The following is a 144,179-nucleotide window of genomic DNA, read 5'->3' on the forward strand; positions in this document are numbered from 1 at the left end:
TTCCTCTTCCTTAGTCGTTTTTATGCTTTTCTTAAGAGTTCTTAATTCAATCATGTTTATGGTTGCTAAACCTCTTAGCTAGGGCTAAGAGGTGAAGCTTGTAGCATGATTGGGATATTTGCTTTGTTTTAAGTCATGCTTTATTAAACTCTCTTGGATTCAGTTTGATTGTAAGAAATATTTTTAGTTTTTAATGGTTTGTTGTGACAAATTACAATGGATTTGTGATAAATTTCAATATCTTCCTTTTCTGAGTTGAGATTGTGAAATTAGTAAATTCCGTTGTTCACCATCGTCCCTTGGGCATGGTAGGATGACGAAATCCTTCCTAACCTTCACAATTCTCTTATGATTGGTTGCAGGATTAGTAAATCTTGTTGTTTGCCTTATCTCCTGGGCATGGTTAGGTGATGGACTCACTTCAAAATCCTCATAACTCTCAACCATTGATGATCAGATCCATGAGAAGTTCAGAGATATGACAAATCTCTTCTTACCAATTGGATAAGATAGGACTTTGATTTCAGTTGTGTCCTTGAATCAAGCAAGGTAGCATTCTGAGAACCTACAAGTGGATCTTTAAAAACCCTAGTTATCACCTTTGAATTTGTCATTTTTAATCACTTTAATCACAATTACTCTCTTAATTAACTTAGATTTAGATTCACATCTTCTTCTAGTTCTAGTTCTAGTTACTTTCAGAATACACACGAGATTAGTCCCTGTGGATTCGACCTCTGTCTCACCGAGATTATTACTACCCCGCAACCCTACACTTAGGGTTGTGACCACTAGTGCATGACACGCTCTCAGCTTTCAAGAACAAAATCTAACCTAAAATCTATGAATTGAAAAATACAGCATATAAGAAGTAAGAGAGAGAAAGAGTTAGAACGAAGTTACCAGATAGAAGATGCTAGGTTAGGATCTTATAAAATATAGAACAAAGTTAGTTTCTAAAAATAAAACAGAAAATTTTCTAACTTAAAAAAAAGACAGAAATTTAATCATAATCTTAACCTAATTCTAAAACTAATTAAATTCAGAAAAATGCAACCGTAGTCCCCAGCAATAACGCCAAAAACTTGTTCACAACCCCAAGTGTGGGGTCGCGATGTATTGATAATCTCGGTGAGACCGAGGTCAAATCCACAGGGACTAATCTCGTACGTTTCTGAAAGTAATTAGAAGTAGAACTAAAAAAAAGATCTAAAACTAAATCTGAATAATTTTTAAAGAGTAACTGTGAAGGATGTAATTAAAACTTGTAAATTTAAATGTGGGAACTAGGGTGTCAAAGATCCACTTGTAGCTATTAAGATGCTACCTTACCTGATTCAAGTAACACAATTGGAATTGGAGTCCTATCTTATCCAATTGGAAAATATAGTAATTAAATCAAATCTAAACTTCCATTGACCTAATTCTCAATAGATGAGGATCGGAAGGGATTCTATCACCCTACCATGCCCAGGAGACAATGGTGAACAACCAGATTTACTAATTTCATAATCTCAAATAGAAAAAGAAGATATTCAAACCTATCGCAGCGTTTCTTGTAATTTGAGTCACAATAACCCATTGAAAACTGAAAGTATTCCTTAAAGTTAACTAGAAATCAATGAAGTTTAACATAAACATGAATAAAAGTAAATAAACATCCCAATCACGCTACAAGCTTTACCTCTTAGCCCTAGCTAAGAGGTTTAGCCAACCATAGACATGATTGAACTAAAATCTCTTAAATAAAACATAAAAACAACTAAGGAAGAAGAAAAAACTCTTGGCGATGGCTCTCTACCCTTTTGCTCCACTCCTCAAACCCTTGAAGATATCCAGGAATGTCTTAGGGACTCCTATTTATACTTCTGAAGCTCCTCCTTATGCACCAACTTGAAATTTCTACAAATTGATCATGAAACCGCCTTAATTTACACAGCCGCGATACGCATTGGTCGGACTGAAGTCACCTTCGGTCGGACCGAAGTCGAATCTGAAGTCGACTCTAAATTTGGAAAGGATTCTGTTTCAGCAGTTGCCTGATTTCGGTCGGACCGAATTGGGTTTGGTCAGACCGAACTTAAGTCGTCAGTCAGGCCGAATTAATCTTCAGTCAAACCGAATTAACTCCTTTCAGCACTGGAGTTTTTTGTGCACTTTCGATCGCACTGAATCCTTCCTTCGATTGGATCGAACTAGGGTTCGGTCAGACCAAATTGTCTATCGGTCAAATCGAATTAGCTTCTGAATTTCATCATTCTTTGCTGGACTATTTTTATTAGTTCGGTGGGACCGAACATGGGTTCGATCGGACCGAACATGTCTATTTTCTGCTTCAAATTTTGCAATCTTTCTAGTCCTTTCTTCAGCTTTTGTACTTGGTTTCCTTGAATCTTTAGCATGTGAATTCTACATTCTTGGTCTCCTAAGATCCATCTTATGCCTTGGTGATTCTTGAGTATCAAATCCATGCTTTTAGCATTCTTTTTAATCCAAACTCTCAGATTCACCTGACAACACAAACATATATAAAATATATCATTAAGCAGTATCATGTTCTTAAAACCAAGATATAAATAGGGTAAAATATGCAATATTTTACACTCAACAAGCACCAGCTAGCTTTTGAAAAAATCAAGGAGTATCTAATGAAGCCGTCCATGTCGATGCCACAGGTCGAAGGTCGACTGCTCAAGCTATATGTCGTAACTTCAACAAAGTCAATCGAAGCCCTCTTAGCACAAGATGATGATATGCGAAAAGAGCATATGGTCTACTATTTGAGCAGAGCTTTGCTCGATGCTGAGAGGCAGTATTCCACTATAGAAAAACTATGTTTGTTACTGTATTTTGTGGCCACCAAGTTAAGGCATTACTTATTGGCTGAAAGAGTTAATGTAATAGCAGTGACTAACTTGGTGAAATATATGTTAAATTGGACGATTTTGAACGGATGAAGTGGTAAATAGGTGTTGGCTTTAACTGAATTTGAGCTCCATTACATTCCGCAAAAGGCTATGAAGGGTCAAGCCATCGCTGATTTTTTTACCGATCATCCTTCTGATCTTGAGGAACAAATTCCCCCAAGCTGCTTGGATTTGTATTGTGTGCAAGTAACACTATGGAAGTTAATCTTTGATGGATCAAGGACTTGTGATGCATCTGGGGTTGGGGTAATCTTGATTTCTCCTAATGGGAATTGGTAAGAATTTGCATATTAATTAGAGTTCGACTGTACTAATAATCAAGATGAATATGAAGTTATTGTAATTGGTCTTGAATTAATATTGGAATTAGTGGCAAGGACTGTGATTGTCATAGGAGATTCACAGTTAGTGATAAATCAAATGGCAAGATTGTTCAAATGCACCAGTCCAACTTTGCTACCATATTATGCCCTAGTGATCCAGATGCTCGACATGTTCGAAGAGGTCGAGTTGATGTACATTACCAGAGACCACAATATGGACGCTAATGAAATGTCACAACTGGCCGCAGGGCTCGACGCCTTAAGAGCTTCGGCCAAGCGGATGATCACTGTCCAAAAGAGATACTTGCCCTCTGTTTTTGAGAGAGGGAATGTCATGGAGGTGTGCCAGATAGAGATAAGAAAGGAAGATTGGAGGGATCCCCTCATGGGTTATTTGCAAAGCCCACGTACTAAGACCGATAGGAATGTACAAAGATTGGCCACTAATTATGTCATGGTCGACAACGAGTTGTATCGTAAAGGGGCCGATGGAGTTTTACATTGGTGTCTGTCAAAGAAAGAAGCCATGTTACCCATGAGAGAGGTACACAAAGGGATATGTGGGGCCCACTAGACTGAAAGAAAGGTGAGACTCACACTTAGGTGCTACGAATATTTTTGGCTGACTGTGTACAGTATGCTAAGGGCTGTGAAGCTTGCCAAAGGAATGAGCCAGTCCAACATGTACTGACAACTGAAATACATTTTATAATAAAATTATGGCCATTTTAAGGGTGGGCGATCGACCTAATCGGTCAGGTTCACTCGCCTTCGACCCACATGGATTCGTTTATTATAGTAGCAACCAATTACTTCACTAAGTAGGTCGAGGCAAAACCCATGAAGGGAGTCAGTCACTTAGAGATCATCGAATTTATTGAGAATAACATCATCCATCATTTTGGGATCCCTAAGTCCATCACCATGGACCGAGGTGCAACATTTTCGGCCGAGGAAGTGCGAGCGATGACTGATAGATACGACATAAAAATTATACATTCAACCCCGTACTATGCTCAAGCCAATGGATAGGCTGAGGTTAGAATATTCTGAGAAGGATTATCAAAGAAAATTCTTGAGATTGACATACCAAATTGTCTAAGGCTCTTTAAGCCTACAGAAATTCACCTCGTACCAATACTGGGGTGAGCCCGTTCACATTAACTTATGAACATGGTTTGGTCGTGCCTCTAGAGGTCACTGTACCATCGCTTCGGACTGCTTATTAGGCCAAGTTGACCCCTCCAAAGTTCACAGAGCTAATGTTGACCGAGCTTGAGGGACTAGACGAAGTTCGAATGAGAGCATTGGACTTGATTGTTGCCCACAAAGCGACCATGGCACGAGCATACAACAAGAAAGTGAAAAGAAAGTCTTTTGGGCTAGGAGATGCGGTTTGGAAAATGGTATTACCAATTGGTCATAAGGACCAATCTCTCAGCAAAAAAATGGTCACCCGCATGGGAAGGGTCATATATGGTCATGTAAGTCCTTAAGGGAGGAGACTATATCCTGAGGGATATGAACAGGAAGATTGCAAAAGCTCCCACAAACTGTCGATTCCTAAAACCCCACTTCCCTTCATTGGGGGAAGTTGTCAAGGGAGAGATTGAAGGGAGTTAGCCAGAAAAGATTGAATAATTCATTTAATAAAGGCTGTGGAATAGAGGCTAGATGATTAAAAATAAATAAATAAATGTGAATGAGAGAAGATTTGGCTAGTTGAGTAGTTGAACTATAAATGAGTCGATTTGAGCTCTTCGAATATCTTGGCAGTCGATGCCTTTGCCTTCATTGCCATCCTTCATCTCTCCCTCTATAAGGGTTGCTAGGCCGCAAGATGGTCAAAGAGGTGAGCGATTGACTTGGGACGTTAGTCGAGGTATGTGCACACCAGATCAGTCAATTCCTTTTCGATTTGCCTGGACTAAATGTGCCCCCGATAGAGCGCTATCTAGGACTCGATGAAAGCGACTGACTCCTCATTTTCGGGCCAATCACGGTCTGGGTAGAGCTGTTGAACCTCATGAGGTCAGTGAAGAGGTTTTCAAGTACAACCTCCATCGACCATAATATCTCCATATTGAGGTTGTGTTCACGGGTCCAGCACAACTGATTTTTTCAAGTTGTTTCATAGCGGGCTGAGAGAGTTTCAGGCTCGGCACGAAGGGCCAATATCTATATCAGTGGGGCAGCGCACCATTTAAGCTCTTGATTGACCCTATAGTATGCCTCTCCTAACTGTTGGAGTTCCTAGATAATTTTTAGAACCACTTGTGGAGGTATATCAACCTTAGATGATCCAATAACATCCTTGAGGAATGGATAAGGATCGTGTAGAAAGGAGTAGTGTGAGAAGGAGTTGGTCCCCTTTACAAAGATCTCTTCCATAATTTGAATGGACAGAGAGAAGAGCGAGAAAGAATCCATGGTGTCTGAGGTTTTGCTAGCAGGGTTTCTCATTCGTGATGTGTTGCGCATCCAAAGAAACACTTTTATAGACTTAGAAATGTGCAGTTAATGAACGCATTGGATAAAGTCTAACGGTTGAGAGCCCGAAGCTAATGGCTGAGGCGGCGATTTGTTTCCGAGATCATGGGAGGATGTGGCTAAATAAATGGGACTGTGTTAGGAAATGTGAACAATTATTCTTATTGAGTTAGCGTGAGATTAGGCATTCAAAAAGAAAAAAATGGCTAAGTGTCAGATAGTCGACTGATAGTGCACAGGCTCGATCGAATAGAGAAATGCCACTTGACATCTTTAAACATACCCGAGTGTGATGAATCATCTAAGATCGATCACTGAAAAATCACATGCCATGCAAAACACATTGACTTTATTGATTGGAGAAAAGTGTATTCTAAGTTCCACAGACCCATCGGTAGCATTGTTTTGTGTAAGTGCTTATATTTAAAGCACAGTTAGTGTTGTCAAATTTTGTAGTTCTGGATGGATTACAAGCACACTCCAGTATTCTTTGGTAACTCATAACGATGACTTAAAGACAGGCTCAACATTTCAAGGTCGACTCAACATCATCCTAAGCCTTAAAGACATTACATGGTTCAAGACTGAAGAACTCTATATGTGTCAACCATCACATAGTATTAGGGGTGTACATCAAGTCGAACTGAATCGAGCTAGCCTCAACTCGACTTGGCTTGCCCACTAGCTGACCCCAGCTCAAACTCGGCTCAGCTTGAACCTCGAGCCTGACTAGCCAGCTCGGTTCGGTTTGGTCAGCAGCTTAGGCAAATTTGGGCTGGGTTCGCGCTAAAATCAAGCCTCTGCGGTATTTTCACAAACACATGCAGTGCACTTTGAATATCTCATTGTATGTAAAACAGCAGCAGCTGTTTACAAGTATTTCATCAAACACCTTATAGGCAACATCAAAATCAAGGAAAAATGGTATTTGTTTTATATACGTACCTTCCTTGACACTAGCCGACACTTCATTGAGTCATTTCATCAAACACTTGGTGAGCAACATCAATATCAAAGTAACCGAGTCACCGAACTAGTTCGATCCGAGTTCGATTAGAGTTGGGGTTCGATCCGAGTCGAGTCGAGCTCGGGCAAGCTCGAACTTGGTTCAAAATTTTTTTGAGCTAAAAAAAATCAACTCAACTCGGCTCGAACTCAACTTCGAATCGAGTCAAATTGAGCTTTTTCGAGTCGAGTCGAGCGAGCTAACCAAGCTAACTTGGTTCATGTACACCCCTAGGTGGTATAAACCTTAGAATGACCCTAGGTTGGGTGTTTTTAAATTATGGTCATTAAATAATGTATACAATGTAAAAACACTGAAGTTCATCCCAGCTCGACTTCAAGTTCAGCCAGCCTAACCATATTCGGTTAATCCAACAAAATTCGTGCAAGTTTACAACAATGATCAGATTTTTTGTGGCAAGTTCGGCCAGCCAAACTTAACATTCGGCCAACCCAAGTTTTGTTCGAGTAAGTTTCCAGTAACACAACTTTTCAAATTTCAAGCAAATTTAGCGAGTCGAACCCTATATTCGGCCAACTGAATTTTGGCTCGGGCCAGCCGAAAATTTAATTTCTCTTATCTCACGAAATCTGAGAGCCGTTGGATCGCAATATTTCAAATTTGACCAGCCAAACTAAAAATCGAGCTAGCCGAATTTTCAAATCCTTTAGCTATAAATAGAGGCCTTCTTGAAAAGGCCAAGCTATATGTCCTAGAGGGGGGGTGAATAGGACAGTGCCAAATAAAAACTTATAACAGCAGAATAATAAAGAATATGATAGCCAAAGTAAATTACAATGCAGTAAATTAAAATAACCTCAAAATTCAGATCTTGAGAGGTTGATACAAACGTTGTTCTAAGGACAACCTTACACCAAAAACAGAGTTTATGGTAGGACAACCTTATTTCTAGAAAGATCTTTTTATCAAGTCTCAAACCGAAGAGGAATACAATACTAAATATAAACTGAATTGAAATAACTTGTAATTAAAAATGTATTGTTCTAGGGACAGTCATACACCATAAAAATGGCAGGGCAACCTTGCTGGAACAACTTTCAAATGAAATTGAAAATCAAGCTGATAAAGGAATAACAGAAAATAAATTCTAAACTATTACAACATTCTCACAAAGCTTGAATTAAATGATTACAACATTCACCACCATACATACATCCCACAAAAGAATACTTAAAAATTAGAAGAATAAAACAATCAACCACAACACAAGGGTTTATAGTGGTTCGCCTGTGTGTTCACCAACTGTTAAACAACAGCCACACAAAATGCTACTCCACTCCTAATATCCTCACACAGGGGATATTAGCGTTCACTAAAAATAGGTTTTCCTAGGTTCACCCAAAACCCTTACAATTGTGTCTTTGTATGTGGGCTTACACAATTAAAAAAAACCCCACTTCTGAGTTTTTCTGGCTTTCCTCAGATAACCAATATAACAAGATTTTTCTAGCAAATCTTGAAAGAAACCAAAATAATAGAAAGGAATTTACAATATGTAAAATACCTGAATATCTCCTTTGTTGTAACAGCCCGATAGAACCAAATCAAAGTAGATGATTGAATGTCCAAGTTCAATGTCCAGTACTCGATTACAATGGTTCTAATTCTAATAGATTTTAAATTAAACCAAATAGGGCTTGCCTTAATTGATTTTGATTCTAAAGAAAGGGAATAACAATTCCTCTTATCAAATCAGATTGGAATAGCAGAAACAAAATCAATTAAATAAAGCTAAAGAAAGAGAATATTAAATAAGCACACTTAGCTTAGATGGAGCACAGAATTAACTCTCAGAAGTTCGATGAAGATGGGCTTGAATGAATTAATTAAATCGATAATTTCTTCTGAGATTCGTGCACTATTTATAGGTGAGAAGATCGGGTCTTCGACTGGTCTAGAGTGCTCTTCGACTAGTCGAAACCATAACAGATATTTGAAAAATTCGGCAGGATATGCTTTGACCGTTCTACGACTGGTCGTAGGTCACCTACGACTGGTCGTAGGTTTCCTTCGACTGGTCGTAGGTCCTGCAAATCTCCGCTGGACTTCGAGTCGAAGATTGTACGACTGGTCGAAGATCAGTCGACACTGTTCCTACGACTGGTCGAACAGATTCCTGGACTAGTCGAAGGCTAACAGATTTTATCCGAAATTTGTAACGAACTCACGACTGGTCGAGGAATATCTTAGACTGGTCGAAGCAAGTCTAGGACTAGTCGAAGAAGACATAGGACTAGTCGAAGAACAGACCAATCACATGTAAAATAAACATTCGGTTTATGTATCCGAAATGACCTACTTCTAAGGTTAACCTATGGTCAATCAAACCTTAACCATGAAGTATGGACATTGAAACATTCGGAACTTGAGACCTTGAAGTATGAGCCTTGAAGTCTTGATGTAGATCAAACCTTGATGTAGCTCAATCTTGAAAGTGTACAAACTGCCTTGAACTCTTCTTGAAGTCTTGCAGCTTGAGTTTTTTCTTGTGAGCAGTTCTTTCATTCAAGATTGATCCTTGTACTTGTGAGCTTTGCTTGTTGTGAGCTTAGCTTGTTCATGAATGTTGATCCTTGAAAGAGCTTCACTTAAGCAAGTTATATATAACATAACAGTGATTTTTTCATCACAAATTTGACAACAGACAGGGATATAAACTATAGCACTTACAATCTCCCCCTTTGTCAAATTAGTGACAAAACACATAATCAAGATAAACAAGAGTAAAACAACTGGTTAATAGCTGCAAATCAATATTCAATATTCAACATTCAACCAGTTTCATTCAACAAGATCAAACATATATTCCAGATCAAACATATACTCCCCTTGACTCGCCACTCCCCCTGAGTAACATAACCAATGCTACTCCTCTCATAATCACGTTAAGATCAAACCATTCTCCCCCTTTTTGTCATAATATGACAAAGGAGAACTAAATAAAGGAAGTCATGAGAGGAAACATGAGGAAGTAAGAGAGTATAGCAAAAGAGTCAGAGAGATACTCAAGATAGCATCACATATATCTAGAATAAATATTACATCAAGAACAAATATCCAGCATAAAATCCAACTCAAACTCAAGCAAACAAGTGCTAAGTAATAAAGTTATTACAGACCAGAAGTCTCATAAAAACTAATCAGAACTAGAACTTGATGACGGAGGAGGAATAGAGGGATCAAGTTGGTGCATGCCTTTGTTCAAGCGCCTTAGATATTTGTGCATGTATTTGAATTGCAAATCATGAGCAACAGACATGTTTTCCAACTTAACATTTATATCCTCAACTTTACCCTCTAATGCACTCAGACGTGCATCGACTGGTCGTGGGTATCTTCGACCGGTCGTAGTACGACTGGTCGTGTATACTCACGACTGGTCGAATAAACCCCAAAAATTCAATTTTCTTACAATTTAAACAAAAATTGGAATTCAATCTAGCAAATATATACAATATTATACAAGAAGGCATAAATTATCAATTTAAAATGCACATGCCAAGATCAAATTTCATCTTTTTGAACCTGCTTTTATCAAGAGGTTTTGTGAAAATATCAGCACGTTGATCTTCAGTAGGAATATATTCTAGAGATATAACTTTTTCTTCTACTAATTCCCTTATATAATGAAATCTAATGTCAATATGCTTAGTACGAGAATGCTGAATAGGATTTTTTGAAATATTTATTACACTGGAATTATCACAATGTAATAACAAAGAATCCTGTTTAATTCCATAATCACTTAGCATTCGTTGCATCCAAACAAGCTGTGTACATGCATTACCAGCTGCGATATACTCAGCTTCAGCTGTTGAAAGTGATATAGAATTTTGTTTCTTACTAAACCAGGAAACTAGACAATTTCCAATAAAAAAACAACCACCACTGGTTGATTTTCTATCATCTAGATTACCAACCCAGTCAGCATCCGAGTACCCAGCTAATAGGACATTGGTTTCATGAGGATACTAGAGACCGAGATTTACAGTACTTGCGACATATCTAATAATTCGCTTGACTGCAATCAAGTGAGATTCTTTTGGATCAGATTGATATCTTGCGCAAATACTAACACTTAGTGAAATATCAGGTCTACTAGCAGTTAAATATAACAAACTACCAATCATACTCTGATAAAGTTTTGAGTCAACATTTTTACCATTAGAGTCTTTTGATAGTTTCAGGGTAGTACTCATAGGAGTATCAAAATTCTTGCCATTCTCAAATCTAAATCTCATGATTAGATTCAAGGCATACTTAGATTGAGAAATGAATATTCCTTCAGGTTGTTGCTTTACTTGCAATCCAAGGAAATAAGTTAATTCTCCAACCATGCTCATTTCGAACTGTGATTTCATCAAATCTGCAAACTCAGTAGTCAAGTCAGTACAAGTTGATCCATAAATGATATCATCAATATAAATCTGCACCATTAAGATATGATCATTATGTTTCTTAACAAACAGAGTTTTATCAACTGATCCCATTTGAAAATTATGACTTAAAAGAAATTTCGTTAGTTTCTCATACCATGCCCTAGGTGCTTGTTTTAATCCATAAAGTGCCTTTTTAAACCGATATACATGATCAATATTTTTGGAATCCTCAAATCCCATTGGCTGTTCAACATAGACTTCTTCATGTAAATCGCCATTTAGAAAAGCACTTTTCACATCCATCTGATAGATCTTTATCTTTCTAAAACATGCAATGGATATAAATAGTCTGATAGATTCAAGACGTGCTGCTGGTGCAAAGGTTTCATCGAAATCAATCCCTTCAATTTGAGTATAACCCTGTACCACCAGTCTAGCCTTATTTCTAATTATATTTCCACATTCGTCAGACTTATTTTTGAAAATCCATTTTGTTCCAATGATATGTTTATCTTTAGGTCTTGGTATGAGATACCAAACATCATTTCTTACGAATTAGTTGAGTTCATCTTGCATCGCAACAATCCAGTTCTCAACAGCCAGAGCTTCTTTTACATTAGATGGTTCAATTTGGGATGTAAAACATACATAATTACATATATCCTCAAGTTGTCTACGGGTGCGAACACCAGTGAGAGGGTTTCCAAGAATTTGTGTGGTTGGATGATCTTTAACAGTCATCAACTCAGAATCAGTCTGATTCGATGAAGTATCGGGTTTATCAATGATTATTACTTCATCATTATCTGAATTAGAAATTGGTGTGTTTAAGTGATCATCAATGACAACATTAATGGATTCTTGAATCACACCAGTCCTTTTGTTCAGGACCCTATAAGCTCAACTGTTTAAAGAATATCCTAGAAAAATACCTTCATCACTCTTCGTATCGAACTTTTCCAAATTTTCACGATCACGTAAAATATAGCACTTGCTGCCAAAAACTCGAAAGTATTTAACAGTAGGCTTTTTATTGAACCACAATTCGTAAGCCGTTTTATTATTATCTTTTCTAGTGTAGACTCGGTTAATAATATAGCAAGCTGTGTTGACTGCTTCAGCCCAAAGATTTTTAGAGAGCTTCATGCTATTCAACATGACATTAGCCATTTCTTGAAGCACCCTATTCTTTCTTTCAACAACTCCATTTTGTTGTGGAGTTTTGAGAGCAGAGAATTCATGTAATATTCCTTGGTTGGTACAGAACTTCTCAAAATTGCTATTCTCAAATTCAGATCCATGATCACTACGAATTTTACTGATTTGAGAGGATTTTTCAGTTTCAATCCTTTTGAGAACTTTTCTTACTTCTTCAAGGGTTTCAGATTTATCCCTTAAGAAGACTACCCACGTATATCTGGTAAAGTCATCAACTATTACCAGGATATACTTTTTACCACCACGACTTTCCGTTCTGGTAGGTCCTATCAGATCCATGTGGAGAAGTTCGAGTAGTCTAGATGTGGTATTTGAATTCACCTTTTTGTGTGAGTTCTTTGTTTGTTTGCCTATCTGACACTCACCACATATTTTATCTAATTTCTGAAGTTTGGGTAAACCTCTTACAAGTTCTCATTTGCTCAATCGATATAAATTTCGATAATGTACATGTCCAAGACGTTTGTGCCATAAATCAGTCTCGTCTGTATGGACCATGTAACATGTTTGATTAGATGAGCTGGATTCACTAATAATATAGCAATTTTCAGAGGTTCTACGTCCAGTTAATATTACAGAACCCTTATTGTTTAGTATTTCACAGCTTTGATTAGAAAACCGAACATTATGGTTATTATCACATATTTGTGATATACTAAGCAAGTTGTGCTTTAGGCCTTCAACGTATAAAACATTTTTAAACACAGGAAGATTAAAAAGTTGAACCGTACCTTGGCCTATAATCTTGCAGTTGCTACCATCACCAAATGTGACTGAGCCATCAGTCATATCTTTCAGATCGGTGAATAAAGCTTTGTCACCTGTCATATGCCTGGAGCATCCACTGTCTAGGTACCACTTTGAATGACTTGTTGCTTTGAAAGCAGTGTGAGCAACCAAGCAGGTGACTTTAGGAACCCATTTTATAACTGTTTTGGGTTTAGGAACATAGTTGGTCTTCTTTTGTGTACATTTGTAGGAATGACGTATAGAGTTAGATTTTAAGAGCTCCTTGAGTAAATCAACTATCTTTTCAGCTAGTGGATTTCGTTTCTGATTAAAGTTGACATAGCTTTTTCTAGGTTTTTGAAAAGTTTTTGAATTTTTAGAAAAATCTTGATAAGTACTTTTCCCTCTTGAGTTTGAGGACTCTCCTTTAACAAACATAGGAGGAGTATACTTTTGTTTAGGAGGAAAATTTTTATCATAGCCCAACCCGGATTGATCTTCACATTTTCTAGATCCAGATAAAAGTTTCTCTAACTTTGGATCACCTTGGGCATATTTCCATGTGTCCTTTAGACTCAGAAGAGAAGACACTTCAGTTTTAAGATTCTCAATTTTAGATTTTAAATCAACAATTAGGGAGTTTTTGAATTCCAAATCGCATTTTGATTTTTCAAAACAATCTGAAATTTGTGATTTTTCTAAGACAAGTGAATCAAAACAATTTTTGAGTTTAGAAAACTTTTCTTTTTGAATTTTAAATTTGATAGCAATTTTACAACTTTCCTTATATAGGGCATTGTAAGCATCTTGAAGATCATCTTCATTTTCACATTCACTATTCAGATTTTCTTCACTTGTAGAGTCATTATCTGAAAATGTGAATTTGGCTAGAGTCATAAGAGCTTTAACCTCATTGCCCGACTCAGTTTCAGAATCTTCTGATTCAGAAGAACCTTCAGAATCAGATGATTCATCCCATGTAGCCAACATACCCTTCTTCTTGGGTTTGTCCCTTTTAGGACATCTATTTGCTAAGTGCCCATATTCTAGACAGTTGTAACATTGACTATCTTTCAAAGATTTTCGAGATTTGGGTCTAAACTTCTCTTTGTCATTTGATTTTTGAAAATCAACCCTTTTCTTGCTTTTGAAAATCTTGTAAAAATTTTTAGCTAAAAGAGCCATATCATCTTCTGAATCAGAATTTTCTTCTGAATTACATTTAGAAGATTTTAGTGCGATAGATTTTCCTTTCGGAGCTTTAAAGTTTAACTCGTAGGTTTACAGTGAACCAACTAGTTCTTCTACCCTCATATTATCCGTATCACGAAGTTCCTGGATCGCGGTTACTTTAGAATTGAACCGTTCAGGAAGTGAGCGTAATATTTTTGCACACACTTTACTTTCTGGGATTTTGTCGCCAAGACCCCACATTGAGTTTACAATGTCATTCAATCTAGTGTAAAAGTCCATAAACATTTCATTTTCCTCCATATGTATTTCTTCAAATCTGGTTGTGAGGAGTTGGACTTTAGATTTTTTGACAATTGTAGTACCCTCGTGTGTCATTTCTAATATGTCCCAAGCTTGCTTTGCAGTATCACAGGAAATGATTCTTTTGAACTCATCCGGTGATAGTGCGCAAGTAATTGCATTTAGTGCTTTAGCATTTGCACTACTCTCACTTTTCTGAAGAGTGGTCCATTGGTAATATGGTGTGACTTTCATTGATTTTGAACCGTCAACCCCAGTAACTTCCATGATAGGAGGATTCCATTCAGTCACTGTGGCTTGCCACACATTTTCATCCATTGATTTGAGGAAGATCCTCATTCTGGCTTTCCAATAGGCATAGTTGGAGCCATCAAAGGGTGGAGGCCTAGTGACTGAAAGGCTATCAAAATTTGACATCTTAAATAGCTTAAATCGTTAGCTCAGGAATTAAATCCAAGAATTTAAAAAAAAAAAAGAGCTATTAGGCTTTGATACCACTTGAAAAGGCCAAGCTATATGTGCTAGAGGGGGGGTGAATAGGACAGTGCCAAATAAAAACTTATAACAGCGGAATAATAAAGAATATGATAGCCAAAGTAAATCACAATGCAGTAAATTAAAATAACCTCAAAATTCAGATCTTGAGAGGTTGATACAAATGCTGTTCTAAGGACAACCTTACACCAAAAACAGAGTTTATGGTAGGACAACCTTATTTCTAGAAAGATCTTTGTATCAAGTCTCAAACCGAAGAGGAATACAATACTAAATATAAACTGAATTGAAATAACTTGTAATTAAAAATGTATTGTTCTAGGGACAGCCATACACCATAAAAATGGCAGGGCAACCTTGCTGGAACAACTTTCAAATGAAATTGAAAATCAAGCTGATAAAGGAATAGCAGAAAATAAATTCTAAACTATTACAACATTCTCACAAAGCTTGAATTAAATGATTACAACATTCACCACCATACATACATCCTACAAAAGAATACTTAAAAATTAGAAGAATAAAATAATCAACCACAACACAAGGGTTTATAGTGGTTCGCCTGTGTGTTCACCAACTGTTAAACAACAGCCACACAAAATGCTACTCCACTCTTAATATCCTCACACAGGGAATATTAGCGTTCACTAAAAATAGGTTTTCCCAGGTTAACCCAAAACCCTTACAATTGTGTCTTTGTATGTGGGCTTACACAATTAAAAAAAACTCCACTTCTGAGTTTTTCTGGCTTTCCTCAGATAACCAATATAACAAGATTTTTCTAGTAAATCTTGAAATAAACCAAAATAATAGACAGGAATTTACAATATGTAAAATACCTGAATATCTCCTTCGTTGTAGCAGCCCGGTAGAACCAAATCAAAGTAGATGATTGAATGTCCAAGTTCAATGTCCAGTACTCGATTACAATGGTTCTAATTCTAATAGATTTTAAATTAAACCAAATAGGGCTTGCCTTAATTGATTTTGATTACAAAGAAAGGGAATAACAATTCCTCTTATCAAATCAGATTGGAATAGCAGAAACAAAATCAATTAAATAAAGCTAAGGAAAGAGAATATTAAATAAGCACACTTAGCTTAGATGGAGCACAAAATTAACTCTCAGAAGTTCGACGAAGATGGGCTTGAATGAATTAATTAAATCGATGATTTCTTCTGAGATTCGTGCACTATTTATAGGTGAGAAGATCGGGTCTTCGACTGGTCTAGAGTGCTCTTCGACTAGTCGAAGCCATAACAGATATTTGAAAAATCTGGCGGGATATGCTTTGAACGTTTTACGACTAGTCGTAGGTCTCCTACGACTGGTCGTAGGTCACCTACGACTGGTCGTAGGTTTCCTTCAACTGGTCGTAGGTCCTATAAATCTTCGCTAGACTTCGAGTCGAAGATTGTACGACTGGTCGAAGATCAGTCGACACTGTTCCTACGACTGGTCGAACAGATTCCTGGACTAGTCGAAGGCTAACAGATTTTATCCGAAATTTGTAACAAACTCACGATTGGTCGAGGAATATCTTAGACTGGTCGAAGCAAGTCTAGGACTAGTCAAAGAATACCTAGGACTAGTCGAAGAACAGACCAATCACATATAAAATAAACATTCAGTTTATGTATCCGAAATGACCTACTTCTAAGGTCAACCTATGGTCAATCAAACCTTAACCATGAAGTATGGACATTGAAACATTCGGAACTTGAGACCTTAAAGTATGAGCCTTGAAGTCTTGATGTAGATCAAACCTTGATGTAGCTCAATCTTGAAAGTGTACAAACTGCCTTGAACTTTTCTTGAAGTCTTGCAACTTGAGTCTTGTCTTGTGAGCAGTTCTTTCATTCAAGATTGATCCTTGTACTTGTGAGCTTTGCTTGTTGTGAGCTTAGCTTGTTCATGAATGTTGATCCTTGAAAGAGCTTCACTTAAGCAAGTTATATATAACATAACAGTGATTTTGTCATCACAAATTTGACAACAGACAGGGATATAAATTATAGCACTTACACTTCTCTCATTCATTCAAAGCACGAAAATGGGTAAATAATCTACTCAAGCATAGAGAGTAAGTCAGTCCATCCTTAAGCTATCATTGAGCGATCAGTTAATCTTAATCATATCACTCAATATGGTCTTCTCGGGCTCCTCTCCAAGGTAGGATGGGAGAAAATTCTGCAATGGGGCGGGTCAGCTTACCGGCTCATCCCTCAAGGCTTGTATGCATCTATCAATAAGGTTTTTATATATAATCTAACTTCTAATATTCAATTTTTAGAAGAAACCATCACAATAACACTTTCACCATTTTGTCCTTGAAAAGTATTGAAATGGTAGATGATGGGATACCAATCTCTACACTTTCTGATAAAATGAACAATTCAAAAAGAGATCCTCTTACCTGTGTGTTATGTGGATTCAACATTGAATGGCGGTCTGGTAATGCTCTCCCCACCTTTAAATTATTTCCCAAATATCGTGTCCTTCACTGCATTTTCACCTCAACTGTTTATCCTAGAACAAGGAATAAAACTGATCTTACTCTCTTCATGATGAGAATCATTCATGCTACTGCCATTGGTGTTCGAATATGTCTTCCTTTAATCTGTTTTATGATAATTTAATATCACCTGCATCTTCATCATGGTTCTATTCTATTTACATTTCTTATGACTTCCCTTGCTTTACATTATCACGTTCAAATTCCAGCGATTGAACTACCAAAATTCAAACTTTCATTTGATAATGCAAATCTGAACATGATGCGATTAACTCATCTTCCTAAGAAGCAAGGTAATCTTGAGGAAGCTCAAGAAGGTGATATCAATATGGATGAAATTTTTGCAGACCTAGAGGAGTCTGGAGATACCAATTATTATAATTTTCAGCCTTTTTTATTCTCTGATAGGTTGGCAGCCCTAGAGAAGAAGGTGCATGCCCTGCAAGTACCTTATGATTCATTATCTCAAACTTAAAAATAACATATGAAGTACATTAAAAAGTACTTTTATCATTTAGTTGGAGTTTGAAAATTAATGATCCTGAGATGCTTACTCGATCCTCTTTTGAATCTGAATGATATCACATTTCTATTGGTCTATAATAACTTTGAATATTTTTTGATTATCTACACACTTTTGTTTTTTCACTATCTTTATTATATATGTCCTTATTTTTTATATTCTTGATCTACCTATAATTTTTATTTTACTTCTTCCTTTGTCAAATTGTGATAAAAAGGGAGAGATATATATATATATATATATATATATATATATATATATATATATATATATATATATATATATATATATATATATATGATCACTGCATGCATGATATGATATGTTTGGAATTGGAATTGGATATTTTTTTGGGTATGTGTTTAGCTAAGTGCTCAGGAGGAGCTTCATGTTAATGATGAGTCCATGAGATGTTGTAATGTATGATTGTATGATGAGTTGTGTATAGTTATATTTTGTCATGAAATTGGCAAAGGGGGAGATTGTAAGTGCTTATATTTAAAGCATACTTAGTGTTGTCAAATTTCATAGTTCCGGATGGATCACAAGCACACTCCAATATTCTTCGGCAAATCATGAAGATCACTTAAAGACAGGCTCAACATATCAAGGTCGACTTAACATCATCTCAAGCCTTAAAGACATTGCATGGTTCAAGACTAAAGCACTCTGTATATGTCAACCATTAGGTGGTATAAACCTTAGAATGACTCTAGGTTAGGTGTTTTTAAATTATGTTCGTTAATATAATGTATACAATGTAAAAACATTGAAGTTCAACCAACCCGACTTCAGGTTCGGCCAGCCTAACCACATTCAGCTAACCCAACAAAATTCGAGCAAGTTTACAACAATGATTAGATTTTCCATAGCAAGTTTGGCCAACCCGACTCTGGGTTCGGCCAACCGAACTTGACATTTGACCAACCCAAGTTTTGTTCAGTCAAGTTTCTAGCGACACAATTTTCGAATTTCGGGCAAATTCAGCGAGTTGAACCCTATATTCGGCCTGCCGAATTTTGGCTCATGCCAGCTGAAAATTAGATTTTTTTTATCTCGCGAAATCCAAGAGCCGTTGGATCGCAATATTTGAAATTTGGCCAGCCAAACCAAAAATTAGGCTCACCGAATTTCCAAATCATTTAGCTATAAATAGAGGCCTTCTCTCATTCATTCAAAGCACAAAAATAGGTAAATAATTTACTCAAGCAAAGAGAGAAAGTCAGGCCATCCTTAAGCTATTTTTGCGGTAATTCTAATATTTATTTTAGCTTATTCTATTCTCTTTCTTAAGTAAGTTTTAATCATTTTTTAAAAGAGTAATTCATAATCTACTTGAGATTTAGAGAATTGAATTTGCAGCATTAGGGTTTTCTTTTATAACATTGAAAATACATTATATCCCTTTATTCTTTCGGGTTGAACATATACTGCTACATCTATTACTAAGAAAGAATATCATTACAATCAAGCTTCGATTACATCTTTGGCTTTAGAAGATAAGTACCTTATAATCCTTCTATTTATTTCATTTAGTTTTTTTCTGAGATTGTCCGAAAATCTTAGCGGATTGTTTTGTGGCGAGCCTGTGAAAATCACAGAGTAGGTTTTATTATGATAAGCCCATGAAAATCACAAGAACTGTATCACGTTGTTAAGGTGACCCTGTGAAAACCTTGAAATAACGAAAGCCAAAATTATGAGGGTAGTAATTTTGGGAGTGGAGTATGTGTGGGTTTAAGCACTGAACCACTATAACTCCTTGAGCATTGGTTATGATTGATTTTCTCTTTTATTTTAATTATCTCTTACAAGTTTGAAAGACTAATTTTAAAGATGTCGTGAAATAAGGTTGACCTCCCTAAATCTTTTAGGTGAAGGTTGTCATACGAACTATTTGGAATCAATGTTTCAATACTCCAAGTGATTGAGAGTAATTGATTATTTATTTTGCATTATATTGAAATATTTGGTATTATCTTATTCACCCCCCTCTAGGACATCGATAGCTCATCTTTCATGCTGGAAAGGAAACAAAACGGTAAAAGAACTTGGAAGCGGTCGAGCAACCCAGACTTTCATCCACTTGAATTCCTCAAGGAGGGCTTGCATTTAAGCTTCATTGTTCTCCCATGCCGAAGCCCAAGTCACCCCCTTTTCGATGACAAGAGGCAGAAGATGGAGTAGTTGGTCAATACGAAGGCTGTTCGAAGAAACTGCATCCTTGTCCGCTCTCTTAGCACGAAAGCTCGTCTTCGACTGAGCTTGGTATAGAGCGATTTGTTCGTCTAAAAATGAAAGATCTTTCAGGTTAGTCATCTCCTTGGCATAAAAGGTACACTCTCACTCTTTCAGTTCTTCTACTAGCCTGACTCAATAAGACTGCAGCATCCTCAGCATGGTTCGATTGAACTGATGTGTCTGAATGAGTTTGTCGACCGACTCAGCATCGAGGGATCCCGATAATCCCATTTGTAGGATACCTTAAAGCTCAGCCTTGATGTCCTGCAAATTGGCCAAAAGAGAGGGAGACTCGGCCATAGTTATATCTCTAGCAAGGCCTTCTTGAACAAAGAAATGATATCTTCATAAGGAAGTTCACCACTTACTAAAGTGGGAACATCGTCCACTTGTATGGGTTCTAAAGCAAATGCTGGATGGGAGCTGGGCACTACAGCCTCGACCGTTGCTACCTCTTCGGTTGTGACCACAACTTCTTCTAAGGCAGGGACTTCCTCAACTTCTTAAGGAGCTAGTTCTATAGCAGGGAGCATCGGCAAAGATGGCTTCTCGGCTGATCGGTGCGAGAGAGGTACTTCATCTGTGCTCTGATCAACTAGAGCGAAAGGACTAGGAGAGATCATGATCATGTACTTTGAGTTAGAAGGGAGAGTACTGACTTCAGGAGGGTTGTGAGAAGATGGCCCTCAGCGCTGACCATTGTCTCTGAATCATTGAATTTCAGTACTCACGGGAGCATCGACCACTAATGATGGTTATTGTTGTTGTGGTTGCACCACAACAATTTGTTTGTTTGTGGCCATGAGCCCCTGAGTGACTACAAAAGGAACAAAGAGAGTTAGTTGATGTAAAAACAGGGAATTCAGAATAGTTAAATACATATATAACCAAGCGATCTCCACCTAAGTCAGATCGGATGGCGTAGGCGATGGGCTAATTACTAATGGCTTGAGGCTTTCTTATTATTGTCGCTAGCGGTTGAGTCGATGTAGGGAATGGTGGCGGATTAGGGCGGTAAGGAGTAAAGGACAGTAAGGAGTAAGATACTTCCCATCGAAGGGAAGATCGGGATCATTCAATCTCTCTCTATTCTGCCACTATTTATTCCATCATTTATTATAATGAGCTTCCTAGTGACGTTTGAAGCCTTCCTTGAACTCTTTTTAGTAATCAATAATGGATAGACCTGTCCAGTACTTGATTTTGAAATATGTTTCAAACGAAGAGATGGCCTCGGCCGAAGAGTCACTTGATGACCGTCAAGGCCCTGAGGATGCCGATAGTAGTCGATCCTCGATATTGCTAAGGGTTTGAGAGGACTAACGTGCCGAAGGGTTAAAAATGGTGCCTTAGGAGCTGGACCAAGCGAGGTTCCTAGGTCCATGATTCTCCTTGGAGTTGCTAGAGGCTGAGGAGCTGGTGGAGTTGGCGCAGGAGCAACGGGAATTTCTTTCACCACTTCTTGGCTTGCTAGAGTAGCAGCCTTAGTCGTTGGAGTTTGGAAGGAGAGGAGGTGGCTGACATTGTCTTCGGCTTACTTATTTTCTTAGCCGGTGTGGCGGCCAAGGGAGTCACTGCTATCTTCTTTCCCTTCGTCTTGAGTTACGAAGAGAAGTAACAGATGATTTCTTTGGGGTGCTTCTGCCTCAATAATCTACAATAATGATTCTCCCACTACTCAAGGAAGTTATCCATCACTTGTGGTGAGTTGGGATAGCTAGGGAGTTTGAGAGCGTCGGTGGCCTTAAGGAAGGAAGAATAGAGGGATGGATAGAGGCCTACATCAGTCACCACTCTGCGATTGAATGACGGTTAATTGCAAGTCTTATGAGTAAGAGGGTAGGGGATGCACTATCGAATTTCCAAGCAAGCAGTTGGGGGTAATATTGCTCAACCCAAGCTTTAGCATTCTTACCTTACTCGACCGATCCTCCGTATGGAAGATCTTGGCCGATGAGATAGCTTCCCCATGCCTGATGAGATCGAGTTGCAGATTCCTCATTTTCTGATGAAAAGCGGCTAGTGAGCAAGCCTGGGTTGTATTCTCCTTTGGAAAAAGGCATGAAAGTCTTTTTTTTTTGTCTTATTCAAAGAAAAGAATGCAATCAGATACACTTCACACGAAAGATTCTCCCGAAGGGCGTGGAGGATTCGTTCACTGTATGAAGTGAGGTCATGGCGTCATGCATGGAATTGTGTACCAGAGAAGGGTGGAAGTATGTGTAGAACCACATCTGCATAAGCCACAGTGGTCCTCTTACGGAGCATAAACCCTTATGGGTGGCTTCATAGATCCCTCTCTACAAGTGGCTGAGCACAAATGGTATTAGGGCAAGTGTGTAGCCATGAGCGAGGTTCTCGGCCAAAGCAATATACTCTATGGTGATTTGCTGAGCATTCATGCACAATAAGTGGCGGCAGATCTAGAGAAGAAGGCTACATGCTCCTCTTCGTCGACCGAGCCATTGAACTTGCGGTAGGCCTTTATGAAGTTGGTGTAGATTTTGACAATCTTGCTCGTGAAATCCTTGCCTCGCCTGGACAAAAAACTCGTATAAACTGCCTTGTTGAAGGGTAACAACTGAGTTAGAGCCGAGATATCTAGTACAATCGAGCTCATCAGACCACAGCCAAAGAAGAAGGTATTCGTCAATGTGCTCCAAAAGGTCAAAGTAGTAAGAGAAGGGTCGAGTTCACTAGATACTCTTCGACAGAGAGTTTGATGCATTCATAAATGCCTGCTCTTCTCCAAATCTCCTTGTGCTAGGAAGACATACGAGCGAACTAGGACTCACATTCCGAGAGCGGCTTCGGCCACGACCTGAGACTCTTCAAGGCATTTGCGACATAAGGAATGGAGTCGGATTGGATCAACAGAGTCTCCGTGAGGCAGAGAGGGAACAATGGATCCATCGCCTAAACCTCACCTATCTCCGTTGTAGGGGAGAATGCAAGGCCCAAGCGCAGGTAGTCGCCCAGTGGCGATTCGAATACTTTTTCTCGACATAATTGTCAGAAAGAGAGTCCATCACAACCATCAGATCAATTTGATTAAAGGAAGGAGCAGACGAAGAAGAGACAACCATTGTTGAAGATCGGAGAAAGGGAATGAGATTTTCAAAGAATATGAAGTTTTAGAGGAAGATGAGAGCGCGAGAATAAAATTCAAAATGGCGCTTATATCGGTCCAAGAAATGAAGCATTTATTAGGGCATCATTACTATTTTGTTAAAATCGATATGGGTACATGTGTCAGCACGAGATTCCTCTACCTTGATAAAACGTGACCGTCGCTAGCGCGTTGCAACGAATCAGCCGAAGGCGTTTGGTCTCTTGGCGACACGTATACACAATTAATGCACTATTAATGAGGGGTTGTATGTCGCTATCACCTTTCTGTCAAACGTACATCGATGTGGGGAGCAAATGTTCATCCTCATTATTGTCATACCCTTCTACGACCAATCAAGGGGAGTTACGTGTGATCTGTATGGATATGCATGGTGAATTTGGAGATCTGCAGATATGTACAAAGGAGATTTCTCGATAAATGTAGCTAGGACGTATCAGGTAGTGCTATGTGCTGCTTGAGTGGCTGATGGAGAAATGATCATGCTCAAACGGTTACATGACAGGTGGCAAGAGGAGAAGCAAAGGAAGTTAGAACATGGGAATTATTCATAGAGCAGTAATGAAGAATGATTATGGTAACCGTCGGAATGTTAGAAGGATCCAGAATGGCTGGATCAAAGGTATAAATAACAAAGCAAAGGAAGAAGGAAGATCGTCTCATACCAACCCAAACAAACCAAATCTATCTTTTAATTATCATGTCAATTTACATTTCATAGTATAATATTTACTTTCCAAGCCTACTGTTTTACATTCTATAGTGTAATCCGTAGCAGTAACAGAGTAGCTGATAATCTTTAGCTGTAATTTGAGTTTATGCTAGCACACTGGACTCAGTTCTTCCATTGACAGAGTGTTCCGCAGCTATTGTTCATGACCAATTGTAAGAATCTCTTTCCCATTCCATTTTGTCTGTATTGAAAAGTCCTTTTGTACGGAAGAAAAAGGTACAACTCATCATCAAAGGACGAACCCCACCCTTTGAATATCACCTCATCCGATTTTATACATTGAGCACGTGGTTGAATAGGCGACCGGTCTCTTTAAATCTTGGTCATGCACTGTGTGTCTACATATTTTAGTGCCGGGGGTCATTGTTGTTTAGTTTAAATTGAAGCTGCAATTTCAATTCTGACACGCACGTGCACCTGGTGCAGAAAACAACAGCAAACAAACTGTACATGATGGAAGAGTTGGATGGGCAAGTAGGCAATATATATAGATGGATATTCTAATCCGTCCAACTTAGCATTCCGCTTGGGGATTTTGTCAAATTTTTTGGCCGTGCCAACTCTCTTGGGCTCAAGCTTGTCCGGGCTCTTATGTGGCCCATTGCCACTTCTACACCCTACCCCTGGGATTTTTTAGTAAGAAGCTTTGTTCTACAATTCTTGGGACCCACCGTAGTGTTTTCATGTAATCCAACCCATCCAAAAAGGTTGCCCCACCATGGAATTGGTATGCCTAGAAATAGGCCGATCCAAACCATTATGTTGGCCACCTCAAGAATTAGAGTGTTTTTGGATAGTGGTCCATTTTGTTTTTTCAATGATGTGGGTCACCGTGTTGTTTTTATGAAATTCAATCTGCTCATCAAGTTGTTGATGGTATTTCCAAAATAAAAAATAAATAATAATAATAATAATCAAGCTATGCAATCACCAGGTGGGCCACACCATAGAAAGCATTGGATAAGCGTCCAAAATCCCAGGATCCACATGGTAGCCCATATGATGGTTGGATTGGTAAGCTTTTTGCGCTTCCTACTTTCATGATTGGGAGACCTTTCTGGATGGGTTGGATGCTGGACATGCAGACCACGGTGGGTCCATCCCATTGCGTTGGTAGATCCGGCCAACGTCTCCTCCTGCATAATACCATCGGAAATGATAGCATGTTGAGCATTACACTACAACGACATTGTTGGGATGGCTTCTTTAGTTGACGTTGCATGTACCTTGAACCTGAACCGCCCAAATAGTGGGGGCACACTGTAGACGGATTACAACCGTAAAAATCACACATCCTGACAGGCCAATTGGTGGACAACTAATGGATAGAAAAGATAAATAAATAACTAAATAAAAGGAAAGTAGCCTACAACTCCTCTTAACTAGGGGACTCAACCAATACACAATAGGTTCCACTATTTAGACGGTTGGGATTTGAGGTACATGCCATACCTGAACTCCCTCCTCTTAACTAGGGGAGTCAATCATCAAATCCAGATGTGGTGTGTAGCTGGATTCTCGTGTCCTAAAAAGCTCTACAAAGCAATGATTATACGTGAGTGATCTAACTAGCTAGTCACAAACATCGTTTCCCACCATAGGCAGGTTCCTTTACAGGTCCTTGTAGAATAAGCTTATTCCAAGTTTTCTGCGTGTGGGGGCCACCGAGTGTCTGTGTCATCCAACTTGTCCATCAGGATTGCCCCACCATGAAAGGGGGTCTTTGATTTTTCAGACCCTTGGTAAAATCAGTCCGATCCAACTATTATGTGGGCCACCATGGGAATTTGGAGGTTTTTTTTTTTTTTAAAATGGTTGTACATGGTTTTTTGTGACTGGACCAACCTAGCTGATTGTGCAAATGCCAATCCAACACGATAATGATGATGGGATGCCCAAAAAATCATTAGGTGGGGTACACCATAGAAAATAATGGACAACCATCTAAAAACATATAAGCTCACATGGTGGCCCATGTGATGTTCGGTCAGCCTGATTTTTGGGGTGTCAAACATTCATAATAGGGCAATCATGGTGGACAGGTTGGATTCTGCACACGACTTGCAGGTCTCACACAGCAATTGTAGAATAAGAACAGGGACTTGGAGAGGAACCAGCCTCTAATTAGAATTCCCAAAAATCATTAAATGATATTGTGGATGCGGTGTGCCCACAGGCGTCTTTTTGGGCTCTCACTTCTATTGTCTTGGAAGGGGGTGTGGTATTGACTCAAGAATGATGTGCGGTTGGGTTAGAGTCGCCACTAGCCAATTAACTCGGAATCCCACAGTCAACTACACCCTGCAGAATTGTAAAAGAACTGGAAATCTGAAGACTCCTCGTAAAAGACTGGCTCTTGCAATTGGCTTAGACTAGAGATTCTAAGTAAGAGGAGATGGGTTAAGCACCCTTCTCTTAACCCCTTCTCCGTCGGCACAAAAGTACGGCCTCTACTTTATGGGATTTTTGGAATTTTGAACTCTAGAGTGGTCTTATTACCTAGCTGATTACAAACAAGGTTAGGAGTAGAGGTGTACACGAGTCGAGCTTGGCACAGCTTGACTCAGCCACTAGCTGACCCCAGCTCCAACTCGGTTCAGCTCGGTACTCGAGCCTGATTGGCCAGCTCAAGTCGGTTCGGTCAGCAGCTTGGGCCAGTTCGAGCCGAGTTCGAGCCAAGATTGAGCCCGTGCGGCATTTTCACAAACACATGGAGTGCACTTTCAATTTTTTACTGTATGTAAAACAATAACAGCTATTTACAAGTATTTCATCAAACACCTTGTAGGCAACATCAAAATCAAGAAAAAAGAGTATTTGCCACCAGCCGGACACTTCATTGAGTTAGTTTATCAAACACTTGGTGAGCAACATCAATATCAAAGTAACCGAGTTACCGAACTGGTTCGATCCAAGTTTGATTCGAGTTGGGGTACGATTCGAGTCGAGTCGAGTCGAGCTCGGGCATGCTCGAACTTGGTTCGAAATTTTTTCAAGCTCAAAAAATCAGCTCAACTAGGCTCGAACTCAGTTTTGAACCGAGTCGAATCAAGCTTTTTCGAGCTAACTTGGTTCATGTACAACCCTAGTCAAGAGTTGACTAGAAAGTTCTACTAGGTTACAGTTGTGGAGTCGGCTCACTCACATAAACTATAACTAAAGAGCAGAGTATTAAAAGGCAAGGTTAGGCGATCACCTAGCCTTGCCTTTATGTGACAAGATTGATGCAGGACAATTAACCACTTGTTCTAAAAGCTTGAACTGTTAGAGCATGGCGAATTAATCCTTTTATCTCATAGCCTAGGCCCCATATTGCATAGGTTAGGACCTCGGCTGAACCCCCTCATGGGCCCCAAATCACATGGCTCCCGCCTTACACGAGCCACCCGCCCCGAGTATGTCCCCGCATCCCACAGGCTACCTCACTCGAGCCCAGTGTGAAATGCCCCTGCATTAAGGATCCTAAAAACCTGGCAAGGCGCAGAGCATACACCCTAGGGTTGCCTAGAGAGTAGGGGGTGTATGGGAAGAGAGGTATGCTATTGACAAAAATAAACAAAATAGTAAATGATACTCTATAAGAAGTTCGATATAAATATGAGAAAAGGGATGAAGCATCCGGACACTCTTGGTAGAAAATATGATTGAGTCTCTTAAAACCTAACTCTACTCCAATGTTGTCAAAATCGTTATCGTATCGCAAATTGTAATTGGGGTTGAATCATATTGAATCGCAAATCATAAGATTTTTTAATGATTTCTTAAAAATATGAAAAATATAAATAAATCAAAAAAAATTAAAAATGTAGCAATCATCCTTTTGCCATCAATATGCACCAAATAATACCATGTTGTGATAGTGCTAAAGGATTCTTATCTTTCAAGAAATTTTCCTTAAAAACCATACAAAGATCCTTTTAATGATTTATGTTCTTGTTACCTTTCTAGAATGTAGAATGACATTGGAAAAGCGACATTTAATTATGTAAAGAGGCACAAAAAAAAAAAAAAAAAAACCAAAAGAAGAAGAAGAAGAATAAGAAGAAGATATTTTGATTTCTAACCATCATTCCACAATAAATAAGTCAACATAATAGTAATCATCCATAAAAACATTTCTTATAAGTCATACATCAATTTGATGTTTCAACCAATTAATTAAGAAATTATAAAAATAATAAAATAAAATAAAAGAAAAGAAAAGAAATCTACAATTTAACGTTGAAGAGAATATATATCTTTTCTAAGCAATTTTGCTTTTTTTCGTTTTTTTTTTTTTTTGAAAGGTTTTTTCTAAATGATTATTAAACTTAAAAATTAAATGAAAGCCAAGTGAAACTTGAAATAGAAGAAAGCAGTATATTTTGAATCCTAAATCGTAGGATTCAAAACATAAAATTGTAAGATTCATATAAAAAGGGATTCAAAAGTGGGTTTCAAATCGTTTTACTTAAGATTGGACTCAAATCGTATATCGTAAATCGTAGGATTTTGACAACACTGCCCTATTCCACTAAAATTGAGGTGGTGAGATGATCTTAGTGTACTTGATGGATTAGGTGGACTAGATGGGTTGGTTAGAGTGGGTTGGATGGTTTGGATGGGTAGGTTAGAATAGGTTGGATGGTTTGGATGGGTAAGTTAGAGTAGGTGGAGGGTTTGGTGGCTATAAAGCTTTGGGGGTAAACTAAAGACTTAGGGTTTGGGTTAGGATAATGAGATAGGCTAAGTTAGAGGCTAAGCTAGGGAAGGGAGTGGAGGTAACTTGTATGGAATTTGGAAGATGGGCGAGATGTATGGGAATGAAAGGGTGAGGGGCTTTTATAGGTAGAGCCTATATCAATGTAGTAATAAGGGAGTAGGTGAGGGGCAAAATGACACATGGTGGGCCTTGATTGGCCATGGGAAGCTTGGGGACATCTCACTAAAGCTGACTTTGTTGTGGTCTTGCTAAGGGCCCGTTTGGCTGAGCGGATTGGAAGGGATTGGATGGTATTGGAAGGGATTGGAAGTTAAATCCGGGGATTGGCCAGGCGTGCCAAACAGACTGGGTGATCTGATCCCGGGATATAGCAATCCCATGGATCTTAAGACAATCCACTGACAATACCATCATTACCTTTAAATCCCATCCAATCCACCCTAATCCGTTTAAATTTTCCTGGGACGTGTTTGGTTCGAGGGATTGGAAGGGATGAGAAGGGTTAATCCTGAGATTGGCCGGGCGTGCCAAACAGACTCGATATAGCAATCCCGGGATAGAGCAATCCCATGGATCTTAAGACAATCCACTGACAACACCATCATTACCTTGAAATCCATGCCATCCACCCTAATACCATTCAATCCCTTCCAATCCACCCGGCCAAATGGGCCCTAAGATAACATGGGGCCAGGTGTCCCTGTCTTCCCAGTCTTTCTCTTAATAGCAGATGAAGAAAGCATCAGGTGAGCCTTCCTCTCATTTACTATTCTGCAAGGAATAAACCAAGTAGGGGTGCAACTCTAGTCTTGGGTGGGTGGGGTCACGTTGAGCGTCAACCCGAGCTAACCCAACTTCAAGAGGACCTAATAGGAAACCCAACCCAACCCAAATACATGTGATTATTCCCCACCAGACCTAACCAACCGAATTTGCTCAACCAAAATTCAAATTGGGTTGGCATTTTCCAACCTGACCTGAACTTGGGTTGGGGTCAATTGGGTTCAGGGTGACCTGGACCTGGACCCAAGTTGCAGCCCTAAAACCAATGACAGGAGTGTGTAAAGATGGATCATGTTTACTCGACATAGCTCCCCCTTTCTACGAGGGTTCTCGGCTAGGGTGTTCAAGCTCACAACAGATGTCCAACAGATAGAAGTGGTCTCTACTCCAAAAGATTGGCCTGTAGAGCACCGTTGCATGTTAATATCATTCTCAGAAATCACTCTAGATACTGCAGTTATGTATGATAAACTCGCAAGATAGAAAAATCTCCCCGAGATGGTCAACTTGTCACATTAACAAATCTAATTATCAGCACGATGGGAAAAATAAAATTAATTATATTCTCCAGACCAATAACCGCCCAAATGTTGTTCTAGTCATTCCTATTCAAAGAAAATGTAACAAAAATCCCGAAACATAAGGCAATACATATCCTGGGGAGTAAAAATGGGACCCACACAACCTGACATTAGAGGTTACCCGTCTATTGCTGCTCCCGCTTGGACTCAAACAACATGGTAGTTCTCTGCGATCAGCTGTGTTCTTTGAGCGAACTTGGGAGGTGGGCCACCTCTTAGTGGCAAGACACTAACAACCTGCACAGAGATACATGCATCAGAACATTTATTTATTTTTTTTCATGTTGACCCAGTCTACTGTTGAGCAAATTGTATAATTGCAGAAGATCATAGGAGAGACTCATCACAAAATTGGATTCTGATTCACAAAGTTTTATGATTCATACAATCAAATCAAACATATCCCAACATTCAACAATCTAATTTTACTCAATTTACAGCCTTCAATAGCATTTTCCAATCAAACTCTCCGCCTTTGATAGGATTGATGGGCAAAACAGGATTCATAAAGCTGTGACCCCAGATGGTCAGGACAAGGCTATGATGATGATATGATGATGGGTGCCTGTGTGCATGTGTATAACCTAAACTCTGCCAGATGAGATGTGCCAGACCCCAATGTGTCATTTGTGGGACATCTGAACCATCTAAAAGATGGATCATCACAAAGATTACTTGCTGTGAAGTCGGGTTGGTCCACTCATTGGTGGACCACACCTGTAGCCATTGATCTGTGTGTGAAACACCCTAAAATCCACCTAGTGAAATATGCCAACAGGTGCCTGGCCTGGATAAGGAAGGGTTGATGCCAGGCAGGCTGCCAGTCATCTAAGTTCTGCTCAGCGATCATGACATTCATGTTTTCATTCTGCAAAACAGGATCCATAAAGCCAACACCAAAGAGTTGGGGTAAAGTCTATAATCATGAGGAGAATATATGTTCTTTAAAGCAAACTTACACGACATCTTAGGCTCTCGGCCCTTAATATGGCCTTAAAGAACCAAAAGAAAAAAACTAGCATTACTGTAGCAGCACACACTAGCATTATTTTAGGGTGTAACCATAGCACAACCCTTTCATAGAAAAGAAAAATCATCTATATATATATATATATATATATATATATATATATATATATATATATATATATATATATATATATATATATATATATATATATATATATATATATATATTAAAAGCCCTTCTGAAGCCCTCAGTGAATGAAAATAAATCCTTCTAAAAGATTTGAAGGTGCAAGTAGGATGATACATTGGGCTCATTGAGTGGGTGGCTGGACCTACAACTTGGGCCTTTGGGACCCACATCTTCAATGTGTACTTGTTCTGATCATCTTGCTGGTGGATACACAATTCGTAAGAATACACAAACAGTCATTTATAACAAGCATTATCTGGGGTGTAATAGCCATTTCACTTCTGGTAATTTAACTAAACAGCACATATGTGCATTACTGAAGTAAAATGATCATCAACCACTTAAAGAAATCACATAAGCACACTTGCTGGTTTTTCTTAACCAATTCAGAAGATTAGATTTTTTATTTTATTTTTTTGAAAAATGACAATCTTATTAAAACAGAAAAATAAAAAAATTACAAAGCAGGGAAGCCCCAAACTGAGTGACTCTCTTGTCACACTCGATCATTAGCCTCCATTGTAACACAAAGAGCTCAGCCACCAAGCAAGTGACAAAAGCATTAATTTATAGAGAATTGCTCCAGTGCTCCCAGAGCACCATTAGTTATAGTGCTCTAGTTGCATCAGTTTACTGGACAGTTCAGTTGATTGATCTGTACCCTGTATCAAGTCTAGAACACATTTCCTGGACTACCATACAAAAAACGCACTGATCAGATGATCTAACCTATCCTTGATTTGGCCTTATCTTCTTTAGCCATCCCTTCTCTAAGCCATTGACGGGATGATTATGATTGCCTAACAAAAGTGATTCTTTAGAATCATAAAAACTCCATTATGAGCCCTAACAAACAGATGGATCAAATTGTTCATTGGACCTATTTTTGTGTAAACAATCAAGACAATCCATATTAAATTCCACTGATCAAATGGTTATTGTTTGCAAGGTAGTCCATGAAATGCGAGATGAAACTAATGAATAGACTGGACAATGGGTTAGACAGAGTGTCCCAATGCAGCATTATAACTTATGGTGCTCTGAGAGCATTGGAACATTTCTCCAATTTATAAATATTGTGGAAAGTAAAATATTTTACCAATTTCATAAAAGAACAAAAAGTTACTGAGGGAAACTTACCACAACACGAGACTTCAAAAATACCCATGCCAGGAAATGCTATAAACAGAAACAGAGAGAATAAAACTGCCAAATGCTGTGACTTGAAGTCCAGGCACAAACCTTTACGTCACTGAATGTGTTTGCAGCAGAAAATATAACGTTGATGGGGAAGAAGACAGAAGAATCTGCTGGAGGAACAACAAACTCCATTGATCCACTGCAAAAGGGTTCAACCACAGAATTTCAAGGTTTCCGTGTGTTTAGCTTAGCTAGACTCAATAAAGAAAGACAAGAAAAAAAGCTGTTGTAAAAGATCATATGCAATTTAAAATGAAGTACTCTCTGACCTGCGATTCGAGTTATCAATAAGAAGAATGGACCACTCCAAGACAGAACCCCTCGGGTCATACCTGCAAGAAGCACAAATGCAAATGTTGATTGAATAACCAGTGCCTAACAGCAAAGAACAGAACAAGTGATGCACAAGTGAATTGCATTGTTGAAACCCAAGATATCGCACCCTTAGGAATTACATCCTCCAATTATATGCATGCTCTATTAAGAGGACGAGAGAGAGAGAGGCTAAAACTTTCATTCAATCACCAAAATTGTTGCATAGTTCCATACACATGGCCATTGTAGAGGAGCCAGGTGCACTTGGCCTTGTAGTGCCTGATTATTTTTTTTCCAAATAATCGAAGTCAACATTATTCAACTCCTACCTGACGGGGTTTGGGTGAGTGGCCAGCACCGTGGGCCTGCTCCCCTATAGGCGTGGGTTCAACTACCCTCCCTGGCATTACCCTCCCATAGCGATCCTCTTTTGATAGAGTTGTGAGTGGCTTAGTGCGTCATGCGCTTTATGTCTAAGAGATGTAGTTGTCGTATTAAGCTTACCACCACTCACTTTCCTTGACTTCTCTTAGCATTCGTACCCATGATGTAGGATGTTGTTGCCACCCAAGCTAGCAACTTGATAGAGCATGGATGATCCTTAGGAACAAAACCTAAACCCCACTCCCTACCTAAAACATCAGCCATTTCTAAGCTTAAGCCAAACCCTAGCTAAACCCAAGCCATTATCTAAGCCAAGCCATTACCTGAGCTGAGCCAGACCCAAGCCACTACCTAAGCCGAGCCATACCTGAGCCATTTCTAAGCCAAATCCCCAAACCCAAGCTTTTAGCCATTCTCCAGGCCCGGACAAGCCAGTTGGCTAAATCGCAGAAGTGAACACTAAGAGGCGGTAATCCGATTACCGCCTCTCGAAAAATGTGCCCCAAGCTACAATTGTTGCTCCCCTAAAAGTCAACTCTGCTAAGACCTACTTAACCCTAGAATTCCTCATATTTACCATTTTACTGAGCCTTTTTAACTTATAAGGAAGTGCCGTGTGGCATCTCCCTTCCCTCTGCCAATCCTAGGCTGCCACATCATCATTCACCCTTCATACTCCCTAGAATTACCAACAGATCATCCTAAGGGGCCATAAATACCCCCCTCCTCTCTTCATTTCACACCAACAAAAAACCAACAAAGAGAAGCAACTCTCACCAAGTGGGGGAGAGTGAGAGAGAGGGAGAGAGTGAGTGAGAGTGAGAGGGAGTGCTTGAGTTCTCAAGCTCCCATCTTCTTCAACCCCCTCTAGCCTCCTCCAACCCTCTCTTAGCCTCCTAGTCCCACTTAGGCCAACCCTTTCAACCATGGTGCACCCAAACATCCGAGCCATTTCAAGTGCAAGCCAAAGATCATGCCATCATCACTAGCATTCATACTTCATCAATCGCATCATTACTTCCCTTCTCAAATCCCCTGCTCCTCTAGGTTTCCATTGAACGTATGCTCTGACTTGCCAAACTCCGGATCCTGTTACATCAGAAACTCATGGTAGCCTAGTCCTATTGCATAACATTCTAATATCATCACATCTCTTCGTAAATTCCATTTCTAGACATTCTCTGGACGTATGCTTTGTGGCTTGCTGGAATTCCGAGCCCTACAATATCAGAAATCGGAGTTTGCCTAGTCTTCTTTTAATGCTTTACATCCTATCATTTTATCCCCTAAGATCAGCTTACCACACGACGTAAAGACCGCACACCCGTATGAACAGAGATGGTGCCTAACACCTTCCCTCTCTGTAACTAAGGTCCTTACTCGGAATCCCAAGTCGCATATTAGGAGTCACAACTTAAAGCAAGGGAGTCTCCAGATTCTCTAGCTTTTATAGATTCTGCAGGTTCTAGCCGACTGCGGGATTTTGGGCTAATTGGCTAATGGCGACTCCAAGTCTATAACATCAGTCCAAATCATCCCATACAACCTCAAAACAAAGATAAAAAAGCGTGGGCGCCAATTTCCAGCATTCACAATATGTCCAACCAAGTCGAATACATAGATCTTTTATGAGAACCATAAAAAATCGTTGACCTTTGCTTAATCCAGACTATCAGATACGTCCACCCAAGTTGAATTATCTTTATGAGCACCATAAAAAATCATTCACCTTTGCTTAATCTAGATGATTCAAATAGTAGTCCTAGGTCGATGATGATGACCCCCCATGTGACGTGTCTAAAATACGAGCTTTTGAACGTTCTGATCACGGGCCATTTTGAAATGAATGTTGAAGAAGGTATTGATCTAAATGCTGCCTGGATCAATCCCCATGTTGAAGAAAACTAATTATTAAGTTTTGTTTCCTCGGGAGTTCTCCAATGACATACAAATCACTCCCAAGCACTGGATTCAGACAAAGTAACGTCAATTGAATTGTATGGATATGAGCACTCAAACGTTTCTTCAATGACATTGATGATGGACTTGGAGTGGTCAGCATATGATAGAGGTGAGAGGTGCAACAATGGTTATAGTAGATCAACGACAACAATTTGGTGCTAAGAAGATGGTGGCCATTGATGCTTCAAGTCAATCTCCTCAGGTTCCTCATCAAATGTTAATCCTTTGCTAAGGTCCAAATTTCACCATAAATTCCCAAGCACATCTTCAAGATTGAATATTGACGAGCTACGTCCCAGGCATCCTCTTCCAAATCAAGGCGTTGTGTTGCCTTATGGCAAGCTTGCATCATATCATCTCCTCAATTTCCTTTTCTAGACCCCCAATCTTGAATCTCAATCAACAACTCAACCTTGTGTGGGGAATTTGATTTCCACATCTTTTTTGCTAATCTCCTTAACATTCACAATTTCACGTTGATGATCTTTCATTTACGGTCTTGAACTTAGGAAGACATTTGGGGTTTGATGACCAGCTTAGATGGAACGGAAGGTGATGGTGTAAATGATGGGGAAGCAAGGTAGATGAACTGGTACCTGGATTGGTCATGCTAGGTGTAACTCCTGCTTTGATACCACTTTATGCAGCCTGTTCAGGTCGTTGTGGTGATGCATACAGATGGCCAAAAGATATAAATACATTGACAAAATTGGCGCGATAACTGGTCCTTGAACACCTTCCATTCGATGGATAAACAAGGACCACATGCTGTCCCAACTCCAATCGATCAATCTTGATTGTTGATCTATTGTGCTGATTGGCTATCTTATGTGCAGCATGATCCATGCTGTCCAAAAGGGTGGCGATATCCTCATCATCGGTCAGAGTTACCTTTATCACTATTTTGCACTGCAACAGTTGCCCCGCTATCCAATTATGCATTCAACTTGTCATAGGCTCATAGCACCCTTTTTTCCCATTATTTGCTGTAGCATCTTCACCACCATATTGTTCGGGTTTTTGCCTGCCTTCTCAGGTCTGAAAGAAGTCCCACTAATTGTCAGCTTTAAAATTATACCAGATCAGTGTGAACAATAGGCTGGGTTTGAGACAGATCTATAGGGTTTGTCTAGGTTTAAGAGAGATGGGATTAGTCTACAGGCTTTGGAGTTGAATAGGGGCTTTTGGAAAGTTTCATGGGCAGGATCAAGGGCTGGAAGTGGATCAATTTTGGTACAGTTTCTGGTCAGTTTATGGGCTCGGTTAAGAGGTGAATGTGGATAGATGTTGGGGCAGTTTTCTGGTCAGGGACAGTCTGCGTTAAGGGCTGAAAGTGCACAGATTCAGAGACAGTTATTAGGGATAAGATAAGGGCAAATTTGGTGCAGTTTGAATGGGTTGGGTTATGGCTAGAAGTAAACAGGTTGTGGTCAATTTTGGGACTGATCACTCTTTGGGAAATGGTTCAGGGTGATAGTTGTGCTGAATTTTGGTTAGTGCTTGGGAAAAGGTGTCATGTTTGAGTTGTGGGGTGGAATTAGGGATGAGATATAAGCTGTGGTTACAAATCTAAGGGGTTTAGGAGGCTACAGTTGGGTCTATTGGGATGTAGAAGGTTTTTATTGAAGAAAGAGCCAACGTTTGGGTTTAGATGCACCCGTAACGGTACTCTTTTAGGATCGGGACGGGTTTGGGGGGTTTAGGGATGGGTGCAAAATTTGAATATGAAGTTTCGGGGTCTTGGTTGTCAACTGTTTTAAGGATTCAGGTTAAGTTTCTGGACTCTTCAAGGCTTATATTTGTTCTAAGGTGAGGTTAGGGGTTGGTAATGGTATACATTAGTATTTGCATTGAAACTGGGGCTGTAATTGAAAAGTTAGGGTTTGAATTTGAGTATAGTTGGGCGAGGAAAGGAGCTACCAGAGCTTTTGAATTTGAGTACAAACGTTTGATCATCACATACACTCTAAATGTTATGCATTCAATTTGAATATCTTTGCGTTTGTTCAGTCAAACAACGCATAACTTATGATCAAATGGCTTGGATGCATGAATCCAATTTAATTAAGAAGAAATGACAAAACAATGAGGTTGCCTTAACTAGTAGACAGAGCCCTTGAGAGTCAAATCATAGTTGACAATTCTTTCAAGTCTTACATAAAAGTAGCCTAATTGTAATTTAAAGCCCAAATTTTCTATACGAATGGCAAGGAAATAACAATTTTGTCACTACTATCATAGACTAATTGTCACAGTTCCACTGATTAGTGCATCAAAAACACCCTTAGAATCCAAAACTTTGAATTAGTAGACACATCCCGTCATAGCATCTTGACTGGTTTATTTTTCTTTATTTTTTCTTCAATTGGTAAGAGAAGTTCGCTCAAGCAAATCAAGACCATTTCATGGAAGGTTTTAAAAAATAAAAATAAAAAGGTCATAACATTGGAAAAAAAAAAAAGGCTCCCAAGATCATTTCGCAGACCATCCTATCATGGCATATTGACTGGTTCATTTTTCTTTAATTTTCTTCAATTGGTAAGTTTGCTAAAGAAAATCAAGACATTTCATAGAAAAATCATAAAGGTCGTAACACTGCAACAAGGGTGCCTATAAACTGTAACTTTACCGGTATAAATAAAGCTATCTTATTGATAAGACGATTCTTCACCTTATTTATTTGGGTTCATAACAATGACCAGTGTTCGAAATATAGGTATTGTGCAAATGTATCGCACCCTTGGGATAAAGATGCGTATCGATTATCGCATGGGATATATCGTTCGTATCACATAATTTATTGCACTTTTTGGGAAACATGGGGAAAATGGTTGAATTTTTCAAGGAAACTTCACGAATTGTTAAAAAAAGACTTTAATACACACTTTTAAATCATAACATGTGGAAAAAAAAAAAGTGCACACAACAGGTTTCCTTTGTATAGGGTCATAAGCCATGCGCTGTCTGATTGAACTAAGGCAACAATATTCAAATATAATGTATAACATTTATAAATGTATCAAAACATGTATGAAAACACAACTAAGTGGACCCCACCACAAAAAACAGTGGGGACAGTGACACCGACCGTTGAAACCTTCTTAGGACCCACCATGATGTTTATTTGAGATCTAACTTGTTCATAAGGTTACAGACCTGAATGAGCTTTCAAAATTGATAGAAGTGTGGATGTAAGGCACATAGCCTACAGTGTCCCCCATAATAAGGGATCCACCGAGTGGGATGCAGGTTGCGTACAGATGCTTCCAGGGGTTTGATATTGACACTGCCAATAGCGAGGTGGCTACTGGATAATGCTTTGTGAGCCCCACCATGATATTTGTTTTATCCGCATGGTCCATCTATTTTTTCAGGTCATTTTAGGGCATGTGGCCAAAATTGAAACAGGTCTAAATCTCAAGTGGACCACACCACAAGAAAACAGTGGTGATTAAACATTCACCATTAAAAACTTCGTAGGGCCCACTGTAATGTTTATTTTGCATCAAACCTGTTGATTAGGTCACACAAACCTAGATGAAGGGAAAACACAAATTTCAGCTTCATCCAAAACTTTTGTGGCCCTCATGAAGTTTTTAATGGTGAGCCTTCAATCACCATTGTTTCCTTTAGTGTGGTCCACATGAGATTTTGATCTTCCTCATTTTTGAGCTAATACCCTAAAATGATCTGAAAAAATGGATGGATGGCACGGATAAAACACATACATTATGGTGGGGCCCACAGGGCATCGACCAGTAGCTACTAGTACAGATAGCGTTAGTAGGCAATCCGCGTTCCACCGAGTGGATCCCAAAATGGACTTGATTTCCTATGAACACCTTTCGTAGGAAGTTCCTGCGCTGAGATGCTAGGTGGGGCTCACCATGATGTTTTTGAAAAATCCACACTGTCCATCCTTTTTTTCCAAATCATTTTAAGACGAGACCAAAAATAAGGTGGATACAAAACTCAAGTGGGCTGCACGGGAGGAAAGAGTGGAGCCTAGGAAGGTTTCAACGGTACGAAACTTTTTTTAGTTTTCCTTCTCCTATGGCCGTCTTGAGTTTTGGATCCACCTGATTTTTGGTCTCATGTCCTAAAATGATTTGGACAAACGGATGGACGGTGTGGATTTTTTAGAAACATCGTGATGGGCCCCACCTAGCATCCCTGCATAGGAACTTCCTGCGAAAGGCGTTATCAGGAAATTCGCGTACCACCATTTTCGCACCCAGCCCTGCTACGGAATCAACGATGTGTGTGGGACCCTGACTATGGCCCTCACCATTATGTATGTGCTGTATCCACACCGTCCATCCATTTGGAGAGATCATTTTAGGGCCTAAGCCAAAGAATTAGGCTGATCCAAAGCTTAAGTGGACCCTACCACAGATAACAATGGGGGCAATGACACCCACCATTGAAACTTGAAACCACTTCTATGGGGTTCACCATGATGTTTATTTGAGATCCAACCTAATCATAAGTTCATACAAATATGGGCCAAGGTAAAATACAAATATCAGCTTGATCGAAAACTTTTGTGGCCCTCACAAAGTTTTTAATGGTAAGAGTTCAATCCCCACTCTTGTGTGGTGGGGTCCACTTGAGCTTTGGATTTGACCCATTATTTGTCTTATGACCTAAAATAATCTCTTCAAATGGATGGATAGAATGGATATACAATATATACATCTGTGTGTGCCCCACCGTAAGGACCACATCGTTTTTGGTGCAGCCAAGTCGCACTGAATCCACTTTCCCTTAAGGGGCGCGGATTAGATGTTACATGGGTAACTGCTTAGCCGATGTTACCCTTAATGTAGGGCCCACCTTTGATGATATGTTATATATCCACTTCGTTCATTCGTTTTTACAGATCATTTTAGGATGTTGTCCTAAACATTAAGTATATCCAAATCACAGGTGGACCACACCACATGAAACAATGATTATTGAATATTCACCATTAAAAACATATCAAGGCCTACTTTAAGTAGATCCGTAATGTTTAAATTTGTCATCCAACCCGTTAATAAGGTCAATCAAAACTGGATGAAGGAAATATACAAAGATTAGCTTAAACCAAAACTTTTGTGGCCTATAAAATACTTTTAATGGTCATTCACCACTTTTTTGGTGTGGTCCACCTGAGATCTGGATTTGGTTAAGTTTTCGCATAACGTCCTTAAATAATATGAAAAAACGGATGGACGGCCTGGATAAAACATATCCATCAAGGTGGACCCCACAGAGCTTGTGACAGACCATCTGCCTGTACATCTTGTCTGTCTCTATCACATCCATTAAAAAAGGTTGCGTCCTACCCCTGCTCATCTCCAGCTGGGAATGGGTAGAAGCTTTGAGTGGCCACCATGATATATGGGTCTTATCTACACTATCCATCCATTTTTTCGTATCATTTTAGGATATAAGCCCAAAATTGAGGAAGATCCAAGGCCCAAGTGGACCACACCACAGGAAGCAATGGTGATAATGATTCTCACCATTGAAATTTTTCTAGGAACCACCGTGATGTTTATTTTCCATCCAACCTATTCATAAAGTTACATAGACATGGATGAAGAGAAAACAAAAATATCAGCTCCATCCAAAACTTTTGTGGCCCCTAAGAAGTTTTCAACTGTAAGACTTTAATCCCCATTATGTAGTCCACTTGAGCCTTGGATCTGCCTCATTTTTGGGTTTATACCCTTAAATGATATTAAAAAATGGATGGACAGTGTGGATAAGACCCATACATCATGTGGCCACTCAAAGCTATTCCTGTTCCCAGCTAGAGACGGGCGGGGGTAGGACACAATCTGCGTCCTCAAAAGGAGCTTCCAAAGCCAATTTTGCAATAGAGATAGGGTTCCAGTCATTCCGGAACCCTAAAATCCCCCAAATCCCCATGATTTTTGGCAGACCACTAGCTCTCGATCGAGTGGCCAACCAAATTCAGCTTCTGATCACGCAATCTTCTTCCATAGGTACCAAAATCACCTCTTATGAAAGATTTTTCCTATTCTTTTTTTTATTTTATAAATTCCAGTAAATCAACAGATACAACACAATAGTATCGCTAATATCGGCGATTTCGCGAAACAATTGTGCGATATATCGCACGATAAAAAGAAATCTGTTTTATTTATTTTTATTATTATTTCCAGGGTCTTGGATGGGTTTCGTCTCGCTGGGCAACGATAACGATAATATCAGCCAATAGTATCGATATTAGGAACACTAACAATGACTAGGGTTGTCAAAACATAGCCCTAGTCATTGTTATAAATAAGGTAAAGCTCAAGAAATCAAACGAAAGCAACGCTTGAGAGCAACGTGGCTTAAGGAGGGGGAAGGGAACACGAAGTTCTTTCATGGGTTGGCAAGTGCTAGGTTTAGGAACAATAAGATCCATAGCGTGGTAGTGGACAAAGTCAAATTGGAGGAAAATTTTGAAGTTTGTGATGCTATTGTATCTTTCTACAAGAAGTTTCTTTCAAGCGATGGGTGGGTGAGGCCGAGGCTGAAAAACTTGGAATTTCAATATATTATTGAGGAGGGCGACTTCCCTTGAGAGGTTGTTGACCGAAGAGGAGATAAAGGCATTAGTGGACAAGTTGGGGAGAGATAAGGCTCCAACCCGGATGGCTTCCCCTCATGGTCTTCCAGGTGTTGTAGGAGTCTATAAAAGAAGATTTGATCTCTATCTTATTTGAGCTCTTTGATAGCAATCGGCTTCCAATTGAGTTCGGCGCTTCAATCATCACTTTAATTCCCAAGAAAGAGGAAGCAAAATGGTTGTAGGACTTCAGACCCACTAGCCTTATCAGTGCCCCATATTAAATTCTAGCTAAAGTGTTGGCTTCAAGGTTGAAGTCAATCCTTGGGAAAGTCATTTCAAAAGTTCAAGACACCTTTGTCAAAGGCAAGTAGGTTTAAACGACACTCTGATCACCCATGAATGCATTAACTCTCACTATAAGGAAGCCAAGAGTGGCGTTGTATGCAAGCTTGAGGTAGAAAAGGCATATGATCATGTGGAATGGGATTTTGGGATTACATGCTAGGCAACTTTGGGTGTGGAGGGATGCAGAGGAGATGGATTTGGGTGTACGTAAGTTCAGCCAATTTCTTTGCCTTAGTAAACAAGTCGGTAAAATGATTCTTCAAGTCATCTCGAGAGCTTAGGGAATGGGATTCGTTATCCCCGTTTGCATCTGTTGCAGTAGTGGAAGCCCTAAGTAGAATGTTGGCCAAAGGGGAGGCGGCAAGGCTCATTAGCAGATTTAAGGTGGACAAGGGAGACTTTCATGTATCCCAGCTTTAATTTGTAGACAACACAATCCTTTTTCCTATACAGAGTCAAAGGTGTACAACTTAAGGAAGATTCTTTGTTGCTTCGAAATGGTGTTAGGCTTAAAGGTGAATGTCCAAAAGAGTGAAATGTTGGGTATAGGTATCTCCAAGGAGGAGGTTGAAACTTGAAAAGCTAGCATAAGTGTTCAGGTGTAGGGCTGGCTCATTTCCTTCCACTTAATTGGGTCAGCAGTTGTGCATTGGGAAGCCTGCAAAAGACTTGTGGTATAAGGTTTTTAGAAAGTTGAGAATAAGTCGATTTGGAAGCACATGCATATTTCCTTAGGGGTAGACTAACCTTGATCAAAGCGGCATTATCTAATCTTCCACTACTAATCTCTGGTCAAGTGCCCTGTGAAAACGTGTGATGAGAGAGAAACTACCAAAATTAGGGAAGGAAGTAGAGAAAATAAGAGAAAAGAAGTGAAAGGAAGAAGAGAAGAAAAGTGGGACTGTTGCAGCTCAATTGCCTCTATGTGTCCCATACTCTACAATTTTATTAGGGTTGTCACTAAAGCATCTGGAAATTACAAAAATACCATTCTTACTTAAGTAATATAAGCAAAGACTAATCCTATGGCCTAAACACTATCCAACATGTACGATAAAGCCCAATAGCCTAAATAGTCCAGCCGTGTGACCATTTAACATTCCCCTCAAGCTGGAGCATAGATATCATATATATCCAAATTGAATATAAGTTTTTCGAACTAAGACTTCCCAAGTGCTTTGGTGAATAAATCTACGACCCGATTATGGGATCAAATATATGGAATGTAGATTTCTTTTTGAGAGATCTTATCTTGAATGAAGTGGTATTCAACCTCTATATGCTTTGTTCTCCCATGGAATACTAAATTGTTGGCAATATGTATAACAGCTTGATTTGGACCTTGAACCACAAACCCCAATTCTTCAAGAAGTGATTTAAGCTAAACAAGTTCACAAGTTGTGTGTACCATTGATTTATATTCCACCTCAACACTTGACCTGGCAACCACATCCTGCTTCTTACATTTCCAGGTAACCACATTGCTACTAAGGTGCTTTAAACTATAGTCAACCATCTGTCATGTCTAGACCCTACATAATCTACATTTGAATAGCCAACTATCAGGAGATGACCATAAGATCTATACAAGATACCTTTCTCAAGTGCAGATTTTAAGCGCTGAAGATTCTCATAACTGCAGCTAAATGTGGGGCTCTTAGACTTTCCATTGATTGACTAACCACGCCGATAGAAAAGGTAGTGTATGGTCTGGTGATGGTCAAATAGATAAGATTGCCGACGAATCTTTTGTACATGCCAGGATCTACCAATAACTCTCGTTCTTCAGGGTCAAGTTTGAAAAGGGGATCTACCGATGTATCTGTAGGCTTTGCACCTAGCATACATGCCTTTTCTATCACAAACATATTTCCTTTGACATAAATTTATTCTAACTTTAGATCTTATCACTTCGATCTCCAGAAAATATCGATGAAGACTAAGAACTTTGATTTGAAACTGAGATTGAAGATACGACTCCAGCTTCTCAATACCCTCCAAGACATCACTTATCATGTCATCCACATACACAACAAGTACAATATAGTCAAATGTAGTATGCTTTGAGAAAATGGAGTGATCTACTTCTCTTCAATCCATACAATACCACCACGCTGCTAAACTTTTCAAACCAGGCTCTCGGCAAGTCATCACCTATCATTATAATGTCATCCACATACATAACAAGTACAATATAGTCAGATGTAGCATGCTTTGAGAAAATGGACTAATATACTTCTCTTCAATCCATACAACACCACCACGCTGTTGAAATTCTCAAATCAGGTTCTTGGCGACTACTTCCATCCACATGTAGACTTATTTATTTTACACACTTTAGAGGATTCCCCCTGAGCAGCATACCGAGGAGGTTGCTCCATATAAACCTCTTCATGTAATTCTTCATGCAGAAGTGCATTCTTTACATCTAGCTAAAAGGGGGGTTAATCACAAATAGCAACCAACATGGCTTTGTAATGATCAATTGATCCATCAAGTAAAACTTTTACCATGTAAACCCATCTACGCTTAATCAGTGTCTTACCCGATGGCAGATCAGTTAGTTCCCATGTATCATTGGAATACATGGCATTCATCTCCCCATCCATAGCCCTTTTTTTTTCCAATTTTCACCTAACAATGCATCCTGAATAGACTCAAGGATAGAAATGTCAAACAAGGCAAGAGCAAACTTCTAATAATTTGTGGACAAGTGGTTGTTAAAGGTAACAAAGTTGGAGGTTGGATAAGGAACATAGAAACATTTACTTTTACCAATTGCAATAGGTAGATCATTGACAACTTCTGCAGACTTAAAAAGACTGAGAACCTCATTAGTTGTGGTAGCTGATTGTGTGGATTGAAAGGGAATAGTCTGAGATACTTAATCTTTTCTCCTTTTTGTGTAATATATCTATGTAAAATCATTCTAAGGTGGTGGTTCCTCAACAACATGGCAGCTTATACAATACATTCAATTTTACCATAGAACAAGACATGTTTAAAGAATGTAATATCAGCTAGCACAAACTGCTTTTTAAGTGAAGGACCAATAACCTTTTTTAATGTGAGAATATCCCAAAAAGATGCATCTAATAAAACGAGGCACAAGTTTATCTTGACCATACCCAAGCAAATGAACAAAGCAATACAACCAAACACTTAGGAAGGAAAAAAATGGTGGTCGATTAGGAAATACCAATGAGAACAGTGTTTTGCCGTCTAAAATTGACAATGGCATCCTATTTATCAAATGGCATACAATATGAACTCCATCACTCTAGTAAGGTAGTGGAACATTCAATACTAATAACAAAGTACAAGTAACCTCAATCAGATGTCTATTCTTATGCTCAACCACCCCATTTTGTTGAGGTGTATTAGCACAAGAGGTCTAACAATTAATGCCCTAACTTCGTACATAGGTCTTGTTGATGTAGTTTTCCGGTAGACCCTCCCTGGTTAACTTATGTGAACCTGCACAAAGAAAAGCAAGAGACAAAGGAGACCCTAGCTAGTGCAGGGGACCCTCCGATGCTTAAGTCAGGTCTTTGGGATCTTTTTTAGGGTAAAATCTCTTGGGAAAAGAGTCACCAGTCGAATATTAGGGTGAGAACATGCATACCTTACTTCGGCGTTAAAATTCAAAGAAATAAATTTCAAAGCATTACAGATCTAAACATACACAAATTTGCACTAAACTGAGTTTTTATTTCCTTATGAAAGACAAGTGACCTATGTTTCATGAGATATAACCACGTTATTCTACAAAATCATTAATAAAGAGAACAAAGTACTTAAAACCAACTTAAGTTGGTCCCCATACATCACAATGACTAATTTAAACAAAACATCACTCCTATTGACCCCAGACGGGAAATGAGTTCCATGATGTTTACTCAACTGGCACTTTTGGACTCTAAATTTGACATCTTCGAAAGGGATGAAACAAGTCTATAGTTTTGGAGAGAGATGACCCAGATGATAATGCCACTGAATTGCTAGACCCTCAAGAAGTACAGCAACACTTATTGATTCCCTCTCTAAATAATATAGGCCATTCCTCTCATAACCTCTATCGATTGTCTTGCCTGTCTTGAGGTTTTAAAAAACACAAAAAGAAGGAAAGAAGGAAACACAACAATTTAGAGATTCCGTTAGTTTACTTATAAATAAAGACTAAAAGAAAATTTGAGGGCATATAAGACAGAAGATTAGGACACAGACACGTTAGGCTAAGTAGTACCAAGTCCAACAACAGTACACAAGGCGTCATCAGCTAAAGTAATAGACAACTAATGAAACATGATCAAAAGAAGAAAAAAACTGCAATTACCAAAGATATGATCTAATGCCCTAGAATCAATGATCCACGAAGAGGGATGAGCTGAAGAAAGGCATGCTTTACCTATTTGAGCCAGAGTGGCTGTAGAAGTAGAAGGGACATTGTTGGACATAGAGCCAGTAGAAGAGATGAATCGTGAATATTCTTCTTGTGATAGTTTGACACTAATCTAATCACTACCGATATTCGACGAAGTAGAAGTGGTGAGTGTACCATATGCAGAAACATTGTCCATCACAAGAGTTTGATTAGCCTTCGGAACCTTTCCATGGAGATCCCAACAAAAAACCACAGTGTGAATCGTCAGATCACAGTGAGTGCACATGCAATCTCCTCTACACCACGGCCACCTTTACCTCCCCTTGACAACCTACCATTACTGCCAGTACAGTACATACGACGACTTGTGCAACCACCACGACCTCCACGTAAACCAGTGTAACTAGATTAAGTGGCCAGTTCAACTTCATCAGAAGCATTAACATGAGCATAATCAAATTCATTTGCAAAAGAGACCCTCTAAAACCTAACATAAACTTCCACAAATCAAGGCACTGATACACCACTCAAAATCTAATCTTTAGTCAATTGACATTCTTTTGGCAAACTAGATAAAAGTTTTACCACTTTCCTATCCTCCAACTGCTTCTTCGTAAGAGTAACATCTAAGTAATAGGATGATATATTGAGAACTCTTCCCAAATGCCAATCAATTAAGCGATATACTCACCAAGGACTTATTCCCCTTCTAGAACAAGAAAATCTACTTATACAACTAATAGACCAAGAGATGTTCTACTTTGAGAAGTATATCTTTTCCACAGTATCCCAAACATCTTTTGCAGTGTTCAAGAATACCAAATTAAAACTCACTTTGGGTTCCATGGTATTCCACAACTAGGATCTAATATAGGCATCATCACGCACCCACTGTCTATATCTAGGATTGGATTCCTCCGATTAAATTCCATGAGAAATTTATCCTTTTCCTGGGCTAAGAGAAACATTTCAACAGATTTCGCCCAGAGGAGATAATTCTTCCTATTCAACTTCACAGATATTAAGAACGCATTAAACAAAGGTCCAAACACTTCTCCTAGTGATGGGAGACCACTTACCACACCTTTCAGCTCTATGGCTATTCTGGAACTGATTTACTTTAACTTATACAGAAAATGATCTATAATCAGATTCATGCAACACTATACCTCCCAAAAATATCACAGAGAAATTTACAGCCCTTTATCAGCTAGAACTCACTTCAATATCATTCATACATCTCACATAATGGACATACGAAACTACCAAGAAAAACTGTTTCAACACAAAGTAACAAAAGAAAAACAAGTTAAGCATCACCTTAACAGAAAAAAAATTTTAAATTTTTTTTTTTTTTAAATTAAAAATATATATATCAGCAAGCCTTTGCCTTCAAGTTAAGGCTCCTACGCTCGTTTTTGCAAGCAATTCCATTTACAAAAGCATACTTCTGAGAAGATGAAGACTAATCCTTCTTACTTAAGAGATCGTCACTAAAATGTCTGAAAATAACAAAAATACCCTTCTTAAGTAATGTAAGCAAAGACTAATCCTTTGGGCCTAAATACTATCCAACATGTACAATAAAGCCCAATAACCGAAATAGTCCAACCGTATGACTATTTAACATGCCTGAAAGGTGTTTTGAATAAGCTAGCACCTTAAACACAATTTCTTATGTCATGGCATGGAGGAGAAGAACAAATTCCACTTTGTGTAATGGGAGGTGTGTAGACCAATAAAGGAAGGAGAGCAGGAATCAGGAAGCTGGAAATTATAAATTTAGCACTTATGGGCAAATAGCATACACGGTTTGGCTCGGAAGAAGGAAGCCTTTGCAAGGAAGTTGTAGTGAGGAAGTATGGGACTTAGGGGGATGGTGGACGAAGAGGTCCTCATCGTATAGGGCGATGCGGTTGTCGAAGGCTATCTCAAGTTGGGGGGAGGAGTCAAGGATGGGGTGGGGTTCTCTATGGGGGAGGGGAGAGAGGTTAGGTTTTGGAGGGATGTGTGGTTGGGTGAGAGGAGGTTATGCGAGGTGTACTCAAAGATGGCTTACTTGGCACAAGACTTGGACGTTCGCGTCCCTATAACTCGTTGTTATTCAACTTCAAGATTTAGGTTGACTTGGATCTTCCCATGCCGTAGGAACCTGTCAAAAGAGGAGGAAGAGTTCATTATCCTATTTGGGCAGCTATTGAATATATTGTTTTCTTCTGATATGGACTCGTTGGTGTTGCTCAAAGATAAACCCGGGATATTCGCCATCTGGTCTTTCTACAAATTCCTCATCGGGTCCTCATCACGAGGGGAAGTTTTGCATACTTCCTTTGGTCTTATGGGGTTCCCCCCAAGGTAGCGGCTATGGTGTAGTTGATAGGATGGAACAAGGTGCTAACAGTCAATAACCCTCAGAAGAGGGAAATGGTAATCATCAGTATTTGCATGCTTTGTTGGTGGGGTAAGGAATCGGTCAACCACCTCTTTATTCATTGTGTTTGTGAGGGAGATGTGGGATAGATTTTTGGGAACTTTTGGAGTTGCTTGGGTGATGCCGAAGAATAGCGACGAACGCCTTCTCTCGTGGCATGGGGGAGGGGTTGGCAAGGGAGGAAAGAGGCTTTGAGCATGACTTTATTAGCTGGCTTGTGGGCCTTATGGGGGGAGGAAAAACTGGTGCTTCCGCAATCTTTGCAAGAATGCATCAGGAGTTTTCTCGAGGGCTAAGACTGATGTCATGGATTGGGCGTCGATCATAATGGGCTTTCATGATTGTGATCTTTCTTGTATTTCTTGGGTAGCCTTGTAATTGTTTGGCCTTTTGTGACCTGGCTGTCAACGAATACCTGAATCTGTGGGTACCCACAGTACTGGACTCAATTTAAATGGATCCAGGTCCATAAACTAGAACTATTTAATAATCACATCAGGTTCATGCCCATTGGTTTAGGCCTGACCAGTAATCATGTTGGGTCATGTGCCTAATCGGGTACCAATCGAGTACTTCAATTTAAATTGATCTGGATCTTGCTCATCCTCCTCTGACCTCCTCCTCCTAAACACCCAGACACCACTCATCCCCATCATCTCCATCAGCACTGCTCCTCCCCTCATTGCTAAACCCAACGTTCACACGTCCACTCCCACCCCCTTCTTCCAAGCTCCTCCTCCTCCTCCGACCTGATTATATACCCAACAGGTACTTGAACCTACTTGGATTCAGGTCTAGTACCTCAGATATGGTACTGGAACCCCAACCTAAGAAGGACCTAGATCTGACAACCTTAGTCCATTATGGGTTTGGATACACCAGTAAACAACCCGCCCTAACAATGACAGGCATAATGACTGCTTTACCTATCGAGAATATATTGACTTTGTATTTTGTGTGTGTGTGTGTGAATGTGTGTGCATGTGTCCTTTGTATACAACTTACAGTATGCATCTGTTATTTTTTGTCGCTTTCAAACTAAAAAAATCTTCGAATTTCAGAAGTAGCATGACTTGTATTTTGCAACAAAGTAAATGAGAGTGACTTTAACCATAAGGCTCAAAGTTTGACGTATTAAAATTACAGACTATAGAAATCAAAGCCAGCTACAGCCTAGATTCATGATCTTATACTCAGCATGTAAAGAAATACCAGTAATACGTGCCCACGCTAGACTAGCACCAGATGACAGAAAGATAAAACCATTAGGCTTCATTTGAACAATGCATCTTTTTAGAATCTTTTGAAACCGTCATTTGGACAATGCATCTTCAGAGTATTTAGAAATCATCATTTAGACAATGCATCTTTAGACACCATTTTTTTGCATCATCTTTCACTTGTAGTTCCTGGAGAATATCCCACAAATTAAAGTCAGTTGAAATTTACTTGAGCGGAAAGGTAGTTCCTCTCAAGATTTACACAAGAAACCAACAAGAGAGCTGATTTGGTGGCACAAGGCATGCCCTAACCTTGATTATCTATAAGGATTTCCACCATGGTGTGCCATAACAGCGGCAAACATTACGCATTACAGGGTAGTAATGGCTGTTACAGAAAAAATGACCCGTGATGGCCGTTCTGGCTCCTATAACAGTCCATTATGAGGGTGATAAAGGTTTTTTTTTTTTTAAATAAAAGATACAAGAAAGACCTTAACAGCCGTTACAGCCCATATCGTAACAATAATGGTGGTGGCCATTATAGACACTGTTACTGTTATAGAATACCATGATTTCTAAAAATAAATTGTCAAATTATCATTGTTTGGAACCCTATTCCCTTGTTAAAAATTTCCCCTGTTTTAATTTAATTTATTATTATCAAAAAGGAAAGATGCAATGCCCAAATAAAGCCTTCAAGTAATTTTAAGTCACCACTACAGTTTACAGCAGAAGCCGTGCATAGCTATACTTTGGTTTAATCATCCAAGACACAAGAAGGATGAGAGAGAGCATTGGAAGCACACACCTCCATTCCCCATCAACCTGACGGACATTTGGTGCCTCTCTAAGTGCAGGCAATGGTACTGTGATCACAACATTTTGTAGGTCAAACATCGATGAAGCTTCATATTCCATGCTGACATAAGTTTCGCCTCCAGAAACTGATGGCCAGCAGTTGACTGCAAATACATACAATATAGTAAACAGCAAATATAAAGGAATGTTATTTCCACCTCTATAGGGGACTTTTGGGCAAACTAAGTTTCTTAATTTCTACTTCTAACCATCTTGTGGTTGGAACTACCGACTTTGGGGGTGAAATATCATTTCTCAATGTAGATAAGAACAGAATATTTGTAAAGGCAAACTGTATCAAGAAATCAAACCCACTGGTCAGTGGCACAAGTGATTCATCCATGCTCTGCATTCTCCACTTCAGAAGACCAACACCTGCTGCATCACCAGTTTGGCCAGTCGGAAAAGGTCTGTTAGGATCCTTCAGCCCAATAATATTTTCACTTGAAAATAACTCCTTGTTGATGTTGGGATGGGTTTTGAATAGGACACCGGAATTCAAACCAGTTTCAATCTGAGAGTAAGGCACAGCAACAGAGATATTACGGTAAGAGAAATGCTAATACATCCACATCTTTTGCAGCAGAAAGGTTATAAAACAAATATACCCTCTTAAGTAAACAAAATGGACACAACCTGCCAGAGAAAGAGGCATCAATGGCGATCAAGCATTATAAAATGAGGAATGATTGCTACAACCAGTGTTCGAAGTGTCGGTGTCGCTACAAGTTTTGCTAGCCAGGGATACAGAAAGCAAGATTATAAAACAAATGTACCCTCTAAGTAAATGAAATGGACACAACCTGCAAGAGCAATAGGCATCAATGGTGATCAAGCATTATAAAATGAGGAATGATTCCTACAACCAGTATTCGAAGTGTCGGTATCAGTATCACTATAAGTATCGCTAGCCAAGAATATGGAAACAATATTAGTATCACCGATAACCAGAAATGCAGGAAAACATGGAGAAAATGGTGGAATTTTTCAATGAAACTTCATGAGATGCTAAAATACACATATTTGTATGTTTAGGAATAAAAAAATTGCAAAAATAATGTATACATAATAAGTTTTCATTTAATGGGGGCCTAAAAGTATGCACTGTTGTAAGAAATCAGTCAAACCATCTCATCCATCCCATTTATCCATCCATCCAACCATCCATCCAACCTCCAACCATCCATCCAAACATCTATTGATATTTCAGAATATCGGCAGCATATGATATTACTCAACAAATCGTTGACAACTGAAAAGAAACGAAAGATTGTGGTCTCAATATCGCCATGTTGCGATAATGATAATCTCGCGATATTATCAAATATTATCGTCAAAATTGAACACTGCATACCACCATGCGCCCGCAAAAAAAAAAAATGAAATGGGAATTTTTTTAAGATACAGATTTTTGACGATATCAATACATTGGCAATATTATCGAAATATCATAGATACATTAGCGAATCAAGCGATACCTAGAATTTACACGGTGAAAATATTGGTGATACACCGGCGGTATCGATGCATTGGCAATACAAGCGATACCTGGAATTTACACAAATATCATAGATACATTGGTGATACAAACGACACCTGGAATTGACATGGTCGAAAATACTGGCGATACACCGGCGGTATCGATGCATTAGCAATACATGCGACACCTGGAATTTACACAATTGAAAATATTGACGATATTGATACATTAGCAATATTTAGCGATACATCGCCAATACCTAGAATTTCTGATACTACCAGTGTTATCGGTATCGCTACCAATGTTATTGGTATTGCCGAGCTAGAGATACAGATAATATCGAGGATATTTTGATAATATTGGAGATAATTCAAATAGTGCCTACAACCATGTGACCTTCACATGCAACACATGATTACTTGGCGATGCGGGAACTCTAATCTGCATGTAAGCTACACACACCATCAAGATTATCTGCCACAAAATCAGTCAGGTCCTCTCGTCTTGCAATGCCATGTGTACAATGAATTAGACAATTGGCTAGTCTGAGAAAGCCTTCCACCTTCCATTATTTTCATATAGGTGGCCCACTTGATGAGTAAAACATGATTTCAGCGCTGGTGATCTTCATGGTAGGGCAGGTAACTTTATTGCAGAAGTCTGATGTCCTATGAACATTAATCTATAATAGGAGTAGGACTGATATGATCCTCAAGAACCTCAACCCAAGGGCATACATAATAGGGTCCATGGTTCAGTGATCCAGATCATTAATCTAATGGGCCCCACCATGGACGGACCATGTCTCAAAAATCCCCCCTGATTGGAAGAACCTAGCCACCAAATCATCTTTTTTAAATTTATATGCCTAATCTTTTTCTTTTATTTTTTCTTATTTTTTGAGAAACGATGGTGATAGTAAAGAAGAAACAGAATCTATTGCTGTATTTTTTATTTTTTCTTAATCATCAATTTCCAGGCCACCAAAGGGTAGGGAACTCGGGAAGTCCTATCAAGTACATATTGGGGCCATGGTCCATCTATGTTTTACGTATTATTATCATTATATGTATACAAAAACATGTATCGATATTGTCAATAACATCGCCGATATCAAGAAATATATCGTTGTTGAAGGGAAACAATGGGGAAAGATTAGGAAAATGATGAAAATTTTCAATGGAACTTCAAAAGATGTTAAAAGAAACATGATTAAATACTTATAACTCAAAAAATGATGCAGCCCCTGATAAACTAAGAAGATGGTACACCAAGAAGTACTATATCATACTCAAGTCCACTTATATACGTAGTAGTCTTTTCATGAGAAGAGGCATTAGTGTATTTTCCATTTTCTTTGTGAGATCTCTTGATCATTGAGAGTGAGTGAATCCTCTTGTATTTGGGTGAGTGAATCCACAAACCACCTATAGTGTGTTGTCATCTCCATTTTCAATTAAAGCAATCAATCTCCCTTTTCTCTCTATTTCTTGCTTGTCTCCTTTCAAAATTTCTTGGTTCAAAAATGGAGGTGAAGTCCCAATCAATGAAATATGTTTGGTGAAATTCTCTGTTGGTAAGTATTGTGATGAACTTTGGTTAGATGTCTTACCTATGGATGCTTGCCACATTTTACTTAGACGACCATGGCAATATGACCGGGATGTTCATCATGATGGAAGAAAAAATATTTATTCTCTCTTAATGGGGTAAAGTATGTAAAAATTCCTTTAAAGGAAATTCCTTCTCGTGTCCCTAAAGAGCATAAAGTTCATCTTGTCTCTAAAACATTTTAAAGAGACTTGTAGGAAAATGACCCATGTTTATGCCTTTGTGGCCCAAGAGATCGCGAAGGAAGAAGTAAGAGAAATACCCAAATCCATGATGGAAATCTTGGAAGAGTTTTCCGATGTCACACCTGACGAGCTTCCGGATGGGTTACCACTGATGTGGCACATCCAACACCGAATTGATTTGGTGTCGGGTGCCACATTGCTAAATTTGCCACACTATTGCAAAAGCCCTACGGAGCATGCTAAGCTCCAAAGGCAAGTGGAAGGACTATTAAAGAAAGGACTTATCCAAGAAAGCTTAAGTCCATGTGTCGTACCCGCCCTCCTCCAAACAAAGATGGAACTTGGAGGGTGTGCATTGATAGTTGAGCTGTCAACAAGATAACAACAAAATACAGTTTCCCAATTCCTAAACTTGATGATATGTTGGACATATTACATGTGTTGAAGTCATGAAGTCCCTTGATATACATTGATACACCACACTCTAATAGCTTGAGCTTTTGGAGTAAATGGTCATTTGACATGGTATCAGAGCGAAAGGTCCTATGTTCGAATCTCGATAGCAGCAAATATGCCTTGCTAATATATTATTCTCCCATGGGGGGTCAGGAAAATCAAGTCTGGCCCAGGGATTGGGAAATCAAGCTCGGCCTATTTATGGTGTGAGTATCCCTCCACCCACGTCACTATGTTCCCGTGTAGAGTTCCCGCCCCGCACGTGCGGGGGGGTGTTGAAGTCATGAAGTCCCTTGATATACATTGATACACCACACTCTGACAACTTAAGCTTTTGGAGTAAATGGTTGTTTGACAACATGGTGCTCCAGTGTTTTCAAAAATTGACCTTAGAAGTGGGTACCATCAAATTCATATCAAACCGGGTTATGAATGGAAAACCGCTTTTAAAACTCAAGAAGGCATTTATGAATGGCTAGTCATGCCATTTGGATTGTTAAATGCACCTAGTACTTTTATGAGACTCATGAATCAGGTATCATGGCCTTTTATTGGAAAATTTGTTGTTGTTTACTTTGATAATATTCTTATATTTAGTTCTTCTCTATGTGAACATACCAAACATGTGCATCAAGTGTTGCAAGTTTTACGTGAAGAGAAGCTATATGTCAATCTCAAGAAGTGCTCATTCATGATCGACAATGTAATCTTTTTGGGATATGTTGTCTCATTTAAAGGTGTCAAAGTAGATGAGGAAAAGATCAAAGCAATTGTAAAGTGGCCAACCCCAAAATCGGTCACCGAAATGCGGAGCTTCCATAGCCTGGCAACATTCTACCAACGGTCCATGAGTATAGGGCAAGATGCCTATACTAAATATCTCGTCCGGTGGAAGAACAAGCCTCAATATGAAGATACTTGGATCAATGATAAGGAATTATAGGATCTCGACAAAAGAATGTGGGAAAATTTTACAAAGCCGAACTCGATGACGAGTTCTTTTTATGGGGTGGAGATTGATGTAACCCTTGCTACACTAAGAAGATGGTACACCAAGAAGTACTATATCATACTCAAGTCCTCTTATATATGTAGTAGTCTTTTCATGAGAAGAGGCATTAGTGTATTTTCCATTTTCTTTGTGAGATCTCTTGATCATTGAGAGTGATTGAATCCTCTTGTATTTGGGTGAGTGAATCCCCAAACCACCTATAGTGTGTTGGCATCTCCATTTTCAATTAAAGCAATCAATTTCCCTTCTCTCTATTTCTTGCTTGTCTCCATTTTTTCCTTTCTTGTGCGTGGGATTGGCATCAAAAAATTGCCACAAAAAAAAATGCTATTATGCTCAGTAGCTTTCCATTGTTTAAGGACACAATCATGCACTACTAGCCATAAGTGTTGCAATTACATCCAAAATGAGTTCAACTATAATGTTTTTAAAGACTATTTTATTCTTTATTATTTCTTAATTATATTTTTAAAATATTATTTCAAAAATGGAAAGACCATGGCCTATCAACACTCATCAACAATTAATTTTTCCACATATTATAAATTTAAAGGGTAAAAATGGAGAAAATCTAGATCTCCCAAATTTCCTCCACTTTTCACCTTCAAAATCTGGTTTTCCCCTCCAATCTATGTCATTATATGAAAATCATGCATAGATATGGATTTGTACTAGAATCATGCATAGATATGGATTCTCCCTAGTAGTCAATGGCTCTTTGAAAGGGTATTTTAAGGCATCCAAGGGTCTAAGGCAAGAGGATCAGTTTTCTCCTTTCCTATTTGTGGTGGTGGTTGAGGCGTTGAGTAGGATGTTAAGTCGAGGTCAGGAAGTAGATCTAATAAATGGCTTCAGGGTGGGAAGGAGTGAGCTTCAAATTTTGCATCTTCAATTCGTGGATGATAACATTCTTTTTTGTGATGCAAAGGAAGAATGAGTGGATAGATTGAGAAAATTAGTAAGGTACTTGAAAACAAACTAATGGCCCAAACTGAATGTGGCAAAGAGTGAGATGTTAAGTGTGAGCACTTCCAAGGAGGAGGTGGTCAATTTGGCTAAGGTGTTTGGGTGTTGGGTCAGCTCATTTCCGACAACATATCTAGGGCTTCTGCTTGCATAGGTAAGCCTGCAAAGCAATTGTGAGATAAGAGTGATAGAAAAAGTTGAGAGGAAGTTATCTAAATGGAAGAGTTGGCATCCATCCTTGGGTGGGAAGCTCACTTTGATTAAAGTCGCTTCATATTATCTTCCCATCTATTATATGTCTCTTTTCAAATGTTTGGCATCAGTGTTGAGTAGGCCGGAGAAGTTAAAGAGGGAATTCTTTTGGCAACAAGAGGAGGAGAAGTAGAAGTTTCACCTCTTAAATTGGAAGGAGGTGTGCAAGCCATATCAGGAAAGAGGGGGATGTTTCAAGATGGAGGATGTAGGGTAAAGGAGTCGTCAATGTACAAGGCGTTAGGGTTGTGGAAGAGGGTGCCAAAATGACCAGTATTGTCAAGGAAAGCTTGCATTTCTCTTGTGGGATGGTACAAGGATTCAATTTTGGGAGGATTTCTAGTTTGGGGATAGACCTCTAAAGGAAGTATTCCCAAGGATCACAAGCTTGGCCGCAGATGTGGGAGTGATTGTAGATAGGCGCTTCGCCTCTTTGGGCAAAGGCGTGGTTTATCACAAGCTTCCCCCCCTTGCACGAGGAATTTGTAGGATGATGAAACAGACAAGTTTGCTCAATTGTTGGCGAGTCTCCATGGTTTCAAGCCTTCTTCAGTGAAAGAGATTCAATGGTTTGGTCATTGGACAAGTTTGGTACATTCTTGGTTCGATCTTTATAGTGCATGCTCGACAATACCATGATGGCAGCAGACGGGGGATGTTCATTGTTTATGTGGTTCTATGGGGGTCATCCCAAGGTTGCTGCATTTGCTTGGTTGGTGGGGTGGAACCCAGTCTCAACGATAGATAACCTTCAGAAGAGATCGATGGTGTTGCCCAATTGTTGTGTGATGTGCTTAAGGGAGGTGAAGACAATGGACCATTTATTTATACACTATCTTTCTCACGATAGGTGTGGTACAAAGCCTTAGCTTCTTTTGAAATGGAGTGGGTGATGCCGAGACTAGCAAGTGTTCTTCTAGCTTGGCATGGGGAGGCTTTGGGAGAAGAAAAGAGTGGTGTGGATATTGGTTTTTCTTGCGGTTCTTTGGACGATTTGAAGGGAGAGGAACAAATAGAGCTTCTAGAAAAATAAAAATAAAAATAGGGATGGTTCAAAACGTATATAATAGAATAAGGAAGATGAAATTAGTTAGGCTTTATGCTTTAGAGATTTCAATCAAGATGATTAGTCTTTGCTCTCTGGGCTTTAGTAGGTTGTAATTCTTTTAACTTTGACTCCCTCTCTAATCAAAGTCAGTTGCTGTAAAATAAAAATAAAAATAAAAAAATAAAAAAAAATAAAAAAAATGGGAATCCATATTAACATGTAGAAAAAGATGTAATTTAAATTAGTTTTCCTCACCTTTGGGTTCTAGCCTGAATCCTCTCTCTAATAATGATTTCTCCACTCAAATTGTGCTTTGATATGAAACAACCCGAGTGTAGTTAAAACACACATAGGAACAAATTACCCCCAAAATTTTCTTTTTTGGTTTGAATTTTGTAAGATTTTATGTTGTTATTGTTACATGCGATAACAATGTATAAATACTCATGGAAAACCACCTATTTCTCACAATATTTTTTATATCGCCCAAGATATTGGAATGTATTGCCCAATAATATTGATATTATCAATGATATTTTGTTTTGTTTTGTTTTCTTTAATGTTATACCATTGTTGTCAAATAGCATAAGCAATTGTATGAGACCCAAGGAGGCTATGCAAATGTGTGATCACACAATCGCATATGCCATCACACACTCCCCAAAAAAAAATATTTTTTATCAAAGCAATGACATAATTGCATATACCATAGCATAATGCCCAATGTTCATAAAATCATATATGCCACAATGGCATATGTGTTATATGCTCCTAGAACGGCATATGCAAATGCGTAAGTGCTTATGCAATTGTATATGACAACACTTGGTTATGCCATCTATGCTTCGTATTGGTGGGGTGTGGCACCTATAATATCAACCAATGTTGAATCACCAATACATAGAACACTAGGTCCATCTACTATGTGACAAATAAAATCACAATCAGGATCAGCAAATATAGGACCCAATTTTACAAACTGAGGACCCGAAGATACTACATAACCTTGGGAGAGGGATCATGTAATCCTTCTATATTTTAAACTTGAGGACACAGGTCAAATTCGAGTTTTATCTTTAAATCTTGCCAATGACTCAAACTCAAGAACCATTATTCTCCAAGACTTATCCTAACATTCATGTAGCTTGCTTAGTCCAAAGACACTCCAATTGGGAAAAGAGAGAGTTCCTACTGTCCCACTTTTGTTTACATCTTCTGAACCAGACCGTAAATCCTTATTGATTGATAAGCTATTTTCTATATGCATGCATTTTGACTTTTTCCACAATTTGATGACAATTCAATGGTGTGGGCCTATCAAAGAAAAAACATATGAATGCGGAGAACCACATAAAAGAAACTAGAGATTTGGAATTGAAGAAGAAACATTGCAAGAGGGAATATCGTTCAATGCAAAATATTCCATGGATCTACAGTTTGAAGAGTGGCCTACTTAGGGCTAGACCTTGTTCGTTACCATAGAAGCAGCATATCGAGCAACTAGATACCATGCATCAAAGACTGGTATAAGAGGCATGTATATCTCACAACCATGAAACTTAATTTTATTCTTTCTCCATGAGTTGTTAGCCAATTTCTTGGGGACAATAGAAGGTTTCCATTAAAAAAAAAAATTGCTCTCTACTCCACAGTCCTACTACAAGCATACTCTAGCAGACACAAAACCCAATGCAACATAGCCTGCATTTCGGGAGAGAGCATGCTCAAATTTTATGATCCACTCAGTATATGGCCTGGATCTTGCTCAGGTGTGTCATGTTCGCTCATGTGTCATGGATCACCTCTTCAATATTATGCTCCTACAGCAGACTCTTCAGAAAAAAGGCTTCCACAAGGTGTCCACCAAACATAAAACCTCAACATCCATTCCATAAATAAGGATTTAAAAATCCATGGACATAGACTTCCCCTTGCAAACCCCTATTGACACATCTAAACAACCCCTAAAACTAAATATCAAGACATTTTGAGGCTAGGTAGTAAGCAGCTTTGGTTACAATAGAGCAAGTGATCAACTATAAGGCATTCATTTATAATGGAGAAAAGCATGTGAATTGAAATAAAATGCGGCAATATACTGTGGCAGAACAGTTTGAGAACGAATATGGACAGTGGCTGCAGCAACAAGTGGACGGATTTAGATTGAGTAGCACAAAAAGAAAATCTTCTCTTCTAACGAAACCAGGAGTTAGATAGCACAAAACAACGTATTCAAGTCATGAATGGACGCTGCATGACGGTTGTTACTTTACCATATTTGGATACTGATAAGGATACAATACAAGAATGGCATACAATCTCTACTTCTCAAAATCCATGACACGTGAATAATAGTATCCCATTTGTAACATCTGAACATGCTATTCATATTCCATTTTATGGCTTTACTTGAATCATTTGACTCGTGATAAAACTACTACAGTTTATATAGTTATCACAATCAAAATTGTTGAGATTTCAAATATAACAGCCCTGGTACAATAGGATTCAGTTTTACTAGTATCCTATAAGCACATAGTGCCAGTATCGAGACTGTCTTGTGTCTGACACGATACCCCTGAGCACATACAAGTATCTGGGTTTCCTAGGCCAATTGCCATGTTCTTGGCAAAAAGTATTTCAAGATATCAAACAGTTGGAATCACGAACGAACATCGACAGGCATATGGCCTAATACAAGCTTTCGCAAAGGAGATATTTCAATTTTCAACTGTTCGTAAGCAAGATGGGGTGATAAACCTTAAATCTTCTGCTCGAGGGTGAGTACACCCTCACCTCTATGTATTCATCTTTCTGAAAATAGTACAGATCAAAACAACCATTCTGCATTTTTAGAACTGTTTATTTGTCTTACATATGGACAGTCACATCCAAAGGGATTCTACCATGAGAAACCAACCTCATTTTCTCTTGATAACCTTATTCTATTTGCTTCATATTGACTCCTTCAAGCTATCAGCCCACCGTTGAACAGCTAACATTTCAAGAACAGGATCAAAAGATGCCCTTCATCATCAAACCAGATTTGTTGACACAAAGTTCCCTTGGCATACTCTTCCAATTTTGCCCAATTCGTTTCTTCCGAGCAGATAGACAGTCATATTCATACACACATGCATGCATGTATATCAATACACACACATACATAAAAACAGACAGAGAGAGAGAGAGAGAGCTGGGAAGGGATGGAGAGAGAGAGAGAGAGAGAGAGAGAGGGAGGGAGGGAGGGAGGGAGAGAGAGAGAGAGTCCGAACCTGAACTTGGATGAGCCCGTCTTCCTGGTTTAAAATTTGGAGTGAAAGGGTACCTTGAACATCAAAATTGCCAACTCCACCATCTCGCTTAAGTGTCACATTAAGCCTCTCTTCAATGATCAGTGTGATGGGATCAGTTGGTGGAAGTGAAACAGATGACCTTGACTGAGAAGCAGTTGGTTGCACATCCTCCGAAATCAATTCGCCTTCTGCTTTCAGAGATTCCAAGAATTGGTTTGCTTTTTGTGTCTTGCCAAGTTTCATGCCAAGACCTTTTGGAGGAGCAGTGGCAGATCCAGATGGACGACCTGATGATGGAAATGAGTCTTAGAACAAATTCCCACAGCCAAAATCATAAGTAAGAGTTACAAATATGTCAAGTCCTTTGGTAGCAAATTAATGTTACACATTAATTTCTCTTCAAGAGCCATATTTTTTTATCTTCCAAAATAATGTGATGTCTTGCATTTCTGTTCAAGAGATGATCGAGACACTTGATTTCTTTTAATGATAACACTCCCTGAAATTTATCATGCAAGGACGAGTATGGGCATGATAAGTGTGATAAAAGTTCCTCCTTACATGCCAATTTTCAAGAAATATATAATTGCTCTACAATGACAAGTATACAATGGTCTGTGGTGGCACTTCATATACAGAAGTAGTTTTTTCTAGTGTCAACAAAAGGGTACAATTTTTTGAGTAAATTAGCGTTGGACATGGCTAATAATGATGATGATTGTAATCGGAGCTTAAATAGTGAGTGAAGTGGAGCAAAGTCTCTCAACATAGTAGGTCTCACATTAAGAGAAAGTGTGAATTGGAGCAAAGACACTAAATATATAAGTCTCGCATTACGAGAAAGTGCGTGCGTGTCTATTGAGAGATCATGAATTTTATTTAAAGAAGAGAGAGTACAAGGTGATGGTAAATAATCGTCATCCCAAGATGAATGCAACATTACAGGAATTTTGAAAAAGTCAAAAGAAGAACAATTGAAAGGCTTAAGGGACTTGGCCCACTCAACAGTATTCAACTAGGCTCTTCTTAAATCCTCCACAGGGTCACTTGAACAACTGCAAAATGTTTTCTCGTCACGCTCAGCAAAATTGACCACAAGCCTGTAACCAAGGAAAGTCTCCATGGACCTTGACCGCATCGTGCCAAACTAGAAAAAAAAAAATGATCTAATTGAATTAGCTGCAACATTGAAAGATATCGAAGAACCTCCTCTAAACAACCCACAGAAATCACGATGCATGAATGAATGGTCCACCAATTCCACATCCGCAGAAACATGATTCACGAAAAGGTGAAATCATGCCTTCCCCTTCTACTATCAATTGTCACCAACTTCTTCTTTCCCAATAGCAATCTAAACAAAATGACCTTAGGTCAGGTGGACATTCACAGGACCAAAAGCACCCTCTGAATCCTAATACCTCAATAAAGTAGGGCAGCACAAAGCCAAGTAGAAAGATATGAGTGAGAAAACTTTCTGACCTTTACATTTCCCATGCCTAAGCATCCCTTTCATCCAGAGGTCTCAACTGCTGCAGAAGAAGTAACCACATCTCTTCAAATTCAGGTCAGGCACCTCGGGTTGGATTCAGGTCAGGTCAGGTTGTGGGTTGGGTCCTCTTAAGGTTGGGTTGGGCTCAGTTCAACCCAACCCAACCTATCCGAGCTGACCCCAACCCAAGCCCAAAACAAGGTTTGAATACTCAACCCTAAGCACAATTCAGGTTGGGTCAGGTTAGGTCGAATTAGATTGGGTTCAGTCAGGTTAACACTTGTAATAGTAAACACATAAAATCAAACATCCAACAATCAAATAACATCATTAAAGTAATAAATGTTATGTAACTAGCAAAATAAAATCTACATCACCAATCATATTTACAACAAATAAAATTAAAGACAGATTTTTATTTATTTATTTATTTAAAAAAAAAAAAAAATCGCTAATGTTCAAAGAGATCTTCAAAAGACATCAGGCCACTCAGCCTGTGGGCCTTGGTCAATTCTGGTTATTATAACCCCATTTTCCATGCATAGACGGTTCCGATCACAAACCCTACATAACATAGAGTCTAGAGCATTGACAGTTCCAATCACGAACCATATTCTCCATGCAGGCCGTGATTTTATGTTTATAATAGCAGCAAAATTGAGAATGATGTTGCTCATAGAATTAAAGCTAGGTGGATGAAGTGGAGATGTGCCTCTACAGTTTTATGTGATCCCCACATACCAATTCAACTAAGGAGGAAATTTTATATGATAGGTATAAGTCCGGTCATGCTTTACAGCACAGAATGTTGGGCAATTATAGGATGAGCATAATAGAAATGAGGATGTTGAAATAGATGAGTGGCAAGATGAGGAAGGATGGAAATGGAAAAGAATGCATTCAAGGGAACTTAAGAGTTGCACCAATAGGCAATGGAGACCAATAACTACACCAATGTAGTGCAGGTAGGCCTGGCCTATATGGAGGGCGAGGATTGATTAGGGCAACCAACACCACGGGCCACATGTGTGTACAATGCTTGTCTGGTTTAAATTCAAGATTTGTGGGAATTCTGAGCATATTTTGGACATCTTCTTGTGGATAGTTGGTAGTTAAGTGTGAGTTTAGTTGGACTTGGGTAACTAATCACAAGATAAGTTATGCCTATTCAAGATTGTTCAGAAATTAGTTAGGAAGTTTGTTGAAGTTTGTTACAAGGTTTTTTGAGTAGTTGTAGGGCTTAGCAAAAATACTTGTCTTGAAGATTGTAAAAGCACTTGTGATTGAATTTTCTTCTTCTTCTTTTTTATTTTTATTTTTAGGAGTAAGAAACTTGAGAGCCCTTTTTGAATTTGAATGTGTTCGGATTGTAATTTGCAATCCAAATACTTTCTATTTCCCCCGAATTCCCTTTTCCCTTCCTTTCTTTTCTTTTGGATCAAAGGCCAAGGTTCGTCAATCCCATATACCATCAACTGATTAGAAGTGAGTGAGTTCAAGTTGAAGGATCTAAAAGGGCAAGGGAAAGAAGGCCCAAAAGGACATGGGTAGATACTAAGAAAAGAATTAGTGACCTATAGTTTAACTCAAGAAATGGTCCCTGATAGAGTGGAATGGCGGAATAGTATTCACATAGCCAACCCAATTAATTGGGATAAAGCTTAGATGGTGGTGGTGGTGATACTAGCCATAAGTCACATTTATACTTACTGCATATAAGGTTGGCTTTGGGTTGCTCGATGCCTCAACCTAACCCAACCTAACCTAGGGTCTACTTGGGGTTGGTTTGAGGATTTTCAGCCTAAAGTCGGGTTAGGCCAATTGGGCTCGGGTAGAACCAACCCGGTTGGGGTCGGGTTGAGGATTATCAGCCCAAGCCCAACCCCAACGTAAAATTCGAGCTACGTCACTCAGGTTCGAGCTGACCCAACCTAAGTCGCAACCATAATAGCCCCCTAGGTCCCTCCGATAATGGTATTCTCACATCTAGAAACTCCTTACTTCACTAAAAGGTCTGCTTACGCTTTGGATGAACGGTGACATGGACCAGCTCTACCTGTCTAGCACTGTACAAGTCAATAGCTTCTTACATCATGTTGACTGCATCCCAAGGATATTGATGCAGGACACATGATTTAATGCTAGCATGCAACGTGAAGATTATGAAGAAGTCCATAAAGTAATTCAATTAACAAAAGATACTAACCCACCAAGTAATTAAGAGTAAATAATAGGAAATAAAATCTGATTTAACCTAAATCACATGCCCACATGCTAAGAAATCACATAAATCAATTAAAACTAGGCCGATAGAAGGATAGAATTTTCAATTTAACATAGGCACGTTCCACACTCAAGGGACAGATTTGTAGGTTTTATGATTGGGGTTAGGAAAAGAGAGACTAGGGTTTCGATTCAAGGGTGATGGAAAACAAAAAGGGACAAGAGTGTGGTCGTACGGCCAACTCGAGGGGCTCACATGTGTGGCCGTACGGTCACACGTGTGGCTAGGTTGTGCGGGTTTAGGTCCTTTAGGGTTTGGCTTGTTGATAGGTATGGAAAGAGTGAGGATTAGAAGAAAGGTGAAGGTTTGGGATGGAGAAGATCGAAGAACTTTAAAAAATACCTTGATGGAGGGAAAATGGATAATGATGTGCGGATAGTTGGAGACCTCGCACCTCCATTGATGAAAATTAGCCTCACACCAATCGCCCTTCCAAATCACATGAAAGTTTCTTCAAATCTCATAAAGATGAAAGAGGAAGAAGAAAATGAGCAAAGCTTCTTTGTTTTTTTTTTTTTCACAAAATCCAATGAGGGAGAGAGAGTCACATGCCCACCCTCTTTTTATAGCTACAAGAAGTTTCAATAATTACAATAATCACCCTGTCTTGTGAATTTTAACGAAAATAGTCCTAGTATAAATAAAATCAACTAAAACACTTATAATGGTGTCCAAACATAACATAAACAAAACTAAATCCTATAAGCTGATAAAGTCTACGAAAAAACTAGTGTAGACGATCCATGAACAAAGGGCCGATCATGTGATCCAACGACCTGATTGTCACGTCCCTCCAATCCAACAGTCTGGATCACTCCATTAAGCTGCCCATGTGCATTTTCCCAATGTGGGGTCTTCCAGATGCTCGCACATACACATGGGGTCTTCAGCACGATCACAGGTACTTGCCTAGCCACAAGGAAATCGGTGTGGCCCGCCTCCTCCTCTTATACGTGCACAAAGGTGTACATGAAGTGATGTCCTCATTGACTCTCCTCGGCTGAGAAGAGCTTGCCTCTGGCAGACTAAAACTCTTGTAGTGCTCCAAAATGTCTAGATCCAAATGTTGTAGCTCATCCTCCATAATCCAAGTACTATTTGAAGTCGGCCTGTGCTTCCACTTGACAAGGAATTTCTGAAATCCCACATGACGAGCGGAAACTGCTTATGCATCCAATATGTCTTCAATTTGTTCGCTTCGAGCAGGCAAGACGGGTAAAGGTGGTAAAGGCTCAAATGATTGGTGAGGTAGGGGCCATGGATTTGGGACTAGGTCATGGTATGTGGGAGGGTCTGTGGATGAATCAACATGCGAAGTAGCAAGACTCTTGTATCGTACTAGATCTTCCACATTAAAAGTAGAACTAATTCCCATGGTAAGTGGAAGATTTACTACATACGCATTAGGACCCAATTTCTACAGTATATTGTATGGTCCTGCGCTACGTGCTTGTAACTTTTTAACGGCCTCATGTGGGAACCGTTCAGGCCTTATACGAACCATGACATAATCTCCTACTTGGAATTCATAAAACTTGCGATGAGAATCAGAAAATGCTTTGTATTTTTCATTACTTACATTAATTTGCTTCCTGTCTTCCTGATATCACTATGCAACTCATGCATGTGATGTGCAAACTCATGTGCTAACTTAGATGGCCTATGGGACATAGACATTGTCAAACAACCATTTACTCTAAAAGCTTAAGCTGTCGGAGTGTGGTGTATCAATGTATATCAAGGGAATTTATCACTTCAATATTAAGCTTTTGGAGTGAATGGTTGTTTGACATGGTATCAAAGCGGAAGGTCCTATGTTCGAATCTCGAGAGCAGCAAATATGCCTCCCTAATATTTTATTCTCCCATTAGGGGTCAGGAAAAATCAGGTCCGGCCCAGGGACCGGGAAATCAAGTCCGGCCTATTTATGGTGTGAGTGTCGCTCCACCCTTCTCAGTATGTCACGTGCGGGGGGGTGTTAAAAGTGATAAAGTCCCTTGATAGACATTGATACACCACACTCTGACAGCTTAAGCTTTTGGAGTAAATGGTTGTTTGACAGACATAGGTATGAGATCTACAGGTTTCCTAAGTTTGTAGCCATGCACAACCTCAAATGGACTCATGCTTATGGACCTATTAATAGAACTATTATATGCTAACTCAACTATAGGCAAAACATTATCCCAAGTTCGGACGTGATCACCCACAAGGCATTTAAGCAGATTTCCAGGACTCCTATTGACAACTTCAGTCTGACCATCTATTTGAGGGTGATAAGCAAATGAAAATTGAAGCCTTCTCCCCATCATGTACCATAGTATCTTCCAAAAATAGCTCATAAAGCATACATCATGATCAGACACTATGGTATTAGGTAGACCATGTAAACACACTACCTCCCCAAAGAAAAGTTAGCCACATTGGAGGCATCAACGTTTTTGAGCACTGAATGAAATGGACCATTTTGGAAAAACAGTCCACAACCACAAATCTTGAATCATGTTTCTTGATAGTTTTTAGTAAGGTCAACGCGAAATCCATACTAGTATCCTGCCATGGAGCATGGGGTACTAGCAAAGGCGTATACAATCTTGTATTTTGCTTCATTTGCTTTGCCAATTGGCAAGTCCTGCACTGCCTCACAATCTTGGCTACATCTCGCTTGAGACTTGGCCAATAAAATCTATCCTCCACAAGAGCAATGGTCTTGTCCTTCCCTAAATGACAGGATACCCTCCTGCATGAAGTTCCCAAACTAGGAAATCACGGAGGGAGGTACGGGGAACGCAGAGTCTGTCAACTTTAAATAGAAACTCATCAATGGTGACAAACCCGCAATTGTTGGTCGATTGACCATCTCGCAGTGACGCGTACAAATCTCCAAAGTCTAATTAAGTAGGATAATCCTCTCTCAGCCGATCAAACCCAGTTACTTCTACTCTTATACTTTGGAGTAACGCCACACGACGACTACGGGCATCAGCAGGTTTGTTCTCGACCCCAGCCTTATGTTTCGTAACGAAAGAATATTCCTGAAGAAATTGGGCCCATTTGGCATGTTTATGGTTTAGTTTCTTCTGGGAATTGAGATAGCGTAAGGCCTCATGATCAGAGAACAAGACAAATTCTTGCGATAATAAGTGATGCCACCAATGGCGCAAAGACTGGACAATCGCATTGAATTCTTTGTCATACGTGGAATACCATTGCTTTGCCTCATTCAACTTCTCACCAAAATAAGCAACGGGGTGCCCCTCCTAACCAAGCACGCCACCAAATGCATCACACGCGACCTCAAAGACTTTAGAAAAGTCTGGAAGGCACATGACGGGGGCTTCGCTCATCTTGCCTTTAATCTCCTTAAATGCTTCAGAGGCAACTTTAGTCCATACAAACTCCCCTTTCTTTATGCAATCCGTGATGGGAGCCATAATGGATCTAAATCCTCTGATGAATCGCCTATAAAAAGTTGTTTAGCCATAAATGCTTTGCACCTCATGAATATTGCGCGGTTCAAGCCATTCAATTATGGCTCGGACTTTCTCAAAGTCCGCCCTCATGCCCTCAGATGATACAATGAACCCTAAGAAGATAACGCACTTTGACATAAATGTGCACTTCTTAAGGTTGGCATATAGCTTTTCAGTTCTAAGGACCACCCAACAAACTTATCTCAGATGGTGGAGATGTTGTTCCTTTAATGTGTTATAGATAAGAACGTCATCAAAATATACCACAAGAAACTTACCCAAAAAATGTCATCAAAATACACCACAAGAAACTTACCCATAAAGGGTCTTAACACCTGAGTCACAATAATAAATGTGCTCGAGGCGTTAGTCAAGCCAAAGGGCATGACTAGCCACTCGTATATCCCATCCTTCATCTTAAAGGATGTGTTCCACTCACCTCATGGGCGTTTACGTATTTGGTGATACCCGCTCTTGAGATCAATCTTCGAAAAGATTGTGGCACCTGCCATCATGTCTAACATATCATCAAGACGCGGTATGGGAAACCGGTACTTGACCATGATTTTGTTGATAGCTCTATTGTCCACACACATGCGCCACGTGCCATCTTTCTTAAGCGTGAGAAGCGCTAGCACAGCACACGGACTCATACTCACTTGAATGAAACCATTCCTAAGGAGCTCATCTATTTGCCTCTTCAACTTTGCAAACTCTGTAGGGTTCATTCGATAATGAGGAAGGTTTAGTAGAGTTGACCCAAGGACTAGATCAATGGTATGCAGGATATCCCTCAGGGGTGGAAGCTCATCTGGTAAGTCCTCTGAAAATACATCGCGAAACTCATCCATAATTGGCTTCACCTCACGGGGTCCCTCTACACTAACCTTGGGTGTAACTTCTCTCGCCACTAAGGCGTACACCCTCGAATTTGATGCAGGACATGTGATTTAATACTAGCAAAGATTGGACAACGCATGATTTGATACCAAATTTAATGCAAGACACATGATTTAATGCTAGCATGCAACGTGGATATTATGAAAGTGTCCATATGTAATTAAGAGTAAATAATAGGAAATAAAAAAAGTGATTTAACCTAAATCACATGCTCACATGCTAAAAAATCATATAAATCAATTAAAACTAGGCCCAATGAAATGATAGAACTTCCAATTTAGCTTAGGTACGTTCCAAACTCAAGGAGCTGACTTGTATGCTCTATGATTAGGGTTAGGAAGGGGAAAATCTGAAATTCGAAAAATTATAGTTTATAGGAATTTAGGAATTTGGCTAGAAGGGGTGTAAGGATTTTGGGTGAATTGAAGAATGGGAGAAGTTAGGGTTTGGTAATTTGGGAAAGTAGAAAAGTTAGGGATTTCTAGGTTTAAGGTTAGGGTTTTGGGAAAGACTGAAGGGGTTTTGATTTTAAGGGTGATGGAAAACCAAAAGAGACAAGGTGTGGTTGTACGGCCAACCCAAGGGGTTCACACGTGTGGCCATATGGGCACACGTGTGGCTAGGTTGGATGGATTTAGGTCTTTTAAGGTTTGGATTGTGGATGGGTTTGGGAAAGTTAGGTTTAGAAGAAGATGAAGATTTGTGATGGGAGAATCGAAGAACTTAAAATAATATATATATATATATATATATATATATATAATTAAAAAAAAAAAAAAAACCTTGATGGAGAGAAAAGGGACGATGATGTAGGATGGATGGAGACCTCGCAACTCCGTTGATGAAGATTAGCCTCACACCAATCTCCATTCCAAATCACATGGAAGTATCTTCAAATCTCATGAAGATGGAAGAAGAAGAAAATGAGCAAAAGCTTTTTTTGTTTTTCACAAATCCAATGAGAGAGAGAATCACACGCCCACCCCCTTTTTATAGCTCCAAGAATTTTCAATAATTACAATAACTACCGTGTCTTGTGAATTTTAACGAAAACAGCCCTAGCCTAAATAAAATCAACTAAAAACACTCACAATGATATCTAAACATAACATAAATAAAAATAAATCTTATAAGCTGATAAAGTCTAAGAAAAACTAGTGTGGACGATCCACGATCAATGGCCCAATCATGTGATCCAACGGCCCGATCATCACATCCCTCCAATCCAACAGTCTAGATTAATCTATAAAGCAGCCCATGTGCATCTTCCCAGTGTGGGGTCTTTCAGATGCCCGCACATGTACATGGGGTTTTCAACACGATCACGAGTACTCGCCTAGCCACAGGGAAATCGGTGTGGCCCGCCTCCTCCTCTGATACGTACGCAAAGGTGTATGTGTAGTGATATCCTCATCAACTCTCCTCGGCTGAGACGAGTTACGCCCTTGGCAGACTAAAACTCCCGTGGAGCTCCAAAATGTCTGGATCTAAATGTAGTAGCTCATCCTCTGTAATCCACGTATTGTCTGAACTCGGTCTGTGCTTCCACTTAATGAGGAATTTATGAAATCCCCCATGTCGAGTGGAAACTGCTTGTACATCCGGTATATCTTTAATTTGTTCGCTTCGAGCAAGCAAGACAGGTAAAGGTGGTAAAGGCTCGGATGATTGGTCAGGTAGGGGCAATGGGTTTGGGACTAGGTCATGGTCTGTGGGAGGGTCTGTGGATGAATCAACATGCGAAGTAGCAAGACTCTTATATTGTACTACATCTTTAACATTAAAAGTAAAACTAATACCCATGGTAAGTGGAAGGTCTACTACATACGCATTAGGACCCAGTTTCTACAGTATATTGTATGCACCTATGCTACGCGCTTGTAACTTTTTAACGGCCCCCTGTGGGAATCGTTCAGGCCTCATACGAACCATGACATAATCTCCTACTTGGAATTCATAAAACCTGCGATGAGAATCAGGAAACACTTTGTATTTTTCATTACTTACATTAATTCGCTTCCTGTCTTCCTGATATCACTATGCAACTCATGTATGTGACATGCAAACTCATGTGCTGACTCAGATGGCCTATAGGACACAGACACAAGTATGAGATCTACAGGTTTCCTAGGTTTTTAGCCATGCACAACCTCAAATGGACTCATGCCTATGGACCTATTAATGGAACTATTATATGTTAACTCGAATATAAGCAAAACAGTATCCCAAGTTCGAACGTGATCATCCACAAGGCATATAAGCAAACCCTCAAAGGGACTCATGCCTATGGACCTATTAATGGAACTATTATATGCTAACTTGGCTATAGGCAAAACGGTTTCCCAAGTTCGGACGTGATCACCCACGGACTCAGACTCTCCTAAATGAAACCCTTTCGAATGAGCTCATCTACTTGCCTCTTCAACTCTGCTTCGCCAATTGACAAATTCTTGTGGTAATAAGTAACCGCATAGAATTCTTTGTCATAGGTGGAATACCATTGCTTTGCCTCATTCAACTTCTCACTAAAATACGCAACGGGGTGCCCTTCGTGACTAAGCACTCGCCACTAAGGCATACACCCTCTTCCACTTTCCAACCATCCAATCGTAACCCTTAAATCTCCTTCAATGGTGATGTGGCTAGCTTGAATTGATGCTGCAAGCTTCAAACCGAACTTGACTATAGCCACTTCATGAAGTTTATTGTTGCTCTTTTTACTTCAAACCTAGTGTCTTAAAAACGATACATTTTTAGCCACTCTTTTATCTCACACCTTGGGGTCTTTCAGCGAAGGATCTTTCAGCTAACCCACGTGTAGGAATCAGATTCCTTTCTACAACTTTTTCGGTTCAAAGCAATTGAAGAAAATATTTCCAATCAAAATATCAAAATTTTCACAATGATGGTGGATAGGGTTATCAATCAAATACCATAATCCATAGATACCGTAAGTATCTAATCCAACTTAATCAGTACTAGGTCCAGATTTTGGGCACAATCAATAATCGGGTCAAATTCAGGTCCAATGATTTAGATTGAACTAGAAACTAGGTGAGGAAGTCAGATACCAACTTCGGTACCCGACTACAAAATATATTATTTTTAACTTTTATCCTTATTTTAATAATTCTAATTATTCTAATTATTCTAATTATAATGATTATTTACCAGCCTTACAAGAGGCATGTTATGGCATGGAGAACAGAAAATGGATCCTGATCTAATTTTGGATCCAAATTCAGACCCAAACCCCATTTTGAACTTCAAATCATGCTCAAGACAGCCCAACAGGAGCCAACGGACAGCCACTTGGAGCAGACAGGTGGGCCCCACACGCTGTCCACTCTGGACAGATAGGTAAGCCCCACACTCAATCTATTTGATATAAAAAGGAAGAATTGTGGGTGGAGGACCATTTTGATGTAGTTGGATCTGGACATGGAAGTCTGGTTGGGGCTAGCTGATTTTCAAATGGGCCATATCAGTGTTTTAGATCAGTCCATTGGTGGAATTATTTTGATTTGACTCTAGTATTGGATTATCTTGTGATCTTAGTGGTACAGGAGTTTTAAAAAAATAGCCACACCCAAAAATAAAATGCTCTGTCCTAGCATGTGTGTGTGTGCGTGCTTTCGTTTGCAATTTGTAATGAACAGACTATCCACTTAGTGTATATGGGCCTTACCTTAAATTTAGAGAAAAAGGGAGGGGGGCTATCCATCAGAGCTCGTGAAAGAAATAAATGCCACTTACTAATTTGATACTCTGGTGTTTGAGTTCCAACTCATCACACATTAGTCCAGTTGGGCTGTGATATTTAAAATGCATAAACTGATAAATTTGTGTTGATTGAAGTAGAAATTTGTATTCTTTGTGCAATTAGCCAAACCCTTAGCCCTTAGAAAGCCATCATGGCCAAGAGGCATATCCGACGGACCAAGAGGCCATTCATGGCAGTTTTACCAAGAAGCATTAGGAAGGAGTACACCCATGTAAATTACTCTATATGGGAAAGTATAAGCTAAACTCTATACGAGTAAGTCACAAACTGATGGATGGTAGATTTGTGTATGCATTATTTAACTTACATGTGTTGCAGTTAACATGCCTTATGAATTAAAATTGCTTATCATGATTGAATTGAGAAAAGTATGGTGAATGGAAATGGCATTCCATGAAAATGAACATCAGACAACTCAGGGAATAAGTTGTCCCTTAAACAGATGGGAGGAGAGGTCCCGGGGTGGGAAACCCCAACCCTAGTTGGTACCAATAGGGCCTCCGTCAAGAACTACGAGTTGGCAGGGTAGGAGTCTAACCAGCTCGTAATGGTTACTCAATGAGCTAGGCCAGCTGAGATAACCTAAGATCAAGGGATGAGTCAATACCCGAGGCTTATGCATCCAGTATGTGGACCGACACTCAAGTAAAGGTCAACTGGTGCTAGATAGGTGGGTGTTGGTAGGCCAAGTTGAAATAGATTGGGCCCTAGTGGTTCAAATGATTAACTTTACAGATTTTGTGATGGAAACTCGGGCAAGTGGCCTGATCATGCATCGATTTATATATGTTTTGAGAATACCATGTGTGATATTACCTATGTCATGTATGAGTTACAAATGCATGCATTATACTTATTGGGCTTTGATAGCTCACAATGTTAATTACTAACAATCCCGGATGAAGAATATGTGCATCTCTTGCACGAATTACCGGATGACGTCCATAATATCCCACTTGAGGAAGTGGAACATACCAGAGCTGTCATGGAGGCACAAGAACTTTGGGAGATATGGATGAAACAAAATGAATGAATGAACATTTTTTTCAGTTTTTGAACAAATGGATGATTGGAAACATTTCATTTACTTCTTCTTTAGGAAACTTATTTGGTTGATTTGACTTGAATAATCGAATGTGTAGGGAAACATCTTGTGAATATTTGCTTTGGATCTTTGATTAATTTATTTAGTTGGTATTCCTTTTATTCATGTCAGGAGTTGTGCGATGGAATGAATGTGATTATTTGAATTTTTCCCGAGTCACACCCTTGACTAGGTGACTGGGTCGAGAGAGCCACAGTTCCGAAATTAGGGGTGTGACAGCTTGGTATTAGCCCCAGTTCTAAATCATGCTCAAGACAACCCAGCAGGAACCAACGTGATATCTCCAACCAGATTCAGATCTAGTACCTCATGTATAGTACCTGTGTTTGATCCCAACATGACACAAATCCAATTGACTTATTTAGGTACATCAGTCCCCAACCCAAACCCGACCCATTGACAGCCTTAGTGGAGGCATGTGCACATGACAATTCCTGCTTTGTAGCACAGCATAGTATTTCTCATCATATTTCCTCCATAGAAAAATATATTTTCGAAGTAGAAAACCATCATATTACAAAGATCAGCCTTCTGTTGCAATCCAAATAGAAGAGAGAAAGTTTCAACTTGGATTGCTACACCATCATCCCACCACCAAGAAAATCTTTCACAAAGTTGAAAGTTGAGCCACCATAAAGATCAAGCAACACAGGCTAAGATAATCATAAATGAATGCTAAATAGGAGAACAACAAATGCTGAAAGGCATAAAGGAGACTTCACCTCTTCAATTCAATCACTCATTCTCCATTCTATAAGAGTAATGCTAGATCAAAGAGCAACACATGCTGAAAACGTCAAAAGTGACTTTGCTTTTTCATTCAATTGTTCATTCTCCAATTCATATGAATGCCAATCTTATACAGCCTTCTCAAACTGTTTATATTTTATAATGCTAAAGTCGAGTAACCCTATTGGTTACTTATTTAATGAAAAAACCATAAAACAAATCCAATTGCTTCATTAAAAAAATAAAAAATAAAAAATAAAATCCTATAGTATCTGAAAACCAGCTACCAAAGTGTCCAGAAGTATTATAACTCTTAAACTACCATCCATGAAGCCCTATATGAGCTGCATGCACCCTCTACAGTAAAGTAAAACTCTAAACATGAGCATAAAATGGTTGAGTAAAACTCCAAACAGCCTCTAAACACCACCACATTGATACCAAACATCAAGATTGTATCAAATTTCCAAACATATAAATTGTAGAAGCCATTGTACACAACCACATGAAGGGAAACTTCTGTAGAGTCACGAATAAATCCTAGATAAAGCCACTGATGGACATATATCACATTTAGTATCAAGAAGAACCTCCACTCCCAGATATCCCTATATATCATATCTATGGAATGTTATAGACCCCCGTACCGCTATACAAGCTGGTAAGGTTGTATAGATACATTAAATGAAGAAACCTTATACTATATGTGATCTGACATCTATAACCGGGCCCCACTGGCCAATCAGACCATTGGATAGACAATCTGATCAGATATGTGGGCCTCCATGGTCCATTGGTATTTGGTTTCGACTATGAACAAAGATCTTCCATACATGTGGCCCTTCACGCATGATGCAAGGTTTGGATCAATGTTCGAAGTATCGGTATCGCTACAAGTTTCGCTAGCCGAGGATATGGAAACAATATCGATGTTAGAGGTGTAAATGAGTCGAGCTTTGCCGGGCTCGTGGTTGACTCGGACTGCTCGAGTCCCAACTCGTGCTCGGCTCGGCTCAGCCTTCGAGCTCGGAACAGCAGCTCGTGATCGGCTCGGCCGAGTTCGAGCATGCCAGACAGGGCGAGGTGGCACGCCGGACAGTCGATGTGGCATGCAGGACAAGGCAAGGTGTGCACCGCGATGGTAAATGGCGATGAACCATGACCAAAGCTTCTAATTCCTCAATTCCAAAGAAGCCCAGCTATTTCAGTTTTGATGATGAGACCACGTCCCGATATTTCGTCTGACGTATCGTAACACACCTGAAACCGACCGGCTTGTCGGGCAAATGAAAGGCGGGATGCACAAACACCTTAAGATAATCCCTCTAGTACAACACCTTATCCACTGTTGGATTGAAGCTCATCCCGCACCGTATGGGATCCAACACGTGTTTCCCTGCATACTCCCTCTTCTCTGTTTCTGATAAGTCAAAGAAAGCTTGACACAAGTCGAGCATCCACGCCCTCAGGCTCTCCTCCACCCATGATTTATCACCTTTAAAAATATATATATATATTTAAAAAAAAAGTATGAAAAAAGGTGATGTTTTCATCTACTTGCATTTAATTTTTGCCATGAAGAAGCCCCACTCCCTGCATGCTTGACCGAGATCTCGAACGATCTGGGACCGTTGATCTGGAGTTCCTTTCGTTAGCAAAGAGAGATCGAACTTGAGCAGGGGCAAGCTCGAGCTCTGCTCGAATTCATTTCGAGCACCAAAAAACAACTCGATTCGGATCGAACTCAGCTTTGATCCAAGTCGAGTCGAGCTTTTTTGAGCCGAGTCGAGCGAGTTACTGAGCTTTTGCTGCTCGTGTACAACTCTAATCGATATCACCGATAATATCGCTAATAACCGGTAATGTGGGAAAACATGGGAAAATAGTAGAAGTGAAACTTTAGGAGGTGCTAAAATAGACATGTTTGCATATTTAGAAATTTTATATATATCTATATATATATATATATATATATATATGTATATATGTATATATATATATATATATATATATATATATATTGTAAAAAGAATGTATACGCAATAAGTTTTCATTTAATGGGGGCTTAAAAGCATGTGTTGTCGTAAGAAACAGTCTAACCATCCCATTGATCCCATCCAATCATCCATCCAACCTCCCATCCAAACATCCATCGATATTGCAGAATATCAACAACTCACAATATTTTGCCAAGAAATCATCAACAACTAGAAAGAAAACGAAAGATTGTAGCCTTGATATCGAGCATGTTGCGATAATGATAATATTGAGATATTATCAATATTAGCAACGATAAATTGAAAATTGCATACAACAACGTGCTCATAAAAAATTTTGAAATAGATTTTTTTTAATAAACAAACTTTCTGTGATGTCTCTACATTGGTGATATTATTGAAATATCACCGATACACTTGTGATACAAGCGTCATTACACAGTCGAAAATATTGGCGATACATTGGCCATATTGATACATTGGCAATACAAGCGACGCCTGGAATTTACACAATTGAAAATATTGGTGATATCGATGCATTGGCAATACTTAGCGATGCATTGTTGATCTATGGAATTTCTAATACTACCGGTGTTATCGGTATCGCTACCAGTGTTATCGTATCCCCAAGCCAGAGATAACAATAATATCGGAGATAATTCAAACAATGGTTTGGATGAATCACTTTAACTCATGTTTCCTGTAAGCTCCAACGTAAGTTTTTGTTTATGGCCATTTATCTCATCAACAAGCTCCTGACACTAGTAAGGAAGCAGAAGAATCATTTATTGCTCCCTGCTTCCCTTCAACCAAGATCCTAATTATTATCTTGTACTGGTACTTGGATCCACACGCATCCTGAATATTCAAAATCACCACTTCACCAGAAATCTAGAGAACATATTCTTGGGATGTAATTCTCAGCATAAGGGCTATAGTTGTAATATTTTATAAATTTATAGGTGTGATATTTTATAAATTTAAGGGCTATAGTTGTATGTAACAACCTAAGCTTCAGTTTATACTTTTCGCCAAGCAGTGTTTGATGAACCAAAGCTTTGGCATATAGCCTTATAATTCTTGTCAAGCAGAGTTTGATGAGAATTTGTCCCCAAGTGCAAAGCTGTGATTCATATTTCTACTTCCCTGTAGTTGGGGGGAGCCTCAGGTGCACCTGCCAATTATCTGTCTATATCCTCATTGCCAGCATTAAGAACAGTACTCCAGACTTATCAGCAAGGACCACAAAGAGTTATCTATCATACTTGATCATCTTCTTCAACTCCAAAGCAGAGTTACTTTGATGCCTTCACCTTCAACCCATCAGAATGGCAACACATGCATCTTTTCTCAAACATAACAGAATTCCACTGATTCTGTTATCAGATGGAAATTGTAAGTTGTTTTCTTGGTAAATAGTAGAGAATCCATTTTACTGCAACAAAATGACTTTATCTATAGCAGATTTGACATCTTCAAAGATAAGAAGTCTTGCATGCCAATTTACAGAAATGCTTGGTGTCTACTACTTTGAGGTTATACAGATATTCATGCAGGTTTTGACTGCTTATGGGGAACGAAAAGGGATGAATGCATCTGAGGTCTTCAATTGGTTAAATATAGATGTATTTGAGATATTATCACTGGGTACAGATACCAAGGTAAAAAAGCAGTTTCCAGGGATTTATCTAGTCTTTCCATGAAATGACCAACAAATGCACATGTCACAAGCATGGTATTCAAAAAAGGTTACTTAACGGCCATTAGTAATGGTGGGAGCTATTACATGATACAAGGCTGTAACGCCCGTTCTGGAAAAAAAAAAAAAAAAGGCTCGCAACAGCCCCATAACGACTGTTATGGGGCCGATACAGTTCTTCCTTTAAATTTTTTATCCCAGTTATAGGGCCTAATGGTCTATCACGAGGCCGATACAGTTTCTTCCTTTAAAAACAATTTTGACCATTACAGGACCGTAACGGCCATTACAGTCCGTATCATGATGGCCAAAGGCTAGCCGTTACAGCCATAGTCGCCATTATTGAAAACCTTGGTTACGTATAGCCACATGTGCAAATAATGATGAAGTAGTACACCAAAATGGATCTGAGAGTTCCGAAGCCTGATACAATGACTATACCAACAATGACAACATCCTTAACATTGTAAAATAGAATATTTACTGGTTTACCTTGATTATTCATATAAATTAAACACCGTCATTGCCCAAAACCAAAAGCCACCAACCACGTAATGGGTATATTAGACATTTCAAGGAATAACAAATATTGCAGCAGTAATCAAGACTGCCTGCCTGGTTTCTAAATATTGATTATGTCATCTACGTCAAATTCAAAGTATAAAGAACTTCAATTATTTCATAATCAAGCAAAGATGCTTTTATGGAAATAAGGCACTCTAATGACACACAGACCTTTAGACTTGCTAGAAAAGGATTCAACTTCGGTGCCTGATCCAAAACCACCTCCCGCACCAGATAGACTCATATCACTAAAGCCACTTTCAATTCTTCCTGAACCCATCGACTGCATAGACATAAACCCTCCTTTATCGACTCTATTCTTATCAATCTGCAAAAAATAAATGTTGAAATGTATAAGAATATCGTCCAAAACTATGAAAACAAAAATAAAACAGGCAAAGCCCAAGATCTAAGAGCAAGGAAATGAATTAAAACACCAAGCCATATACAAAGGGGTGAGCTTCATGATGTGGCACAAACAAACACCTTGCTTTTGTCAATCTCACTAGCTTTGCGCTTCATGACGTCCCTGGTTTCATTGATCTTGCTCTGCATTAGCAGCTTATGCAGCTTTTCTTCATGACTTTCCATCTCACAGTATTGTTTAACCTGAGCAACAGTTACATTTTCTCTGTGCCCAAGAGAGATGACTTCGTCAAAAGCAAAAATCAGCTCAAAGGCCATCTCGCAAATCCCTTCCTCATCTAGAGAGGGAGAATACTCAGGTACCTGAATCAAGTTAAAGCTCAACTAAATGTCTCAATATTCTTACCAGCTTCCAGATATGGAGAATATGGTGGATACCTTGGAAATATTTTGGACAGGTAGAGAGGAATACTAGAAATCATAAGAGACAGCTAAAATAACCCTAAACTTTCCTACAATTGATATAATCCATGCAATTAAGTTATAAAAAGAAAAAGTCCATGCAATTAATTATAAAAAGAAAAAGAAAAAAAAAAAAAAAGTAGAAGCATTTCTCCAATTTTAGTCAATAATAATAGCTTTTCATTCTTGTAAACCACAATATATCCACTAGATAACTAGGCAGGGAGAAACTTCGGTACGTAACGGCCGTAACAGTAATGGTCATAACCGTTACGCATTACGGGGTCGAAATGGACGTAATGGCTATTATGGAAAAAACAGGCCGTAAAGGCCCTATAACGGTCCATAATGGCCTAGAACAGTTTTTTTCAAAAAATAAAAAGGGCCATAACGACCGATACAGTGGCCATTACGGCTCCTATCATAACAGTAATGGTGGTGGCCGTTATGGCCACCGTTACCATTTTGGAACACCTTGCACATAATTCAGATGCTTTATGCAAGAAAATAGGGTGCACACACATGCACACACGCATATACATACATATATGCATGTGTATGTATGTATGTATGTGCATAGATGTGTGTGTGTGTGTGTGTGTGAGACACCCGAGTTAAGAAACCAATACACAAAGGATACAAGTTTGGACAGAATACTCAAGGTATCCAAGTCTTCAAGTATGTTGCTCTGCTTGTTTGTTACAAGTAGCAAATATAAAGCTTCTATCGGCTGGTAGACATAACGGACATTTTCCGTCTCAATGTATGTGTGTTGTTTTCCTATGCCAACCAACTTAGGAAATGCTGCCAGCAATCCTTCGATCCTTATACGAGACATATCCACAAATTGCCTCGAGACCAGTGCTGCAAGGAAGTAGAGGTACTGAAGTTAACAAACTTGAGTGGTGTCACCAATAAAAGCATACAGTATAAGCAAACATCCAGGTCTAGTGGTAGCCTTAGCTTTGATCTAGTCATAATAATCAGAAATAATCACCACCTGCAATCTGGATTTGGAAAAGAGAATTAATGGTTAAAAAAGGTTCGGCAAAAATTAAGATCTTTTAATTTCTAACCAACTGCCCATTTGGGTTTTTAAATCGATCCCATGTATTAACAAAAAAAAATACAAGTATAAGCAAACATCCAGGTCTAGTGGTAGCCTTAGCTTTGATCTAGTCATAATAATCAGAAATAATCACCACCTGCAATCTGGTTTTGGAAAAGAGAATTAATGGTTAAAAAAGGTTCACCAAAAAATTAAGATCTTTTAATTTCTAACCAACTGCCCATTTGGGTTTTTAAATTGATCCCATGTATTAACAAAAAATACAAGTAGCTTCTCAAGAAGAGGTATTAAACAAAACTAATTCAATCAGAAAGGTCAACTAAATGCTTCAACACTACAAAACCAAATGTATTTTATCTTAAATAGTCCTTCTTTGTTTAACATGAATGTCTAAAATAATCATTTTATATACCCCCCCCCAAAAAAAAAAAAAAGGCGCAGTAGTAAAAGCAACTTTATTTCAATGAATTATGCAGAGCATTCTGTCAACCAATTTCAATTAGAATACAAGAATACCGAGAAACCATCTTATTCCTGGAGATGATCCATTCTTAAAAAGCAATGTCACAGAATGGACCTAGACCCACTCCTGCCAGCGGTTGGTGACAAAACAGTCCAATCACTCAACCAACCAATTTGACCCCCTGACTTCTACTGAAGTAAAAATATAAAATGGTACTTTATTATACAACAAAAATATCAATACAAAACTGTTTAGGATCATGATTTCTGAAGTAAGAGGTAACTACAACTCTACCAAGCTAAAAGTACTTTCATATCCGAATTTTAAAAACAGTTGACCAGTTGACCCAACTGGTGCTATACCTAAACAGGAAGCCTGGATCAGCTGAACCAAAGAGTTCGGACGGTACAAACGGTTTATTACCAAAATGGGCCTCTAGGTAACCTGATTCATTCTTCCGCCTAGTTCCAAACCAGTCCAACCCGCCAGTCAGGTCCGGGTTTTAAAACACATGAAAAGAAAGAAAGCTACTCAACTAGCAATGAAACTGCAGCTAGCATCAGGTCCAAGGGATCCTGTACCCCAATGTGAACTCATCATCTACATTCAAATTGAATATATTGCAATAAGCAGGGTCTAATGTATATATAGCAATAGTGAGATGTGATAGAGAAAGAAACACATTCATATGTATTTTTGTGGAAGAAAACTGACCTTTACCAGACTTGCTAATGATGGAAGCAGCAAGAACCACCTAATTCACAAATAAAACAGAATCAATATCATAAGGGGAAGAAACCAAAATGTTCTCATTCAATATTAAAGAAAATGAGTAACTACAAAGAAGAATGAAGGCAAGAGTTATATTTATTAAATTTAAAATTTTAAAATAAAAAAAAAAATCTGCTTTACACCCCCACAAAGGCCAACTTGTGCAAGATGAATGGCCACTTCACCATATGGCAAACCAATTTAATAGATAACAGAAATGATTGGATGTTTGCAATCCATTAATCAATATGTATGGGAATAGCTCAAACATAATGTAGGGACAAGATTTTTTGGTCTGACAAAAATTGTAGCCAGAATGGTCTGCTTCAATCCCTTTCTCCAACAGTTTCTGCCACAATTAAATAATAATAAAATATCCAGTTATAGTCTGGAACAGGCCCAGATGATAAGTACTTCAGTCCAAACCAAAAGGACCAAGACAGAGCGAGTCATTCCAGTTTCATTCCCTAGATAAGTCACACTTCAAAAACCACTATTTAAAGACATGCTGGGAATAGGTGTAGGTCCAAAAAGGACCTTTATTTTCCTTCAGAAAAGACAAATTTTGGTGAGATTCCAACATGTGGATAACATAAATTGTATCATCAAGAAACAAGCATCATCCAAAATAAGTACATATCAACCCATATAGAACGATATGCATGTATTGGCCTAAAATGGGGCAATCTGACCCAGTTTCGCTCATAACCGGTACAGTACACCGAAACCAATGCTCACTCCTTTGTCTGGCATTCAACACGGAGATCGATTCCTATAACCTAAACAAAAGGTATCTGATTTTATTTATTTTTTTGACATTTTGAGAGATGGAATTTGATTAAATACAGCTTACAAAAAAAAAGGCATATGACTCAACACCAAATTTGGAAATCACAAGCACACCCCAAACAATGGAAAGAAATGAGGAAAGTATAAATGGGATGAAGCTTACCATTGTGAACGCTTATGAATTATAAGAAGGCCGAACGTCAAGGAGTACAAGACTTTGTGATATAGATATTCTACAACAGCTTACTTTTCAATCAATTGAGCACCTAGAAAAAAAAAAAAAGTAAATTTAGCAAGCAACACGGATAACAAGGTCCCTCTCTCCATCAACTTTTTTTTTTAAACACACACCCACGCACGCCGTAGTGGGATTTCACCACCTATGGGTATCGAACCCAAGACCTTGTGTTGAAACTCCTCAAAGTCTACCAGCTGAGGAACTATATGATAAATGAGGCCTATCCTTTAGTGATCCACACCAAAAGGTATCTAGCCCAGAAGACCCGAGCAATCAATAGCAGAATTAGTGCCCCCAAACCAACCTTTTCCAGTACAGATGTTGAGCAAAGTATTCCGTATTGGTAACGGAGGCCGTAAAAGTTAGCACCATATAGATACAAGAATCAGTTGTAACAGTTGATATAGGGGGGCAACGACCGTTACGACTCCAATAATGGTTCAAAAAAAAAAAAAAAAAAAAATTTGCCCGAAAAAATCTGGAAAATATCTAGAAAATCTAGAATAATATAAATATTCCAGATATGTATTCTTCTTTTTCTTTTTGTATATGTTTATGGTAATGGTCCACTCTTTGGTGAGAATATTGTATTGGGTTTTTGGATGAATTTATGAACATAATTATATGTCTCTAATGTTTACACATCACAATCAAGCATTAAAATTAGAAATCAGAAAAGAAAAAAAAAAATGCATATATACCACTTTTTTGTATTTTTTTAATGGCTCTCAAAGATTTTATTCGTCCAAATCAATTCAATCTACTATATTTTAATTCTAAAAACTATAGTACGAGTGGTTGAAATTTGTTATAAAATGATGTAGGAAAGTTTTTGGAATGAGAAAAGTGAAAAAAAAAAAAAAAATGAAGGAAAATGGATTTACATAGAAAAAATAAGTGGTTGTTTTTCAACCGTTATGTGAGTAACAGTCGTTATGCTATGGTCTCAAAAAACCAACTGCCTCATTTCACCCCCAGATCACGTAATGGTCACAACCGTTACTTGTACGTACCGGCCATTAAGGTTGTATCATAATAGATATAGAACACCTTGATGCTGAGGGATTATGATAAGTGAAGCCTATCATTTGGCGATCCAAACAGTTAATCTTATGGGTCCCACCCCAAAAGTTATCTAGCCAAGAAGACCTCGTGATGCGGACACAAGCGCATTCAAGGTGTATCAACGAAGAAAGTGCCAACCACAAGTGCTGTCCTTGTGGATAGGCGACTATTGAGGAGCTGAAGACCTTTCACATGTGATTGGACATATAGAAGACCCCACCCAGGGAAGACACATGTGAAGGAAGATTGGAGAAAGAAGACCGAGCGCCCAAACTTTCCCGTACTTATGTTATTTGCGCGTTTTTGACTTAGGGGTCTTTTAGTAATTTTATATCTTTATTTGCTTATCCTAGGGGTATTTTAGTAATTTTATGTCTTTATTTGCTTATTTAAGTGGGCTAAAGCCCTAAACTCGAATTTTAACTATTGATTAATGAAAAGCAAACTCTTTGGTTGCATCATTCCTCTCTTCTCTCTAATGGTGCTTCTTCTCTTCCCTTGATCTTCTTCTCCTAATTTCTTCTTGTGCCCCTCCAACTTCTTCAAGGTAATAATTTTCTTCCTTCTATTTTCCAGTTTTGGCTAATCCTTCTTCGATCAAAATCTTGAGAACCGATCTAAACCCTAAACCCCCAAATTCTCAAATCCCTAATCCGAGAAACTTCTTGGTTCTTTGGACTAGTGATCTTCGTTGATCGATTGGGTGTGACCATGCAAGATCAGGAGGTCTCATCCCTCGCTGGATCCAACCCAAGTAGTAATTGAATTCCATAATCCATGGTTGTGGTGATGGCCTGCTCCATTGCATGTTTCCTTTATGATTTTCTCAATTACGATGATTACTGTTAGAATTTTAGATCATTTATTTCTTTTATTTCCGCTGTTTAATTGTGTCCATGAGCATGCATCATAATTAGGGTTGTCTTGCGTCAAATTTGGTATCAAAGCCTAGGCTTGCATGGTTTTTGTCTAGATTGAGTTATCAAATTAGGGTTTTGATTTTTAGGTTTAACTTAGGAAAGTTCCAAGTTTAGAAAGTTTTCAATTTTAGAAACTTTCCAATTTTAGAAAGTTCCTAATCTGGAAATTTTCCAGATTTGAGTTGTTTCCTGTTTCAACTTAATTGTGTCAGTTCATAGTAGTTTTGCATTCATCGCATTCATCTTGAAAGTCATAACACCTAGTAGTCTAGTTAGGTAGAGTTTGGTTCAAGTCTTCATTGTATGCCCACGAGAAGAGATAGAGGTTTCGAACTTCAACCTACCATGAATAACGAGCAGTTATCTGAGCAACTTGCTCAATTGATACAAAAGATAACCGCCCTAGAAGCGAGTCAAAGGCGTGAGTTTGCCCGCCTTGAGAACCAAATTACCACTACCATGGCTAAGGTGGAGCAACTAGAGGCGTCCAAAAAGGAAAACCCCGCTGTAGGGGAAGATGCGTACTCCCAAGTGGAAGGAATCATTGAAGAACGCGCTGCCACACGTGGTGGTAGTGAGGACAGAGATCGTGGTAATGGTCGTAGTGTGGTGTGAGGGGCACGAGCCACATGTGGTCATCAAGACCGCTATGATCCAGATGAGCGTGCGATGAAGAGTGTGAGAGTTGAGGCCTCGAGTTTTGATAGGCGCTTGGATCCCAAGGCGTTCCTTGACTGGGTTGCTGACATGGACCACTACTTTGAGTGGTATGGCATGTCGGAAAACCGTCAAATGCGGTTTGCTAAGATGAAGCTTGTGGGTCAAGCCAAGCTCTTCTGGACCAACACCGAGCGTAGGATAGAGAGAGTTGGTGGAGCCTCTATCACACATTGGTATGAGATGAAAGAGAAGTTAAAGGAGAAGTACCTTCCTCTCTCATACCGTCAGAAGCTCCTTGACTAATGGCAATCCTTACGCCAAGGGTCAATGCCTGCCGCTGACTACATCGCTAAATTTAAAGAGTATGTGATGCGATGTGATATCCGAGAAGACCCTCTAGTAACGCTCTCGCGTTTCAAAATGGGCCTTTGTGCGGATCTTCAGCGCGAGCTTATTACTCGGCCCTTAACAGACTTAGATGAAGCATATCAAGTCGTGCAGGAGTTAGAGCAATATCTGAAGGCTCCTGTCATTCGTCGTTTTGAGTCCCGAGACTCCAGTGCTAGATCTAGTTCCCAAGAAACTAGACCTAATATTGGTAGTCAACCTAGGGCACAAGCGACCATTCCGTCTAGGCCTACGGAGGACAAGGGCAAAGGGGTTCTTGGTGCCGGTCCTACTAACATGAGCCAAGTGAGGTGCTATGAGTGTGGCAACCTTGGCCACATGTCTAATCAGTGTCCTACGAAGAGCCGTGGGAGAGCCTTAGTTATAGGCGAGTCCCACGAGGGTGGAGATAACCAGGGTGATTATGAAGTTGAAGAGTATCACCCTAAAGGAGGACTTACTGATGAAGAAGAAGTGGATGGAGAAGCAATGCTTGCAGTAGTCAGGCGTGTGTTAGCTCAGTCTAGAAGTAATGCTGACTGGCGTCGAAGTACTATCTTCTACACTATTGCCAAGTGTGGTGAAAAGAATTGTAAAGTGATAGTAGGCAGTGGAAATTGTCAGAATGTGATTTCCACTAGCACCTTAGATAGCTTAAAACTGAAATCTACACCTCATCCAGACCCGTATAAAGCTTCTTGGGTTGACAAGACATCCCTACCTGTCACCCAGCAATGTCTAGTCCCCATCGAGTTTGGGTCATACAAAGAGTCCCTGTGGTGTGATGTTTTACCTATGGATGTGGGACATCTTATCCTAGGTAGACCGTGGCTATTCGATAATGATGTCATGATCTTTGGCCGTTCGAATGCGTGTACTTTTATGTATAATGGTAAAAAGATCAAACTTAATCCCATGCCACCTGAGAATACACTAGGGAGGAAGAAGGATGAGAAGGCAAGTGAGCCTAGAGAAATGGAGAAATCCAAACCGAAGTCTTTACATATAATCAGCGCAAGAGAGTTTGAAAAAGAGGCTAAGGAGGATTCTATGATGTATGCCCTTGTGGCTAGAGAAATTACACCTGAGGTTCCATCAGAGTTGCCCCGTGAGGTGACCTCGGTCCTGAAGGAATACAGTGATGTATTTCCTGAAGACTTACCGAATGAGTTGCCACCTATGAGGGACATACAGCATGCCATTAATTTGTCCCAGGGTCTACTCTACCGAACCTTCCTCACTACAGAATGAACCCTGCAGCATGCGAGTTGAAGAAGCAAGTTGATGAGCTTCGCAAAAGGGTTTCATCCAAGAGAGTATGAGCTCGTGTGCCGTGCTGCATTGTTGACGCTAAAGAGAGACGGCACGTGGCGCATGTGTGTGGACAGCCGTGTCATAAACAAAATTACTGTCAAGTATAGGTTCCCTATACCTAGACTTGATGATATGCTTGACATGATGGCCAGGTCCACTATATTCTCTAAGATAGACCTCAAGAGTGGATATCACCAAATCCGTATACGCCCAGGAGATGAGTGGAAGATGGCGTTTAAGACGAAAGATGGGCTGTATGAGTGGTTAGTCATGCCCTTCGACTTGACTAACGCACCCAGTACTTTCATGCGGGTGATGACACAAGCTTTGAGGCCGTTCATGGAAAAATTCCTAGTGGTGTACTTTGACGATATTCTTATTTATAGTACCACTAAGGAATCACACCTTGAACATTTAAAGAAGGTCTATAGTGTCCTTAGGAAGGAAAAGTTGTACGCTAATCTTAAGAAATGTGCATTTATGTCTAGCCAAGTTGTGTTCTTAGGATTTATAGTATCCTCTGAAGGGATGCGCGCAGACCCTGAAAAAGTCAGGGCCATAGTTGAGTGACCAGAACCAAAGAACATTCATAAAGTGTGAAGTTTTCACGGCCTAGCAACTTTTTATTGTCGGTTCATTAGGGGTTTTAGCACGATCATGGCTCCCATTACCGAGTGCATGAAAAAGGGAGAGTTCGTGTGGTTTAAAGCCGCCGTCAAGGCTTTTAAAGAAATTAAGGGCAAGATGGTGGAAGCTCCTGTCATGCGTCTATCTGACTTTTCTAAAGTCTTTGTAGTAGCGTGCGATGCGTCTGGTGTCGGTATAGGTGGAGTGTTGAGTCAAGAAGGACACCCAGTGGCCTATTTCAGTGAGAAACTAAATGAGGCAAAACAAAAATACTCCACTTACGATAAAGAATTTTATGCAGTAGTGCAATCCCTGAGACATTGGCGACACTACCTCCTACCGCACGAATTCGTTTTGTTTTCTGACCATGAGGCTTTGAGATGTTTGCATTCTCAGAAGAAACTCAACCCAAGGCATGCCAAGTGGGTAGCGTTTCTTCGGGAATATTTGTTTGTTTTGAAACACAAGGCCGGGGTTGAAAACAAACCAGCAGATGCCCTTAGTAGGAGAGTGGCGTTGCTCAACTCCTTGAGTGTAGAGGTAGTCGGATTTGAGCAACTGAAAGATGAATACCCCATATGTCCTGATTTTGAGGGTACTTACGCGTCGCTGTCTAGTGACCAGCATATTATGGGTGAATATGTTCTTAAATATGGCTTTCTTTTTAAGGGAGACAGACTTTGTATTCCCCGTATGTCCCTTCGTGAATTCCTCATCTGGGAGCTTCATTCAGGAGGGATAGTTGGCCATTTTGGTCGTGATAAGACCATTGCCCTCGCGGAAGATCGTTTCTATTGGCCAAGCCTCAAGCGAGACGTAGCCAAAGTTTTAGGGCAGTGTCGAACATGTCAGCTGGAAAAGCAAAGAAAGCAAAATACCGGGCTGTACACGCCATTACCAGTGCCACATGCTCCGTGGCAGGACATTAGTATGGACTTCGTGCTCGGGCTTCCCAAGACTATAAAAAAGCACAATTCCGTTTTTGTCGTTGTGAACCGTTTTTCTAAAATGGCGCATTTCCTCCCATGTTCGAAGACGTCAGATGCGTCTCATGTTGCTCGTCTTTTTTTTGATGGTGTGGTGCGTCTCCATGGGTTACCTAAAACCATAGTGTCTGATCGTGATGTTTAATTTACTAGCTATTTTTGGAAGACACTATGGCACATTATGGGAACTCGTTTGCAATTTTCTACTGCTTACCACCCACAAACAGATAGTCAAACTAAAGTGGTAAACCGTAGCCTTGGAAATCTTCCACGTGGTCTAGTGGGTGAACATGTTAAGACTTGGGACCTAATTTTACCAACTGCTGAACTTGCTTATAATGGGTCAGTTAATAGATCTACAGGGTTGAGTCCTTTTGAAATTGTAAGTGGTTATAAACCTAGAATGCCCATAGATCTCTTACCTATGTCTGTTACCCAAAGGTCTTCTGAGTCAGCCGATGCATTCGCACGCCAGATTCATGATTTGCATATACATATTAGACAACGGTTAAATAAGAGCAATGATGATTATAAAGTTTCAGCTGATTCTCATCATAGAGTGCAAGAATTTCAAGAAGGAGACTGGAATGGTGCGAATAAGGCCAGAGCGATTCTCTCAAGGATCTACAAAGAAATTACAAGCGCGTAGTGCTGGACCATTCAAGATATTACAAAAGGTTGGGTCCAATGCGTATCGGGTTGACCTTCCACCTGAAATGATCATTAATCCAACTTTTAATGTGGAAGATCTAGTCCGTGACCATACTCCCATTGTTGATACATCGTCCCTTTCATGGCCTTTTTCTGAGTTTACTACCCAACCCCTTCCACCCCCTCCTCCACCCATTACCCATAAAGAAACAATTGAGGAAATCTTGGATGATGAGATAGTATCCACGAGAGATGAGGGTTTCCAAAGGTATCTTGTCAAGTGGAAGAACAAACCATCGTCTGAATCTACGTGGCTGTCGGGCGACGCATTGCAGGGTATTGATCCAGATCTACTCGAGCGCTACAAAAGTTTCAACTCGTCGAAGTCGAGTTTTTCTCACCCGAGGGGAATTGATGCAGACACAAGCGCATTCAAGGTGTACCAACGAAGAAAGCGCCAACCACAAGTGCCGTCCTTGTGGATAGGCGACTATTGAGGAGCTGAAGACCTTTCACATGTGATCCCCCACTCAGGGAAGACACATGTGAAGAAAGATTGGAGAAAGAAGACCGAGCGCCCAAACTTTCCCGTACTTATGTTATTGCGCGTTTTTGACTTAGTTAGGGGTCTTTCAGTAATTTTATGTCTTTATTTGTTTATCCTAGGGGTATTTTAGTAATTTTATGTATTTATTTGCTTATTTAAGTGGGCTAAAGCCCTAAACTCGAATTTTAACTATTGATTAATGAAAAGCAAACTCTTTGGTTGCCTCCTTCCTCTCTTCTCTCAATGGTGCTTCTTCTCTTCCCTTGATCTTCTTCTCCTAATTTCTTCTTGTGCCCCTCCAACTTCTTCAAGGTAATAATTTTCTTCCTTCCATTTTCCAGTTTTGGCTAATCCTTCTTCGATCAAAATCTTGAGAACCGATCTAAACCCTAAACCCCCAAATTCTCAAATCCCTAATCCGAGAAACTTCTTGGTTCTTCAGACTAGTGATCTTCGTTGATCGATTAGGTGTGACCATGCAAGATCGGGAGGTCTCATCCCTCGCCGGATCCAACCCAAGTAGTAATTGAATTCCATAATCCATGGTTGTGATGATGGCCTGCTCCATTGCATGTTTCCTTTATGATTTTCTCAGTTATGATGATTACTGTTAGAATTTTAGATCATTTATTCATTTTATTTCCGCTGTTTAATTGTGTCCATGAGCATGCATCATAATTAGGGCTGTCCTGTGTCATCCCGGCCATCCAATCTTTGACCTTTCTTCCTTCGATGTGGATTGATGCTTTTGTTTTCTTACTACTCTCTATTTGCAAGCCCAATTGATGCTTTTGTTTCTCGCTACTCTCTATTTGCAAGCTATAAGTTGAATGTTTAGGATTACCCGCTCCCTCCCTCCCTCTCCAAAAGTTATCTGGCCTGGAAGACCCCGCCCATCCAATCTTTGGCCTTTCTTCTGTCAACGTGGACTACTATCTATTTGCAGGCCACAGGTTGAATGGTTTGGATTGCCAAGGAGGTTTGTCGGTCATGGACAACCATCAGATCAAAGGCCTGGATCACCAAACCTCTAGCTCCACTTGCAGGAACACAGGTTGGGAGGATTCTCGCAGATATCATGGGCTGAGAGTGCTGAGCAATGAGTTCCTCCAGGTGGGCTGCACAGTTCGGTGATCCAGGCAGTCAATCTGATGATCCCTAAAGGTCATCCATACAGCAAGATCCCAGCCATCTTTCACCTTTATCCATTAAATGTGGATAGTTGCCTTAACCAACTAATTCTAGGCCCACCAAATGAATAGCCTAGATAAACAAAATGTGGGCTCCAATTGTGGTCGTACAGGGCTTGAGGATACAAGTTCTTCTTGCATGGAATTGAAGGAATTATTCAAAAATAAAATAAAAACGAGGAAAACTTTAGATTATCACAGATTTCTGCAACGATGTGCAGAGAGAGATCTGTCATTCTCAGCTTGCGAATGCAAACACGAATCGAACAAGAATCTGTTCCAGATCTAGAATTTAGAAACTCGGAACAAAACCAAACGTATAACTGAAATTTCAGGAACATTTGAAAAACCAATAAAAGAAAAAACAGAATATCGATTCTGAGATTAAATTATAAAGAGAGAGAGATACCGATCTCTGAGATGGAAATGAGGAAATCAGAAGTGCAGATCTGAACTGAAACCCATTTTTCAATATTTCTTAAAGGCCAGTTTGGAGGGAGGATTTATGAAAACTAATCTCTCAAAAAACCCAGTTTCCGTTGCAGATTTGGAACGCCGATTGCATACTACCCCTGCCAGTCCGGAGCTCCGAACGTGCAGGGGCTTTAATAGCCATCTTGATCTATATGTTTCATCCAAACCGTCCATACATTTTTCTGTGTCATTTTATATTCCATGACCAAAATTTAGGCTGATCCAAAGATCAATCGGACCACACCATGAGAAGAAGCAAAGATAATGATGGTCACCGTTGAAACTTTCCTAGGGCCCACTGTTGTGTTTATTTTCCATCCAACCTATTCATAAAGTCACATAAACCTGGATAAAGGTAAAACACAAATATCAGCTTGATCCAAAACTTCTGTTCCCCCAAAAAATTTTCAACGGTAAGAGTTAATCCTCATTGTGTGGTCCACTTGTGTCTTGGATCTGACTCAGTTGTGGATGTATGCCTTAAAATGATCCGGAAAAATGGATGAACGGTGTGGATAAAACCCATAATAACGGTGGCCACTCGGAGCCCCTACCCGTCCCGACCTGGGGATGGGGGTAGTACGCAATCCACGTTCTGAGATTTTGTAACTCCCGGTTACGTAAAGATGGGATTTTTATTGGTGTGTTTGGATGTCCTGAGGGACGTCGATGCTGAATATACTGGGATAGCCACGTGGCATACCGGAGTGAGATCCAAGCCGCTTATCAGATGTTGGTACATTCGTTCTCCCACGAATCAGGCTGGTCTATGTACAAAAGGAAAAGAAATTGACAAATGGTCCAAAATTAATTATGTGGCCATGTCCGGCCCACCCGATGATAACGGGTGCGATTTGGGTGGATGGCTGGATCCATCAAGGTCGGTGGATCCCTAACGGTGGAGGCCCGCTGTGATGTGTGTGCCTTACATCCACACCTTCCATTCATTTTGTAAGCTCATTTCAAGGCATGATCCTAAAAATAAATAACATTCAAAATTTAAGTGGAACTACCACTACCGTCTTTCCTCAATTGTTTCAACTTAAGGATTCTAACAATAATTTGGACATATATGGTCTCCATACTAGCTATAATGTCTATAAAGCTATCGTGAGATTTTGAAAGAGAATTTAATAGAATTAGGGCTTGATATTCATTGTTAATTTTTATTTCCACACTCATCATTTTACAAAGTATATGATTAAATACATTAATGTAATCATTAAGATTAAACCTCTCTACTATCTTCATATTATAGAACTGCTTCTTCAAATACAGATGATTTGATAATGATTTCGTTATGTACGGGCTTTATAACTTCGCCCAAAGTATTGTAGTGGTATTTTGATCAATGACATTATATATAACCTCGTCGGATAGGCAAAACTAAATTAAGGTTTTTGCTCTCTCATCCAATTCCTTTCAATCTCCATCGCTTATAGACGTGGAACGCTTCACTGTGCCAATGAGTACATGTTCCAACCCTTGCTAAACTAGAAGACCTCTCATCTTTACATTTCATAGTTCAAAGTTATTTTTATTGGTTAACTTTTCAATTACATACTTAACATTCAATCATTTCATCAACATGTTTTATATTCAAACTTAAATTCCAATGTTAGCTCTGATACCACTTGTTAGGAATCCATGAATGAAAATCCCAAATTTGAATTAAACAATCGAAATATAAATACAATAAAACATGCATAAGAACACATGAATTTTTAATGAAAAATCTCTTGTGGAAAAAAATCATGGCACAATACGATAGCAAATACTATGAAAACAAAAGGTACAAGATATTGATAAACTTACAATTTAAAAAACCCTCATTTTCTCCACTCCAAATTCTAGAAACATTTTTATCCCCGATTGTTTTACCTTAGTCCCGCAATTACACTCATATATATAGCATAACATTTGGAATATAAAACTAATCAAGTAATTATGTAAAATTGTGCGCACCATCAATCTAAGCATCGATCAATCGACATCAATCGAGCATTCCTCGATTGTGCAAGCCTCACATGTTCGATCGCTCAAACATGTTCAAAAGTGTCCAAAAAGTTTACAAGTATTTTAAAATATCATCAATCACTTGAGCCTTTAGGTGAATTGACCAAACATATTCAAAATTGTCTAAAGACCCATGAGTATTGTTATGGGGAAATCCAATTCAACAAGCTAAGTCCACTACCTACCTCGGAGTTCAGAGAGGAGACCTCGGAAGTGCATGATTGACAAGTGAAGCCGAGCCCACCCTCAGCCCCAGGCCGAAGCCCACCTCGGCTCCTAGCCTCTATCTTTGTTAACAACTAGTCAAGGACCGAGGCTTGGGGTCGGGAGCATCTTTGTTCGAAGACCTAGAGCCCGAGGCCCAAGCTATATGTATACATTCCGGACGCTGAACTAAGAAACTTCCTTACGCGGATATGACCGGATATCTCGCCCGCAGATACGCTCCTCTAAGACACGATACTCTACATAATCCCTGATTGCGGTCGAAATCTCCACGATCACAGTATCCAACTGATTGAGTAAATCATGCCAAGATTAACGGACGCAGATCACCTATTACGCAGGTATAAATATGAGAGGGCCCCATCGATATAGGTACGCAACATCTTGCCCCCTCTCTCTACATTCAACTTAGACCCAGAATCCCTTAACCTGACTTAGGCATCGGAGGGTCCCTCGTCTCAGCCAGGGTCTCCTTTGCTCACCACTTGTGCAGGACCAGGGTTCATCGGAGGTTCACCGTATTGAGTGGAGGGTGGTCCAGATTTTGACCTCAACAAGTATAATTCAAGGCTCATTCAATCAATTGACCGGGCTGGTCGGGCAATCAAGACCCCTATTTCATAAGACATCATACAATAGCAGTGGTAGGCTCAGATGCCTGCGACTTGATCATGTCGGATTGAGCATACACCACTTGGTACACACAGCATGGCCCGGGTCGCATTCTTCCTCCAATCTTGGATCCTAAGGGCTTCTGATTTGTTGGGAGTACGTGATGGCTTCTCACCAGGGGACAACAATGATGAGTAGATATGTACTCATCTTTTTATTCTTTTTCTATTTTTTGAAAATGTATACAACACATGTACCTTTCTTCACACACACACAACGATGACTTTTTTTTTACTAATGTGTACCCCACTTATGATGTGCTTGTATCATTCAGTAGATCTTTCTTTGCATCGCATTTTCTTACAGAGTCCTTTCTCGCACATCCATCCGTACCTTAAAATTCTTGGGTCTTTACTCATGTTGCAGGGCCATTAGACAATCCAGGGTGATTAATGAAAATGAATTCCTGCTTGAGCTGAAGCTGCTTCAAGATTTATGCCCGTAGGGCTAATGGCACGTTATGTCAGTCGGTTGTAATCTGATTACCGAAGACTTTTACCCTGTGCATGGACGCCCATCCCTCTGGCAACATCAACTTACTATTGCCAATGGGAATTCGATTCCCACCAGGCAGGTGCTTACTTAAGCCAACAAAGCCTTTGCTTTTATCTCCTCTCGATTTCTCTCTTTTTTTTTCCTCCGGTTTTGTCCTCATTTTATTTTAGCCTTTAGTTGCATAGCATCTTCCTCCTAACTTCTCCTTCTAGTTTTTCTTGTTTCATATGGATCTTGGAAGCTTCTCTGGTGATGGCGCTAGCTTCATTGGAGAGATGACCTTTTCTCTCTCCTTATCTTGTGTTATGGGTGAAAATGAGTTGGTTAGCATCAGGTCGGCTCGTATGTCTGTACAAGTCCCATGGTCGCCATCATGACCAAGGAGCCAATGTTGATTATGACCAAAGAGCTCCTCAACGGCTAGAAAATGACACTCATATGTTTTGACTAATCAACGCTGAGCTCCCCCATGAACCTGTCCATGCCCGAGCTAATGGTCAAATTTCTCGAAAGAGCCTTGGAGGCATGACCCTGTGTAAGACCCAGCACACCCTGCTTGGAAGATTTGCGAAAGATCCCCAGCACCGTATGATAAGATGAAGAGAATGGTCATCTCTGATTCCATCTTATGTCCTACCAAGGAAGGGAGCTTAGTCTCTACGCTCGAATACGACACTCGAGACTGGTCGGCAGGTCAGCAATTTGCTCAATGTTAAGGGAAAGCTCGGCTACGGCTCATTACAGAGTTCAGGTCGAGGAAATACTCCTTGAGACAGCTATGTAGGCCACCTCGGATACTTTACTTGACCTTGGCTTTCTACTGCATATTTCTACTGATTTCAACCACTCAGATCTTATCAAAGAAATCTTTCTGAGATCTCAACCAAAGATCTCGAAAAATATCTACAACACGCTCAGGACACGATTCCCTCTACAATATGCACCTACTAAAAAAGGAGATTGTCATCTACACCACTGCCCTCTTTCAGCTATAAATAAGAGTACATCCAATGGTGAAAGGTACATACAACTTGACGCACAAATCTCAACCAAAAACCCTACATTCTATTAGACCTACCTCGTTTGTCTGACTTTGGCATTGGAGGGTCCCCTGTAGTAGCCAGGGTCTCTATCTTTGTCTTCTCTTATAGGTCTCAAGTGGTCCAAGGAGGACGTCCAGATTTCTGCATCAACAGTTTGATGATGTCTATGGGAAACGACATTGAAAGTCGTTCCCATCATCTACAGTGATTCAATAATGGCAAAAGGGAGAAAGAAAGCCCAGATCGCCACTGTTGCACCTAATCTTGTGTCGGCAGAACAGTCTGTGGACCATCGAGACTTAACCTCCCAACTTCATGCTAATTCTGCACCCGCGAGTCTAGTGCAGCGGTCCCGAAGCCGAGAGGTCAACTTGTCTCTCTGGAGCATCAAGTTGAAGCGTTGACCAGTAACATTGATCAGATAAGGTAGATGCTAGAGTAACAGAACCCTCCTCCCGACCAAGGGGCTGAGGAAGTTGTTGCTCGGGTAGCCACTGAAGTTTCAGCACCATCTCAAGTACTCGCCGGCTCCTGGAGGAACAAACAGGTCTGTGAAGCACCGAGACATGCACCCCCCATGCTTCGGGCACTGCCGCACTGGCTACCTTTGACCTACATCATGAGTTGGAGAAAAAGATGCGTGGTAAGGCTCCCAAAACGGTGGCCGAGAACGAGGATCCCTTGGAGGCCGAACTCAATGAGCTACAAGGTCAGATCAGCGACATACGACAGGCTTATCATAGACACACTCGAACCTCGATAAAAGCTATGTTGGAGGAAACTAAGCCACTGTTCACCAACGATATCATGCTAGCTCAGCTCGCGCCCAGATTGAGGATGTCGCAGATTACTCCTTATTCTAGGTCCACTGACCTGGCCGAGCATATAGAATCTTTTAGGGCATGGATGGAGCTTCGTGTGCCTCGACCGCGTGATGTGCTGAGCAATCTCCTTAACTTTGTCAGGAGCAGCTCGAAAATGGTTTTAGCAGTTGAAACCAAAGTCCGTCAGCTCGTTCACTCAGCTTAGCAAAGCCTTCGTTACCAACTTCATTGAAGGAAAAGAAAAGCGTAAGCTAATGACTCACCTCCTCACCATCATCGAGAAGGAGGATGAGCTGTTGAAGGATTACATCAAATGCTTTAACTTAGAAGCAATGTAAGTGGAGGGATACTCAGATCAAATTGCCCTAGCCGCTATGATGGTCGGCTTGAAGGAGGGGAGATTCCTCTTCTCGATCGGCAAGAATCCCCCGATGACATTGGCCGATCTCCTCAACCGAGCTCAGAAGTACTCTAATGTCGAAGAGCTTTCTAGCTCGTGAAAAGCTACAGGGAATGGAGGAAGCATGACCAAGGAGAAACAACCTAAGGAGGAACATGAATCGACTCCTAATAACAAAGTGTAGAAGAGATGATGATCCAACTAGGGGTCAACCTCCAAGCAGACGACACGAGATCAAATTCTACTCTTACACTCCCCTCAACGCTACGCCCGAATAACTCCTCATGGAAGTTCGGGACAAACGACTCCTCAAATGGCCGAACCGGATGAAGATCGAATCCGATAAGCGGGATAAATAGAAGTACTCCCACTTTCACCGCGACCAAGGTCATTCCACTAGTGATTGCTTTAACCTTAAGGAAGAAATCAAAGCCCTCATCCGTAACGGACATCTATGAGAGTATGTCAGTAGGAGGGAAGAACAGTCAGATCGGAAGAACAAGCAACCCAACAATAGTCACAACAACGAGGCTACAGGAGAAATCTGCAATCTTCGGTGGGCCCACGTGAGGAGGAGACTCAAACCAAGCATGCAAAACTCATGCTCAGAGCATTAGCCACAACAGCTCGGAGCATTAATCCACCTCACATCCCGACTCCAAAAGAGCAGAAGATGGTCCCTGATGAGCTAACCTTCACCGAGGAGGACGCCCGAGGTGTCCACCACCCCCATGATAAGGCCTTAGTGGTGGCTATGATCATAGCCAACCACGAAGTGTTTCAAATTTTGGTGGACACCGACAACTCGACTGACATCCTCTTCGCTGACGCCTTCGATAAAATGGGGGTTAGAAGGTCCTAACTCCGACCTATCAAAACTCCTCTGCTCAGATTCACAAGAGGCAGGGTCACTTCCAAGGGATCTATACAGCTTCTGGTCACTGCAGGAGAGGGACAAAACTAAACGACGATGATTATCAACTTTCTTGTGGTCGACTGCCCTTCCGTCTACAATGTCATCCTCAGACGACCATCCCTCAACGCCATGCGAGCAGTAGAATCGACATAGCATCCCATTATGAAGTTTTTGATCGAGCATGGTGTTAAGCAGGTCACAAGAGATCAGCAGAAAGCTCGCCAGTGCTACTCAACGGCTTTAAGGATGCATCATTGCATGATGGCCATCACTTCCCTTGATCCTCGAGAAGAATCGATCAAGAGAGGGTCTCCAATGGAAGACCTCGTAGCCATTCCCATCAAAGAATCCGACCTGACCAGTACTGAAATGGAGAGCTAGCGATGTCCTAGAGGGCGGGTGAATAGGACAATGCCAAATAATCGAAATAAATGCAAAATATGTAAATATTATAAAAATCTCAATCGCTTAAGTATTGAAACAGTGATTCCAAATAATTCATAGGACAACCTTCACCTAAAATTTTAGGCAGGACAACCTTATTTCACGAATGTCTTTAAAATCAATCTTTCAAACTAACAAGAGTATATAAAAGGATTACAACATTCACCACAAGAATAAAATAGTAAATAACATCTAATCGCCAAAAAAGAATAAAGCATTCACCACATGACACAAGGAGTTATAGTAGTTCGGTGCTTAAAACAACCACACTTACTACCCTCATAATTTTAGCTTTTACTATAAAAACGTTTTCAAAGGGTCACCTTAACAACCTGATACAGTTCCTTACGATTTTCACAGGCTATCACAATAAAAACCCTACTGAGATTTTCACAGGCTATCTCAGACAAAATCTCACTGATATTTTCACAAGCTATCTCAGAAAAACTTAAAAAGAATTTTAGAAAGTATACTTATCTTCAAATGTAGAAGACGTAGCAGAAGCTTGTAGCAGAAGGACTTCTTTCTTGAACGTAGATGTCGTAGTGTTCAATCAGACAGAAAGAGTCTAGGGTTCTATAGATTTTCAAAAATGAAAAACCCTAATGCTACTTGATTCAATTATCTTAGATCTCAAAGAAGAGTATAGTTTATCATCTCAGAATAAGATTAAAATGATCTAGAGATAAGGGAATTAAATAAGTTATAAAATAAATTATATAAATACCACACTAACAGCTTTGCCGAGGATTTAAGCTTCTCTCTCTTGCAGAAGGATTATATTAATTTTTGTTGTAATTTAGAATGAGAGAAAGACTCAATTTATAAGTAAAGAGGTTAGAACTTCGGCTAGCCTAAGACTGGCTTGGGCTGGCTGGAGTCCACTGGATTTAGTTTAACGTCTATCGGATTTCACCAGATAAGATTTATCCAAATTTTGGCTGGCCCGAGGACAAATTCGGCTGGCCGTATTCTTACAAAATTCTAAGATTTGTGTTGCTGGAATTTCACCCGAACTTTCTCGGGCTAGTCGAATTTCAAACTTAGTCGAGCCGAACCAAAACTTAGGTTAGCCGAATTTACAGCAGAATTTGTTATTTTGCTCGAGCTTAAAGTTGGGCTGGTCGAGGAAGTTAGGTTGGCCGAATTCCATAACAAAAACACTTATAAAAACCCAAAATAGAGAATTTTGAAAGCATATATTCCTAAGGTCTTTCTAGGGTTATGCCACGTATGTTATAGCAAATATCTGAGTCACCTTGTCTTAAACTTAGTCTTGAACTTTGACTTGAATACGGGCAACGATTTATTTGAGAAGATGTGTCGATCTTGTCTTGATCATAAGTCAGTCTTGAGCTGATCTTATGCCGATCTTAAGCTAATCTTAAGGCATGTAGAATTGTTGTGAATCCATACTTGAAAATTGATCTCGAACCACTTTTGTCTTACGAAATTTGACAATCTATGTGTGCTTAACATAATAGCACTTACAAGTACTGTACAGGTCGGTTCATCACTAGCTCCAGGTCTACGAGACAAGATCATGGACCTCCTTTGACGCCATGCTGACGTATTTTCTTGCTCCCACTAAGACATGCCCAGCATTAGCCCGGAAGTAATGGTCTACAAGCTGAATGTTGATCCCGACCACCGACCAGTGAGGCAGAAGTGACGGGCGTTTGAACCATAATGATATGCCGTCATTGGAGAGGAGGTTGGCAAGCTCTTGGAGGCTGGATTCATCAAGGAGATCTATTACCCCAACTGGATCGCCAACGTTTTCTCAGTGAAAAAATCCAACGAGAAATGGTGGGTCTATGTCGATTACACAGACCTGAACAAGGCTTATTCCAAGGATAGTTTTCATCTTCCAAGGATCGACCAGCTGGTCGACAACACTGCAGGGCACGAGCTCTTAAGCTTCATGGATGCGTACTCAAGTTACAATCAGATTGCCATGCACCCACAAAACAAACAGAAGACCACCTTCGTCACCAACAAGGGGCTCTACTACTACAGAGTGATGCCTTTCGGGCTGAAGAACATTGGAGCTACATACCAACGGTTATTTAACAAGATGTTTGCTCAGCAAATCAGACACTTCATGGAGGTTTACGTTGATGACATGCTCGTCAAGAGTGTCAAAGCTACAGATCATACCACCGACCTCGAGGAGATGTTCAAAATCTTATGAAAATATTAGATGAAGCTGAACAGGAGTAAGTGCACCTAAAGCGTCGGCTCGAAAAAATTCCTTGGCTTTCTGGTCAACCAAAGAGGAATTGAGGTAAATTCTAACAAGATTTGAGCTCTGCTGGATATGAGCTTGCCCAGGACGATAAAAGAAATTCAGTGCCTCACCGAAATGATAACTACCCTTAATGATTTTTCCCTTGAGCCACTGACAAGTACCTCCCTTTCTTCAAGCAGTTGAAAGGAAAATAGAAGGTAGAATGGATCGAGGATTGTAACTTGGCCTTTTAACAGCTCAAATAGTACCTAGGATCACCTCCATTACTTTCCAAGCCTGAGCAAGGTGAGCCACTACTGCTTTACCTGGCAGTCTTGGCTGCAACGGTTAGCTTGGCCTTAATCCAAGAGCAAGGGAGGAAACAACTCCCAGTGTACTATGTCAGTAAGGCCTTGGTCCTAGCCAAGATCAGGTATCCAGACATCGAGAAGCTCGCCCTAGCTCTGGTCGTGTCATCTCGTCACCTCCGACCATACTTCCAGGCCCATACAATTACAGTCTCGACCAATCAACCCCTCCGCTAAGTACTCTAAAAGCCCAAGGTATCAAGGAAACTTCAGAAATGGGCAACCGAGCTCAGCGAATTTGACATCAAATATCAGCCATAGACCACCATCAAAGGTCAAGTGGAGGCTGATTTCATTGTCGAGCTTACTTGCGGCCAGAATCTGGAAGTTAGTCCGAATAGTGAAACCGACCAACTGGCGAAATCTAGTCAGCTGGTCGAGCCTGACCCACCGACCTGGACATTGCACGTCGGCGACTCATTCAACTTTAAAGCAGCAGGGCTAGGGTAGTCCTTGAGGCTCCTGACTAGACCTGCACGCAATATGCCTTATGATTTTGATTTCAGACATCGAATAATGTGATAGAGTATAAAGTACTGCTTCCCGGGCTCAGGCTAACAACAGCCATGGGGGCCCAGATTCTAAAAATCCACAGTGGTTCATAGCTCATTGTCAACCAGGTCATCAACGAGTACCAGGCCAAGGAAGAAAAAATGATGACTTATATTCAAAAGGCCCATTAACTCATCAGGAAGTTCCAAAAATGCGAAGTCACCCTGGTCCCCAGAGCAGAGATTTCCAAAGCTGACGCACTGGCAAAATTGGCCACAACAATCGAGGACGACATCTTAAACTCAATCCCCATCGAGTTCTTATCCTCCCGAGCATCGGTGAGTCTGACACGGAAGTCGCCTGCCCCGTCAGCTCGGCCCTAAGTTGGATGGATACGATCATTAAATACCTCTAGGATGGTACATTGCCCAAAGACAAATTTGAGGCATGCAGAATTCAGGTCAAGTCAGCTTGGTTACCATAGTAGGAGACATCCTTTACAAAAAAAAGGGTTTCCTTGCCGCTTCCAACCTGAGGAGGCTTACTACGTTCTGAAGGAAATACATGAGAAAATTTGTGGCAACCACTACGACAGTCATGCTCTTGCCCATAAGGTCATCCGACGAGGATACTTTTGGCCAAGCATTCAGAAAGATGCCAAGTAGTATACCCGAAAATGTAACAAGTGTCAAATATTAGTGGCAATACCTCATCAACCTCCCGAGCAGCTGACCCTCATGACCAGACCATGGTCGTTCGCCCAATGGAGGATAGACATCATTGGACACTACCCACGAGTAAAGGTCAGACCAAGTACGTCATTGTCGCGGTCGACTACTTCACTAAATGAGTAGAGGCCAAACCATTGGACAAGATCATCGACCAGAAAATCACCGACTTCATTTGGAAAAACATCATGTGTCGGTAGAGATCCCGCATACGATTGTCTCGAACAATGGTCAATAGTTCGACAACGACCGGTTCCAAGGCATGTGTGAAAGGCTCGGGGTCCGCAACGCTTACTAGTCTCCTTGGCACCCTCAAGCTAATGGCCAAGTAGAAGCAGTCAGTAAAATCATCAAAAACCACCTCAAAGTTAGGTTCGAGAAAGCCAAAGGAGCATGGGTGGAGGAGCTCCCTTATGTACTTTGGGCATACCGAACTATTGCTTAGACGTCGACAGGAGAAACCCATTTTTCCCAAAGTTTCAAGGCAGAGGCTATCGTCCCAGTCAAAATGGGGCTCTCCATGGCATGGGTCTGATCCTATAATGAAGCTCATAATACCAAGCAGATGGTTCTAGGCCTTGATCCGCTCGAAGAGAGGAGGTAGCAAGCTCAACTCAAGGTCGTGACTCGACAATAGCAGGTCGCCCGATTCTACAACTCCTGAGTAAAGGTGAGAAGGTTCTGAACATGAGATTTGATCCTCTGTAGAACCTTCAAAAACACTAGCGAACCCAATTCGGGGACCCTAATGTCGAATTGGGAGGGACCCTACAAGGTGACGATCACAACCCGACCTAGGACTTATCGACTCGAAGACATGGAGGGACAACCTCTGCTACATCCATGGAACACCAAACACTTGAAGATCTACTATTCGTGAAAATTGATCAGACCTCAGGTCGGGATCTACATGCGTGTTGTTCGAAATCTACAATAATTGACCTAATAGGTTAGAATTTGCATGTCTATTGTTCAGAATCTACAATAAAAATCCCAAGGTTGAGAAATTTGAACTTATATTCATTGTCTACACTAATTGAACTACATAGCCTACTGAGGACTTCCCATGGTGTAAGGGAAAATAATCCTCCCACTAATCGTCTGACCCTTAAAGGCGAGGTCGGGCTATTAATCGATTCTACTACATGGTCTGCTGAGGACTTCCCTTAGTGTAAGGGAAGAATAGTCCTCACCAGATGTCCAATACTTAAAGAAGAGGTCAGGCCACTAATTAATAACGCTACTAGGACTGCGTAATCTACAATGAGGATCTCTTAATACAAGGGAAAACAATCCTCCTAAGTAAACTGCTCAGCCCTTTATGAAGAGGTCATTGCAGCCGACCATAGCTTGCAAATGTCTTTTTTAGAAGAGGAGATTGTGGGTCCCATGAAGTCACAAATAGGACCACTACTTAAAAATTTTAATATGTTCATTCGCTTCAGATCATCCTTAGACATCGAAGAGCGTTCATTTCATCTTCATCCGAGGCCTCTGTGGTCCCCAATAGAGATAACAGTGGCCTTTTTCTTACAACTATTTCCTCTGGTATGGTCTATCCGTGATGTCTTCTTCCCTGATTCTTTGGGCTATGCCTTAAAATTGTTTACCCTTGATAATGGCGATAATGCATTTTAATGGAGATGCGCGATGGGCCCCACAATATCATTCCGTAAACATATATGTGGAGATAGACCCACATTCTAAACCCATTTCCAGGTTTTTTGGATTTTTATTTTTTTGGGAGGGGACCACCACCACCACAAATTTGATAAAGAGAGGGGACCACCACCACCACTAAATCGAGAGAGACTAGACCACCACCACCACTAAAGAAGGTGGTTAAGACCTTGCTTCTACCTGCATGGGACCCACTCCGATAATCACGTGATAGTACCTTCATTTTGGTGACATTTCGAGGTGATAATACCTTCAATCCGACAACAATCTTTATTATGACAATAAATTTTAAGTTTTCCTTGAAGGGAGTGCGACTGATATAGAAAATAGAGGTAAGAATAGAAGTGTGAATGTTTTTGTTGAATGGTTGTTACTGTGGATCGCATGTGGGCACTATGGATGCTTCGACTAATGTTGATCCCACTTGCGCACTGTGGGTCTCATCTAGCCCACTATGGATATCATTTAGTGACTGTGGATCCCACTTGGGCACCCTTTTATGAATGTTGAATGAATGTGCATTTGGATGTGGATATCAGTTATGAATGTTAAATTGTATGAATGCAAATGTAGATGTAGTTTTGATGTAAAAGTGTATGAATACAAATATAGATGTGGATGTTAAGTTGTATGAATGAAAATATAAAAGTGGATGTGGATGTGATTGTGGAGGTGGAGGTGGATTTGTATGAATGGAGATGTGGAAGTATATTGGTTGTAAAATTTGAATTATATAGTATAAAATTATGAAGGTGGATGTGAATGTAGAGTTGTATGAATGAAAATGTGGAAGTGAAAGAGTGAAATTGTATGAATGTGGATGTGGATTGTATGGTGTAAAAATATGGATGTGGAAATGGATGTGAATGTTGTTTTCTATGATATGCATGTGGATTTTGTTGTGAATGTTGAATTATATGAATGCACATGTGGAAGTGTATGTGAATGTCTGCTTAGTGGGGATCCACTCCTAAACTCACATCTCCATACACATCCACACCACAATCACATCTTCATCCACACCCACATCTTTAATTCAACATTCACATTCACCTCCACATCCTTATTCACTTTCACGACCACACCCACATTTGCTTTTTGTTAATTCCAAGCTCACATCCACATCCACATCAATATTTTGATTCATTCATATTTTACATTCACATCAACTTCATGCATTCCACATTCGCATCCACTCTTTGATTCATTTAATTCAACAGTCACATATATATACTCATTTATTCTATTCAACATTTCCATATTCTCTCATTCTATGGATGCGCATGTGCATGTGGAAATGGATGTGCATTGTGGAGTTGGTCTGAAGGGGGGGGGGGGGGAATCCCCCTTGAGCAGTGTGGATCTCACCTGGTGGGGTGGATTCCCCCTAAGCACTATGGATCGCACCTGAATCCCAGATGAGAACCACATTGATTTCAAGTGTCTTAAGTAGGATCCACCCTGTTGAATCTCAAATTTGGTGGCCCAGAACACCTGCAAGGGTTACGAGCGTGCCAAAACCGATTGGGTCCGATTCAAACCGTGACCACCGACCCTTGGCGATGAGATTGAGCAAGGCTCGGGCATGGCTTGACCATTTTTCTATTCAGCCAGCTGTTGTGTACTCATTATTAAGGTGATTGGCGAATGTTGGGGCTCTTCCTCCAAATGAGACCCTTTTTGCCTTGGAAATGCAAGGACTTTCGAAGGTGCATCAGTTGTGTGATCGAAAAAAAACTAGAGAAGAGATGGATGTAATGAGAAGATGCGAATGAATTGCCACTACAAAGGATCACCTGCTAGGCTGAAAGCAGCGGGGTGCTTCCAAGAGCAGCATGCTAGTGAGCAAAGCAAAACAATGTCGAGAATTACAACTATGGTCAGCCTAGCGTATGAGCAAGGCAAATGGATTCCTAAGCTACTATCTTCCTTCAGATCCAACACATAAACACAGATGGAAGGGAATTACAATTACCGACTAAGACCTAAGTCGATCCGGGGAGTGCACAAGGCCAGACTGGATCTAAATCTATGTTAAGTACCCGTTGCTACTAAGCAAGTGAGGACTAAACCTAGATACACAGCATTACGCCGGATTGATAGTTGTGTTTATTGTTGGATTCGAAGAAGATCCTCTTCTTGGATTTGCTTCTAGTATTTAGAGATTTCATGAAAAAAGATGAGAGAATAATCGTTCATCCACGTGGCTCCATCATGTACAACCGGATAGGAAAAGAGTGGTTATACTTTATCAAACATGATCTCATCTATGAGAGAGTTCTTTTGGGTAGAACATGGCTGGAGCAATCGTTTATTTCTATCCAGAGAACTAAAATACCAAAAATACCCATAGACGAGCCGATCCCTTAATCCCTAATGCATGCTTCTCTAATATCTTTTGCGCCACGTGGTAACATCAGCATCACCTCTCTAATCTGCATAGATTTCGATACAAACACACCCATCCCAAGTGAGTTCTAAAGTGTCTTAAGTGGTATCTACACCTACTTTCACATCTTCCTTCAATCCATTTTCACATTCACATCTTCATCCAAATCCACATCTTAAATTCAACATTCACATTCACATCCGCATCCACACCCACATTTTCATTCATTCAATTCTAAATCCACATCCACATTTTCATTCATTCATATTCAACATTCATACCCATTGCTACATTTTATATGCATTTTCATTCACACAATTCAAAATCCACATCCACATTCACATTTTTATTAATATTTCTTTTGTGTTTTATAGGTGTACTTCTCCTTGAATGTCAATGCACAAACTGGTCATTGATAGCAAACCAGGAGCCCCATCTGTGAGGCCCGTATCCTAAACCGTACCGTTTTGTAGGCTTTCGCGGTCCTCTTGGTTGAATTCCGGCGACCCGCTATGCGTAGATAACAGTTGTGCGCGACCCTGAGTCGTATTCTGTATTTTAAAGTCGGCTCGACCCAAGACTTGTACCCTAGCGACCATGCCGTCGCCGCAGTTTCAATGCCACGTCTCGCACTCCGAGGCGATACTGGGGCCAGGAGATGTGGGACCGCGTTCATTTCGAAGAAACGCCATGCATTGCGAATTCCAAGGGAATCTCTACGACCTATCCCATCAATCAATCAATCAAGTATACACCCTATCTCAAGTACATCACCCATACCCCATGCCACCTCACCTCCTCACAAGTCAACTCTCTCTCTCCCCACCCATCCCTCTTTTACCCAAAATTTAAACAAACCCATACCTCTCCATCCCCTTCCTTACAACACCCATTCCACCTATCCCTTATCATCCCATCTCCTCTCATTCTCTAAGCAATCTCCCAACTCCCAAGAGAGCTTCCAACGTCCAGGCTTTCCCAAAGCCAAGTGTGGCCCACTTTCCTACCCTCTCATCTCCCATCTCAACCCTCCATTCTTCATCAACCTCCATCAAGATCAAAGATAAGGAACATAGGAGTCCAAGGAGCTAAAGAAGAAAGCTGATAGGTGGGTGATCTACCGTTGATTTTCTTTGAGGACCCATTTGTGATGGGACCCATTTTGTGATCAAGAGGGGCCTATAGTGGCGGGGTCCCTCTCTATCTCACCATCTCTCTCTCTCTCTCTCTCTCTCTCTCTCTCTTTTGTGATGGCATGTGGCCCACCTAATCTAGACCGTCCAACCAGTGGGACCGGCCCACCTTGCTGCGCACCATTCAACATCCTGGCTGCCTGATTTTGGGTTGGCCTGGCTATGGAAATAACATCAAATAACAGCTTGGTGTGGGACCATGTGGCCCACCACGTGGACACCACGATGATGTATGAGATCCATATCCACCCGTCCATCATCTGGATGTTCAAGCGCCGACCAGATGGAACGTGATTAGTTAGGCCTGCTGCTATCCAGCAGCAGGCGCTGATGTCAGGGAAACCATAAATATCAATTTGGTTTGAAAGTGGGGTGGCCCACTCACGTGGACCCCTCCTTGATGTATGTATCTAATCCACACCGTCCACCCTTTTTCCCCAGCTCATTTTAGGCATTGAGCCAAAAAATGAAGCCAATCTGAATCTCTGGTGGGCCATAATGTAGAAAACAATGTTATGTAGTGTTAAAATCTATTAGGGCCCACTACGATGTTTTTATACATCAAAACATATCCAATATTGGGCTTATTAGATCCGTCATAATCCCAGGAACCCAACTGACGGATTGGATCATCCTAATGTGGACCCCACCTATAAAAATCCTTAGAAAAATAAAATAAATAAATATAATATAATAAACAACAGACGTTGTTGCTGTCAGTGTCAAGAGGACGCTGCAGCAAGCAGCGTCTGCTGCTTGGTCGCAAGGTGGGCTCCACCACAGGCCCCACCTTGATGCGTGTTGAACATCAACAACGTCCATTTAATGAGTCCCCTTTAATTATTGGGACATCCCAAAAATCAGCCGTTCACGACACTCAAGTGGTCCACACTAACAAACATCAGGGTTTGAACGTCTATCATTGAAACTCCTTTTGGGTCACAAAAGTTTTGGATTGATATGAAATTTGTTTTTCCTCTTTATTCAGGTCTTTGTGACCTTATAAACAGATTGGATGGAAAATTAACGTTATGGTGGGCCCCACGTGGGACCCACCTACCGTGGAAACGAATTGGCTGGGCTACCATGCACCAGCTGTATAGCTGATTGACGTTAGCAAACTCTGTGGGGCTAGCCGTGATGCATGGCTCCATCTGCACCGTCCTTGTAGTGGACCACACAATGATATATGTGTTTATGTCCACCGTCCAGATTGCTGGACAATGGGATTACACTGTAATGCATGTGTCTATCTATGTCGTCCATCCAGTAGCAGCATGGCTGCTGTCATGCCGGCAGCAAGTTCTGTGGGCATGAGGTATGTGTTATATCCACAACCCATTTGTGTGGGACCCACGTGATGTATGGGTCTGTCCTCACCGTCCAGACCCTGGACGGTGGGACTCCACCGAGATGTGTGTTGCATCCACACCGTCCACTGTCCATTACGTGGATAGTGGGTCCCACAATGATGTATGTGTTTTATCTACACTGACCATAGGATGGTGGGGCCCTACTTGTTATATGTGTTGTATATGCAAACCGTCCATATGCAGTGTGGGCTAGCATGATGTATTTGTATATCCACACCGTCCATCTCTGGACATGGGATGTGGAGCCCGCATGTGTATTTATTTCATTCCATGTTGTCCATCTGTATGGGGCCCACCTTGATGTATCGGTTGTACACGTGGACCCCATGTGATGTATATGTTTTATATCTTCCCCGTTCAACTATCTAGACGGGATCCACCATGATGTATGTATTTTATTAGCATCGTCAAGCTAGGACGAGACCCACTTGAGGTATGTTTTGTATGCACGCCGTTCATGGGTTGCGGCCCACCATGATGTATTTTTACCCACGTCGTCCAGGGCATGCAGCCCTTTGTGATGTAATAGTTGTATATCCATGTTGTCCATTTGGTGGGGCCCATTTGACTTGTGCAAGCCCACCTACTGTATGTGCAGGGCCCACCTGCTGTACATGAGCCCATGTGAACGGCCCATAGTAATGTGTATTAGGCCCATGTGAGCGGCCCATAGTAATGTGTATTAGGCCCATGTGAGCGGCCCATAGTGATGTGTATTAGGCCCATGTGATGCTGCCCATAGTGATGTGTATTAGGCCCATGGTGATATGTATTAGGCCCATGGTGATGTATATTAGGCCCTTGTATGAGGCCATGGGCCCACGATGCATTTGGCTCTATGTGGGCCACTCCTTGGAGCAATGTTAGTTAAATGTCCACATTGATGGGCAATGATGGTTGAATGTCCACATTGTGACCTTCCCTTAGGCCTTGTTAGGCCCATTCCCACCGATTTCGATTGTCGGGGACGATTATTGATACCGATTATGAGTATGTGACAACATAGCATCATGATACATGCCCATACGCATCATCTGTATGTTTGTTATGAGATGTGGTTGACCATTACATATGTCATTGGGCAGGTGGTTTATGGGACTCCCTGATAGGCAGAGTTATCCCACATAAGCGCACAGTATGCGCAGGATTGATGCATGATTGGACTACATGACTCATGCATCTTGCATTGTGTGATTGTGATTACTGTACGCTCTAGCGACATCAGGGTTGTGACCTCCATAGGCATGTCATGGATGGCCAGATGGGACACCGAAAATGTTTGGTTCGAGCATCTGGGCACTTTGGATGTCCGTGGGTGAAAGTCCCTAAACCTCCGAGGCCAGGAGACGCCCCAACGTCTAAACCGAGTGGATACATGAGCGCCCGAGTGCCAAATACCAGTAGGCCGTGTCTCCCATTATATTGTGGTCGGTTAGGAGGGGGTGTGGCTTTATCCGCCCGAGTGAGGGGGCTGTAAGCTAGGCTGAGTTTGACCAGCTCCCAAATGGGTTCGCTATCGACGAGCCGGGTAAGCATTGGTATACTACTGGCAGGTGGGTAGTGAGGTCTTTTCCACTCGCTGGGCTACACGGCCAGCTGGGGCAGTAGCCAACTTGGAGTGTACTAGACCCCAATGATGATCTTAGAGATGCATGGTATTGATATGTGGACTTATTAAGCACGAGATGCATACTCATTCATTCATTCACTATCGACTTAGGCTGGTGGTGTGCAACTAATTGTTGTGTACCTTCGTAATAGCCAGAATTTTGGTTGGGGTGCGTGACTACCCTGAGATCAGGAGTCTACTACATTGAGTCTGGCTATCCAAATTTAGGTATGAGACTGCTTTGGATAGAAGTTCCTTGTGATGGACCCCATAGCCTGCGATACTACGTACTATCATCCCGACTGCACATTCCAGCTTGGTCATTTCATTCGTACCACATATTGCATATTGAATTACATCCTCGACATATGACATTTTGGGATGCTATGTTTCTTCATTTATATGACCTAAATGAGACTGATGGTATTCGTAGCTCTTCAGAATTGCATATTGTGTTACATCCTCGGTATCTGATATTTGACTCATTACGTCTTTGCATTGCATAGCCGACCTACATTACTTTCTCAGTATATGACATTGGCTTGCTATGTCTTTTCATCACATATCCTCGATGAGATTGATGATATTTTTATGGACTTGTTAGTATTTCTGCTTACTCTGATATTGTATGGTTCGTGGACTTACTAGTAATTCCGTTTACTCTGATATTACATTATGAGCATGCATATACTTCTCACATACTTACACCACCCTTTAAGATTTCTATAAGCTTATGCATGATAGATGCGTGTAGGTGACGATAGGAGGTAGTTGAGCTGAGGCAAGAGCGTGCGGCAGAGCTTCAGGAGATTCTATTATATACATGTATTTCCCTTTTAGCATTGTACTCAAATGATTATATTAGTGGATATGTGGTAATGATGTTGTTCTTGTGTTTTGGGTATACTTATGATTATGCTTCTTATGAGACAAATTCACATTGAAAATCCTCCTTGTAGGATCCCAGGATCGGAATTTGGTGTATGAACGCTGGAAGCCGAGAATGGGGTACTACGGAGGCTGTCGGCACAGATTCAGCGATCGAAAATTTTGTGAGCCTGGTTTCTGAGTTTGGGGCATGACACCATCTTTATAGAAAACAAAGAAGCTCGTCTTAAAACCACCCATAAGGAGGCTAATGACAAGGAGATTCTATTTGAAAAAGAGAAAAATCCGTCTTAGTATTGGAATTTCAGTTTTCTATTTTCAGGAGTTATGCAATTATTTGAATGTATCATTCGTGCATCCAATTATTTATACGAGTGTTCTAAATTTTTTTAGAATGAATAACGAATTAAATTAATGTAGTCATCATTTTTAATGATTGTTAAATTGAATGAAGGTGGATGTGGATTTGTTATTGCTTATTTATCATTTAATTAATTATATTACCTCATATGTTAATATGTAAGAAGAAGTCTCCAAGTTTTAATAAACCACATTTTTTTACTATCTTCAACAATGTAAAAATTTGTATACAATTGAGTTTAAAAAGGAGAAAGATAAGGTATAGGTGATGGCAAGTAAACTGGGAAGCTCATCGTTAAAAAAGACAAAGAAGTTCGTTTCAAAATAAACCACAAAAAAATTGAGGACAGAGAGATTTTATTTGATAAAGAAGAATCCATCTTAGTAAAGGAATTTTAGTTTTCAGTTTTCACAAGATATGTAATTAAATGTATATATCATTCAAGCAAAAATTAATGATCATGAAGATAAATACAGCAAGAAATCGTTCTCAACCATGTGGATATATATATATATATATATATATATATATATATATATATATATATATATATATATATATATATATATATAAATATATATATATATATATATATATATGAATGATGAATTGAATGAATTTAGATGTGGATGTGGCTGTGGTTGTGAATTTTGAATTGATGGGTGTGGATGTGGAACTGTATATGTGGCTATAAATTTTGAATTGAATGGATATAGATGTAAATGTGGATGTGAAAATGGATGTGAATATTGAATTGCATGAATGAAAATGTAAAAGTGAATGTGGATGTAGAAATGGTTGTGAATGTTAAACTATATGAATTAAAATATGAATGTAAATATGGATGTTAGATTTGATGTGAATGATGAATGTGTAAATGCATGTAGATGTGAAAGTGGATGTGAATAATGAATTAAATGAATGAAAATGTGAATGTGGATGTGGATGTGGATATGGAATTGAATAAATGAAAATACAGATAGAGATGTGGTTGTGGATGTGGATTTAGATGTTGAATTGAATGAATGGAGATGTTGAATTTGAATTAAATGAATGAAAATGTGAATGTCAATATTGAATTTGAATTGAATGAATGAAAATGTAGATGTGGATGTTGATGTTGAATTGAGTGAATGAAAATGTGATTGTAGAAGTGGATGTGATTATCAATGTTGTATATATGAAGGTGGAGGTGGATGTGGATGTGGATGTGAATGTTGAATTCAATAAATGAAGATGTGGATGTGAATGTTGAATTAAATGAATAAAAATGTGAATTTTAGACTCACTTTTTGGCTATCAAATGATATCCAAATGAGATGATTCTAAATCTATTTCAAAGTTTATCAAATTATCTTTCCAATGAACATAAGATCACATCAATTATACTTGTAAGGAGAGAGTTATGACCATTTTTTGGAATTACTCTTACTTTATTTTCCAGATGTGATCTGTACAATAATGGACTTTAAGCCCCAATTTTAGGTAATAAAATAGTATTTAAATGATATTATTCTAAATCCATTTGAAATCTCATCAAATTATCTTTCCAACGAGTATAAGATCACCCAAATTAGGCCTGTAACAAGTTATGACCATTTTTGTGGAAAATGTCCCAAGTGGGATCCTAGTGTCCTAGGTGCGACCCATAGTCTAGTTCGATTAACCGAGATCTGCCTCGCTTAACCAAGAATTACAAATCCTTTTTTAAAAATATGTTCAAAGGTCCTCGGTTGACCAACCTTGTTTGGTTGAATGAAGGTTGTTATGACTTATGAGTCACAACTGAGACACTGGGATCCTACATGAGACACTTTCCGTGAAAATGGTCAAACTCCCTCATTATAGGTTTGATTTGGGTGATCTAATACTCTTTAGAAAGATAATTTGATGAAATTTCAAATGGTTTTAGAATTATCTCATTTGGATACCATTTGATAGCCTCAAAGTGGGCCCAAAGTCAATTATAGCATAGATCGTACTTGGAAAAGAAAGCGAAAGGATCCCAAAAAATGATCATAACTCTCTCATTAATTGAGGTTATCTTATGCTCATTAGAAAGATAATTTTATGAAATTTGAAATATATTTAAAATAATCTCACTTGAATATTATTTGATAGCAAAAAATTGAGCCTAAAATTCACATTTTTATTTATTTAATTCAACATTCACATCCACATCTTCATTCATTAAATTCAACATTCACATTCACATCCACATCTCCCTTCATCTCCATATCCACATCTACCTTCATCTCTATTTTCACATCTTTATTCATTCCATTTATCATTCACATTAAATCCAACATGCACATCTACATCCGTATTTTCATTCATATAGTTTAACATTAACATTCACATATATTTCCACATCCACATTCACTTTTTACATTTTCATTCATGCAATTCAACATTTGCATTCATTTCCACATCCATGTCTACAACCATTCAATTCAAAATTCACAACCACATCTAATCCATTCATATAGTTCTACATTCACATTCATCAATTCAAAATTCACAACTGCAACCACATACATATCCACATCTAAATTCATTCAATTCATCGTTCACATACACATCCACATCAACATGTATTCTACTCAACATGCATTAAAAAAAATGATGAGTACGTTTATTTAATTTAATATTCATTATAAAAAAACTTCACGACACTCATGCAAAAAAGTGGCTGCTTGAATGATATGTACATTTAATTATATATCTTATGAAAATTAAAAACTAAAATTCCTATACTAAGATGGATTCTTCTTTCTCAAATAAAATATATCTGTCACTAGCTTTCGTATGGTTTATTTCGATACGGACTTCTTTATCTTCTTTGATGATGAGCCTCGCGGTTTACTTGCCACCACTCGTACCTTATCTTCATCCTTTTTAGACTCAGCTGTATACAAACTTTTACTTTGTTGAAGACAATTGAAAGATAATGTTCATTAAAACTTGGAGACTTCTTCTTGTAGATTAACATATAAGATAATAGATTAATTAAATGATTAAAAAAAGTAATAACGAATACACAACAACATCCACATCCACCTTCATTCAATTTAACAATCATTATTAAAAAAATAAAGAGTACGTTTGTTTAATTCATTATTCATTCTAAAAAAAATTCATAACACTCTTACAATATAATTAACTGCATTACTGATACATACAAATAATTATAAAACTCTTGAAAACAAAAAAATTGAAATTCGAAGATTGATTCTTTCTCTTTTTAAATAAAATCTCCTTGTCGTTGGCCTCCTTATGGGTGGTTTTGAGATGGGCTTCTTTGTTTTCTTTGAACATGTGGCTTCTGGTTTACTATCAATGATCAATATTATGCATGGACATTCATGGAGAAGTACACATACAAAATACATAAGAAGTATTAATGAAAACATAATTGTTGTTATGGGTAAAAATGGATTGACCAGCTGTAGACTCGAAGACTATGGATTGCTTGAGGGCCGAAAAATCACATCGGCCTCGGGTGCCTACCTAGGCCTCGGTTACCAAATTTGGAGGTCGACCACGGATATCAACCTTGGCCTCGGGTGCCAACTTCGACCTCGGATGTTGACCTCAGCCTCGGGTTCTAACTTCGACCTTGAATATCAACCTCAGCCTCTGGTATAAACCTCGACCAAAGACCACGACCTCGGAGGTCGGCCTCGGATACCGACCTCGGCCTTGGAGTTCGGCATCGGATATCGACCACCAGCTTGGAATACAAATATACTTAGAATATATTAAGATAATATCTTCTTGAGATCTTCGTCGTGGATGTCGGGGAGATAACCCTGACGCATCCTGAAGAAGATCTCTTCCATAATACACAATTACCTTCCAAAAGGTATTGTCATATAATCCACTACCCTCAAAAGCTTATAAATACACCCACTGTAAAGGTACACACAACAACTATCCCAATTCTTCTACTTCTCCTGCAAAACTACCTGACTTAGGTATCGGAAGGTCCTTGGCCTTAACTAGTACCCCCAATATCTTCTGTTGTTTTTCAATAAATCGCAGGTACTCCGGCTAACAGGAGGTGAGGCAGGATCGACTGAATTTTTGCATCAATAGTTTGGTATTGTCTGTGGCAATGGCATTAAAGTCGTTCCCATCTCATCGAGGTTATACAATGGCGAAAGGAAAAAATAGAGCTCTGACCACCATTGTTGTAACTGCTCCTGCACCAGCGAAACTGTAAGCCCCGTATCCTAGACCGTACCGTTCCATAGACTTCCGCGGTCTTCCCAGTTGAATTTCGGCAACCTTCGACCCTTAACTGATATTTGCGCGCGACCCTGATTCACATGTCGTCAACCCGAGTCGACTCAACCCAAGACCTTTACCATAACGACCGCGCCGTCGCCGCGGTTCCGATGCCGCGACTCGCGCGCCGAGGCGATACCCTGGTTAGGAGATGTGGGCCCGCGTTCAGTTCGAGGAAAACACCGCACGTTGCAAAACCCAAGGGAACATCACATCAATTCCCATCAATCTTATCAATCAATTACACATCACCTCACATGTCAAAGTACAACCCCATCCCCAAGCAACCCCCCAAAGTCAAACTCTCTTTTACACAAAGTACACCCACCACATCACTCACCCATCTCTCTCTTTCAATCTCTCTCTCTTATCTCTCTCCCTCATTCTCTCCAAGCAACCGGCCATGGCTTCCATGGGAGAGAAACTAGTGTGGCCCACCTTCCTACCTTCCATCTCCACTATCCAAGTCCGATCTCAACCGTTGAAGTCCATCCATTTGAGCTCTAGCCTGCATTGGCAGCAGAATGAAGAAGAGATCTAACGGTGGGTACCTCTATTTCTCTCTCTCTCTCTCTCTCTTCTCTTTTTCCCTGATTTGTGGCCCACTTGATGTGGGTATGATGATCCAGACTGTCCAGCAGGTAGGACGGCCTGCTGTCCCGTTGTGGCAGGCCCATATGAAGGACAAACATAAATCGATCTAAGACTGTGAGGCCCACCCCGGTGAGTCCCACTGTGATGTATGGGTGTTATTCCCACCGTTCAGCTTCACGGTCCAGATCTCAGCAGAGCAGCAGCAATGCTGTCCCCTGCTGACCGCCTGGATGCAGGGAAAATACAAACATCAGCATTGATCCAAGCTGGTGGGGCCACACTCGTGGACCCCACCCTGATGTATGTTACTGTCTGGACGGTGGAGAAAGCACAGAAGTCTGCTTGATTCAGCAGCGCGGGTGGGCCAGTGACCCTCACACCAACAGGGTCTAGTGATCCAGACCGTTCATTCATGTGGAGCCCACCTTGCGTGTATAATTTGAACCAGGCCACCCATCCATGTGTGAACCACACGTGAGGTATATCCATGCTGTCCATGGCGTGGACGGTGGGGGCCACTTTGATATATGTGTCTACATCCAGGCCGTCCGTCCAGGCCTGGATCTAGATGTCTAGACGTTGTTCCTTTTTTTTTTTTAAAAAAGGAAGGGGAAATATTATATATTATGTAATATAATATTCATATTATGTATATATGGGATGGTGGACCCATGTGGGACCCACCTTTAATTTACGTTATATACACCGTCCAGATATATCTGGACGGTGGATCTGGAGTATATATATAAAATATTATATTATATTATATTATATAATATATAATACACTAATATTATATTAATGTATATATTATGGTGGGCCACTCCTACGTGGGGCCCACCTTTAACATAGGTGATCTGCACCGTCCAGATGGATCTGGACGGTGGGCAGCCACTTCCTCTCTGTGTGTGAAATGTATATTCATATATATTATATATTATATTATATTTAACTATGTAATATATAATATATATTATACTAAAGGTGGGCCACTATGTGGACCGCACCATGATGTATGATTTTGCCTGCACCGTCCAGTTGCTGGACGGTGCAGCAGGTATGTAATCTTGACAGTCCATCCAATGGACACGGTCTTGGATCCTCACCGTGATGCGTGAGTTGTATCCTTACTGTCCATCTATTATATGGCCACCGTGACGTATGGGTTTTGCTACGTCTGTCCACCATGCTGGACGGGTGGGACCCACTGCTTGAGGGATGTGCTATACCCAGCCGTCCATTCATTTGGCTAATTCGTCTCTAGCTTGAGACCGAAAATGAGACAGATCCTGGTATCAGATGGACCACACTGCAGAAAATAGTGGTGTTGAACGTCCACCATTAAAACCCTTCTTGGGCCACAGAAGTTTTGAACCAATATGACATTGTCTTCCCTCACTGTTCAGGTTTATGGGACCTTATGAACAGTCTGCATGGGAAATAAACGCCATAGTGGGTCCCGTGGGATTTTAACGGTGGAAATCATTATCATCAATGTTAGTTGTAGCATGGCCCAGATGATTTTTTTGATATGATTGGGCAATGCTCTATAACGATCTCAAAACAAAAAAAATAGATGAATGGTGTAGATGGTGTGGCCCAAGTAGTGCGGCCCACTTGTTGTATTTGAGAGGCCCAATATGATGTATTTACGACTCATTTGTTAATGCCCACTGAGATGTATTGGGGCCCATGGGTTGAGGCCCATTGTGATGTATTTGGAGCCCATGGGTAGAGGCCCATTGTGATATATTTGAGGCCTATGGGATGTGGCCCCTTGTGATATATATGTGGCCCGCGTTAGAGGCCCATTGTGATCTATATGTGGCTCATTAGTGCGGCCCATTGATGTGGCCCATTTGATGCATGTGAGGCCTATGTGCAGGGCCCACCTGTTATGTATTTGAGGCCCATGTGCAGGTCCCACCTGTTGTGTATTTATGACCCTTTTTGGCATGGCTCATTGAGTTGTATATAAGGCTCAATATGATGTATAACCGGCTCATGTGTTAGGGCCCTATGTGATGTATATGTGGCCCTTGTCTGAGGTCATAGGCCCACTATATGTTTGACCCTATATAGGCTACTGCTTGGGAGCAACGTTGGTTAAATGATCACATTGATGGGCAATGATGGTTTGATGTCCACATTGTGACCTCCTCTTATGCCCTTTGTTAGGCCGATTGCTGATTCTGATTGACGTGACCGATTTGCTGATTCTGATTGTCGTAACCGATTGCCGACTCCGATTGCCGTGACCGATTTACCGATTCTGATTATCGATCCGATTGTCATGACCGATTTGCCGACTCTAATTATCGATCGATCTCAATTGTCGAGACCGATTGCCGTGACCGATTTACCAATTCTGATTATCGATCGATCCGATTGTTGTGACCGATTTACCGACTTTAATTATCGATCGATCTCAATTGTCGAGACCGATTGCCGTGACTGATTTACCGATTCTGATTATCGATCGATCCGATTGTCGTGACCGATTTGCCGACTCTGATTATCAATCGATCCCAATTGTCGAGACCGATTGCCGACTCCGATTACCGTGACTGATTTACCGATTCTGATTATCGATCGATCCTGATTGTCGTGGCTGATTGCCGACTCCTATCGACCGATTTACCGATTCTGATTATCGATCGATCCAATTGTCGTGACCGATTTGCCGATTCTGATTATCGATCCGATTGTCGTGACCGATTTACCGACTCTGATTATCGATCGATCCCAATTGTCGAGACCGATTGTCGACTCCGATTGCCGTGACCGATTGCCGATTCTGATTATCGATCGATCCTGATTGTCGTGGCCGATTGCCGACTTTGATTGACCGATTTACCGATTCTGATTATCGATCGATCCAATTGTCGTGACCGATTTGCCGATTCTGATTATCGATCCGATTGTCGTGACCGATTTGCCGACTCTGATTATCGATCGATCCCAATTGTCGAGACCGATTGCCGACTCCGATTGCCGTGACCGATTTGTAGATTCTGATTATCGATCGATCCGATTGTCATGACCGATTTGCCGACTCTGATTATCGATTGATCCCAATTGTCGAGACCGATTGTCGACTCCGATTGCCGTGACCGATTTGCCGATTCTGATTATCGATCGATCCGATTGTCATAACCGATATGCCGACTCTGATTATTGATCGATCCCAATTGTCGAGACCGATTGCTGACTCCGATTGCCGTGACCGAATTGCCGATTCTGATTATCGATCGATCCGATTGTCGTGACCGATTTGCCGACTCTGATTATCGATCGATCCCGATTGTCGAGACCTATATGATGTATATGCGAACCATAGTTGAGGCCTACTGTGATGTATTCATGGCCCATGGGCAAGGCCCATTATTATATATTCGTGGCCTATGGGCAAGGCCATTGTGATGTGTATTAGGCCCGTGATGTATGACGCGTTTGATGTATTCATGACCTACGTGTAGGGCCCACATGTCATGTATTTAAAGCCCATGAGGAGGGCCCACCTGTTGTGTATATGTGGCCCTTGAGTAAGGCCCATGGTGTTGTATATTAGGTCCTTGTATGAGGCCATGAGTCTACTATATATTAGGCTTTATGCGGGTCATTCCTCGAAGGCAATGCTGGTTAAATGTCCACATTGTCGAGATTGATTGTTGATGCCGATAACGAGTATGTGACAGCATAGCATCATGATACATGCTCATACGCATCATCTGCATGTTTGTTATGAGATGAAGTTGATCATTACATATGTCATTGAGCATGTTGTTATGAGACTCCCTGATAGGCGGAGGTAATCTCACATGAGCACACGGTATGCGCAGGATTGATGCATGACTGGATTGTATGACTCATGCATCTTGCATTATGATTACTGTACGCCCTAGCAACATCAGGGCCGTAGCCTCCACAGGCTTATCGTGGATGGCCAGATGGGATACCGAAAATCTGTTCTACATGGGGTGCTATAGATATCCCTGGGTGAAAGTCCCTAAACCCTCTTGGTTCCAGAGGTTGCTCCAACGTCTAGACCGAGTGGATGCATGAGCGCATGAGGGCCGTATACCGTTAGGCCGCGTCTCCCACTGTGTCGTGGTCGGTTGGAAGGGGGTACGGCCTTACCTGCCCGAGAGGAGGGGGCAATGCTAGGCTGAGTCTGACCAGCTCGAGGAATGGGTCCGCTATCGATGAGTCGGGCCGATATTGGCGGGCGGATAATGAGGTCTCTTCCACCTACCTTGTTCACCGATGGGGTGGCAATCTAGTTTGGAGTGTAATAGACTCTAGTGATTCTCCAGAGAGGAACCATACTGATATGTGGATTTATTGAGTAGGAATTGCATATTCATTCATTCACTATCCACTCGGGCTGGTGGTGCGTAACTATTTATTATGTGTACCTTCGCATGGCCAGGATTTCGATTGGGCGCGCGACTAACCTGAGACTAAGAGTTTACCACATTGAGTCTGACTATCCAAATTTACGTATGGGACTGGTTTGGATAGAAATCCCTTGTGATGGACCCTGTAGCCTGTGATACTACGCACTATCATCCCGACCTCACACTCCAGCTTGGTCATTTCATTTGCATCGCATGTTGCATCTGCATGCATATGGCATTTTGGGTTATGTTTTCTATACTTATATGACCTAGACAGATTTAGCAGGATTTACATATTATATTGTATCCTCGGCATCTGATATTTAGCTCTTTATGACTCCTCATTTGCATAGCTGTTTTATATTGTGTATTCTGATATTGATTGACTCATGAACTTGTCCATATTTTCGCTTACTCTGTTATCATACGATTTACGATCTTGTCACTATTTTTGTTTACTCTGATAATTCATGCCCTTGTCAGTATTTCTACTTACTTTGATGATTCATGATTGTTGTCAGTATTTCTACTTATTCTGATATTGTACGGTTTATGGATTACCAGTATTTTCGGTATTGTGTGATGATGGCATTGTATTGAATACTTGGCACTAACCTTGTGCACACACTTACACCATCCTCTAAGCTTTCAATAAGCTTATGCACAATAGATGCGTGCAGGTGATGTTAGGTTGCAGCAGTGTTGAGCTTGGAGCGGGCAGCGGTCTTCTGGAGCTTGATTTTCGATTGATGTATTTTATTTTTTTTCTTTAGCATTGTACTCAAACGATTATATTAGTAGATATGTGATGATGATGCTGTCTTTGTGAATTGGGTAATCTTGTGGTTATGCTTATTATGAGTTAAATGTACAAAAAAAAAATCCTCCTTGTAGGATCCCATGATCAGAATCTAGTGTATGGACACTAGGAGCCGACAATGGGGTACTGCGGAGGCTGTCGTCACCAGATTCGGCGATCGGGATTCCTATGAATCCGATTTTCGGGTTTGGGGCGTGACAGAAACAGTTCACAGACCAAGGAGATTCGCCTTCCTAACTTTAGGTTGATTCCACACCCAAAGGCCTTGCGCAGTGATCCCGAAACCAAGGAGGTCGGCTCGTCTCTCTGGAACATCAAGTTGAAGCATTGACTGATAACATTAATCAGATAATGCGATTCTTGGAGAGATAAAACCTACTTCCTGACCAGGGGATAGATGCACGGGCAGCCATCGAGGTCTCTATACCACCTCAAGCACCAGTTGACTCGTAGAGAACCAAGCAACATCTTAGGCAGTCGAGCCATGCACCTCCCACACCTCAGGTACTGCCATGCACGTTGTAAGACCCGTATCCTAGTCCTTATCATTCTATAGGCTTCTCCGATCATCCCGGTCTAATTCTGGCAACTTGCGACATGTAATTGGCGTTTGCACGTGACCTAAAGTCACATCTTATATATCTATATCGGCTCTACTCAAAACTTGTTCCCTAGCGACCGCGCCGTGCAGCGGTTCCAATGCCGCATCTCGCGTGCCGATGTGATACTCGGGCCAGCAGTTGTGGGTCCGTGCAATTTACAAAACCCAAGAGAACTATTAAATCAATCACATCAATCAAATCAAGTATCACCCATCACTCACCCATGCCTCTCTTACCAACAAAGCATGGCACCCCTCTCTCTCCTATCCCCAAAGTCAACCTTCCTTACAACAATCCATCCCTCTCTCCTTACAGCTCCTCTCTCTCTCTCATTTTCTCTACCATTATTCCAAGCAACCAAAGAGAGGACCGTCTAAGCTTCCTAAGAGAGCTAAGTGTGGCCCACTTTCTACCCCTCTTATCTCTCTTCTTAGCCCTTCAATCTCCATCATCCTCCATCACAGAGGAAGCTTAGGAGCTTAACATTCCAAGGAGCCAAGAAGGAGTGGAATCGGTGGGTGTTTTATAGGCTTAGATTTCATGTTTTGATGATGGGTCAAGTGGGGCCTACCGATTGATGGTATGGATCTCACTTTGGACCCTAGGTGTGGCCGATGGCCCACAATGATTCATATATCCATCTCATGATGAGGCCATTCTCCATGGACCCCATTATGATGTTTAATTTCCTTGTATGAAAAGGGTCATCTAAACCTTGCATTTTGGTGGAGAAGGGACCTCCACCGTTGATTTTGATTTGGTGGACCCACATGTAAAGGACCCACATGATGAATGTTGTATGCATGGAAGGGAGGGCCCATAGTGTATGGGTCTCTCCATCACACTCATTTTCTCTCTCTCTCTCTCTCTCTCTCTCTCCTTTTTTGTGTTTGATCGTGGCCCACCTAGTATGTATTGATGGATGGTGGGGACCACAGCTATATAGCTATGGTATTGATGTCAACAAATTATGTGGGGCCCACCCATGATATATGTATTTTATCCGTGCTACCCAGCAGCATGGCCCCACACACGTGTGGACTCCACCATGATGTATGGTCATGTAGGACCCGCCTATAGCAGATTGGTTGGTGTACGTGTACAACAGCAATAAAGCTGTTGTATTAACGTTTGTAAGTTCTGTGGGTCCCACACATGATGCATGTATTTAATCCACACTGTCCACCCTATTTACCAGCTCATTTTAGGCGTTGAGCCGAAAAATGAAGCTAATTCGAAACTCTGGTAGGCTACACCATCTAAAACATTATTTTAATAGTGAGAAATTGTTAGGGCCCGTTATGATATTTCTATGCGTCAAAACATGCTGAATATTGGGCTCATTGGGCCTATTATGAGCCATAGAATCCAACAGAAGGTTGGATCATCCTGATGTGGGCCCCACCCATGAAAAGCCTAAGAAATACAAAAAAATATATAGGGGCTAGACGCCACCTGCTGACGGCGTTTAGAGGACGCTGTAGCAAGCAACGTCCTGCTACTTAGATGCTAGCAAGAAGGTGGGCCCCACCATAATGTATGTTGTACATCTACACCGTGCATTTGATGGGTCTCCTATGGGAATTGGGATCCCCCAAAAATCAGCCGTTCACGGAACTCGAGTGGTCCACACTACAACGAGTAGATCAGCCATTCACGGAACTCGGCTGGTCCACACTACAACGAGTAGTAAGGGATTGAACATCTACCATTGAAACCCTTTTTGGGTCCCAGAAGTTTTGGATAAACATGAAATTTATTTTTCCTCTTTATTTAGGTCTATGTGACCTTATCAACATATGAGATGGAAGACAAACATTGTGGTGGGCCCCACGTGGGACCCACCTGCAATAGGATTGGATGGTGTACACATGCACCAGCTATATAACTGTTGTATTGACGTCTCAGGTTCTGTAGGCCCCACTTATGAGGTATGTGCTATATCCACACCATCTAGATGGCTGGACGATGGGACCAATGCCATGATGTATATATTTTATCCACTCCGTTCATCTGTTTCATGTCCACACCATGCATCCACAGTGTGATGTATGTGCTTTATTCCAACCATCTATCAGGTGGACCACACCGCAAAAATCAGTGGAGATTGTACGTCCACCATTGAAATCCTTTTGGGAGCATCAAAGTTCTGGATCAATATGATGTTTGTTTTCCCTCTTGATTTAGGTCCTTGTGAGCATATGAACAGATTGGATGGAAAATAAACGCTATGGTGGCCCTGTGGAGTTTTAACAGTGGAAATCATTATCTCCAATGCTAGTTGTAGTATGGTCTAGATGATCTTTCGATATGATTCATTTTTGGGAATGTATGAGGCCTATTAGTGTGGCCCATATGAGCAGCCATTGTGATGTATATTAGGTCCGTGTGAGAGGCCCATTGCGATGTATATGAGGCCCATGCAATGTGGCCCACTTGATGTAATGCGGCCCATGTATGAGGCCCATTGTGATGTGTTTGTGGCCTTGGATGAGACCCAATGTGATGAATGAGAGGCCCATATGATGAGGCCTGATGTGTTGTATATGTGGCCCATGTGTAAGGCCGATGCAATCTATACGTGGCCAATGTGTAAGGCCTAATTGATATATATGAGGCCCATATGGTGAGGCCTGATGTGATGTATATGTGGCCCTTGAGTGAGGCCCATGGTGATGTATATTAGGCCCTTGTGTGAGGCCATAGGACCACTATACGTTTGACTCTATATGGGCCACTCCTTGGGAGCAATGTTGGTTAAATGTCCACATTGATGGGCAATGATGGTTAAATGTCCACATTGTGACCTTCCCTTAGGCCTTTGTTAGGCCCATTCTCATTATTCTGGGTCAACCCAAATCATTGGGCTATATTGATGTTGCATGGTTCATCATCGCCATAGACAGATGTCTCCGTGCTACTAGATTGGGCATATCCATGGCCGAGAGCCGATCTTTATGTTTTGGTTTAGATCAGTTGTTCATCTTGCATATAGGCCGATTGTCGAGGCCAATTATCGAGACCGATTGTCAAGGCCAATTATCGAGGCTGATTGTCAGGCCGATTGTCGAGGCCGATTATCAAGGCCGATTATCGAGGCTGATTATCGATACTGATTATCGATGTCAATTATCGAGGCTGATTATCTAGGCCCATTGACGAGGCCGATTGTCGAGGCCGATCGTCGATGCTGATTATCAAGGCCAATTATTGATGCCGATTATCGGTGCCTGTTATCGATACTGATTATGAGTATGTGACAGCATAGCGTCATGATACATACCCATACGCATCATCTGCATGTTTGTTATGAGATGTGATTGACCCTTGCATATGCCATAGGGCAAGTTGTTTATGGGACTCCCTGATAGGCGGAGTCATCCCACATGAGCGCACAATACGCGTATGATTGATACATGATTGAACTGTATGACTCATCCATTTTGCATTTGTGTGACGTGATCACTTGGCGCCTTATCGATATCAGGGCTGTGGCCTTCACAAGATCATTGTGGATGGCCGGATGGGACACTGACAATATTTGGTTCTAATATATGGGTACTTTGGATGTCCGTGGGTGAAAGTCCTTAAACTCCCGTGGCCAGGGGATGCTCCAACGTCTAGACCGAGTGGAAGATATGAGCGTCGAGTGCTGAATACTAGGAGGCCGCGCTTCCCACTGTGTCATGGTCAGTTGGGAGGGGGTGTGGCCTTATCTGCCCGAGTAAGGGGGCTGTAATCTAGGCTGAGTTTGACTAGCTCACAAATGGGTCTGCTATCGACGAGCCGAGCCGATATTGGCAGGCGGGTAGTGAGGTCTTTTCCACTCACTGGGTTGCGTGGCCGGCAGGGGTAGTAGCCAGCTTGGAGTGTACTAGACCCCGGTGATGATCCCAGAGATGTACGATATTGATATGTGGACTTACTGAGCAACAATTACTTACTCAGCATTTATTCATTCATTCATATACTATCCACTCGGGCTGGTAGTGCGTAACTATTTGCTATGTACCTTCGCAATGGCCGAAATTTCGGTTGGGACGCGCGACTAACCTGAAATCAAGAGTTTACCACATGGAGTCTGAATATCCAAATTTAGGTATGAGACTGGTTTGGATAGAAGTCCCTTGTGATGAACCCCATAGCCTGTGATACTACATACTATCATCCCGACTTCACACTCCAGCTTAGTCATTTCATTCGCACTGCATATTGCATTACATCCGCAACATATAGTATTTTGGGTTGGTATGTTTCTGCATTTATATAGCCTAGATGAGGTTGATGGTATTCGTGAACTCGTCAGGATTTGTATATTGTATTGCATCCTCAGTATATGATATTTGGGTTACTATGACTCCGCATTGCATAACTGATCTACATTATTTCCTTAGTATATGATATTTGGCTTACTATGAATCTGTATTGCATAACTGATCTATATTGTTTCCTTAGTATATGATATTTGGTTTACTATGACTCCGCATGGTATAGCTGATCTACATTGTTTTCTTAGTATATGATATTTAACTTACTATGACTCCGGATTGCATAGATGATCTACATTGTTTCCTCAATATAAAATATTGGCTTATTATGTTTACATCGCATAGCTTGGATAAGGCTGATGGTAATTATGGACTTACCGGCATATTTTCACATTGCTCTGCATTGCATACTTGACACTTACCTTGCGCACATACATACACCACCCTCTAAGCTTTCTATAAGCTTATGCATGATAGATGCATGCAGGTGGCGTTAGGTCATAGCAGCGTCGAGCTTGGAGCATGCAATTGTCTTCTGGAGCTTTGATTATCGATATATGTATTTCCCTTTCAGCACTATATTCAACTGTTTATATTAGTGGATATGTGATGATGATGTTGCCTTTGTAATTTAGGTAAACTTGTGGTTATGCTTATGAGATAAATGTATGTTGGAAAATCTTCCCTATAGGATCCCAAGATCGGAATTTAGCGTATGGGCGCTAGAAGTCAAGAATGGGGTATTATGGAGGCTGCTGGCACCGGATTCGGCGATTGAAAATTTTATGAGCCTGGTTTCCGAGTCTGGGGCGTGACACATGTTGACTCCGACTTGCGTCACACATTAGAGAAGAAGAGATGTGAAAAGTCTCCCGAGGTGACAGCCAAGAACGAGGGCCCTTAGAAAGCAGAACTTAAGGATCTGCAAGGTTATAGTAATGATATCGGCTAAATCTACCATGCCCAAATACCAACCTCCGTCGAGGCTATGCTGGAGGAGACCGAGCTGCCATTTATCGACGTCATTATGGGAGCCCAACTCCCACCCAAATTCTGAATGCTGCAAATCACCCCCTATTCCAGGTCTAGCGACCCGACTGAGCATTTGGAATCATCCAAGGCATGGATGGATCTCTACGGCGCATCGAGCTTAGTTTTATGTCGAGCCTTCTCCTTGACTTTGTTAAGGACTACACGAAAGTGGTATAGGCAGCTGAAGCCGAGATCCATCAACTTCTTCACACAGCTCGGCAAAGCTTTCATCACCCAGTTCATCAGTGGGAAAGATAGGAGAAAGCCATCGACCCACCTCCTTATGATCACTTAGAGGGAGGACGAGCTGCTAAAAGACTACATCATCCATTTCAACACTGAAGCTATCCAAGTCAATGGTTATTCCTACCAAATAGCTCTGACCGCCATGGTAGCTAGCATTAAATGAGGAAAGTTCCTCTTCTTTATTGCTAAGAACCCCCCGGCTACCCTCATCGACCTACTTAACCGAGCTAAAAAAATATTCTAATGCCAAAGAGTTCTTTAGTTCACGAAGAGCTGCTTAAGAAGGAAACAACTCGGTTAAGGATAGGAAGTGAATGGAAGAAGGGGAGCCCTCTGCCGTTAAGGCCAAAAGAAAGAAAGAAGATGACCAAGACCGAGACCATCGTACCAACCAACATCCGAAAAGTCACTTCCATCGGTACCTCCTTTGAACACCAAGCCAGAGAAAGTACTTGAGGAAGATGGGCTGGTCAAGGAAACCTGACGATCGAGCTGAACAAATTAACCGAGCTTAGTAATAAGACTCGTCAGCCAACCCCAACCTATTCGACTAAAATTGACCTCCCTTTTTCAAAGAAAAAAACGTGCTGATGATTCTATTATTGTGTCTTCTACTACTTTATGGGCTTTTACAATAAAAGAACTTCCCCATGTTAGGGGAAGAAAATTCTTTTAAATAATTTCTCGACTATTTGAACTACACGGTCTACTGAGGACTTCCTTTAGTGTAAGGGAAACTAGTCCTCTTACCAGTTGTCCGACCCTTAAAGAACAGGTTGGACCACTAATTGACAATGCTACTCGGATTACGCGATCTAATACGAGGGCTTCCCTTAGTGCAAGGGAAGAAAGTCCTCCACTACAAGACCGACTATGAGGGCTTTCCTTAATGCAAGGGAAGAAAGTTCACTATGAATTCTACAATGAGAGAACCTCCCCAGGTCAGGGGAGAAGAATTTCTTTCAATTCCCAACTATCCGACCTTACAATCGACTATGAGGACTTCCCTTAGTATAAGAGAAAAAAGTCCTTCTACTCAGTGCTCGACCTACTATTATGTGAACGATTGAGACTTCTCTCAGTTGAAGGGAAGAAAAGTCCCTCCCATTAATTCTACTGTGCGCGATCTACCACTGAACAATCGACTTATCGATCCTATGATGGCTCGGCACTCGCTCTACTCCGTCAGACCTCTCAGTCTCCCGACCTCTTCGATGCAAGGCATCACACAGTGTCAGTCCACACTAACTTACCTCTCGAACTCCTGAAGAACGCTTGAAAGTAGGGGAGTTACTGTTATGTGTAAAAATGGACTAATCAAATGTACAGACTCAAAGATTATGGTTTGCTTGAGGGCCGAAAAATCACCTCAGTCTCGGGTACTGACCTCGGCCTGGGTTTCCAACTTTGGAGGTCGACCTCGGATATCGACTCAGCCTCAGGTGCCAACTTTGACCTCGAATGCCAACCTCAACCTCAGGTGCTAACTTTGACCTTGGATATCGACTTTGGCCTCGGTAGCAACCTCGGCCTCGGATATCGACCACCAGCTCGGAATACAAATATACTTAGAATATATTGAGATACGATTTTCTCGAGATCTTCATCGTGGATCTTGGGGAGATAACCACAACGCATTCGAAAGAGGATCTCTTCTATAATACGCAATCACTGTCCGAGAGGCATTGCTATATACTCCACCATCCTCAAAAGCCTATAAATACACTCGTTGCCATGAGTAAAGGTACACACAACAACTATCCCAATTCTTTTACTCATTCTGTGAAACTACCTGACTTAGGCATCGGAGGGTCCCTGGCCTTAACCAGTGCCCCCAATGTCTTCTCTTGTTTTCTAATAAATAGTAGGTACTCCGGCTAATAGGACGTGAGCAGGGTCGACCGGATTTTTGCATCAACAATTGTGAACAGAGAGTTTAAATTGTATGAATGAAATATGAAAATGTATATGGAATACAGCAATGGATGTGAATGTTGAATATGAATAAATGAAAATGTGGATGTGGATTTAGAATTAATTGAATGAAAATGTGGGTGTGGGTGCGGATGTGAATGTAGAGGTAAATGTAAATGCTGAATCTAAGATGTGGATCTGGTTGAAGATGTAAATGTGGAAGTGGATTAAATGAAGATAAAAATGTGGGTGTGGATACCAGTTGAGACACTTTAGAACTCACTTGGGAGGGGTGGATCCCACTTAAGATACTTTGGATCTCACTTGGGAGGGGTGAATCCCACTCGAGCACTGTGGATTGCACTTGGGAGGGGTGAATCCCACTCGAGCACTGTGGATTGCACTTGGGAGTGGTGGATCTCCCCAAAGCAATTGTAGAGCATTGTGGATGTGATCCACAATGCTAGGGGGATCCACCCCACTAGGTGAGATCCACACTACTCAGGGGAGATCCCTCCTCCATAAACCCACTCTACAGTGTACATCCTTTTTCACGTGCATTTTCACATCCATATTGATACAATTCAACATTCATTACCACTTTCATATCCACATTTACTCTAACATATTCATTCATACAATTTAAAATTGATATCCACTTTCGTATTTCTTGTAACGTCCTGGATTTTCGCTATTTTGGACTTCCAAAAACCAATGAAATTTTTTATTATAATTAACTTATTGTAAGGTCCCGGATTTTTTCCAACTTGGAGTTAGACGCCCTTAGGCAATGGGTCTATCATAAAACCTTATCGACTTCTCAAAACTCAATCCCAAAGTCTCAAATCCCCTTTTAACCCATTTCCTTCAAAATCTCACCTTTCACCATTTTGTTCTTCAAAATTTTCAAAGTACTTTCATATTAGACACTAATCCTAAAGTTTAAATGATGAAGGACAATACTTAAACTAAAATTTACTATAAATAGTAAATATATAAATAAAATAACTTTTTTACCATTAAAAGTATGGAATCTCATGAAATAAATAGGTTATTTAGATAGATCAGCTTCTCCTACCCCAAAATCATATATTGCATGTCGAATAACTCATTCCGGTTTCTAAAATATGCTCATTTCAAAAGTCATGTGGTAAAACCACCACCAGACAGCACAGTGGGGCGTGGCCGCCGCCGGGTCGGTGGCGCGCCGCCAATGCACCGAGTTTCGGTGGACCCTCGCTACGATTTTCTGCACTTTTCAATCGACTTGAAAATGTCATATCTTCTTCAATATAACTCAGATTTAGATGATTCAAAATCCAGATTGAAGCTTGATAAGTCTAGTTTCATATAAAAATAATTAAAAAATAAAATAAAAATTTTAATATAGTTAAATTTAGGTTGATGTGACAACTATCCAAAAATTATTAGTTCAGACATCTGCTACTTCCAGAATTTTTAGAATTTTTCTAGAGTATGAAATTTAATAAAATTTGGTAGAGATAAAGTAAACTTAATGATGAACTATTGAAAAAATAATTAAAATGATTTACTAAACTAAAGTGCTAAACAAGGGCATAGAACTACCCTAGGACCTTATTCTGTCATAATTAGGGCGGAATTTAGTTAAGTACTAAACTAAATAATTGGTGGATTTAGCTTGAACCACTATTTATACAAATGGTAAGAATAAAATTATTAATACCATTGACTCAACGTCCCTTACAAACCTAGGAGAAATCCCAAAACCCAGTTGCTCTCGGGAGCACATTGAAACTCCATATCGGACCTGGACCACGCGTCTCGATGACTGCAAAAGTATAGAGTTATGACCGTCTTATTGGGCTTGACAACCATCATGAGAATCGAGCCCAGATAGTATCCAGAAATGCACAACTTGAGTCCTGAGCGAAGTGTGTAGGAAACACGAATATCTTTAGAAAATGAACCAGAACTTAGGTAAATTGGGCCGTTCGCTTGTAGGTGAAATTGAAAATTTTAAACCATCAGTTCTTGACAGAACTTCACCCATGGATCAGGAAAATTTTCCTGCACACATCTGTATACTTGTGGCCCTGATCGAGTGACAACGACCGTTGATCTGACACGGGTCCTTCACGGTCGATCCGCTAATCCGACCACACCAAAATTCACATCATGGCATGGATCCATGATCAAGGAACTTACCCTACGATGTATGTGAGTTGTGGACCTTCCTATGGGCCCTGTTTGTCAAAAACAGTCGCCCTTTGGATAGAAACCAAGTATACCATGGCCCTGGGGCCATTTGCATCAGTTCTGGGCCTATATAAAGTCCTTAAACCACCCCATTCTCATTCTATACGAAATTCTCTAACCCTAGGAGAGAGAAGAGAGAAAAGAAGAGAAAAGTGTGAGGAGAGAAGAGAAAGAGTGGGAGATCGTTGCTGGGATTCTCTCCCACAACTCCACGCCTTGATTCACCTCCCCACCTCGCTATATGATCGTCTTCGGTTACAATTTGGGTAAGAAATCCTAACCCTAATCTTGATTTAGAAATCTAAATATAATAATCGACAAAATAGCTAACCTATTTCATCGTATAGGTACCGTCGTTCCATTTTCGAGAACGCTGTGTTGGAACCGAGTTCAAATCGGGTATTCCAACGAAAGGTGCAGACTATAAACATTTAGGTTATACTTTTCAAGGCTTTCAATGTCAGCTAATGATTTATGTCTGACTTGATTGTTGCCATATGATCTTAGTTACAATGTTTTCCATATATTATACATGTATGAACTATGTTGGACAAATATGCATTTTATGTGTTTGTTGAAATGTTTGAATGAACTTGAAATCATGATTTGTACTTGCCTTGACTATTAACCTAGAATTCATGTTTGTTGTGTGTATGAAAATCTCCTTGTGAAAGAATTTACCACAATATATGCCGTAACTAATTTAATCTATGTATGTAGTGATGTGTAGTCTAAGTGTTTGATAAAATGTCTAAATGAGAAATTGTTGGTGAATTGTAATTATTAAGGGTATTGAGATATGATTCCCAATCACCTTATCTATATGTATAGTTTTCTTCATGTAACCTAAATTTCGATTATGCAATTTATGGATGAAATGCAATATATGGTAATATGTTCAATGTGTTCGATGAAATGCTTGAATGAGATTCGTGTTGGGAATGTTTGTTAAATGCTTATATGATTGTCACATGTATCTACATGCTGCAATTGAGTATGATTGGGACTACCATGTAGCCCAAGCAGTCAGTAATAATTCCTATTTAGGTGGTTGAATTAGTCTTGCCACATTTGATACATTTGGTGCATGAATCCGAGTCGTACGACGATTGTCGGCAGTGGTTAGGACACGTGGAGTGCTTATGTACTCCATGTCGATTAATTCAATGTGTGCTCATACCAATCGAACTTGTCTAATAAACCGATTGGCCTATTGTGTGTTTACCATGTGTGGACATCACTTCTTGAATCTAAGGTACCACTTACCAATGTAAAGACCCGTTTCAACTATGGTACTATGATCTGCTAAGACTCATGAGCCGGGCATGGTGGTATGGGACATCGTGGTCGAGCTGTCAGCCTACACTGGGGTGATGAGCCTCCCCATAGTGACCAGTGAGCAACCCAAACTCATGAGCCGGGCATGGTGGTATGGGACACCGTGTTCAAGCTGTCGGCCTACACCGGCACCGCCTGGCTGCGGTCTCAGCGTAGGTTGGGGTGAGCCCTCTGATACGGACCCCCTTCGAAAATAGCGCTCTAGTTGGTAGGGTGTTGGTGGAGTGACCTCGAGTATAAACTCTTGAATTTGCCTGTCGACTAACTTTTATTAAGGGTGATGCCTTACAACTTACCTATCGTATGAGGTTAAGTAGGATTGACGACCCTAGATGGATCCTTTGTTTGGGTTATTGATATAAAGGGAGGTACCTTAACTTTCCATATCTGTTGTATGAATAAGCTTAATTAAATACTTGGCTAACACGACCATGCACTGCATTGCAATGTTTTGGCAAGGAAGTACACGTTTAGGGAATTTGCCATACGAGATTGTTAGATGAAGTCGCTGAGGGAGTGCAGGTGAGGGCATGCATCATTACTGCATATCATTCCTGCATTAACAAGAGTAGTTAGGAAATGCTTGTTGTATTGGTTTATCATTACTGCTTGATTGAATTGATAACATGTTAACCTTTGCCTTATAGTACCACTGAGTTAGCCACTCATTCCCACCTTGGGACGGTGTTTTAGAACACCACCCAGCCTCTAGTTTAGATGCAGGTGACGATGAAGTCTATCCGATGGGGTTAGACTTTGTAGACCTGGAGGAAGAATTCTCCTACGTTCAGCCCTCAGGCGGGTCTAAGTAGACCTCGCACTGATTCGACGGGATTACAGGGACTTATGGATTAGTTGAACGCTTTACATTTTGATATTTTGTCTATTATGAAATGATACATGTATATATATTCACCCCGGTTACATACTCATACTTTGGAGTTTGTGAACTACTTTCATATTTAGATACTTGTGTTTCAGACTTCCTTTGCTTAATTACATTATCTCTGGAGTATGATATGTTGTTTTAGTATAATCCCACTCATGTGTAATGCATTGATATGGACGACATCTAAACATCATTATCCATGTTTCATAAGTGATGCGTTGGATCTCGGGAGTAGAGCTTTGCTCAACCCTCGTAATTCAGAGCGTTACACTTATATTGACCATTAACACTCGATGTTAGCCTATACGTGGGTGGTACCAATAATGAATCGTACAAATCTAATTAATCAACAGTAGGAAGCCAATAAATCCAATTGATCACTTAAACACAGAGTTTAATCACTTGATTTGTTCACATGGGGCCCAAATCTAACTGACTTATTACTGACTAATTGAGACAACTGTAACTAAATAAAGATTTATCTAAAGTCGAGACAATTAGAGGTCAGATCTTAATTAACAAACCAAACTGACCTAATATCATTTTAACCTAAGAACCAACGGTTTAGGGTGATTATGTTTGAATCATTATTTTCTCTAGTTGTGAATAGACCACAGTATGAACTTAGCTAATCCAAAATCTAATCATTATGCACAAAAAATCTCGATACCCAATTCATTCTGAAAATACCCTGATTGTCCAAATAAGTTCTAGACCGCTCGTTAGTGGGCCACTAAACCCGAGGCTATATAGAAATACATTCATCTTAGTGGGCTTGACATCTATCACGGGACATTGAGACGAGATCACGTCTCAAATCGTTCAACTTAGACTCACAAGGCGAGTGCTTGGGTTGTGTGAATACCTTATATAAAAATCTAGAACTTAAGTGAAACTAGTCCCTTTGTTCTTTCACAAAGTTGTAACTTTCAGACCGTCAATTAACAACTAAAGTCGGGGTGCCAAATAAAGACATTTCCCCACACATATCTGTATAGCCACAGCCCCGATTGATCATTAACGACCATTGATCTAAGTTAGGGCGTTCTCGGTTAATCGGCACATCCGATCGTCAGATGGTTTTGTCCACATATAGATCTCCTATTGAGACACTTATCCCATGACTTAGATTGACCTGTACACCTCCCAACGGGTCCCATTGGTTGGAACAACCCCCTCCAGGGTTAGTATAATGAATAAAGGGCCATTGGGGCCATTTGTGCAACATCTGGTAGTATAAATACCATTTCATTTCACACCCCCTCTCCCCATACGAATTTACCCTAGAAAGAAAGAGAGAAAGAAATAAAGAGAAGCGAGAGAGAAAGAGGAGGGAGATCTTGAAATAGGATGGATATCTTAGAGTGTTCTTGATGAGTTCCATTCAATCAAGCCTTAGCCTCGACCGTTCTCCTCCGCCTAATCCATCTCACTCGCAATCGAAAGGTATCGAAAGGTAAGAAATGAATCCTAATTTTCAACGTAGGTTTTTCTAGATTAAATTGCATGAATCTTACTTAATTGCTTCTAAATTGGTATTTGAATCATTTCCCCCAAATTCTTAATTCTAGGAGCACTTTGAGTCGGGCAAATTATTGTAAAGGTGTGGACCATTATGCCTAGGTTTCCATTTATTGACCCTTGAGGGTCCTAGTTAATGATGTCTTGTGGTGAATGGTTTGTAAACAGCTAGCATGCCAATATTTCAAGTTTGATTGCAATATGTGTCATTAGTGGTTTATAGATGCTTACGTGTTTGATAAAATGTCATGACAATTAAATGTATTATTCCAATGATGCTCACATGTTTGGTTGAATGCTTGATTGGATGTATTGATTTGTTGATGCTTAAATGTTTGATTAAATGCTCTAGTGAATGTGTTATTCCATAGAGGCTCACATGTTTGATAAAATGCCTAGGTTATTAGATGAGCGTTCTATGGATGCTCTCATGTTTGATAAAATGCCTGTGTGGCTGCGTCGTCGAATCTATGTTGACGACATGATGAATTTCTAAGTTTGTAGTGATGCTTAGGTTTCTTATCATGTTGGTTCAGTCGGTAAATCGCCCAAACCAAGGGGTGGCCTGAGTTAGGCTGGCCACCTTAAGCTTGTTTGATCGACTCAGGCTAAACATAGAAGACCGATAGTAGCTAGACTACACGGGATGCTTACACCCAATGCCGGTTGCGCTAGGGTTCTCTTGGATCAATCAAATTAGTCCAGTAGCCGACTGATCATGTATGTTCACAATGTATGACACGACCAAATTGAATTTAGGATACCCTATTCCCGATGGATGGGTGTATTCATAACCGTTAGTGCGATATAATCCCATTAAGACTCATGAGCTGGGTATGGTAGTATGGGACATCGTGTCTGAGCTGTCGACCTACGTTAGGGTGATGAGCCTCCCCATAGTGACCAGTGAGCACTAATGGAGGTGATAGATCATTGTTCAAATGACCCCCATCAAATTACCTAGCCGATGATTTCATGTTAGAGTACCATTCGAACGATCCATGCGTGAATGGAATTGGGTTACGAGCCATTTCCTTTATAGTAATTTGGTTTTATATGATAAGCCCGCACTTCGGAACTAAGTGATCATACTCGATGTTTGGGTGACGATTCATACCGGGTTGATCCTCATATATTTGGGTATCATGTCGTACCATTAGAATCATTGATTTGTGATATAAACGGGTGACATCTAAATTTGGATCAAGAGACACTATGTGACACTAGTGAGGAGCTGCTACGTACCGCTACGAGCCACGTGATCCTGATAAGGACTAGTGATATGACATCAGTATCTTAGCTTTGTCAATATGTTGGATGAATAGAATTTAATAATTCTTAGCTAACATACGCATTAATCGCATTGCATTAGATAGGTTGTTGCGATTTGGCGTTAGAGTCACGTGATGAGGGAGCGTTGGCATTTGTGAAATAAGTATTGAAGTCGCTTGTGAGGAAGTGTTGGATTATGAGGTGCATGCATCATTTCATAATCTCATTCATACATTTAATAAGAGTATTTAGGAAATGATTGATGTCTTGTTTATCATTAACTGCGTTGATTGAGTCGATAACATGTGTAACTTAGAACTAATGGAACTACTGAGTTAGCTACTTACTCCCACTTGGAATGGTGTTTTAAAACAACAACAAGTAATATTATTGATGCGGGTACTAATGAGCCCTTAGACATATAGGCATAAATCGGCTTGTGCCACCATCGTTATGTTTTGGAGGATAGGGCGAAATTCTTTTTACACTTTAATCATCTTGGGTTTATATATTGTGGCTTGTATAATCCCCATTTTGGGCAATTACTACTATTGGAATTGCATTTTTTCTCTTAGCCCTATATTTATTGACTATAGTTATTTCTACCTCGCTTTGGATTCGCTAATTTGAATTATGCTATTCTGATCACTTGTGTGTGGAATGAATGTGAATCTAAACTAAGTCACACGTGCATTTTCATTTAATTAACACCTGGGAAATTGGGATCAAAGTCTATGTACTCGGGTGTTGATTTTTGGGGTGTTACATTTCTATTCATACAATTCAACATTCACACACCTCACTACTTCCATGTTCAGCTCCATAATTAATTCTCATCAACCTCCACATTTTCATTCATACAATTGAAAATTCACATCCACTTCCATGTACTTTCACAGTTGCACTCATATAATTCAAACTTCATGCCCACATGCACATGCGCCCACTTTCGCATGCACATGCGCATCCACAGAATGAGAGAATATGTGAATGTTGAATAGAATAGATGAGTATGTGTATATGACTGTTAAATTAAATGAATTAAAGAGTGGATGTGGATATGGAATACATGAAGTTGATGTGAATGTTGAATATTAATCAATGAAAATATTGATGTGGATGTGGATGTAGGCTTGAAATTGGCAAAATGTAAATGTGAGTATGGTTGCAGATGTGAATGTGTACGTAGAGGTGAATATGAATGTTGAATTGAAGATATGAATGTAGATATGAGTTTAGGTGTGGATCCCCAATAACCAGCATAGATCTCACCACGAGGATCCATACAATTGAAAATTCACAACCATATTCACATGCACTTCCACATGTGCATTCATACAATTCAACATTGACAACCACATCCACATACATACCATAGAAAATAATATTCACATCCACTTCCACATCCACATATACTTCAAAATTTTATATCATACAATCCACATCTACATTCATACAAATCCACTCCACTTCTACTTTCACATTTTCATTCATACAACTCAACGTTCATATATATATATATATATATATATTTGCATTCATACACTTTCACATCAACAACCACATCCACATGCACATTCCTTCATTCAACATCCACAAAAGTGTGCCCAGGTGGGATCCATAGTCACCAAGTGATAATCATAGTGGGCCAAGTGAGATTCATAATGCGCAAGTGGGATCGACACTAGTCGAAGGATCCACGGTGCCTATGTGCAATCCACAGTAGCAACCCATCAAAAAAATAAAAAAATCATACTACGTATTCTTACCTCTATTCGTCATATCAATAGCACTCCCTATACAGAAAACTTGAAAAACTTAAAGTTGATCGATAGAATAAAGATTGTCATGAGATTGAAGGTACTATTGCCTTAAAATGTCGTCAAAATGAAGGTATTGTCACGTGATTATCGAAGTGGGTTCCATGGAGGTAGAAGCAACAGTCTTAAACGCCTTCTTCAGTCATGGTGGTGGTCCCCTCTCTCTCTCTCTCTCTCTCTCTCTCTCTCTCTCTCTCTCTCGATTCAATGGTGGTGGTGGTCACATCCCTTTCCTGAATCAATGGTAGTGGTGGTCCCCTCTCCCTAAAAAATTCAAGAAACCCTAAAACGGGTTGGAATGTGGGTTCGACTCCACATATATGTTTAGTGAATGATATTACGGGGCCCACCATGCATCTTTATTGAATTCCATTCTGGCCATTAGCTTGGGCAAATAATTTCAAGGCATAGTCCCAAGAATTGGGGAAGAATACATCACGGACTGATCACACCGGAGGAAATGATTGTAAGAAAAAGGGCACCATTATCTCTATTGGGGCCATAAAGCCCTTAGATGAAGATGAAATCAATGCCCTCCGATGATAAGGATGCTCCAAAGCGAATGACATTTGCAAATTACGGCTATATGCTGAGGCAGGTGTGCAGAGGGATAGTTTGGTTTGAAAAAAAGGGAAAAATGTCATCTTAGGGTTAGAAAAATATAGCTCCTTGAGAAATTGATCATTATAACCCTGACATCATTCCATAGGGCTTACAATAAAAATTCCTTTATAACTCTATTGGTGTGTAACCAGGGTCACACAGTAGTGGGTGTTTCACTAATCGTGGGGCCCACCTTCATGTATGTGTTGAACATCTATGTTGATAAGTTTTTCCATATCAATTTTGGGCATGACCCAAAAATGAAGTAGATCCAAATCTCAAGTGGACCACACTACAGAAAACGATGGTGATTGACCATTATAAACTTCTTTCGGGGGCCACAAAAGTTTTAAATCAAGCTGGTATTTGTGTTTTCTTTTTATCCAGGTCTCTATAACCTTATAAACAAGTTGGATGGCAAAAAAATCATTACCATTGGCCTGGGAAGTTTTCAATAGTAGGTGTTCAATGTCTATTGCTTCCTGTGACGTGGTCCACTTGAGATTTAGGTCTGCTTCCTTTTTTATACCATACACTAAACTGATGTGGAAAAAGTAATGGATGATGTAGATATACAGTGCATACATGAAAGTGGACCGCACAGTAAGGGAAGCACACCACCACTTGTCATTCGGATAATATATCCACTCCCACCTCTTGGGTAACATCAAACATTTATGGGAACCAACTGTCAAGAGGGACACCCACCCTTTATATTTGTATAGGGCTCATCATGATGTGTACTGTGAGATCCACTCCGATCATTGGATGTATAATTTGATGCAGGGCCGGAGTAAAAAAAATCATGCTGATACGTGATTCTAGTGAGTCGTACCCATGGAAATAGTGGGAGAGACGTCCACCCTTGATTATTATTGGGCTCAACGAGATAAGAGTGAGATGCATTCCAACCATTGGATGCCATACCAAATGCTAGGTGTTATGGGAAGATCTGAAACCCTTCAAACCCTAGGTGACACATCAAATGCATAATAAGTGGTCCAAGATGAATAATGCTGCTGAAGGAAAGGAAGAATTCCCGGTTTGGTCCCAGTCGCACTCCTCATCCGAGGCTAGTAGTCGGTTCGGAGTGATCTAAGACAGACAGACTGTGTGAAGCTCAAGTCAAAGGCTTCGGGCAGTCCCGACCGAAAATAAATATTTCAACCACTTACACCAGTATCATCCACTGTGGGAGAACTGCACCCAACAAGACAGGTCCGTCGCTGCTTCAAAGTTCGGAGGGGAGGCCTTTGAGGGTATTCGACGGGCAAGTAAAGTTAAGTCCGCTGTGCGCCCAAGCCGAAGCTTGGCTCGGACTCAGGACGCAATCCTCGTTTAATAAACTCAACGATGAAGGCCCATGTATGTGCTAATCTAGGGCCGGGGCTCATAGTTAGGGTGCTTCTCGCCAGATGTCCCAAGCCGGGGCCAAAGCGGGACGTGGACGCTCCATGCGCTAAACTAAGAAACTACCTTAAGAAGACATGACCGATTACCTTGCTCACAGATACGCATGATACGCTACACGATCCTCAGATTACGGACAATATCTCCACGATCTGAAAATCCTACTGATTGAGTGAATCGTGTCGAGATTAGCGGACCTAGTCTGTCTGATGATCATGTATAAATACAATGAAGACCCCTTTGCTATGAATACGTAACATCTTGCACTCTCCCTCTACTCTCCAACTTAGACCCAGATTCCCTTGACCTGACTTAGACATCAGAGGGTCCCCTGTTTAAGCCAGGGTCTCCTTTGCTCATTGCTAGTGTGCAGGTCCAGGAGGTTAAAACGATTCGGAGTTCACAAGTAAGAGCGGAGAGTCATCCAGATTTAGTCATCAACATTTTTGGAGCCATTTGTGGGAAGCTGATACGAAAGGTCAAGTTCCTATCTTTAAGTATAATGGCAAGAGGAAAGAATTCCTATCTTTAAGTATAATGGCAAGAGGAAAGAATTCCTATCTTTAAGTATAATGGCAAGAGGAAAGAAAAAGTAGTAGCTGCGAAACCGGAAAAAAATGAGCAGACCCGTTCATCCTTGCTACTTCACACTGAATCAGCCCCAGGACCTTCCCAGCGTTCTCGCAATCGGGCAAGTAAGTATCGAGCTATGCAAAGCAAGATACAGGCCCTACGTGATGAAGTTAATAAGATGAAGCAACGACAAGAGCCACAACCGCATCATGCTCAGGAAAATCCTGTTCCTGAGCCGATTGGTCTGGTCGTAGAAGCTCACTCCGCGCTGAGAGGCCTTAATGCCCTCGGGTGCCGATTTCGGTTCAGAATCCTCCCCCAACTCAAATCCAAGTTTCGGCTCGAAACACCCTACTCGAGCTCCGACAAATGCCTCGGTCACCTCAGCCTTGACACCTACAGATCTCCACCATGAGCTGGAACGGAGGAGGGGAAGAAGGACTCTTGAAATAAAAAACACCCAGGAGATAGTGACTGAGAACAAAGATCCTTGGGAAGCATGGTTGGTGGAGCTCAATGACAAAATTCTGACATTAGAAAAGAAGCAATGGCCGTCGTCAGTTCCCACTATCGTTCAGGCGATGATGGAAGAGACTGAGCCTCCCTTCACCTCGGTAATCATGAACGAGGTGATGCCGCAAAGGTTCCGGATACCTCCTGTCATCCAATATTTCGAGTCTGGTGACCCATCCGAGCACGTAGAAGCTTATTGTTCATGGATGCAAATCCAGACAGCAACAGATGCGATGATGTGCAGGGGGTTCTCGATCACACTCACAGGATTTGCTCGGAGTTGGTACCACCAACTCAAGCCCAAATCCATTGGTTCCTTCACAGAACTTAGCCAATTTTCCTTACCCAGTTTATAAGCGGTAAGAAGAACTGGAAGCCGAAAACTCACCTATTCACCATCAAACAAGAGCCTAAGGAGTCATTGAAGGACTACATTGCTCGCTTCAATGAAGAAGCATTGCAAGTAGAGGACTACGACGACAAGATGACACTCTCCCCTGTGTTCGGCGGTCTGAAAGAGGGAAGGTTCACCTTCTCTATTGGGAAGAATCCGCCAAAAACGTTAGCCGACCTCATCTCCAGAGCTCAAAAGTACACTAACACCGAGGAATTCTCCAATGCCCGTAAGAATGTTCAAATGATAGATCCGACTGGGAAGGGGAAGAGGCCTAGGAATAAAGAATCCTAGCCGATTAGCAAGGGACCAGATGGCCGCGCCCCCCGCGATCGTCGCCCAAGCAGAAAATTGGAGGGAAAATTTCGTTCCTACACCCCCCTCAACACGTCCACCGAATAGATCTTACTGGACATCCGAGGGGAGAAACTTCTGAATCGGCCTGTCTGCATGAAGGCTGACCCGGAACATTGAGACAAACGCATGTATAGCCGTTTCCATTGAGATCACGACCATAACATAGGAGACTGCGTGGAACTTAAGGATGAAATCGGGACCCTTATTCATAAAGGGCATTTGCGCTGATACACTAAGGGAGAAAGAACCACTCAGAAAGAAGAACGAGAGTGAGAACAATCGAGTAACGCCACAGAAGAGCCAG

At 40.4% G+C, this 144,179-nt stretch overlaps 1 protein-coding gene across 2 annotated transcripts; it reads right to left on the minus strand.

The window, feature by feature from the left end:
• Positions 1-30,093: 30,093 nt before the first annotated feature.
• Positions 30,094-92,532, minus strand: LOC131228558 (coatomer subunit delta-1-like). 2 transcript variants are annotated; one of them, XM_058224306.1, is made up of 12 exons: positions 92,371-92,532; positions 83,540-83,642; positions 82,531-82,570; positions 80,925-81,148; positions 79,943-80,185; positions 79,628-79,784; positions 61,409-61,716; positions 51,439-51,637; positions 51,074-51,227; positions 32,920-32,982; positions 32,693-32,789; positions 30,094-30,528 (listed from the first exon to the last, which is right to left on the minus strand). In XM_058224306.1, the coding sequence occupies exons 2-12, from the start codon at positions 83,540-83,542 to the stop codon at positions 30,439-30,441; spliced, it is 1,578 nt and encodes a 525-aa protein (XP_058080289.1). In that variant the 5' UTR covers positions 83,543-83,642; positions 92,371-92,532; the 3' UTR covers positions 30,094-30,438. The 2 variants fall into 2 exon arrangements, with proteins under 2 accessions (XP_058080289.1, XP_058080290.1); XM_058224307.1 differs by lacking the exon at positions 83,540-83,642 and having other exon boundaries at positions 92,371-92,531.
• Between the last annotated feature and the right edge of the window lie 51,647 nt (positions 92,533-144,179).

Source organism: Magnolia sinica, chromosome 16 (assembly GCF_029962835.1).
Source record: "Magnolia sinica isolate HGM2019 chromosome 16, MsV1, whole genome shotgun sequence".
NCBI lineage: Eukaryota > Viridiplantae > Streptophyta > Magnoliopsida > Magnoliales > Magnoliaceae > Magnolia > Magnolia sinica.

What these genes read in the sequence shown, in the direction of transcription:
- LOC131228558 (XM_058224306.1), bottom strand. An exon ending in TGAGTATTCTGTCCAAACTT is followed by an intron (nt 80,186 to 80,924) that starts GTATCCTTTGTG and finishes AACTTGATTCAG; the next exon opens with GTACCTGAGTATTCTCCCTC. An exon ending in ATCACTTGTGCCACTGACCA is followed by an intron (nt 51,228 to 51,438) that starts GTGGGTTTGATT and finishes ATGTATTTGCAG; the next exon opens with TCAACTGCTGGCCATCAGTT.